Source organism: Mesoplodon mirus (genome assembly GCF_964341445.2).
Source record: "Mesoplodon mirus genome assembly, chromosome: 14".
Classification (NCBI taxonomy): Eukaryota; Metazoa; Chordata; class Mammalia; order Artiodactyla; family Ziphiidae; genus Mesoplodon; species Mesoplodon mirus.
The window spans coordinates 2,051,633-2,163,851 of record NC_138990.1 but is presented as its reverse complement, the minus strand read 5'-3'; the positions used below and the strand labels follow the sequence as shown (position 1 = coordinate 2,163,851).

General features: G+C 41.5%; 4 protein-coding genes and 2 pseudogenes across 8 annotated transcripts; 3 read left to right on the top strand and 3 right to left on the bottom strand.

The window, feature by feature from the left end:
• Positions 1–7,832: 7,832 nt before the first annotated feature.
• LOC309815921 (uncharacterized protein C2orf78-like) lies at positions 7,833–17,952 on the top strand (the record flags this gene model as incomplete). The annotated part of the gene is given in 10 exon segments (XM_082643000.1): positions 7,833–7,836; positions 10,895–11,020; positions 13,903–14,280; positions 14,283–14,461; positions 14,465–14,560; positions 14,564–14,648; positions 15,875–16,398; positions 16,400–17,409; positions 17,411–17,764; positions 17,766–17,952. Coding segments are annotated over 10 exon segments (2,805 nt in total). The 3' UTR covers positions 17,815–17,952.
• Positions 17,953–24,309: 6,357 nt separating this feature from the next.
• LOC309815920 (putative N-acetyltransferase 8B) lies at positions 24,310–24,830 on the bottom strand (annotated as a pseudogene). The gene has a single exon. The product of its transcript is annotated as a putative N-acetyltransferase 8B (transcript).
• An 8,965-nt stretch (positions 24,831–33,795) lies between these two features.
• On the bottom strand, positions 33,796–40,097 carry LOC309815385 (EKC/KEOPS complex subunit TPRKB). Of its 2 annotated transcripts, none has more exons than XM_082642153.1 (5): positions 39,993–40,097; positions 37,674–37,833; positions 36,643–36,765; positions 35,121–35,297; positions 33,796–34,051 (listed from the first exon to the last, which is right to left on the bottom strand). In XM_082642153.1, the coding sequence occupies exons 2-5, from the start codon at positions 37,812–37,814 to the stop codon at positions 33,965–33,967; spliced, it is 528 nt and encodes a 175-aa protein (XP_082498279.1). In that variant the 5' UTR covers positions 37,815–37,833; positions 39,993–40,097; the 3' UTR covers positions 33,796–33,964. The 2 variants fall into 2 exon arrangements, with proteins under 2 accessions (XP_082498279.1, XP_082498278.1); XM_082642152.1 differs by lacking the exon at positions 39,993–40,097 and adding an exon at positions 39,722–39,986.
• An 8,856-nt stretch (positions 40,098–48,953) lies between these two features.
• DUSP11 (dual specificity phosphatase 11) lies at positions 48,954–68,191 on the bottom strand. Its single transcript, XM_082643165.1, has 9 exons — positions 67,968–68,191; positions 66,505–66,580; positions 65,409–65,540; positions 62,299–62,422; positions 58,917–58,977; positions 52,369–52,415; positions 51,689–51,764; positions 51,278–51,460; positions 48,954–49,443 (listed from the first exon to the last, which is right to left on the bottom strand). Exons 1-9 carry the CDS (start codon positions 68,066–68,068, stop codon positions 49,248–49,250), a joined length of 996 nt encoding a protein of 331 aa, XP_082499291.1. The 5' UTR covers positions 68,069–68,191; the 3' UTR covers positions 48,954–49,247.
• LOC309815884 (RING finger protein 11-like) lies at positions 53,731–55,919 on the top strand (annotated as a pseudogene). The gene is made up of 3 exons: positions 53,731–53,751; positions 55,204–55,537; positions 55,744–55,919. The product of its transcript is annotated as an RING finger protein 11-like (transcript).
• Positions 68,192–77,724: 9,533 nt separating the features above from the next.
• On the top strand, positions 77,725–109,266 carry STAMBP (STAM binding protein). 2 transcript variants are annotated; one of them, XM_082641804.1, is made up of 10 exons: positions 77,725–77,780; positions 79,652–79,869; positions 96,508–96,583; positions 96,901–96,996; positions 98,134–98,497; positions 99,542–99,666; positions 100,541–100,678; positions 106,254–106,366; positions 106,937–107,036; positions 108,610–109,266. In XM_082641804.1, exons 2-10 carry the CDS (start codon positions 79,667–79,669, stop codon positions 108,664–108,666), a joined length of 1,272 nt encoding a protein of 423 aa, XP_082497930.1. In that variant the 5' UTR covers positions 77,725–77,780; positions 79,652–79,666; the 3' UTR covers positions 108,667–109,266. The 2 variants fall into 2 exon arrangements, with proteins under 2 accessions (XP_082497930.1, XP_082497929.1); XM_082641803.1 differs by having other exon boundaries at positions 77,774–77,854.
• Positions 109,267–112,219: the final 2,953 nt, after the last annotated feature.

Sequence of the window (112,219 nt, the reverse complement as noted above, 5' to 3'; positions counted from 1 at the left end):
AACTGGCTAGTAACAACTGCCAAAAATCTTGTTAAGTCTGCCTCTCTAAATCTGGGTTCTTGCCCTTGTGGTTTCAGTCCCTTGGCAACAAGTGCAGGAATCATCCCATTCCCCTGGGCTTTAGATTAACACCATCTATATTGGCTTGTGCCACTTTTTAAAGTTTTTATTTTTTAAAATTAATTTTTATTGGGGTATAGTTTCTTTACACTGTTGTGTTAGTTTCTTGCTGTACAGCAAAGAGAATCAGTTATACGTATAAATATATCCACTCTTTTTTCGATTTCCTTCCCATTTAGGTCACCACAGAGCACTGAGTAGAGTTCCCTGTGCTATATACTAGGTTCTCATTTGTTATCTAATTTATACATAGTAGTGTATATATGTCAGCCCTAATCTCCCAATTCATCCACCCCACTCCCCTGCTTGGTAACCATAAGTTTGTTCTCTACATCTGTGACTCTATTTCTGCTTTGCAAATAAGTTCATCTCTACCATTTTTCTAGATTCCACATATAAGTGATATTATACAATATTTGTTTTTCTCTTTCTGACTTACTTCACTCTGTATGCCAGTCTATCATCTGGTCCATCCAGTTCTCTGCAAATGGCACTATTTTGTTCTTTTCTATGGCTGAGTAATATTCCATTGTATATATGTGCCACATCTTCTTTATCCATTCATCTGCTGATGAACATTTAGGTTGCTTCCATGTCCTGGCTATAGTAAATAGTGCTGCAGTGAACAACAGGATGCATGTATCCTTTAGAATTATGGTTTTCTGCAGATATATGCCTGGGAGAGGGATTGCTGGATCATATAGTAGCTCTATTTTGAGTTTTTTAAGGAAACTCCATACTGTTCTTCATAGTGGCTGTATCAGTTTACATTCCCACCAACAGTGAGGAGGGTTCCCTTTTCTCCACACCCTCTCCAGCATTTATTGTTTCTAGATTTTTTGATGATGGCCGTTCTGACCAGTGTGAGGTGATACCTCATTGCAGTTTTGATTTGCATTTCTCTAATAATTAGTGATGTTGAGCAGCTTTTCATGTGTCTGTTGGCCACTGTATGTCTTCTTTGGAGAAATATCTATTTAGGTCTTCCTCCTATTTTGTGATCAGGTTGTTTGTTTTCTTGATATTGAGATGCATGTGCTGTTTATATATTTTGGAGATTAATCCCTTGTCCGTTGCTTCATATGCAAATATATTCTGCCATTCTGAGGGTTGTCTTTTTGTTTTGTTTATGGTTTCCTTTGCTGTGCAAAAGCTTTTAAGTTTAATTAAGTCCCATTTATTTATTTTTGTTTTTATTTCCATTACTCTAGGTGGTGTATTGAAAAAGAAGTTGCTGTGATTTATGCCAGATAGTGTTCTGCCTACATTTCCTCTACGAGTTTTATAGTATCTGGTCATACATTTAGGTCTTTAATCCATTTTGAGTTTATTTTTGTGTGTGGTGCTAGGGAGTGTTCTAATTTCATTTTTTTACATGTAGTTGTCCTGTTTTCCCAGCACAACTTACTGAAGAGCCTGTCTTTTCTCCTTTGTATATTCTTGCCTCCTTTGTCATAGATTAGGTGACCATAGGTGTATGGGTTTATCTCTGGAGTTTCTATCCTGTTCCATTGATCTATAATTCTGTGTTTATTCCAGTATCATACTGTTTTGATTACTGTAGTTTTGTAGTATAATCTGAAGTCAGGGAGCCTGATTTCTCCAGCTGCATTCTTCTTTCTCAAGATAGCTTTTGTTATTTAGAGTCTTTGTCTTTCCATACAAAGTGTAAAAATTTTTTGTTCTAATTCTGTGGGAAATGCCATTGGTAATTTGATAGGGATTGCACTGAATCTGTAGAATGCTTTGAGTAGTATAATCATTTTCACAATATTGATTCTTCCAATCCAAGAACATGGTACATCTCTCCATCTCTTTGTGACATCTTTGATTACTTCCATCAGTGTTTTCTGAGTACAGCTCTTTTGCCTCTTTAGGTAGGTTTATTCCTAGGTATTTTATTCTTTTTGATGCAATGGTAAATGGGAGTGTTTCCTTAATCTCTCTTTCTGATCTTTCACTGTTAGTGTATAGGAATTCAAGAGACTTCTGTGTACTAATTTTGTATCCTGCAACTTTACCAAATTCATTGCTGAACTCCAGTAGACTTCTAGTAGCATCTTTAGGATATTCTATGTATAGTATCATGTTATCTGCAAACAGTGACAGTTTTACTTCTTCTTTTCCAACTTAGATGCCTTTTATTTCCTTTTCTTTTCTGATTGCCGGGGCTAGGACTTCCAAAATTATGTTGAATAAAAGCGGTGAGAGTGGGCATCCTCGTCTTGTTCCTGATCTTAGAGGAAAGGCTTTCAGTTTTTCACCATTGAGAATGATGTTTGCTGTGGGTTTGTCATATGTGGCCTTTTTATGTTGAGATAGGTTCTCCTATGCCCACTTTCTGGAGAATTTTTTATCAATAATGGTGTTGAATTTTGTCAGAAGCTTTTTCTGCATCTATTGAGATGATCATATGGGTTTTCTCCTTCAATTTGTTCATATGGTGTATCACGTTGATTTATTTGCATATATTGAAGAATCCTTGCATTCCTGGAATAAACCCCACTTGATCATGGTGTATGATCCTTTTAATGTGCTCTTGGATTCTGTTTGCTAGTATTTTTTTTTGAGGATTTTTGCATCTATGTTCATCAGTAATATTGGCCTGGAGTTTTCTTTGTGACATCCTTGTCTGGTTTTGGTATCAAGGTGATGGTGGCCTCATAGAATGAGTTTGGGAGTGTTCCTCCCTCTGCTATATTTTGGAAGAGTTTGAGAAGGATAGGTGTTAGCTCTTCTCTAAATGTTTGATAGAATTCACCAGTGAAGCCATCTGGTCCTGGGCTTTTCTTTGTTGGAAGATTTTTCATCACAGTTTCAATTTCAGTGCTTGTGATTGGTCTGTTCATATTTTCTATTTCTTCCTGATTCAGTCTTGGCAGGTTGTGCATTTCTAAGAATTTGTCCATTTCTTCCAGGTTGTCCATTTTATTGGCATAGAGTTGCTTGTAGTAATCTCTCTTGATCTTTTGTATTTCTGCACTGTCAGTTGTTACTTCTCCTTTTTCATTTCTAATTCTATTGATTTGAGTATTCTCCCTTTATTCCTTGATGAGTCTGGCTAATGGTTTATCGATTTTGTTTATCTTCTCAAAGAACCAGCTTTTAGTTTTATTGATCTTTGCTATCGTTTCCTTCATTTCTTTTTCATTTATTTCTGATCTGATCTTTATGATTTCTTTCCTTCTGCTAACTTTGGGGGATTTTTGCTCTTCTTTCTCTAATTGCTTTAGGGGCAAAGTTAGGTTGTTTATTTGAGATGTATCCTGTTTCTTAAGGTAGGATTGTATTGCTATGAACTTCCCTCTTAAAACTGCTTTTGCTGCATCCCATACGTTTTGTGTCATCGTGTCTCCATTGTCATTTGTTTCTAGGTGTTTTTTGATTTCCTCTTCGATTACTTCAGTGATCACTTTGTTATTAAGTAGTGTATTGTTTAGCCTCCATGTGTTTGTATTTTTTACAGATCTTTTCCTGTAATTGATATCTAGTCTCATAGCGTTGCGGTCAAAAAAGTTACTTGATACGATTTCAATTTCTTAAATTTTCCAAGGCTAGATTTGTGACCCAAGATATGATCTATCCTGCAGAATGTTCCATAAGCACTTGAGAAAAATGTGTATTCTATTGTTTTTGGATGGGATATCCTATAAATATCCATTTTTCCCATCTTATTTAATGTATCATTTAAAGCTTGTGTTGCCTTATTTATTTTTATTTTGGATGATCTGTCCATTGGTGAAAGTGGGGTGTTAAAGTCCCCTACTATGAATGTGTTACTGTCGATTTCCCCTTTTATGGCTGTTAGTATTTGCCTTATGTATTGAGGTGCTCCTATGTTGGGTGCATAAATATTTACAATTGTTATATTTTCTTCTTGGATTTATCACTTAATCATTATGTAGTGTCCTTTTTTGTCTCCTGTAATAGTCTTTATTTTAAAATCTATGTTGTCTGATATGAGAATTGCTACTCCAACTTTCTTCTGATTTCCATTTGCATGGAATATCTTTTTCCATCCTCTCACTTGCAGTCTGTATGTGTCCCTACGTCTGAAGCAGGTCTCTTGTAGACAGTATATATACGGGTCTTGTTTTTGTATCCACTCAGCCAGTCTGTGTCTTTTGGTGGGAGCATTCAAACCATTTACATTTAAGGTAATTATCGATATGCGTGTTCCTATTCCCATTTTCTTAATTGTTTTGGGTTTGTTATTGTAGGTCTTTTCCTTCTCTTGTGTTTCTTGCCTAGAGAAGTTCCTTTAGCATTTGTTGTAAAGCTGGTTTGGTGGTGCTGAACTCTCTCAGCTTTTGCTTGTCTGTAAAGGTTTTAATTTCTCCATGGAATCTGAATGAGATCCTTGCTGGGTAGAGTAATCTTGCTTGTAGGTTTTTCTCCTTCATCTCTTTAAATATGTCCTGCCACTCCCTTCTGGCTTGCAGAGTTTCTGCTGAAAGGTCAGCTGTTAACCTTATGGGGATTCCCTTGTGTGTTATTTGTTGCTTTCCCTTGCTGCTTTTAATATGTTTTCTTTGTATTTAATTTTTTACAGCTTGATTAATATGTGTCTTGGCGTGTTTCTCATTGGATTTATCCTGTATGGGACTCTCTGTGCTTCCTGGACTTGATTAACTATTTCCTTTCCCATATTAGGGAAGTTTTCAGCTATAATCTCTTCAAATATTTTCTCAGTCCCTTTCTTTTTCTTCTTCCTATAATTCGAATGTTGGTGCTTTTAATGTTGTCCCAGAAGTCTCTGAGACTGTCCTCAGTTCTTTTCTTTCTTTTTTCTTTATTCTGCTCTGCAGTAGTTATTTTCACTATTTTATCTTCCAGGTCACTTACCAGTTTTACTGCCTCAGTTATTCTGCTATTGATCCCTTCTAGAGTATTTTTAATTTCATTTATTGTGTTGTTCATCATTGCTTGTTTCCTCTTTAGTTCTTCTAGGTCCTTGGTAAATGTTTCTTGCATTTTCTCTATTCTATTTCCAAGAATTTGGATCATCCTTACTATCATTATTCTGAATTCTTTTTCAGATATACTGCCTATTTCCTCTTCATTTGTTAGGACTCGTGGTTTTTTACCTTGTGCCTTAATATGCTGTGTGTTTTTCTGTCTTTTAATTTTGCTTATCTTACTGTGTTTCAGCTCTCCTTTTCGCAGGGTGCAGGTTGGTAGATTCCATTGTTTTTGGTGTCTGTCTCCAGTGGCTAAGGTTGGTTCAGTGGGTTATATAGGTTTCCTGCTGGAGGGGACTAGTGCCTGTGTTATGGCGGTTGAGGCTAGATCTTGTCTTTCTGGTGGGCAGGTCCACGTCTGGTGGTGTGTTTTGGGGTGTCTGTGGCCTTACTATGATATTAGGCAGCCTCTCTGCTAATGGATGCGGCTGTGTTCCTGTCTTGCTAGTTGATTGGCATAGGGTATCCAGCACTGTAGCTTGCTGGTCATTGAGTGAAGCTGGGTGTTGGTGTTGAGATGGAGATCTCTGGGAGATTTTCGCTGTTTGATATTACGTGGAGCTAGGAGTTCACTTGTGGACCAGTGTCCTGAAGTTGGCTCTCCCACCTCAGAGGCACAGCACTGACACCTGGCTGGAGCACCAAGAGACTGTCCTCCACATGGCTCAGAATACAAGGGAGAAAAAAATAGAAAGAAAGAGGATAAAATAAAATAAAGTTATTAAAATAAAAAATAATTATTAAGAAAAAATTTGTTAAGTAATAATAAAAAAAACGGACAGACAGAACGCTAGGACAAATGGTGAAAGGAAAGCTATACAAACAAAATCTCACACAGAAGCATACACATACACACTCACAAAAAGAGGAAAAGGGGAAAAAATAATCTATCTTGCTCCCAAAGTCCACCTCCTCAATTTGGGATGATTTGTTGTCTACTCAGGTATTCCACAGATGCAGGGTACATCAAGTTGATTGTGGAGCTTTAATCCGCTGCTTCTGAGGCTGCTGGGAGAGATTTCCATTTCTCTTCTTTGTTCGCACAGCTCCCGGGGCTCAGCTTTGGATTTGGCCCCGCCTCTGCGTGTAGGTCGCCCAAGGACGTCTGTTCTTCGCTCAGACAGGACGGGGTTAAAGGAGCCGCTGATTCGGGGGCTCTGGCTCACTCAGGCCGCGGGGGAGGGAGGGGCGTGGAGGCGGGGCGAGCGTGCGGCGGAAGAGGCCGGCGTGACGTCGCGCCGGCGTGACGTTACGCCGGCGTGACGTCGCGCTGGCGTGACGTTGCACGAGGCGCGACGTGCGCTCTCCCAGAGAAGCAGTCCCTGCTTCCCGGGACCCCGGCAGTGGCGGGCTGCACAGGCTCCCCGGAAGGGGGCCGTGGACAGTGACCTGCGCTCGCACACAGGCCTCTTGGCAGCAGCAGCAGCAGCCCCAGCGTCTCACGCCCGTCTCTGGGGTCCGCGCTGTTAGCCGAGGCTCGCGCCCGTCTCTGGAGCTCCTTTAAGCAGCTCTCTGAATCCCCTCTCCTCGCGCACCAGGAAACAAAGAGGTAAGAAAAACTCTCTTGTGTCTTCGGCAGCTCCAGACTTTTCCCGAACTCCCTCCCAGCTAGTCCTGGCGCACTAACCCCTTCAGGCTGTGTTCACGCCGCCAGCGCTCCGACCGAAGCCCGAGCCTCAGCTCCCAGCCCCGCCCTCGCCGGCGGCTGAGCAGACAAGCCTGTCGGGCTGGTGAGTGCTGGTCGGCACCGATCCTCTGTGCGGGAATCTCTCCGCTTTGCCCTCCGCACCCCTGTAGCTGTTCTCTCCTCCGCGGCTCCGAAGATTCCCCCCTCCGCCACCCGCAGTCTCCATCCGGGAAGGGGCTCCTAGTGTGTGGAAACTTTTCATCCTTCACAGCTACCTCCCACTGGTGCAGGTACCGTCCCTATTCTTTTGTCTCTGTTGTTTCTTTTTTTCTGTTGCCCTACCCAGGTACATGGGCAGTTTCTTGCCTTTTGGGAGGTGTGAGGTCTTCAGCGTTCACTGTGTGTTCTATAGGAGCAGTTCCACGTGTAGATGTATTTCTCATGTGTTTCTGGGGAGGAAGATGATCTCCGCGTCCTACTCTTCCACCATCTTGTCCTGTCTCAGTTTCTAATTTCTGAAAGTACCTTACGTACACTGTTAGTAATCTTCACAGCCATTTGAGCTGGGTAAACTGAGTCAGGAAGGTCAGAATTATTGAATGAATGAATGAATGAATGAGAAAAAGATCACTAGCTTTAACGTATCTGGGACAGTCATAGTCTAACCAAGTATCAATCCACAAGCATTTATTTACAATTCTGAAAACTTCCACATAATTACAAATGGGACAATATTAATAAATTACTATTTGGACAAAGAAAAGATACAAGTTAGCACAACACAGTTTACAAACTTACGATGAGGCACATTCAATTTGGTGCTAAGTCATAAAATATTCTTTTGCAATTTATGAAAAATATCCAATAGGCATGTAATGGCCAAAAAGAAAAATGATACAAACATCTGTAGACATGACAATGTACAAATTGTGACATAAATCTATCAGAAACTAGAAAATCTATGTTGGTCTTATAGTTCCAGCTTGCTAAAAGATACAGGCTTTGGGTGGAAACACAAAAAAATCCAGACCTGGCCATAACAGGGTTTCCAGAAAGTATGGGAACTAGCAAAGTGTAGGCCTCTGGATGGGAGTGGGTAAAACATGAGATAAAACAGTGCCTTAATGGGTATGTAGTATGCTGGGATGGAAAATATAGGAGCAAGGGATATTTGGAGAATCAGACAGCTAAGTATTTGACACTAACATGATCTACCAGTATCCCATAGGGCCTCGGGTACCATGCAAGGGTTTGAGGGATTCCAGTATTTAATTAAATCACAATGTGACAATGGGAAGAATTAAGGAGAGCTTCAGGGGTAGATGAACTGGGGATGTTACACCAAAACATGTCTCAGTTAACCTGATGGGTTCAAAATGCAGGAAGTGGATATACGGGACAAGACAATACCCTAACTATAAGAATAAAGGTTTACGTCAGGGTAGGGCCTGATATTCCTAAGTGTTGAAATAGAGCTCTTTAGTTTCTTCCTCCTACATGTAAGATTCTTTTAGAGGTTAAGATGATGCTGATCCTGCAAGCTAAAGTTAAATGGCTGGAACTAGAGAGAGAAAATAAGTTACAGGCTTGGAACAAGGAAAAGCCTAACTACGGGTTTGCATAAATAGAATTGAATGTTGGAACTGAATATTTTAATATGTAAACATATTACTGATACCAAAATGTGTCTTACCACACTTCCCCCAATCTCACAACACCCACCCTAACCTGCAGTAGCTATGGGTCCCTTGATTTCCATGGAAATATAGAGAAAAGAGACACTGATCTGGCTTGCAGGTATTTAGTAAGTTGTTAGCCTCACATCACATACTAGTATCATGTAAGTAGGCCATCTAAAGTAGGAAGCTTAGGGGAAAAACCTTGAAAAATCTTAAAAGCTTAAGCCACATCTCTATACTACAACACCTTTCACAATTTCTTCTCAGATAAGCATCATTTCCATCAGTGAAAAAACTCATATCTCATAATAGGAAAAATAGGCCTAAAAATTAAACGTGTGTCTTTGGAGGTCCCATCTATGGGATATCTTCCTGGTACTAGAAAAGTCCGCAGAAAGATCGATCTTTATTTTTTTATTTTATTTTTTTTTTGCGGTACACAGGCCTCTCACTGCTGTGGCCTCTCCCGTTGCGGAGCACAGGCTCCAGACACGCAGGCCCAGTGGCCATGGCTCACGGGCCCAGCCGCTCCGCGGCATGTGGGATCTTCCCAGACCAGGGCACGAACCCGTGTCCCCTGCATCAGCAGGCGGACTCTCAACCACTGCGCCACCAGGGAAGCCCAAAGATCGATCTTTGCACCCGTGAAAGCTTACCACCAAGGAAAATGACTAGATCCATAGATTTCCTCCCTCATACCAGCTTACCTCACATATAATTCATTAGCTCAGCACTTACCCACATTATCACAGTCACAAGAGTGGTTAGGGAGAAAAGCACTAACCATGGGAACTAAAACAGAGGCAATCCAGGCCAAGTTGGGCTGATGGCAGATACCTGCTCCTTACACTTGGGTGCATAATGTGACTCACCACAATGCCTTTTTCATAGACCCTTTTTAAAGTTTCTCCACAAAATCCAACAGGTCAAGTTCGTTCATGATAATTCAAGATAAACAGTCCTCAAGAGAAAAACATGCAATATGTCTTACAGTGTTGGAGTCCTTAAAAATATGACAAGGAAATAACCATGTAGACAAAACCAGAGCATTTTAAAAAATCTGTATTCTACAGACATACCAGTGAATGCTATTAATAAGGTAATATGACATAAAACAAAATGAGAAATATATGTAAGACTGTTCTCTTTAGTGTACAGAATTCATGGCAGTTGCTGCACTATCGAGCTACTTATATCTATGACTCTGTTCTGGTAATACAAAATGAGGCCAAAGTGTGTCAACTTGTTTCCCACAGAAACCAAAAAATCTACATGAATCTCTTCTCTCCTGGGCCCTTTAACCTTATCTGCTCCCAGTTCTCCACGAATGTCCTCTTCCTTCTCTAATTATTCTCCTCTTCATTTTGCTTGGCCTTGCACCCAAGCATGCAAGACAGAGAATCCTAGAGGTCCAAGATTCTAGAGTGGCTCTTTGCAAGAGGGAGGAGATTACAGTAACTGCCACACTGTATATACTTCTGTGCAAAGAAAAACGGACAGTATTCAGAATGTCTCTCACATATAAAAGAGCTGGATGGCAGGATACCTATGTGGCCCAAGGAACCAGAGGTAGCAAATTATGGGCAAAAGAATTGCTACCAAAGGCTGGCAGAGGAAAGTTTGCAACCAGCTTTGTCTCCTAGCTCTCTGGTATTTGCTTCCAACAGGCACAGTCTATTTTGTGAAGCATCAAGCACAGAAAAGAAGACTCCTGCTGCTGGAAGTTGATAGCAAGTAACATCCATGACAGTAAGAATGCAAGATCAAGTCTTGTCCTAGAAACAATGCCCATAATGGAAAAAAAAAAAAAAAAAGAAAGAAAGAAAGCAGAAGAGAAATTAAGTCCAACCAGGCCCAGCCTAGCCCAGCCCAAGGAAGGTGGGAGTCAAGGAGAAGAAACTAAAAGAGAAGAGCCTTGGACCACAACATTCTCCACAAGGTACACTCAACAAATTTCACCCTAGTGTTTAACCAAATTACAAAAAGAGCTTCTTAATCCCTGCTTTTGCTCCTTAAAAGCTGCTATAACCACTAATTAGACAGATATGATTACAGAACAACTGTAATAGTTCAAACTAGATGGCTCTTTCCTTCCTAAGGATATTAAATAAGATATATATAGCTTAAAGTATATGATAAATAAAATATAATACTCTGTAGAATATAAGTAACTGTTAGTTAATTATATTAATGAAAGTCTGTAAGAAATGTTGCAATGGTTTCCCTAATGTAATAGCCTGGGGGAAATAAATCTGTCTTCTAGGATTTCCTCCCAAGAGCTCAGAAATTTACGTGTTGTTTTAGCTCTCCTACACTCTCTCCACCCAACCCCGCCTTCCTGTTGGGCATCGGACCTCCCTATTGGCTATCTCATACCTTTCAACTGCCTGCCTTGTGACATCATTCTCCTACCAAACCTACTACCACTTGATAGAGTCTTCGGGTTTCCGTGGAGTTGACTGTAAATAAATTTGGATCATCACAAGTGACCAGTGACAAGTGACCAGTAAGCAGTGACCTTTGTACTGGACACACGTGCCGTTCAGCTGCAGCCACTCAGACAGCCTCTGGTGTTTTCACCTCATCCCTTGTATCTGCAGTTGATGTTTCCTCTTCTTCTCTGACCATATCAGGTAAGAAAAGAAACTTTTTAAAGTTTTTCGTTAGATTTATTTTGCCCCTAAATTTAGTAGTAGATTCAAAATAGCATGGAATAATGAGGGAAAGTATTGAACTAGAAGTCTGGAGACCTAATTTCAGTTTTCACTTTGGCATTTACTATCTGTGTGACTTTGGACAAATCATTGACGGTCTCACAAAGCCTGATTTTTTCCTTATCTGTTACGTTAGGATACTACATTGGTTAATCACTCTGATCCCTTTCTTTTCTAATACTGAGCCTTAAAGGGTACCCATGTAGAAAATGAAATCAGAGACTTCTCCAGAGTGTTGCAACAGAATCATAGAAAAGCCAGGTGACACAGAAAACTAGCAATATATACCAAGATGTTTCATGTGTAATGGTCTCCCTCCACTAATATTTCGACTAGTTGAAAAGAGAAAATAGGGAGAGAGGATGGAGAGTACTGGGCTATAGGGAGGCCCAGAGTCAAACGTAAGGAAGTTTAGGATTGTTTTCATCAGCACAGGCCAACAGGAACCAAGAGATAGGAAAAAATATAAGAATGAAGAGGGAAAGCATAGAGGAGCTCTCAAGAAAAACGTAGTTTGCAATGGAATGTTGATGGGAACCAAAGATTTTAAATTAAAGCAGAAACAGCATAGAGTGAATTCTGCCCAGAGCAGGGCAAAACAAAGTTGATTGTAGCAAATCCTTATTTTAACAGACTAAGAAGGAAAGTAAGGACAGAACAGGGTATCACCAGGAAAGGCTGCTTATCGGAAAAGTCATACGCAGTTTTTTTTTTCTTTTATTGCCTCCTGAATACAGTTGGCACTTGACAGTTTTGAATATAAACATTTTAGAAATATGTTCTAGAAATGATGCTTCCTATATACAAGAAACCAAAGTGGTTATCTAGGGGTCTGCTTTTCAATGTTTTATTCTTTCTAATTTTTAAACTATGTAGACGTTTTACCAATTAAAATTTTTAAATGATATCTTCTAAATTGAATCAGAAGGACTATGTCCTTTGTGTGATATGTAGGTTCTAAGGCAAGGTTGCTTTTCATCTTTACAGTTCTTTCCCTCCTAACGCAGAGAGCACATTGATCAACAGCCACCGTTCGTTTTTAGATCTTAGCTACCTAAGAAGAAAGAGAAAAGTCAAGCCCCACATCTCTAATAACACATTGAGGGAATTCCCTGGTGGTCCAGTGGTTAGGACTCGGTGCTTTCACTGCCAGGGCCACGCAGCATGGCAAAAAAAAAAAAAAAAAAAAAAAAAAAAAACACCATTTATCTAAAACAATATTGTGGAGTCCTTTGGATTTTCTTACATTTGAAAATCTTTTTTAATTGGATTCTAGTGATGATGGTTTTTTTAGGTTTTGGGATGTCATCTTCTTGGATGTTGAAGATGATTATAATCTAAATTCTAGGATAAATACAAAAACCTTCTTGATACTTTTTAAGCTTCTTTTCTGCTTATGATATATTTCTATTCTTTGAAATATATATTTCTGCCAGGGTTAATACCTGTTACTTGCTGGGTAAAAATATGAATGAGCACAATAATGAAATTCTTTTACACTTATTATTTGGCTGTCTGCTTTATACCAGTTTCAGTTGAAATACTTGTCTCTATATATTGTGGCTACCTATACATTCACATTGATTGAACCTTGTTGCTTGTTATATGCATTTTTACTGATATATCTTCTCTGTCTGTATGTATTGGCTAGGAATTCATTCAAAATCACCTTCTATCATGTTTTTTGGTTAATAGTATTCACTAAAATAGAGTGGGCAAAATACACTTTCATAATATCGCATGTATGGTACAGAATGTCATTTGCTACTAAATTCATTATGCTTTGATACTTGCCACATACCCCAGTTTTCATTAATATCTGTGCATTTCTTTTTTGTTATATAATATGTTTTTCTTGATTTTTCTTTGTCTTTCTAGAACTTATTGTATCTTCCTCCATGTAAATCATATGCTATATATCAGTTTATTCATGTATTAATTATTACTGCTATTATTATTGGTGGTGGTGTTATAACCACTTTACAGATGAGTAATCTGAAGTAATCAGGTAACTTTTTTCTTTCCAAAAGCACTTAAGAAATTCACTTTCAGGTAATCATTTTGAGGTAGGATGAGAAACCAGGCTTGAAGAGGGTAAAAATGACTCTTTAAATTTACCAGTTGGACTGAGCTGTATGTGAACTCTAGGTAAGAGCGTGGGAACTGCACAAGCAAAGTGAGACACTGAAGATTACAATGGTAAGAGCCGTACAGTTTTCTAACGGACAAAAAGCCCATATTATAAGTTCTATTTCTCCTGCTTTCTGGCAGTATCATGCTCAGAGTAGCGTCCTGGCAAGGAAGTCAGGATACTTAGGTTCTGAAACCTGGTGAGGATACTAACATAATGAGAGAACTTGAACAAGTCAACCCGACCTCTCTGAGCCTCAGTTTCCTTCCTCATGAAATGAGACTGTGAAAATAGAAGTTCTCTAAGGTCCTCCTAGTTCTAAAATGCTTCCAGTCTAGGAAACAGCATAGAAGTCAATACTAGTGCAGGCTGAAGGGAAAGATAGGGCAGGGAGAAGGTTGCTTCCAGCCTAGAGAAGAACAATGTCTGAACCATACCACTTGGGTCTCTGCCCATCTGTGCCCAAGATGGGAGCACAGGCAGTTAATACAGAAGAGTGTAAAACTGCTCAGTCCTTACAACCATCATAACTGTCTGATTTTTGGTTTCTCAGTAAGTATTGACATTAGAGGTGTCCTGACAGCAAGAACCTTAAGATAATGCTGTTCCTCAAACATAGTGAGAATTTATCAATCTCCCTGATTTTTCCATCACCCTCTTGTTCTTACAGAAAATTTCCAAAATCCATCTGTACTTGGAACTCTAAATTCTCTGCAGCACTCTCTTCCTGTGGTGAACAATGTAGCTTCCCTAACAGGAAGTGTCTGCAACTTCTCCAGAGTCTCTGCTCCTGCCGTCAGTTCGGCATCAGCTATGGCTACCTCTTTCCAGACACTCATGGGTAGTGCCGACCTTCACCAACATTCTAGCACGACTATGTTATCTGGAGTTACTGACCGGAGCCAGATCCCGAATTCAGCTGCTTCCTATCCAGGTGTGTTTGAGTGGGGCATCACAGAAAGCACTGAAAAGAATTCTTCTTCACTCGGAGACTTTACTCTGGCACTCACTGACCAGCACACAGCTGCTTCCTCCATGTTTATGGCAGCCCATATGATAAAACTACAGACACCAATAACATGGTCCCTCTATATCCATCACCTTCTGCCAGCCTTGCTCAGGGAACATCATCTCAGATTCCAAATCAGGGACACAGCCTGTCACTTCCCTACCAGGAAGGAAGCCAGGTATATTACTATAACCAAGGCACACTGGGGTCTTTACTGTATTGAGAACTTGGCTCCTGCCTGCAATCCTATGGCTCTGTGTCATACACAGGAAGTAGGGCCTCTGTGCAACCAGAAATGGTCATGGTACTAAAGGAGATTTAGCCCACAAATATCTTACCACCAGCTTCCACCTCTGGAACCTACTACCCTGTGTCTGCTCAACCCATCACAGAAACAAGTTTTCAGGGTGAGTACAAACAGCAAGAAAGTTGAACAATGGGGTCAGCATTCAAAAATGGGATCAAATCTACAGCTGGGAAGTGGTGTATAAACAGGTAAAATTTAGATCCTGAGCCTTTAATAACCACTGTCTTCGCTCAGGGCTCTCTGTTTTTAGACTCTATATAAGAACACCAAGGGCTTCGTGGTGGCACAGTGGTTAAGAATCTGCCTGCCAATGCAGGGGACACGGGTTCGAGCCCTGGTCTGGGAAGATCCCACATGCCGCGGAGCATCTAAGCCCATGTGCCACAACTACTGAGACTGCATTCTAGAGCCCATGAGCCACAACTACTGAGGCCCACGCACCTAGATCCCATGCTCCACAACAAGAGAAGCCACCGCAATGAGAAGCCCGCACACCGCAACCAAGAGTAGCCCCCGCTAGCCGCCACTAGAGAAAGCCCGTGCACAGCAATGAAGACCCAGTGCAGCCAAAAAAGTACATACATAAATAAGTTCAAAAAATAAATAGATAAAAGTAAATATAAAAAAGAACACCTAATGCAGGGGGAAGGTGGGAGGGACACTGCAAAGGTCATCTGTGCTACATGTACAAGAACCCTGAGAGCATACCAATAGGTACCACATTTTTCACTGCTGTAGCCGATCATTCCCCCGTACTACCACACTGTATCACTGCCTTCCCTGATCTACTGCTAGAGTCTCTTTGGAAGGTGTTTCAGAACTCTTGTTATGATGGTGCCAGTTTAACTGTCCTCACTTCCTTAATATATACCAGGATTTAAGACGTTAGGGTCCGAGATCCTGTCCAGAGCGAGCAAGCCAAGACTCTGTCTTTGTTTATCTATTTCATCAGGAAGGGCTCTACTCCCTCTCCTAGTTCATGGTGTGAAGAGTTCTTCGCCTCTCAGGAAAGTGGGGAGAATTGAACGGACTCTACATGAGAATGCTAGGCTTTGTAAAACATTTCATTTTTTAAAAATAACACTCATTTTTTAATTGACTTACAACAACCCTATGAAATACAAAGAAAGCCGAGAATCAGTGACAGGAAATGATCACCAGTAAGAATTACAACAGTCACCGCTTATCTCATAGCATAGGACGCTGTCCATGATCCTTAAGAAGAGTTAGTAGAAATGCCTTGCCCATCTTGCCCCCAAACACCATGTACCTTGAAAGGTACATGACTGCTGTGTTGGTGTTTAGGGGGAGCATCTCACTTACCAGGGACTGACTTCTACCTTGATTCCTTGGAACGGATGGAGACTTCCCTGGTGATGAAAAACTCCCTGGGATTGCAACCTTCAAGCCAGATATCTTGTGTGACACAAACTCAAGAACTCCCCAAGTCCTGCAGGGGCAGAAATATTCAGACACTTGAGAGTAACCCACCACCTGAACTTGGGGACATTTCAGGGACAGCTCCAGTCCAGAGTGCCAGTAGTCTCCTGGCCCTGCCTCCAGCTTCAAACCAGGGACAAATAGAGAGTAAGAACTTGGAAGATATTAAAACCAAGCTTTCGAAGCCTCTGGATGCCTACCAGATCCCAAGAGAAAACCAAGAGCCTCCACTACTCCCTTCAGAAATCCCTGATATTCACCAGCTCCCGGGCTGCACTGACCCTGTCAGCCAAGAGGAGCAGCCTGGTTCTGAAAATGCTGATCTGGGAAAGAACAGCCTGAGTCTTGAGGACCGAGGGACACTTGAAAATGGGATGGAATCTAGCAGTGGTTTTGCAGACATTACTGCACTTGGCGGAGGATATTCACCTTCCCCAGCTCTTTCATTCTTTGAAAGATCTTGATCAATCCAAAGGTCCCAACGTGATCAAAGCCAAAGACACCAGAGCCATTAAGGTGAATCAGGTGCAGGAAAAGCCAAGTGTCATAAAGGTTCCCTCTGATCAACCCAGGAAGAACAAACATAAAGTGTCTGAGCCTATCAGTGGTGCTCCCAAGGCCAAAATCCAGCCAAAGAATCCGGAGTGCCTGTTAGGGGGAGAAGTGGTTCTATGCAATGCTGCAGTCAGTGACAGGGCTCCTGTGAACACGGCCAAGCATTCTAAAGGCCAACCTCAGAAAGCTGCATCCAGAAAGATCAGCAAAGCTAAGAGCCACGGGCAGGAAAGGACCACAAGGACCAGAGAAAGAAAGAAGGCTGAAGAGAATAAGCAGTCAGGGAACAAAGTCAAGGCAGAAGAGAAGCCAACAATTCCCCAGACGAAGCGAAAGGAACACCAAACTGACCTTATCCAAGAGAGCTTTAAAAAGCCTCGAACCTCCCTAGGCATGCGCATGCTGGAGTCTGGGAAGGTTTTTCATGCACTGCGAGAGAAGAATGATAAGAAAACTGGGCTCTCTTCCTGTCAGGTCTTGGGAAATTCAAGCAACCCTAAAGATCCCCAGCCACCCCCAGCTATCCAGCCATGGTGGTGTACCCCACGTGAGGGTAAGAGTCCTGAGAAAACTCAAGTCGAAGCCCAGAAACCAGACAGCAGTGCTGAAAAAGAGTGTCCATTTCCATTCCAGTATGAGCTGCCTCCTCTGGGGAAGGTCAAGTTGATACCTCTGCCTTTTTCTGCCTGGGACAAGCCTCAAGCTCGACCTGCTCCTCGGAGGCCACAGTCTCTGGCCTCACATCGGCCTGTTGTGGCGGACCATGCCCAGCCTGCTTCTACTAACTCAGCTCAACCTGCTGCAGCCAGTTCATCCCAGCCAGCTTCTGCCTCTTTGCCACGTCCTGCCAAAGCAGCTCAGCCAACTGACCAACCCAACCCAACCGGGTTGGACTGACCATACCCAGCCTAGTGTCCATCATTCTGCTGCTCCTAGGCCTGCACCCTACAAAACTTCATCTTGCACTTCTCTCCAGCAGGAGCCTGTTCCCCCTGCTGTGACTAAGCGCCAGTCCCCACCCAAGCTCCAAACCCCATTTCTACTCCAAGACTTCAGCAAGCAGCGAATTCTATGGAGGGAACCCAATGTTCCTGAGCCAGTCATGTCAAAGCCCATCGAACAAAAGCAGAAGTCAGAATGGAAGGCCACGAAGAGGCGGGCTCTACAGGAACGTGAGAAGCCTGCCAAATACACCTCTTTGGGGAAACTGCAATTTTTCATTGAGAGAAAAAGAAATGGAAATTGCTGACTACTACGGATATTTAAAGTAAGAGCTGCTAGGATTGTTTGTGCCACCTTGGGTACCAGCTGCTCTTTCATATATAGATAAGATAGGTATAAATTTCTCTATTTACTTTGATATATTTTAAAACAATAAAACTGAATAAATAAATGTAATAGAATTAATAGATGAGTAATAAACCTTTTGAATTTTGAGATGCTGCTAACGGTGGCGTGTTTTAGTTCTTTCTGTTCTGTTTTGTTTTTGATGGGGTTGGAATCAAAGTCTGCATGAGAAAGGAAGGACTGAAAGTTGGATTGGAGAATGAAGGAAAGGGGTAAAAACTGAGGAAAGAGGAAGGAACTTGGCCCAGGTCTAGGAAGGTCGAAAGAGATTTATGGATTTATGAAAGGAAGCAGGAGTGAGGATGAAATGGCAGAAGTAAAAAGCAGGGTCAGAGGTCAGGGTTGAAAGAACAAAACGTGAGTAGAGTTGAAGATGACAGAATGTGAGTCTAGGTTTACTAGGAGAAATAGAAAAAGTCTCTTGGGGAGGTTGGCCTTAAGTCTCACAACCACCACATAGGTATTTAAGAAAACAAGGGGTTCAGGACACATCGCTGAAATGTTTGAGTTGCCTTATGCAGGTGTGATTATAGTGGGGGAATAGGGAAACCTACCAGAGAGGTGGCTAGGGCTCAGAGTTATCCTAGGGGCAGCTGACGACAGGGGCAGAGCCAAGGGAAGTGCTGCCTCAGGAGACCCACGAATAGGGCCTGATATGCAAATCACCATGTACTCAACACCTAAGCACCAGGGCAGCTAATGCACTATTCACTTAATCCTGGCAACGACAGGCAAGGCCAGTATTCCTGTGCCACTTAGAGAGGTGCAGCAAAGGGCTGAGGTCACATCGCATGTGGAGGTGCAAGGCCTCAATTTGAGGCCCAAATGCCTCTGAAGTCCTCAGTATTTGCAAGTGCCTGCAGGCGTCCAACCTGGCTTTCAGAGCACAGCATCCTGAGGTTACTGGTGGACGAGCCCAAACTTCTGGACAGGCCTAAATATTAACTTGAGGGGCTTCCTCCACTGACCAGGGCGCGTGCCACCCTCTCTAAACATCACCATCAACTGAAATGCACGAGAAAAATCCGATGGAAGCGTCCACTCTCACGGGTGAGAGCGGTGGGGGCACGTGCACGGGGCAGCCGCTCCAACAGCCACAGGACGCAGGCGCCCAGCGGTTCAGGGGCTCCCTGGGAGGCCTCGTGGGGCTGCTCGAGGGAGTGAGGAGGGGAGAGAGCAGCAGGGGGTGGGCGTGAAAAGGAATGACGTGGGGAGAACGGAGAGCTGGAGACAGTGGATCGTGGATAGTGACCATGGGAAAACTGGCAATTTTCATTTTCAAGATGAATTTTTTGAGATGTCATTCACATGCCATAAAATTTACCTCCTGAAACTGCAAATTCATTTCGTACATTCTCAAGCCTATGCAACCATCACCGTCATCTAACCCATCACGTTTTCATCACCCCAAAAAGAAGCCCCGTAACCATCAGCAGGCCCTCTTCATCCCCTCCTCCTTCAGTCCCTGCAACCATTCATTTCCTTTCAGTCGCTATGGTTTTGCCTTTTCTGGACATTTCATGAAATAATACAATTGTGACCACTGTGTGGGGCTTCTTTCACTTAGCATAATGTTTTCAAGTTCGTCCATGTCATAGCATGTGTCAGTACTTCATTGCTTTTTATGACTGTGTAATATTTCACATATACACCACATTTAAAATATCCATTCATCCATTGATGGGCATTTCGGTTTTTTACACTAATAATCTCCATTTATTGACAGTTGATTCTGTGCCAGGCAGCACCAGGCTACGTTACTGACCTTATTTCACAGATAAAGAGGCTTGGAGAGTGTGAAGAGTTTGCCCAAGATTAAGAGCTAGTAATTTGCGGAACTGGGGTTTGAACTCAGGCGACCTTCAGAGTTAATAAATTCACATGACAGAACATTAGAAAAGGTACACAAGGGTATTCAATGAAAAGCCACCCTTTTCCCCACGTTCCCCAGCCACACATTTCCCTCCTCAGAGGCATCTGCTTTTGCCATGCTGTGGATCCTTCCAGAGAACTATTTATACCTCAACATGGATGTATCACAATTTATTGACTCATCTGTCCCACGGATTTGAAATGTCACTTTTATGGTATAATAGATTCTTATACGTACTTACATTACTCTTTTCAGAGCTGTCCTGACTCTTTTTTGCCTATCTTTTATGTTTTCCATTTCTTTTTTTTTTTTTTTTCTTTTTGCGGTATGCGGGCCTCTCACTGTTGTGGCCTCTCCCGTTGCGGAGCACAGGCTCCGGATGCGCAGGCCCAGCGGCCATGGCTCACGGGCCCAGCCGCTCCGCGGCATATGGGATCCTCCCAGACCAGGGCACGAACCCGTATCCCCTGCATCGGCAGGCGGACTCTCAACCACTGCGCCACCAGGGAGGCCCATATGTTTTCCATTTCTTTAAAATTCTTTTTATCTTTTTTGATTTAAAAAACATTTTCCTTTCCTTGTTTGTTTCTCTTAAGGCATTATCCATAATGTTCATTCACCTGTATTATTCTGTTTAATTTATTTATTTTTGGAGGTGTTAGGTATTAGTTGCAGCACGTGGGCTCTTCGTTGCAGTGCGTGGGCTCTTCCTTGCGGCTCGTGGGCCCTCTAGTTGTGGCGCGTGGGCTCCACAGCACGTGGGCTCAGTAGTTGCGGCGTGCGGGCTTAGTTGCCCTGCGGCATGTGGGATCTCAGCTCCTCAACCAGGGATCGAACCTGCATCCCCTGCATTGGAAGGCAGATTCTTAACCACTGGACAACCAGGGAAGTCCCCACTCTTGTATTATTTTAAATTTAGTCGGCTTTTCTGAATTTTTTTTCTTTTATTTTGAATTCTGTCCTGAGTTCTATCATCTTACCTAATTCTGGTTTATGCTGTTCGTTCATCTTTTTTTTTATTATGGTAAAATATACATAAAACAAAATTTAGTATTTCAACCATTTTCAAGTATACGTCAGTGACATTAAATACATTCACAATGCTGTGCAACCATCACCACTATCCAAATTCAAAATAATTATGTCAAGGGCTTCCCTGGTGGCGCAGTGGTTGAGAGTCCGCCTGCCGATGCAGGGGACACGGGTTCGTGCCCTGGTCCGGGAGGATCCCACATGCTGTGGAGCAGCTAGGCCCGTGAGCCATGGCTGCTGAGCCTACGCGTCCAGAGCCTGTGCCTCGCAACAGGAGAGGCCACAACAGTGAGAGGGCCACGTACCGAAAAAAAAAAAAATTGTAGTAATACAAAGTCATTATCTTATATTGAAACATTACATTTTTCCATATAGAGTGAAAAGAAGTTCATCTCCACCCCTTATTCCACTTCTTTCCCATAAGTAACCACTATTAGCAGGATTTTATTATGTCTTTATCTGTATCCCTTTTCAGATCATGAGCACTCTAGGCCAGGGTTCTTTGCGTCCAAGTGTCTAACAGGAAGCTGGGCACACAACAGACCCACAGCCTGTCTGAGGGACTGAGTGCCTGGAGAGCAGTAGAGCTTAGGGAGATGTGGAGAGGAACGATCGTGTTCCCCTGTGGTCAGGTGACCTCACTGCTTTCTGTCTTTCCATTGGTGCCATTTCTAAGGATTTATGAACAGCTTCCAGAAGTACAGAAAAAGAGAGAAGAGGAAAAGAGGAGATTGGAATGTAAGTCATACCGGCTTCGAGCCCAGCTATATAAAAGGGTCAGTCAGTCCTAGAGCAAGATTGATGAGATTTATCAGGGGAAACAGAAATTGAGAAAAACACATCTGACCTGTTTGACTTAACCACATTTGGAAAGTGAACTTAAGCTCATAACGCATTGTACCACTACTAAAATTTAGAAGATAAAAGCACCTGTAACTAGACTTCAAATCTGAAAATCTAGAAAGGCAAATCTAAAAAAGGCATCTTCCAGGGACTTCCGTGGTAGTCCAGTGGTTAAGACTCAATGCTTCCACTGCAGGGGGCACAGGTTTGATCCCTGGCCAGAGAACTAAGATCCCACATGCCGCACGGCACGGCCAAAAAAAAAAAATTGTTTTAAAGTTTTTTAATTGTTTAATAAATAAATAAGGCACCTTCCAGGCATACATTTGGAATGAAACCAAATTTCAAATTGGGTGTCAGTTTAGATGCCATGCTGGAAATGCCCACATCTTTCAGAACTGATGAGTTTTCATCGAGAGTCCCAAATGATAGTTTTATGCCCCTTATGGGTGAGTCGTGTACCACTAGAACTTTTTAAATAAATTGGAAAATGTCCAAGTGTAGCATACAAGTTGGGAGTTTGGGTACTCAGAACCTTGAAGCCACTACCATTTCCTGCCCACAGCCCCAGTAGAATCAGTGGTACTGCAAGTCCAAGGACCTCACAGGCCAGGGGACTTGCTACCAATTAATTCCTTGAGAAAGCAGATGGGCTACTATGCCTGAAGGTCCAGATCCTTCAGTGTTCTCATTTCTTTCCCAACCCCCTCACTTCACCCCCAGAGGACTCTGAAAGTCAGAAACCAAGAGACGAGCTCATACCAGACCGATGTGGGATTGGAGAGCTGCTTCTGGAGCGCATACCACAGCTCAGGCTGGGCTCCCTCAAGTGGGGACGCCCCAGGCACTACATGGCCTGTCTGGTGTGTCAGCATCACAAGGCCAGGCCTCTTATTGTGCTTGTGTGTTTGTGAACTGATGGATGGATTAGTCTATTAGGATTATATTAGTATTATATTTCTGTATAAACTATAATAGACTACAGATCATCTTCCCTAAACAGTTCAGGAAGTATTTTTTGTATAATTACCATAGTTTCTGTAGCTGGGAAAGACAAACAAGATTTGGGGAGAACAACGCTGGTCTCTTCAGCAACATGTCTGGGGTGAGGAGTGGCTGTCTGCCTCTAGTGGCAAAAGAGTATCTAACTTCTTTCCTGCCTTTCTTTTCTTCCACAAAAGTAACCAATCAACTCTTGGGGAGAAAAGTTCCTTGGAACTGACAAAAGAGTATTTTCCTCAGAGCCTTGGAATTATATTTTATCAGCCTGGAGGAGCACAATCCTTACTTTTATGAGTCTGGTTTAATAAAACTTATCTTGTGGTCCATGTGTAATTTAGAAGTAGTAACCTTCTAAAGAGTCTTGGGTAGAATGATGACTAAGATTAGGTTTAGGAGCAATACTTTCTCCACAGTGGCCTTGCCCACAGGGATGTTTGTTACAATGGTATTATCTTAATTCTAGGCAAGAGTAAGTCCCTTTTTGTTTGTGTTTTTATAGAAAATAACTTCTGATTGACTCATAGTAAAGCAAGCAGCAGAGAGTTATTTATTTCCCATCTGTAGAGGTGCAGGGAGCTATGCAGTGTCTCCCTGAGGTATGTGGGGAACTTCCATCTAAAAGCACCAGTCATGCTTTGTGACCGCCTGGAGGGGTGGGATGGGGAGGGTGGGAGGAAGGGAGATGCATGAGGGAAGGGATGTGGGAACAGATGTATGTGTATGACTGATTCACTTTGTTATAAAGCAGAAACTAATAAAAAATTTAAAAAAAAATAAATAAATAAATAAAAATAAAAGCACCAGTCAAGGAAAAGAAATGCAGCATAACACGGTGAGAGCCCTTTTGTTGACTTGGTGTCAGACTGTGTCTGGTTAGGGTAGCCATCAGGTGGGCCCAGAGACTCTCAGCAGACACAGGTGCCTTGGGTCCAGAGCTACCTCCTTGCCTCATTCCAGCTTTCTTCGGGGCCATTAGCCTTTAGTAGACACAACTCAAGAGGCAACAGAAGCTTGATTTAAATCATGACCTGGTCCTGACCAGTGGGGTGTGGGTTGTGCCACTTCTAGGTCTAGTCCATGTCAAACCCCACACTCTGTCCCTGGCTGCCTTCTTACCTTTCAGCAGAGACCTTGGGGGCCATAGCAGATTGATGGCCTTGATCCTTCTCACGTGAATTCTTCTCACACTCCTGCTCCACGCCCTTTCCACGTGACTTCGCATTTCCTCTCACTGAAGAGGCAGGGCATGACACCTGGAGATCTAAGGGGCGGCCCAGCTGAGCTCAGCCTAAGCTGCCGGCCCACAGACTCATGAGCTAAAAAAATGTTTATCAGTATTTTGTGGTGGTTTTTTATGCAACATTCTCGTGGCACTAGATAAGTGAAACAGTAGCAACCCCAAAAAACTGAATGAAGCAGAGCCACCCCACCACCAAGGCCACTGGGTTCCAATGTGAACAAGCAGTAAGCTTTTCCTGTGCCATCGCAGTGAGACTTCAGGGCTTGCTTATTACTGCAGCAGAGCCGACCCCTCCTAACTAATCCACAACGACACAGATCGTAGGCCCCCTCCCTGCTCCAGTGCCTGAGAGACCTGAGCAAAGGGGAGACGGTAGATAAGTTGAATTGCAGGGACAGCACCTAGCCTATAGCTTGTGGAGAAGAAAAACTAGCCCATCTTCCAGAAGCCGAGGCGCTGGTAAAGGGCCAGGCAGAGTACTGCAGTGTGCTGGTGCTGAGGACCACTTCGCTGTAGCCCTGGTGCCACGCAGACTCGGACAGTCTTGACCGGGGCTTTCACTTATCCCCTGACCACGGTGCTCCAGGGCCACACGTAGGTGAAGCAGCTGCAACTGCTCATTCCACAGAGTGGGCTTCTTAATGGGCAGCGCTCCCACCACGCCCACCACCTACCCCTCAGACTCAACCACTCAGAAGCAGGAGCCACTCTCACTGAAGTAGGATTTGGTGATGACAGACATGTCTGTGTGCAAAGACATGACCTCAAACTGGATCCAGGGGTGTTCAGCAAGAAACCTCAGGCCAGCAAGGAGGGCGAGGCTGGCCACGAAGTCCAGGACCCAGGAGCCAGAGACCAGGAATAGGGCAAGGGGCCCCAGCGAGCAAGAGCACAAGGGTTCAGGGCAGCTTTAGGATGTGGTGGAAAGTGGTGGGAAGGTGCTCGGTCATCACCTTGGAGAACAAGCCCACAACCCACCTGCGATAATTTTCCTGTTATTTGTGGATTTGATAAGGAGCCATGGAAGACTTCTGTGTTTGGATCTCAAAGTTCAAGAGAGAGGTAGGAGTCCCTGTATGACTTCCTGGCAGACCTGGGGGAGAGAGAAGAAGCCATGTGAGTGGCTTATCCTCCCACCCCCCAGAACCGGGGATGGCCCTGCTCAAGGATGTGTCTTTCTGCTTCTACCCAAGAGGAAATAGGCCACAACCACTGGGAGAAGGTGTAAAGTCAGCAGAAAGGTCTGCATTTGATCCTGTCTCCATGCATGACCTTGGGCATGTTACATAATCTTCTCTAAGAACCTGCCTTCTGAAGTTGTTTAGAGGATTTAAAAAAATAACATATACAAATCTCTGGTTATGAAGTACCCTCCCCTCTCCCTCTTTCCCCTTTCCCTGGCTCTCTCAGCTTCTCCATACATTGGGGTGGCACCATGCAGCAGCCAAGCATGTGTCCCTCTCCCAGGGACCATACACTGCGGTAGTCCTGTGTTTCCAAGTACAAGTTTCAACAAAAGCTTCTTCCCACTTGTTTGCAAATTTTCAGGCTGTTGAGGTGGCATAAGAGCCAAACACCAAAAATAGACCAGCCTTGAGAGCCAGAGGAGGTTCCAGAGCTCCAGGCCACACCTAAGAACACTGTCCTTCCACCCATAGCCTCTCACCTGCTACCACAAGAGCCTTGAGTGTCCAGGGAAGCCGCTGCCCTCAGCCTCCACCTGGCATCCAGGAGAGACGGCAAGGGCACGCTCCACTGCCAGGGACCAGGTCCTGCATGGCACCTCATTGGCCAGCTCCTGGATAATTGTTCATCATAAATCCCAGGCTCAAGTAGCTGGGCTATGATGGAGCAGGGAGTCCATTCTGCACTCTCTGGTCACTGGGGAATTAGCCTGGAAGGGGTACGCAGGGTCTGGAACAGCTCAGGAGTCCTTGCCCTTGTGGACGGCCTACACCGCACACCGTGGGAGTTCACCCAGCAACTTGGTGCTCTCTGATGCCCACCCTCAGCCCCTCCACACAGCTGCTATGACCCTGGGGAATTTGCCCCTCACCCTGTGCTCTGTCAACACAGACCAGAGTCCAAGTCCCCTGGCTCAGCACACAAGGTGCTTCACAGCTGGATGAGGGCAGCAGGGACCTGGCCATGCAGGGCCTATCATCCAGGTTAGGAAGTTTGGACTCTATTCCAAGAACACCAGGAGGCCATTGCTATGCTTTTAGCTGGGGAGTAACATAACCAGGGGTAGGGGTGGGGTGTGTGGTGTGTGTCTATTACTCTGGCTACATGTGGAAAATGGATTGGAAGAACCAGGAATGGAAGCATATATCCCCCTGCCCCCAGAGGCTAGCACAGCAGTCCAGGCAAAAGACGGGCCTCCAGATACAGATATGCAGGCTGCTCGCTGTAAAAGGGCACCTCGCCCAAGAAGGCTAGTGGGAACTAAAATCCATGAGACCTGGCACAGAGCTGAGTCTGACCAAAGGAAAAGGCACCTTTTTCTTATTTGCTCAAAGGTGTCGCTGCTCACTGAACTGTGTTTCCAATAGGTTGTGTCTTTGTGAAGGGGGTGCCTGTTCTATGTTCACAAAGGAGCCATCTAGGCTAGCAGGGGTCCTATGAGAGAAAGCAGTGACTTGGACCAGAGTTGGGCCATGGGTGTGACCTGGCCCACTTGGAGGTGCACTTTGGGGGCAGAAATGTCAGGAGTTGATGATCTGAGGATGAAGAAGTGGTCAGAGATGACAGCCAGATTTCTGGCAAGAGCATCTAGGAAGACGCTGGAGAGAGACCAGACTTGGAGAGAAAGATCATGACCACCCCAAAGGTGCCGTCCTGGCAGCTGGAATCCAGGGCTGGTGATGGAGACTGCTGAGGCTCCAGATCTTCGGCACGCAGAAAGGCCACAAGGGTTTAACTAACATGAAGGCAGGGTGGTGAGCCATGGGTATGTTACATTGTCTTCAGTACATTTTAATATTTTTTTAAATGTTAAGCAAAACTTGAACTAAGAATCGAAAGAGAACAGAAGGCTCCAAAGTTCAGCTGAGAATCCCTAATGAGTCTGTCTGATACTAACCAGTCAGAAACCTAACAGTCAAGCTGGGGGGCCAGAGGTCCTTGACCTGTCCCTGCCCTCTCTTTCCTGTATTCTCAACACCGGCTTCTGTGGCTTCCTCAACACCCAGTGGCCTTGGTTTACATTCAAGCTTTTCAACCTTCCTCATAGCCATGAATAATGAGGAGGACTTATGGACATGAAAAATAATTGTCAAAATATAGCACCAAGCTATAAAGGTTATAACACAATATGTTTTCATTCATTTTTGGAAAAATATAACAAAAGTAATTAATACACACAAGCATGCAGAGAGAAAAGTCTGAATGGTTACACCAAACATTGGCAGCATTTGTCTCTGGATAGAGGAATTATGGGTAATTTTCTGTGTAAGAAATGAAGTCTGGAAGTCTCAGCACATTCCAGACTCTTGGCCCTGCATGCAGATGATGAAACTGAGGCTTGGGAATCTACCTGTCTCTGCCTCAGCCAACTTCTTCTTTATTTTTTTTTAATTTATGTTATTGAACTATAGTTGATTTACAATGTGTTAATTTCTGCTGTGCAGCAAAGCGATTGTTATACATATATGCACATTCTTTTCCAGATTTTTTTTCCATTATGGTTTATCATAGAATATCGTATATAGTTCCCTGTGCTATACATTAGGACCTTGTTGTTTATCCATCCTATATATAATAGTTTGCATCTGCCCATCCCCAACTCCCAGTCCATCCCTGCCCCACACCCCCTCTCCCTTAGCAACCACAAGTCTTTTCTCTATGTCTGTGAGTCTGTTTCTGTTTCGTAGATGAGTTCATTTGTGTCATATTTTAGATTCCACATATAAGTGATATCATATGGTGTTTGTCTTTCTCTTTCTGACTTCACTTAGCATGATAATCTCTAGGTCCATCCATGTTGCTGCAAATGTGCCTCAGCCAACTCTTTTTTTTTAATATGTATTTATTTTTGGCTGCATCAGGTCTTAGTTGCGGCACGTGGGATCTTTTGTTGCAGCACACTGGTTTCTCTCCAGCTGTGGTGCACAGGCTCAGTAGTTGTGGTGCAGACTTAGTTGCCCCACGGCATGTGTGATCTTAGTTCCCTGACCAGCGGTCGAACCCGTGTCCCCTGCATTGGAAGGTGGATTCTTAACCACTGGACCACCAGGGAAGTTCCCTCAGCCAACTCTTAAGAGTCTAAAGAGACCCAGCTAAGATTGTGAACTCCTAAAGGTAAGGCAGGTGTGTTATTTTATTCTATTATTTTATTTTTAATTAACCATTTAAATGTGTACAATTCAGTGGCATTTAGTACATTCACAATGTTGTGTAACTACCACCTCTATCTAGTTCCAAAGCATTTTCTTTACCCCAAAAGGAGACCTGTTGGTCAGTAGGTAGTCACTCCCTATTTCCACCGCTCCTGAGCCCCTGGCAACCACTAACCTGCTTTCTGTCTCTATGGATTTACCTATTCTTGATGTTTCATTTAAATGGAAACACGTAATATGTGAACTTTTATGTTCAGCCTCTTTCACTTTTGTTCTCAAAGTGAACCCATGTCCTAGCATGTATCAATACTTCATTGCTTTTCATGAATGAATAATGTTGCATGGTATGGATAGACCACATTTATTCATCCAGTTATCCGTTGATGGACGCTTTAATTGTTTCCACCTCTTGGCTATTGTGAATAGTGCTGCTATGAACATTCTGTACAAGTGGTTGTTTCAACACCTGTTTTCAATTCCTTTGGTATATACCTAGGAGTGGAATTGCCGGGTCATATGGTAACTCTATTTTAACATTTTGAGGAACTGCCAAACTGTTGTCCAGAGTTTTACTTTCCCACCAGCAGTGAGTCTTATTTGGTTTTACTATCTGCCTCAGCACTATGCAGGTACATACAGAGAAGGACAGACAGCTGTTATTCACTGAGATATTAGATGCCTGGCACTGTGAGAAAGCACTTTTCCTATGATGTACTATTTGATATTGGCAGCAACCTAAGAGCTAAGATATTGTTTCCATTTTACAAATGGGAAACCGAAGCCCACAAGCCTGAGATATCCAACCCACAACACCATAGAACATGGCAGGGTGGGACCCAAACCTTGGCAGCTCTGACTTGAAAGCCTGAACATTTTGCTTTTTCAGTACCACATGCTGACCCCAACAGGCAGCTGTCTGACAAGTGAATTATTAAGTAGTGTAAAGCACTGTATTCCAGGAGAACCAGCTCTGTCTGCTGGGATGGAAGATTCACCTCCAAGCCTCATTACGCCCCTATCACCAGCGGTCAGACCATACTTGACCAAATTCCAATATGTGACTAAGGCTCTGTTCACTCTTCAAGATCCAGTTTAGTGCTACCTTCTCCATCAAGACTTCTGACCCCTCCCAAGCAGATGGATCTTGTATCTGCTCCCTCTTTGAAGCCTTTGCACTTCTCATTAAGCACTTATATCACTTTTAATTTGTTACTTGCTTAACAAGTAACTGTTAACTTATTACAGTTAATTAAACAGTTACAAGTAACTGGATAAATTATTTTATTTTTCTATTGCCTATAGGAGCCTGATTATAATAGGTAATTATATTTTTGGAATCACTGTTATTCCCAGAGTTGTGGGACTTGAGAGCAGCATGTCAATGAAATCCCATGCTTGCATTTATGAAGAACACTTGCCTAATAGACCAGCTCAGTCCAGAAATGGGCCAATGAAATGGAAGGTAGACAATCAAGACTCATAGTGTTTTACAAGCCTCCGAAAGAGAAGGGAAATGTCCTGGAAAGAACATCATCTCCCCTGATCTCTCATCGGGGCTCCCAATAACCTAGCCTCAGGTCAATGCCCTGCTTTCCCACTGAGAACTCGTAACTTAAAAGAGATGAATGAGAGGAAATAACAGCAAATTATTTCAAGGGGAAAGAAAGTGGACTAATAGGTCCTCGGCAGGATGTTCAGAAATCCTAGAACAATGATTCAGCTCTACAGAAATGTTTCTAATCTAACCTAACTTAACCTTTTAACAAATTTAGCAAAAGAGAGATGGTATCAGCACTCAAATTAGGATAACTCGAGCTGATTGTACAGATATAGATCACCAAAGGGCCTAATTATGAAGGTGTGGATGGGTAGAGGGGAACCAGGCGTGTTATTGCTCAGAGGCCTGAAGCGAGGCGGAGGGAGAGGTGACAGGAGCCTGACCCAGGAGTTGAGTAGCGCCGACCGCCCTGAGAGGTTCAGGGCCAAAGCCAGCCTAGGGGTCCTTGCAGGGAGGGGCCCGGAGAATAAATCCCCTGGCCTCGTTCTCCTGCTAGCCTCCCCCCATCACACACACTGGCCAAACCCAAGTAGAAGCCAAGGGGAAGGGAGGACCTCTTGCTGGGTACATGGTAAGTCAGCCTCCAGGGCAGAGAGAAGAGTGGAGAAAGGTGTAAGGTGACCTGGAGGGAACAGTGGGAGACTACTGGCACAGAGGATTATGAAAACAAGAACAGGCAGATCTGATGAATACAAACTTTGCTCATTGCACCCAATCAACCTAGAGAGCTGTGCTTTACTCAGTATTGTAACATGGAGTACAGATGGCACGTCAGTCAGCAAAACAAAGCCGGGAGCAGGGAAGCAGCTGCAACCCCAGCACAGGTTCCAGAGCAGAGGAATTGACTACTGTAGTGTGCAGACAAGTGGAAAGGTCAGCAAGGGGAAAAGCAGAATGAGAATGGCAGCAGGAGGCCTGAAATAGCCTGGGAGCCATGAGGCTCCTTCTAAAGAGAAGGTGCAGGGCTTGGGAGCAGTTCTTGTGTGTGGTGGGGAGGGGAATAGGGGATTAAAGACCACTTCACTGCAGTTACAGCCTTAGTTGTTCCCAAGGCTGGGGGGATGGGGAGCAGCAATGATCGCCTGGGTAACAGAGCCCCCTTCCCTCACCTTATCCCGGAGACAGCTGGCTTTTTACTTTAATATGTAACCCTTGACTAAGGAGCCAGATAAGGGTGTCCTACCAAACTGCATCCCTTCTCTGCCAGCACCAAAGTCTCTATAATTACAGCTTGCTTTTGCTGGGGAGCCTTTAGGCTCTGAAGCAACCTGGTTAATTTAGGAACAAAGAACATTGTTCCTAAACTGCATCAATTTTTTTAGAGAAAAAGCTCGTGGCGCTTACGTTACTGTCTTCCCCAGGAAATGGCGTTACTTTTTCTTTTTTCTTCTTCACGCAAAGGCTCACAAAGAGTTGAAAGCATTATAGATAGTTACAGAAATAACTATTTATAACACTTTCAAAACACTCTTCATAACAAACTCGTAAACAGTTCAACTTCACCAGTACTCTGACAACCCAAAATGGTGAAAATGTTGAAAAGTTAAAAGGCATTGTTGGCGAGTCTGCTGAGACGGGCACACTTGTGCCAATTACAAGTGCAAAATGGCACCTTTCTGGTATTAAAAAATTCATATCCTCTTCCCTAGTAACTCCACTTCAGGGAAGCTATCCTAAAGAAAGAGATGTGTACAGAGATTTATTTGCAAAAGCGAAGTGAGAAATTGAAAGCAATGTCATTGTATAAAAATAGAATTACACGCGTGATGTTTCACGTTGATAAAAACATGTTTGAGTGACGGCACGGGAAGAAGCGGTGTGATGGGGTCGTTAGGAGCATAGAATCGGGGTCACTCGGATAGAGCTGAGTTTTCATTTTGACCACAAGCACTTTGAGCTTTAGGGCAGCTTTGACTCCCTAAGCTTCAGGGAAAAGATCCCTTCATAATGGAGAGGTCTGGCAGGGGGTGGGGACCACCTTCATGAAGTGACCAAACTGTATCACCAATCATGAGGCCAGCTGACGTGATGTGCCTCCCAACAATATACAACTGGAAGGACACAAAATCTATCTACTATCATTCCCCCAAATTTTTAAACTGACTCGAATCGTGAACAAACTCATTCTGAAATTCTGAAACATCTAGGGTGTTCGTCAAAGAATGTCAACATCACTTAAAAAAAAAAAACAGAAAGAAAGATTGTTCTATGGGACTTCCCTGGCGGTCCAGTGGTTAAGACTTTGCCTTCCAATGCAAGGGGTGCATAGCTGATCACTGGTCGGGGAGCTAAGATCCCACATGCCTTGTGGCCAAAAAGCCAAAACATAAAACACAAGCAATACTGTAACAAATTCAATAAAGACCTTAAAAATGGTCCACATCGGCACTTCCCTGGTGACACAGTGGTTAAGACTTTGTGCTCCCAATGCAGGGGCCCAGGTTTGATCCCTGGTCAGGGAACTAGATCCCACAGGCATGCTGCAACTAAGGAGCCTGCGTGCCACAACTAAGGAGCCCACCAGCTGCAACTAAGACCCGGCACAACGAAATTAAATAAATATTTAAAAAAATAAAAATACTTATGAATAAATATTTATAAAAAATGGTCCACATCAAAAAAAATCTTAAGAAAACAGATTGTTCTAGATTAAAGGAGACTAAGAGACATGACAACTAAACACAATGTAGGGTGAAGTGCCATGAGGTCTGCAATTTACTTTCAAGTATTTCAGAAAAGCAAGCAAATGTAGCAAAATGTTAACAAATAGTGAAATCACATGAAAGTCACATGGATGTTCATTGTATTATTTCCAGTTGCTCTGTAGGTTTGAAACTTTTTGAAATAGAGTTTAGAGACTAAATTTGCTTCCTTGAAGGTGGTAAAATCTCTTGGGGTTGTAGAGAGGACTATATGAGGCAGTGCATAGAAAGAGCTTAGCGCAGCACATGCAAGAAACGCTAACGATGTGCTTTGGTACCTTATTATTTATGACCACAATGGAAATATGTTTGTCCCCTAAGGATTTCTACCTCTCCGTTCTCTATCATGGTGCAGGATCGCACTCCCCCACCCCTTTTGATGTTGGCATGGCCATGTGACTGGACAGTGAAACACGAGATAAGCGGTATCTGTCACTTCCACATGGGAGCTTTAAGAGCCACCATGTAACTCACAGCATGACTTCCAGCTGTGCAGTGACCCACAGAGCACATGCTGACATAAAGCCTTTGGCTGACTGGATTCCTGAGTCACTGCAATGAGTCTTCCTACTGATTCGCAGTGGCTATGTGGAGTGAGCAAGACACAAACTTTTGTCGTATGAAACCAGTGAGCTTTAGGGGCCCTAAATTACAGCCTAATCTAACCTAGGAGTCCAGAAACTACTGCCCTCTGGTCAAATCTTGCCCATCACTTATTTTTGTAAATAAAGTTTTACTGGGATACAGTAAAATGTGTGTATCATTTATATACTGTCTGTGGATGCTTCAGCACTACAACAGCAAGAGCTGAGTAGGTGCAACAGACACCATATGGCCTGAAGAACCGAAAATACATACTACCTTGTCCTTAACAGAAAAGTTTGCTGACCCCTAACCTACTCTGTCTTGACTGACACAATCATATTTTAAGACAAAATAGAAAAAAAAAACCCAAAGCATTTATAAAACATGACTTTTAGCTGTAAAACCTTGGGCAAGTTATTTATTACTTCTACAACCTTTTAGTTGCCTTTGTGTAAAATGGGAGTATTAACAGTATCTCCTCATATAATGCTCTGATAATTAAATGAATTCTTGCATGTAAAAACTTGGAACCAGGCATTTGGAACAGCAATGCTGGAGTAGCCAGAAGTAAGTGCAGGAATATGAGCTGAGGGATATAAAGTCATGAAGACAAGAACTCAGTACATTGTAGACACCCAATAAATGTTAGCAATTATTCCACTTACATAAAAATAAAATATATTTGAACAGAAACAGAAGACTAGAAGACAGTAACAAATAACAGTAACCATGGTTATCTTTTAAAATATTAAGAGATAGGATCAGGAATGGTTTTATTTTTTTTCCTTTGTTACCATTCTGTGCTTTAAAATTTTCTACAACAAACATAATAGATTTTATAATCCAGAAAAAATAATGAACGTTTTTTATAATTGCTGAAAATTTTTAATATTTCTGTCATTTCACAAAACATCTTTTGTTGACATCCTACAAATGATCCCATCCAATAATGTCCCAATTCTTTCTTCTTGTGAAGATAGTTTATATATCTGTAAAAATAAAAGATTATGACATGCTGACGTATTCATGTACTACTAATTTTCATTACACGAGCATGTATATGTGAATTTATTTATTACTTAATTATTGGGATAATGGTGTAAAATCACAACGTGATTAAAGTATGGAAAGTAGATGACAATTCATCACTTACGTCAAAAGTTTCAATTGCAGTTATGGTGATGACTCTCTAAACATAGAAATACATTTGTACCAGTTTTAAAAGCATACATCTAGACATTAACTTCATACTACATTTTACATTTCAAATGTACTGCGTAAGATATAGATATTTTAAATTATCTATTCTTTTAAAAAGAGTGCATCAGGCTTCCCTGGTGGCACAGTGGTTAAGAATCTGCCTGCCAGTGCAGGAGACACGGGTTCGAGCCCTGGCACAGGAAGATCCCACATGCTGCTGAGCAAATAAGCCCACGAGCCACAACTACTGAGCTTTTGTGCCACAACTACTGAAGCCCGCATGCCTAGAGCCCATGCTCAGCAACAAGAGAAGCCACTACAATGAGAAGCCTGTGCACTGCAACGAAGAGTAGCCCCCACTTGCCGCAACTAGAGAAAGTCCGTGCGCAGCAACGTAGCCAACGTAGCCACAAAGAAATAAATAAATTTATATATATATAAAAAGAATGCATCAACTAAGTTTTTAATTATGTTACACAAACCTGCATTTCCAATTCTTTGCATCTATAATTATTTTTCAAGTAACTTTTAATTACATTAACCTTTCTTAAAAGTTAAAAAGGGCCTCCCTGGTGGCGCAGTGGTTGAGAGTCCGCCTGCCGATGCAGGGGATACGGGTTCGTGCCCCGGTCTGGGAGGATCCCATATGCCGCGGAGCGGCTGGGCCCGTGAGCCATGGCCGCTGGGCCTGCGCATCCGGAGCCTGTGCTCCGCAACGGGGGAGGCCACAACAGTGAGAGGCCCGCATACCGCAAAAAAAAAAAAGTTAAAAAAATATATAGAAGCATTGGTGTTCCATAAGCAAACAGTATTATTCCACATCTATCATGCTCTTTCTAAAAATACAGGCTTACAAACCTTTTTGACTTCCGTAATATTTGTTATTTCAGGGAGATTTTTGAGAGAAACTTGATGACCTTCTACCTGAGATATTAGGTATTCTTGATTTATTTGTTTTTCTCCGTCTTCAATATAAGCAATCAGAACTGAAGTGTCATTTGCTGAGATACCAAATTTTTTCAAGGCCTCTGAAATCTAAGGGGGAAAAAAAAGACAATAAAACCAGTAGTTTCAACATCTGAAATCTCTCCCCATTTGTGCTCTTTCCTGGCCAGATTCTTATTTTTCATATCCTAATGGTTTTCTCTGTCTACAGTTTTTCAACAATCCCTTCCTAATATCTACCAGCTCTGCCTCTTGAGTACTCCCTGCTCAAAGCTGCACCTCATTCCCATAGATTCAAGCCTGGACTTGGCATGGCGCACAAACACCCACTCCCCCTGGACCTAAGTGACCCTCTAGCCATGCACTCCTGCCCTCTAGCCAGTCGGAACTGTTTGGGGCTCCCATCATTTCATACTTCTTTGCCTGGGCTCACACTTTGCCCTCTGCTTGGAGTGCCCTCATCTTTCAAGGTCCAGTTCAAATGTCACTCCCCTTGCACTTTCCTCCGTACAGAATGAATTGCTTCTTTGTTCCCACAGATTTGCATTATTGTTCCCATTACATCAATTATCTTAGGGCATTTGGACTTTGTCTTGTTCATCTGCCTTCCTCAGAAACATATTTGTTTCTTCTGCCCCTAGAGCTGGAACACGGACAAGTTCAACAGATGTTTATGAATTGTACAGTCTCCTGAGTTATTTCAGTGATCTCAAAGAAACAATAGTTACCCAGTAGTTTTCCCCCAGATACTGGGGAATTCTATCACCACACATTTTATAAACTTTTCAAACATCTGTATTTTAAACTATGCCATGGGTTTCCTAACTTTTCTCTTGATGTCAGCACTTGATTGTGTTGTTAATAGTAGTAGTAATACTAAAACTTCGTCAGCAAAATTACATTTTTTTTTCAAATGTGCCCCATGGAGAATGTTTTTAACTCAATAACATTTATTACTATCAGTATCTCAAACCACAAACTCTTCCTATGCACTGGGTGTGTGAGCATGTGTTAAAGGGCTGTTCTAGGTCCCAGGCAGGCTTCTGGTGTATGGAAAAGACATGGGTTCTATCCTCAAAGAGTTTATGGGGAGAATGAAAGATACACATGATAACACACAAATATCCATGCCTAATTTTTATCATTAGATTTAAATATCACTTAGAGTGATCTTCCTGACTCTATATGGACAGGAAGGACAAATAAAACTATCCTCACTTAATTTAGCTAAACTTTAGTTTACTCATATGTGAAGTGACTCCAAAGCTTATCTGTCTAGTAAGAGGCAATACTAAACCTCAACTCTCTGTCCAGCATTCTTTCTTCACTATTATTTTCATTTGTTACTAACAACAGGCTCCAACCCAACAATGAGTACAAAGGCTACCATGACAAGGTCAAAAGATATAAAGTAAGTAAATTCCATATTAATTACATTGTTATTTGGGGAAAGATTGAAAATAATTTCAGTAAATAGAGTTCTTGTCTTCATTTTTCCCAGTTTGTAGAGGTGAACTGCTTTGTTTGCTGCCACAAGTATCTGAAATGGATCGACAATCTACCAAAGAGAACAAAAAGAATTACACACAGAGAATCTGGAGTACTCTGAAGACGTATGCCCTATATCACGGTAACTCCAGTGTCAGGGTGTTTTACTTCATCACAATTCCTATGGACTACATTTTCAAAATTTTCAAAATCTCAAGGGCCTACGGTGTTTAGAAAAATCACAGAATTTTACAGCTGCAAGCAACTTAGGTAAATAGTAGAAAGTTTTAAAACAACACTTATTGAGGGCTATTATTATGGGAAAGGCCATATTCTCAACATTTTACCTTCATTTTCTGTACTTCTCAAAACTACCCTATGATATCTGTATCATTATTCACATGCAACAGATGAGGAAACCAAGACAAAGAATGAGTTGGAATACCAGTTCTGTCACTTACCACGGAGGGAACCTGGGCAAATTCCTTAGTGTTTTATCTGTAGAAGCAGATGATCACCATATTTACTTCACAGGGTTGTTGTGAAGATTAAGTGAGTTAGCGGTATATGTAAAGAACTTAGAACAATGCCAGGAACCAAATAAGCACTATATAAAGGTTGGCTACCACCTGCTCAAAGTCATAAAAAATGGCATATCTGGGATTTAAGTCCTACAGATTCTACCACTATGCAATGTCTCCTTTACAGAGATTTTCTAGTTCAGAAGAGAAGATGGAGATCCAGGCATCTGCCATCACATTAGAGCTAGACCACCTTTCACATCTCCAAGGGCAGGCCCTGGCACTTCAGCTTCTATTCACTGTTAAATTCAAGGCTAGCCAAATCTGATTCCACTCTACAGCTTGGACAAGAACTTTTTACCTGAAGATAACAATTTTAGGCTAACCTATAATGTCATGGAAAATCATCATATTCTTAAACTCCCCATATAGTTCACTCACTCCCACGAGTACTTACCACTGTAGGATTTATTAATGAGCCATCAATGGCACCTTCCATGGCCTTTTTTCTCAAGTCTCCAGCATTTTTTACATCTTTAAATAACAGAAGGGTCACCCTGTATTCAGGAAATAGGTCCAGCTGATGTGTTAACTGCATTTCATCGATAAGCAAGATTCTATTGCACAAGACCAAAAGACCAAAAGTTAACAACTGTAAGTCACTAACGAACAAATATCCTTACTAACAATTAAATATATTAAAGTAACTTGAATAATGAGATGTAGAACTGTTAAACTAGAAAAATCCACCCTAAAACATTTGGCATTCTCATGAGACACTGTCTTCCTAACCCTGCTGAGCTGTTTCTAGCTTCCTTTACCATTCCTGGGAAAGGATCAAGGTTGATACCTGGCCCCTGGCTGTGCGGATAAGGCAGGCTCTGCTGCATGGAAGAAGGGCAGCTTCCCAACAGACAACTAGGAGCAGAAACTTGAAATTGTTCAGACCACAGGTTACTTATAGCATTAAGGAAACCTCACTCTAACTTGGTCTCTTTAGCTTTCTGATCTCACCATTTATTTATATTTTAGCAGAACCTAGACACAAATATAAAGAAAATAATCTTATAGAAGAAAGTATGACACAACTCAAAGATATTCATTTCACATATGGGAATTTAGCCACGAGGGTACAATTCTTAAATAATAATGCTGACCCTTTATAGACGTAAATTTAACAAGAAAAGGACATAAAAGACAAATAACTGGAAAGACATAATCTATCTTTGAAATGGAAAAACTAAGCACTGAAAAAATCTGATCTTTAAAACAATTTCAATTAAAGTCCCAATGAGATATTTGGGTGAGGCAATTTTATAGGTTCATTTTATCCTTTTACCTAGGAGGTTCCATTGCTAGCATTTTTCTTAAGGAATAAATTGGCAACCTGAAGATTTATGTAATAAGATGTCCTTCTCATCATCCTAAGAGTAAAAAGTTGAAAACCTACCTAACTAGTAACAGGGGATTGGTTTTTACTAAACAACCACTAAAAACTAGTCTTGAAGAGTAGTTAAGGATGTGTAAATATAGCAATAAATAACATTAAGTACTTCACATCTGATTGGAAAACAAAACACAAAATGTGACATAAATTGTGGGTTTTTTAAAAGGTACACAAAAAGAAAAAATATTGAAAGAAAAATACAACAAAAAGTTACCCTTGACTTGCTGGAATTACATCTGATCTTTTCTGTTACAATCAGAAAAGAATAAAATTTGTGAATAATGTCCTAGCACACAGCAGTTCAACCTTTATTATCATGATAACGTCCAATGGAAAAAAAATAGATACAGAATGTATACCCAATTATACAATAAGATGCACTCAGAAAGCAAAAACATAAAGGAGCGCACCAAAATAAGGCCATCTTGGATAACAGAATTGCAGGTAATTTTTATTGTTTTCTATAAAAAATATTTTTGTGTGTATGTTGTGAATTTTCTTCAGTGTGCACTCAAAATATAATGAGTACATATAACCAGGGAGGAAAAAATTTTTTGTGGTTTTTGTTTTTACACTAGGGGAAAAAGGCCCCCTAGCAAACGTCAAAATGGTTTGTTTTGTTTTATATAATTCACTCAGGTCAGAAGCTTCGAATCATCGTTGGATACTAATCTCTCGTTCAAATCCCATATCTAATCCAAAAGTCTTGTCAATTTTTAATCATCTTGACAGCTCCAATTCTCTCCTATACCCACTGCCACCACCGTAGGCCACCATCTCTCATCTACATCTGTGACCTCCTAGAAGGTCGCCTCACAATTCCTGCCCTCCTATCATCCAACCTCCACCCACGGGCGTTCCAAACTCTATGATCTGAGCCCTTCCTCCCTCTTCGGCTTCCTAGCGCACCCCTCCCCGGATCGCGCTCATTCCGCCACCGCCGCACTTGACTTCTCAGCTTCAAGTCACCAAGCTCCCGCCCCCACGCGCCCTCTAGGACAGGCAGTTCCCCGATGCAATCCTCCCTCCCTTCAACTCGCCAGTAAGAGTCCATTTACCAGCGCGCCCAGAACCCAGGGCTAGCTCCCTATTCTACGAGCTCCTCTGTCACAACTTTGGTGAGCCGCGGCCTTAACAGGATGATGTATCGTCAGCTGATACATCAGGGACAGACTAAGCAGATCATTGCCGGGCTGCATCCTAGGGCCGGGCCTCGGGAGGCGCTCGATAAACGAGGACGCCAAGAATCACATCCGTTGTCTAGAAAATGGGTGCTGTCACTGCGTCTTCCGTTCCCGCCCGGCCACCTCTTGCTCGGCGAGGACTCACCGTCGCGTCCCTGTTCGTCTCGTAATATCTTCCCCACGGAAACAAAGCCCTGAACTTCCGGAAGATCGGCGTCGGCTGCGCCCCTTCTCCGCCCTTCCGGCACACCCTTCTTCCCCGGCTTGAATCGCATCAGCGGACGCGAAGGAGAGCCGGTGCTCCGTCCGCCACTTCCGGCGAGGGAGGAAGCGAGACTCCGGCGGGGCCGGAAACTGAGGGATCGGTGTGGGTTTCCGCCCGGTTCTTAAGCACCTTGATCTTGGACGAGACGTCCTCAGTTTCTTCCCGTGCAAAGAAAAGTATTGGCTCCAATGAGCTCTACGTACGTCTCCGCTGCTCGAGATTCAACAGTTCTTTTTCGAGGCAGGCGGGATTCAGTTTGCTTCTTGTTCTGGGTACGCTCACTGGGGAAGGATCTCCTGGAGCCGAATGCAGTCGGCGACCTACCTGAGGTACTTCAGAGAGAGGTGACAGTACGTTAATGGAATCAACCTCTTCATCCAGCAGGTTCACAAATTTGACTTGTCATCCTTAAGTGTATCAGCCTCTAAAAGAGGAGGTGATCCGCTGAACAGGCTGTAGAGAATTATTTTCCATGTTTTTTATGCTTGGGGCTGTTGGTCAATACTTTTCTTTAAACAAAAAGACAGGTAAGGGCTTCCCTGGTGGCGCAGTGGTTGAGGGTCCGCCTGCCGATGCGGGGGACAGGGGTTCGTGCCCCGGTCCGGGAGGATCCCACGTGCCGCGGAGCGGCTGGGCCCGTGAGCCATGGCCGCTGAGCCTGCGCGTCCGGAGCCTGTGCTCCGCAACGGGAGAGGCCACAGCAGTGAGAGGCCCGCGTCCCACAAAAAAAAAAAAAAAAAAAAAAAAAAAAAAAAGGTAAATAACAAATAGGGTGAATATATGCTATGGAGAAAAAACCAGAGGAAATTAGGTAATGTCAGGCCGTGGGTATTACTATTTTAAATAGGATGGTTAAGAAAGATCTCACCAAAAAGGGCCATTTGAACAGGACTGGAGGAGGTCTGGAAGCAAGTTCTGTGTGTATTTGAAGAGCAGCATTCCAGGCAACAAAGAATGTTCAAAGGCTGAGACAGATATGGCCTTAGCCTATTTAAGAAAGAGCAAAGAACCTTGTGGCTTGAGCACAGTGGGAATATATATGAAAAAAAAAAATTGTTCTGACAGAAGACTGGTATCCAGATTATGTGAAGAACTCCAACTCAAAAATTATGAGACGACCTAATTAAGAATAGGAGACATTTTTGAACACACTTCACAAAAGATATATGAAAGGCCAATAAAAACTTGAAAAAATGCTCAACATCATTAGTCATCAGGGAAATGCAAATTAAAAACATAATGAGATACTACTACATACCCATAAGATGACTAAAATTTAAAAGACCTTAAAATTTTTAAATACCAAGTGTTGTCAGACATGCAGAACTAGAACCCTCACATGTTGCTAGTCTGAGTATAAAATAGTATAACCACTTTGGAAAAGAGTTTGGCAGTTTCTTAAAAAGTTAAATATATTCTTACCATACCCAGCAGTTTCACTCTTTGGTATTTACCCAGAAGTGAAAATGTGTCCACACAAAGGCTTGAACGTGAATGTTCATAGTAACTTGACTCATAATAGCCCCGAACTGGAAACAACCCAGTGCCCAACAACACATCAATGGATAAACAAATTGTGGTAAATTCATGTCATGAAATACTACTCAGTAATAAAAGGAATGAACATACTTGCAACAATACTTGCAACATGGATGAATCTAAAAACATGCTCAGCAAAAAAGAAACTAAAAGTATGTTACTGTATGATTCCTTTTCTATAACTATAGGAATTGCAACTTTATTCTAGAGTGACTGAAAGCAAATTAGTGGTTGCTAGGAATGGGCAAGTGGGAGACACTGACTGAAAAGAACCCCCAAGGGAAACTGCAGCGAAGCCTATGTTCTATATCTTTTTCTTTCTTTTTTTGTGTGTGTGTGTGGTATGCGGGCCTCTCACTGTTGTGGCCTCTCCCGTTGCGGAGCACAGGCTCCGGACGCGCAGGCTCAGCAGCCATGGCTCACGGGCTCAGCCGCTCTGTGGCATGTGGGATCCTTCCAGACCGGGGCACAAACCCGTATCCCCTGCATCGGCAGACGGACTCCCAACCACTGCGCCACCAGGGAAGCCCCAATGTTCTATATCTTGATGTGGTGTTAGTTAAAAGGGAGTATGAATTTGTCAAAATTCATCAAATTATGTACTTTTAAAGAGTACATTTTATAAAATTATGCCTCAGTAAAGTCAGTTAAAAAATAGACATAGAAAAAAAAAGTTGTCTCAGTTCAATGACTTGTCTGTGACCACCAAAAGCTGGAAACAACCCAAATGTTCATCAAGTGAATGGACAAACTGTATATCCATACAGTGGAATACAACTTGGCAGTAAAAAGGAAATCAACTATTGCTACATAAAATAACATGGATACATCTCAAAATAGTCATGCTGAAAGAAAAAAGCCAGACATAAAAATAGTGTATACTGTATGACTCCATTTATATAAAACTAATTTATAGTGACAAAGCAAATCACTGGTGGCTTGGGTAGGGGGCCTGGGGTGGAAAAGGAGAATTACAAAGGGGCACTAGGAATCTTTGGGGTAATATCAATAGATGTGTTCTATCTTAATTGTGGTAATGGTCCCATGGATGTATACATGTCAAATTTATCAACCTGTTCACTTTAACAGTTGTACAGTGCATCATATGTCAATTATATCTCTAAAGCTGTTTTAAAAATCACGAGACAACACTACATCTGTATTAGAACAGCTCAAAGAAATGAAAAAACTGACAATATAAGTGCTGGTAACAATGTGAGCAACTGGAACCATTCCTGTGTCATGTGAAAATAACCCCCCAAATGAAACCTCTACCTCTTGATAAACTGTTTTGACATCTCTGTATTCCTAAAAGGTATAAATATTTGTAGGATCTCAATGTCAAGTCAGTGGAAGAGTTCTGGTACTTCTTGGTCTCATATGTGTGGTTGAAAAATTAACAGCTATGACTGCCAGATTTATTAACAAATAATAAATTTATGAATTTTATTTATTTACTTTTGGCTGCATTGGGTCTTGATTGCTGCGCACAGGCTTTCTCTAGTTGTGGCGAGCAGGTGCTACTTTTTGTTGCAGTGTGCGTGCTTCTCATGGCAGTGGATTCTCTTGTTGTAGAGCACGGGCTTTAGGTGCATGGGCTTCAGTAGTTGTGGCTCGCAGGCTCTAGAGTGCAGGCTCAGTAGTTGTGGCGCACGGGCTTAGTTGCTCCATGACATGTGGGATCTTCCTGAACCATGGCTCGAACCTGTGTCCCCTGCATTGGCAGGCAGATTCTTAACCACTGTGCCACCAGGGAAGTCCCTACATTCATGAATTTTAAATGTGTTACATTTGTCTTGCTGAGGGCCTCTAGAAAGCAGAGCCTGAGGCAAGGATTAAAATGCTGGTATTTTATTTGGGGTATGTAAGAACAGAGTTGTGAGGGTGAGGAACAGGCTTCACAATGAGACAAAAAGACACACAGGTTGTTTGGTATATGTGTTCACTCAGCAGGCTGGACTTTCTATGGGAGGCTTGAAAGGAAAACCATTCCTAAGAGTAATCCACAGAAGGGAGAAAGTTGCGGGAATTTGCCTGCCAGGCTTCCTCCTGTCTTACACATTTCATTAATCAAGGCTCCTTCCATGGGAGCCAACTCCTCTACACTCCTGTTCATCATCTCACCCTTCTCTGGCAGCTCAGAAAGCCAGAGTTTTGGCCTGATATGTAGCATTTCCTCCAACTCTAACATGGAGGGATGGCTGAGAATGGACAGGGCTTGGTATGGAGGCCCAGAGTTTAACTTGGGCTCTAGTCAGCTTAGAGAGTGCTAATTAGGTTTGCTGGCAAAGGCAAAACAGGGGAGTGTGGTCCAGGTGGCAGATGGCACCTTCAGGGAGGAGGAGGAGGTTGAGGGAATCTGAGACCATTCTTAGAAACTGTGTTTCACATAACAGGAGATATAAATGAAATAAATGCTAAATAGTGATACAAGGTACCTTGTAGAAAAAGGAGTATAATTCAGTAGGGGGGTAGGGTTGGGAGAGAAGGCTTTACTGAGGAGAGGGGGCTTCAAGAATGATTTGTTCACAGAGGCTATAGGAGAGCCATTATAGCCAAGGGAACAACCTGAAAGACAAAGATACCGTGGCATAAACATGTATAATGTTGTGGTCAAGAAACGGCTGGCACACTGAAGAATGGAGTGGAACACAGCAGAGGCTCTGAAAAGTCAGCTGGGAGTCAGATCACACAGGGCCCTGACAAAGAGTTGGAAATGGATTCTGAAGGCCGTAAGCCATTAAAGATTTCCAAGAGGGGAATAACATTAATGAGCTTGTTTTAGGACATAATTCTGGGGCAGTTGTTAGAATTACATTAGAAAGGTGGTTCAGACAGGATCTAGGTAGGGCGTACCTCCATAGCAGGAGTGTTTGTAGTTGATTTTGTGGGTCCAAATCATGACTTAGGGCACTGAATGGCCTACAGTCCTGGGACATGATGCATAAAAATCAAGCTTACCAGACAGGTTAAACCCCAAACCAATTTAATTGCCAAAGTCTCATTACACTGGCTAGATTGAACTCATGCCTATATCTCTACTCTTTACTCAAACCCTACAAAGAAGATAAGACTCCTAAAGATTAAGAACTCACAAGAGAATGGGAGGGATGATGAATGGTAGACAGAGAGAGCAATAAAAATTTCAAAGATATTAACTCTCAGAATGGAGAAAAATAAAACCTAATTGTGTGCAGCAAGGGGAAGCTAAACAAAAAAGTCAAGGTGACTGACCACCTTATTACAAGTCTACCATACACTTCCATCAGCTCTGAGTGCCTCAATCTTAAATACTAAATGACAGGCAAAGATCACCAGATATTTCAAGATCACATCTAACAGGAGAGAAAGGCATCAACAAACAGGAAAAAACAAAAAACAAAAACAGCTGACACGGAACAGAAGAAACTTAAAAATTGATAACTTTAGAGAGAGAAAAGATAATGCATTCATTTAAAAAAAAAATGAAAGAATGAAGTGCCTGGGGGAAAAAACCATTCAGAAAAGAAGAGCTAGTTCTTGAAGATTAAAAACATATAGCAGGGGGCTTCCCTGGTGGCGCCGTGGTTCAGAATCTGCCTGCCAATGCAGGAGACACAGGTTCGAGCTCTGGTCTGGGAAGATCCCACATGCCGCGGAGCAACTAAGCCCATGCACCACAACTACTGAGCCTGCACTCTAGAGCCCGTGAGCCACAACTACTACTGAGCCCATGCACCGCAACTACTGAAGCCCACGCGCCCTAGAACCTGTGCTCGGCAACAAAAGAAGCCACCACAATGAGAAGCCCGCGCGCCACAACGAAGAGCCCCCGCTCCCCGCAAGTAGAGAAAGCCCATGTGCAGCAACAAAGACCCAATGCAGCCAAAAATAAATATATAAATAAATGTATTTTTTTTAAAACATATAGTAGAAAAAATATGTATATAATATGTAGCAGAAAACCTAAACAATCAACAGAAGGGTGGAAATAAAGCTGATAAAATTCTTGTGATTTAAAAAAAATAAGAAAGGAAAGATTAAAAATGGAAAATAAAAAATATATATAATTAACTTAGAGGTACATTTCAGAAAATCCAATAGTCAACTAATAGAAGTTTCCCAAAAAGAAAACAGAGAAGATGAAGTGAAAAGAAAATTTCCCAGAACTGATGCACATAGCCTGCCAGACTGGAATACCTCACTTAGTATCTAGCATTATGAATTTAAAAAATACCCACACTAAGTCATATCATGAACTTTCAGGACACCTGAAACAAAGATCCTAAAGCTTGCAGAAAGAAAAATTACAGGTCACAAATAAAAGTTCTGGAATCAGAATAGCACAAGGCTTCAAACAGCAACAATGAACTATGGAAAACAATGAATAAATGCATTTTAAAGTGCTTACCTACAATTGTACAGTCTATCAAACTATCAATGCAGTAGAAGAATAAAATAAACCCATTTCAGACATGCAAAAGCCTCAAAAAATTTACATCCCATTCATCTTTGGGAAACCATGGAAGGATATGCTCCACCAAACAGGGAAGTACACCATGAAAGCAGCAGCTGTGGATCCAGGAAACAGAAGAGGGTGTACGAAAGGACCAGGGTGAAGGCAAAGAGAAATCTCAGGGCAAGAGCTATGCCCCAGGTGTAGAGAACCACCAACGTGCCTGTCGTGTGTTGAGCTGTGCTCCCGCAAAAGTCACATGTGGAAGCTGTCCTTAACCACCTGGACTTCAGAATGTGACTGTACTTGGAGATGGCGTCTTTAAAGAGGTAAGTTTACATGAGGTCATTAGGGTGGGCATGAATCCAATATGACTGGTATCCTTATAAGAAAAGGAAATCTGGACATAGACACAGAGGGAAGACCAAGGGAAAAGATGGCCATTTACAAGTCAAGGAGAGAGGCCTCAAGAAACCAGCCCTGCCAACACCTTGATCTTGGACTTCTGGCCTCCAGTACTGTGAGAAAATAAACATCTGTTGTTTAAGCCACCCAGTCTGTGGTACTTTTTTATGGCAGCCCTGGCAAACTAAAAACAGTGCCCAACCTAGAACAGGTCAAGAACAAGTCCAATCAATCCAGGAAAGATTTCAAACAAAAAAGAATCTGATGTGTTTACCCTATCCACACTGAGAAATGTTACAGTGGTGTTAGAGATTTGGAGGATGCATTAGTGATAGGTTCATAGGAAAAGACACAAACAAAAATGAAGGGGACAAAATGGTGTAAGAATGGAAACATACTCGTACACGATGGTTCAGAGGTGAATGATACCTAGCAAATAACATAAACTTAGAATACTGATATAACCAAAAGTTGGGAAATAACTATCCTGAAAAGATGAGGGGAACAGAAGTGTGTATGTGGACAGATGATGTGAAAGAGCTAAATTCCCATCTTCCACAGCAGGAAGTCAACAGATAGTATCAGAAACTGAAAAATCAAGACGTGGTAATATAAGCCTAGTATTTAAATATGGAGGCAAATATTAGAAAATAATGCTAAAATACTTAAAGTGGTTGCCTTTGGGTAGAAAATAATGCAAAAATACTTAAAGTGATTGTCCTTGGGGAGTAACAATCAGGGGATAGGGCAGGGGTGCTGATGGGAAGACTACTCTTTTGCATAGAAATCGCGGTAGAACTATTTGAATTTTAAACTATTGGGTTGGCCAAAAAGTTCTTTTGGGTTTTCTGTAACATCCTGCAGAAAAACCCAAACGAACTTTTTGGCCAACCCAATACTTACCTGTGTTTTTTTTAATAAAAATAAACAATTTAAAAGCTTAAACAGACCACTAAAGACCTTTAAAAAAGTTTGCTCGTCCCTTTAGCCAGAGGACTTTCAGTGGTGTGATGTGAGCAGAAGCCGGAAACACAGTGTGTTTAAGAATAAATGAGACACGAGATAGCAAAAGGAGACTGGTTTTCAATAAGCTGTGTTGATAAATGAAATGGGATGGGGACAGAGAGGACAACACGATCAAAGAAGGTTTTCAAAGGTGGCAGTGCTTAAGATGACACTTCTGCTGGCAATGTCCTCCTCAGAAACTGCTTGCCAAGGAACTCCTTAAAACTATTAGATTAGCTGGACTCCCATGCCTGTCCCTGGTGGTTCTTTTTTTGCCTCACCAGTTGTCTTGCTGCGCCAGTATCTTTCCAAGGGAGAGCTCACGATGTATGTGAAGGAACAATTCCACAGAGCAGCCTTCTGGCAAGAAGAACTCTTGTATCTCTGTTAAATGTGGCGGGCAGAAAAAAACTTTCTGAGCCACCACCTAGATGACAGGTAGCAACCTGACTGAGCCCATCAGACACAGACCAGGGAGTAGCTGAGTTCGAGCACTGCCTTAGGGTCAGGTTCCACATGCTGTTCATTTATAACACAGAACAGAGAAAACAACCATCATATGCAGTATCAGACTTTCCATGATACAACGCTTCAAAATCAGAGACTTAAACAATGAAGCCAATTTGCCCACGTATTCATCAAATATTTACCAAGGCTTATGATGTCATGACAGTTAGACCCTTTCTTGAGCAAACAAAGGTTTCTGGCTTCCTCTGCAACTAAAAATAATTAACACCTCCCACATGATCCAGCTGTGTGTTCCAGAGGTAAACTAGCAGAAGGGGCAACTTAGAAAAAGTCAAGGTCAAGGCACCATTCCACTGTGAGAGGCAAGTGGAGAAAGACTGCAGCAGGTTACGTTCAACAAAGAAGCAACAACACAAGGAGCCATGCAAGTCTCCCCAGATATTCCAGGCTTTAAATGTCGCACCCTATTCTGTTCATCAAGCAACCTTTATAGTCTATAAAAGTTTTCAAGTTTTCTGGGTAGCTCCACCCAGTTGATAACAATTACCCTGTCAGGTAAATTACCCAGCATTTAGCTTTTATGTTTACCAATTGGTCTCTCCTGCTCAATTGACAATCAATCCCTAAAAGTTTATCCAGTGTTAGATGGCGTATCTGACAATTCAGTGAAAGGAAATTGGTCAAATCCAACAATAGACTGCCAAGAGAAAGAAAGAAATGTCTAATCACAAAAATACTACAACTAATTACAAATAGTGATTAGATTCTAAAGAGATTATCTCCTAGGTAGATTTTAATAGAAATCTTGAACAGTTTGGGGCCGGGGAGGTCGGGGGGGAAGATACCCTGATGATTGGGTAATAACAGAACATGACAAAAACACTATAAATTTTCTGCACACACACACACATGCATACACACACACATACATACACACACACACTAACATTACAAGTCTAGTCAGAAGGAAATACACCAGAAAAGGAAGAGAATTTTTAAAAATAATTTACAAGGGATGTTCTTTATTACTTTTATCAGTTCTAAAATATCATCCTCCTTTAAAAAAATTTAAGACTGGAATGACAGATTACTTCCTTCACTGTTGTAAATACTGCAAATTTATCAGCGGACCTAAGTATCAATATAATTTTTCCTTAAGCTTGAACACATAAGGGAGCACTAAAATAGATTATAAACCTCATTTGATCTGATTTTATAAAAAGTCACTCTGGCTGTCTTCAGTCCTGTTCTGTCTCCAGATAGATTTCCAGGGTAGGCTTGTGTCACTTGGTCCATCTATAACAGGTCGGATAGGGTAGTCTGTAGTAACTGCCAGGATACCACCTTCTGTTCTGTGCTGCTTGACTGGCGTTTGGCTTTACCTTCCAAGAGTACCTCCTGTGGAAACAGTCCTCTCCGTGGGGACCAGGAGGAGGAATATGGCCTCTCTGGTAACTGTTCTGATTCTGTGAAAATTTTCTTAAACAAAACAAAAGTAATACACCATTATTAGTTTTAATAAATATATATAATAAGCTTTATAAAATTATACATAGATACTCTGGTTCTACTGTTTTCTACCTGTGTGATTTTAGCAGATAAAATTGCTTAATCTTTGGATTTCGTAGTTATTTATACAATAGAGGTAATAATACCTTCCATCTTCATGGATTGTTTTGAAGGTAAATTAAGATGATATACTTCAATTACCCACCACAATGCCTTGGCACACTGTAGGTTCCCAGAAGCCTTTCCACCTTTCCCTATAGAGATAAATGCCCATACTATTCTAATCAGATACATTCCCTCCAAGTGTGGCAGGGTTGACATGAAACAGAATAAGCTATTTATTTTTGAAACCAGGAACCTACTTTCACTTTATAAGTAAATACAAATATAAATTAATTATAAAATGTAGAAATTCTAACCATGGCACATGCAGCAAATTTGGAAAATTAATATTTAATTGTTTCAAAAGAAACATCAGTAAATCTAATATAATCATACAAAAGAAAATTTGGAAATCTGAGAAAAGTAAACACCCCCAAAAACCCCTCAATCCCACTTAATCTAAGTAAACTGGTTAATATTTACTTTTGGTCTTTTCCCCCCTAGCATCTTTTTTTGACTGCTGAATCATAACCTATTATTTTCACTTATCATAAGTAAGCTTTCACTTTCAATGGCTTTATAAAATATCATAGTATGAATATAATAATTTACTTAGCTATTCTTCATCGTTAGAAATGCAAGCTGCTACCAATTTTTCCACTACTGTAAATAATGCTGGGATTAACATCCCAGAATATATACAACTGTATCCTAAGCACCTAGTCCAGAGTCTGATACATAGTAGGGAGTTTGAGAAATGTGCTGAATGATTAAATGCATGTAGATTTTTCCATATTTTTACGTATTTCTGTAACCTCATGGTGGAATTACCAGGTATGAACATTTTTATGGCTATTACAGTTATGTTTCAAAAGGGCTATACCATTTTTCAGTGCCCCTGGCAACACAAGCAACACCTTTTTGAAATGTTTACATCTGCTAAAATGCCAAAACATCTTTTTGAAAACTGAAAGTTTACAATGTGCTAAAGTACTTTCTTAACTCATGTAATAATCAACAACAATCCCAAGGTATATGTTATTAAAATTTTATAATATTATTAAAATTTCTATCTAACTGATAAGAAAATAGGAATTTAGAGATCTTACTCAAGATCACATACAGGGTGAACAGCAGAGCCACGATGCAAACCCAAGTCCAGCCTGACAATCAATACAGTGGACTACCTTGTCAAAAACTTGCTAAATTAATAGCAAAACAGCAAAAACTATTGTTGTTTAATTGTACTGAGGTTTTTCCTGTTTCCCAAGTAAAAGTATGTTTGTGATTTATGTGTTCAATCCCTTTGCAAGTTTCTCTACTGGAAATTTTACCATTTTCCCTGTAATTTTAATTTACTCTTTAAATAAAGCAGCCTTCTTTATTCTGAAAACTATACCACTATTACTGCAGCCTAAGAATGTAAGATCCTTTCTGACACCCACATCAAATTATTGGCTTAAACTAAGTTTAAGAATCAATGAAAATTTCTAAGTCCTCTTCCCAACTGCCTCTGAAAAATCACCTGTTCCCCCTCCTTTACTTGATTTTCCAGCCCTAAATGCAAAATACGGAACAAACAATACCTCCTGGTTGACACTGATCAGCAAGAAAACACCAATTCTTCACATTATAATGTGTTTGCACTAATTTATAATATTAATTTCTATTTCAATTCTAGAAAAAGGGAAAGCAGAGATACCTTTCTGATTGCTGCAAATCTCGGGTCTGGGTACGGAAATGCCGAGATGTTGGGTAACCTGGGGTCTGACGTAGGTTATACTTCAGTCCTTGGTTAGTAGACTTATTACCTGTGTGACCTGGTTCCATCATACGCGCTGAGTCTTCAAAACCACTTGTTCTGGATACACTGGAATCCCGATTCCTTAAACAGAATGTTTCCACAAAATATTACTGGTCTGCAAATTCAGTAGCCAATTTAGTGACTATATTTTGGCCCGTGAAAATAACAATTCCATCCTCCCCCCATTCCTATTTGTTTAGGTTTCCTCGAGCAAGTAAACAAGCTATAAGAAGAAGGGGTATGTGCAACTTAAAGGATATAAAAGTAGATCTTCCTAACCACAAATATCACATATAAAATGCAACTTACTTTCTGATGGGACCATTCCGAAGGTCTTCAATGTAGTTTTGTCTTTCTAAGCAATGTCCACGGCTCCTATTGAATACTGAGGAGCAGACGAGCTGTTAGAAATAACTGTGCAAAAAGCAAATCTTCCCCAGAGAAAGCAGATCAAAGCTGAAATCCAGGGACTTCCCTGGGGGCGCAGTGGTTAAGAATCCACCTACCAATGCAGGGGACAGGGGTTCGAGCCCTGGTCCAGGAAGATCCCACACGCCACAGAGCAACTAAGCCCATGCGCCACAACTACTGAAGCCCACGTACCACAACTACTGAAGCCTGTGTGCCTAGAGCCCATACTCCGCAACAAGAAGCCACCGCAATGAGAGGCCCGCCTACCGCAACAAAGAGTAGCCCCTGCTCGCCACAACTAGAGAAAGCCCGCACAGCAACGAAGACCCAACGCAGCCAAAAATAAATAAATTTTAAAAAGAAAAAAAAAATGCTGAAATCCACTGACTAATTATTCAGGCTGTTATATCTCGCTATTTCCAGATACATCCCTTTATAAACTTTTGGTAAAAGGTTATCTTATGTCAGAACAAATGAATTACAAACTTTTCTCTTTTTCCAAAATTTGAGAAATTCCCCTACACTTATACCTTCAAATTTTATAAAAAGGTAAAAGTAGTGACAACCCTTATACTTACATTCAATTGCATCATCTGGCCACATGCCTTCTACATCAATCAAATATCTACAAAACAACAAAATTCGAATCAGTTGTAAATAAAAAGAAAAAATCAAGGTTTTGCAAAAAAGGTCTAATTTCGCTTTACAAATATAGATATAAAAATCCTAAGAAAGTATCAGCACATCTAATCAATAATTACTAAAGAATGATATATACAATGATTACAAAAAGGCGTTATTCCAAGGACGCAAGGATAATGCAACTTTAGAAAATCTATTAATATAATTATTTACATTAATACAATAATTAATAAGTGAAAGAGAATAAAATACAGGACCAAACTGGCAGATGTTAAAAAGTTATCTGGGGCTTCCCTGGTGGCGCAGTGGTTCAGAGTCCGCCTGCCAACGCAGGGGACGCAGGTTCGTGCCCCGGTCTGGGAAGATCCCACATGCCGCGGAGCAGCTGGGCCCCCCCGTGCACCATGGCCGCTGAGCCTGCGCATCCGGAGCCTGCGCTCCGCAACGGGAGAGGCCACGACAGTGAGAGGCCCGCGTACCACAAAAAAAAAAAAAAAAAAAAAAAAAGTTATCTGATAACATACAACAGTCAGTTTCGATCAAAATGCTTTGTACACTCAAAACAGGAAACTTAATATGACAGAGTATTCATCAAGAACCAACAAATAACAAAAGACAAATTAGGATAAATATTAACATCATATCTAAAAAACCCTATCTAACCAACCATAGGAGCCAGAAACTTAGGAATCACCATCACTGACGGCTATTTCTCCCTCGGCCTCATCCTCAACCCACCACCAGTGCTAACAATGAAGCTGCCTACATACCTCTAGAATCTGTGCACAGCTTTCCACCAAAATGACCACCACACCCTGGTCCAAGCCACCATTATGCCCAATTTCTACAAAAGTCTCCTAACTGGTTTCCTTGCTTCCACTCTTTCGCCCTGCAGTGTATTCTCCACTCGGTAGCAAAATGATAGGTTGAAAATGCAATTGGGTATGTTCCACACACTCACCTTCAACAAAAAAAATTCAATGGTTTTCTATTACTCTTAAAGTCTGAAACTTTAAACGTAAGCCTGCACGATCGAGCCCCTACCCACACTTGTAGTTCCATTATAATCACATGCTCCCCCAACAGCCCCACCTTCCTGGCCAGTTCCTCCAACACAGCATATGCTTTCCTCTTGTAGGGTCTTTTGCTATTCCTTATGCTCAGAAATCTCTCCCCAATGTCCCTATCTGGTTAATACCTACTCATCCTTCAGATATCAGCTGAAACATCCCTAAATAAACCTTCTCTAATCTCCAGGATGAGATCAAATCCTCCCTAAAATATGCTCTCATGGTACCATGTCCCTCTCCCTGGCACTTGTCAGAGTTGTAATTCTACATGCAGAGTATGATCCTTGAATATCTATTCCCTCTCTGGACTGTTAGAATTCACAAAGGGCAGGTCAAGTCTCTTCACTCACAAAATTTCAGAAGTCTTTTTGCTAGCGCCCAGCACAGTGCTTAAACATAACACGTGCTCAATAAGTACTTCCTGAATGAACAACCATAAATTGGTACAGTGTAGCAACATCCACCAAAAGCATAAGGGCATAAACTCATGCAGAAGTCCCATTCTGAGTGAAGTTAACTGAGACAAAGCATATATATTCATAGGTGTTCACACAGGAATGTTCATTACTTTGACGTTTTACAATATCAAAAACTTCTGACTTTTATATGTTCATCAGTAAGCAAAGGAACAATGCAGCCTTTAAAAAAAAATGGGACCTAATGAAACTTAAAAGCTTTTGCACAGCAAAGGAAACTATAAACAAGACGAAAAGACAACCCTCAGAATGGGAGAAAATATTTGCAAACGAATCAGCAGACAAAGGATTAATCTCCAAAATCTATAAATAGGTCATGCAGCTATTAAAAAAACAAACAACCCAATCAAAAAATGGGCAGAAGACCTAAATAGACATTTCTCCAAAGAAGACATACAGATGGCCAAGAGGCACATGAAAAGCTGCTCAACATCACTAATTATTAAAGAAATGCAAATCAAAACTACAATGAGGTATCACCTCACACCGGTTAGAATGGGCATCATCAGAAAATCTACAAACAACAAATGCGGGAGAGGGTGTGAGGAAAGGGAACCCTCTTGCACTGCTGGTGGGAATGTAAACTGATACAGTCACTATGGAGAACAGTATGGAGGTTCCTTAAAAACTAAAAATAGAATTACCATATGACCCAGCAATCCCACTACTGGGCATATACCCAGAGAAAACCATAGTTCAAAAAGACATATGCACCACAATGTTCATTGCAGCACTATTCACAATAGCCAGGGCGTGGAAGCAACCTAAATGCCCATCAACAGATGAATGGACAAAAAAGATGTGGTACGTATATACAATGGAATATTACTCAGAGATAAAAAAAGAACAAAACTGGGTCATTTGTAGAGATGTGGACGGACCTAGAGACTGTCATACAGAGTGAAGTAAGTCAGAAAGAGAAAAACAAATATTGTATATTAATGCATATATATGGAATCTAGAAAAATGGTACAGATGAACCGGTTTGCAAGGCAGAAATAGAGACACAGATGTAGAGAACAAACGTATGGACACCAAGGGGGGAAAGCAGGGCAGGGCGGGGGTCGGTGGTGGTGAGATGAATTGGGAGATTGGGCTTGACATATATACACTAATATGTATAAAATAGATAACTAATAATAACCTGCTGTATAAAAACTAAATAAACTTTTAAAATTCAAAAATAAATAAATGAAAATAATAAACTAATTAATTTTAAAAAAAGAATGAGGTTGGAAGACTGTCAAAACAGCACACAGATCACACACTCGAGCCCCGGAAGACGGGGAACTGCCTTAAGTCCCCCACTTCAGATGACATCTCCCTGCCTCACAAGTCTCAGTCCAACTGGGCTAGCTTTGGCAAGGGGATGGAGCTGGATCAGGAGCCGCTGCTGCCATATCTGGATCAAGTTCCAGTTTTGGTCTATCATCCAACACCTAGCCAGACTCGCCTAGCAACTCAGCTGAGAGGAACAAAATAGGATAGCTCAAAGAATAGGCATACAGCATCAGCCTAAAGGAGTTTATGACCCTGAAAGAAATGGATCAGAAAAAAGGATCCGGGGGACTTCCCTGGTGGTGCACTGGCTAAAGATTCCACACTCCCAATGCAGAGGGCCCGGGTTCATTCCCTGGTCATGGAACTAGATCCCACACGCATGCCGCAACTATGAGTTTGCATGCCACAACTAAGGAGCCCAGTGGCTGCAACTAAGACCCGGCGCAACCAAATAAATAAAATTTTTTTAATATTATAAAAAAAGATCCGGGACTGTGTGATCTGTATGATGGACTTCGCTTACGAGAACCCAGTTTGATTTCTGCTGTGTATGCAGATCACCTGGGCTGTACAGATGACTGGCTGATGAGATCCCTTACGTGCCCCTCCTGCATGGAGACAGTTGATGCAGCACTGCTTTTGTCCTACGAGTCTAACTGAGTCAGTGTCTCTCACCTGACTTCAAGAGAACCATCATCTTTGGTGGTTTTGATCTTTTGTCGTTGAGCCGACAGAGCCGGGGATTAGGAATGAAGATCATGCATGAAAGTTTCCTAAAAATTCCTGAACGGCTGCAGATGCTGGGGAAAAGTACGTGATAGTTTAGAAATTAGGGGGAAAAGTAGGATGCTATTTTCATGGAAAGCCTTCACCCAGGGTTTAAAAATATAATTGTATTTAGATCTTGTTATTGCTCCAGTACATAGGATTTGTGTAAAGTGTTACAGCACCTATATATGTTTCAATTGTGTGTCAAAGATTAGGATAAAGATAGCGGTTGTTTTTCCTACGTGAGATAACTTTCTGCTTCCCCCTACCCAAATTCTTTTCCTAAGTTGCTGGCATTTGGGTCAAGGTTTTATTAAAAGCTACATTTTATATAACACTGGCACAAAAAAAGTAGTTTTAAGCTTGTTTGCATGGTTCTTTTTTTTTTTTTTAGAATAAACACAGAGCATTTATTTTTTACGTTATAGGAACTCCACAGTTAAGGTCCCATTGTCCTTTTGCTGTGATTGTTGTTCCTATTGATGTTGCTGTTTTCCGTCTTTGCTGGTTCTTTCTAATCTACCATTTGTCATTATTGGCATATTATCATCTCATGGTCACAAGATGGCTGCTGTAAAACCAAGTATCATATTCTCACAAAACAAGGAGGAAGCAGAAAAAGAGTCCAAATGGTCATTTTCCTAATGCATATTTATCTTTCTTCAGAGAAAAATATCATTCTCATAAGCACAGTAACAGCCTTCCCCTAATTACTTATTTGCCGAAACAGACTGATATGACCATTCATAAGACAATTCATGGCAAAGAGGGATATAATAATGACTGTCTTAGCCTAACAAGGATTTATCCACTAAAGCTGAATGCTTCACTCCTCAAAAAAATCATAAAGTTCTATGAGCCAGGAAGAACTACTGAGTGACTGTTAAGTAAGCCATCAGAATTGTTTGTCCAAGACCATATGATTCTCTTTTTCCACTGGAAATGGAATTTATTGCCTTAGGTCTTTTTAAACAGTGTACTGTTACTATTGGGGCTGGCTCTGCGCTTGAAAACCAGTTTATTTATAACCTGTTACAAGTGCTATATTTGTTTGCAGTTAAGAAATGCAGAATTCAAAGTGACCTCCTACCTTGTAAGCAAACTGAGATTCACTATCCCTCTTCTATAAAAAAAATGAGTTAATGTGTCCAGAAACTAACTCTAGTAAAGTGGGGTTTAACATTACCCTTCCTTATGTGTTTCATCTGATTCTTTTGGTTGTTAACACAGTGATAATTAAAAGTTAAGGTAGATTTTAAATATTAAGAATTCTGATTTATTGAGCTTGAATTATGCCACCATGCTTAGGTAAAAATGAAAGTGGCACCATAGTTAAACTGACAAAAGTTTCTCAGTTGTAACAATTTTGAGTTATTCTTTCCTGTGACCTCCTTCCCTGTTGTCTTCAACCACAGCAAAAGGATACTGCATGTCTTCTTATTGTAGTGCTGAGGTTACTGAAGTTATATAAAACACACCTCAGTCTCTGTTTCTTGGAAGGAAAGTCCTGGTAGTTGACTGACAATTCTAAGCAGGGAGAATTAAGATAAATGTGTTTCACGTTTTGCACACAAATGCAGAATTTGTATAATCACAACTTCACAGTTGTGATATCAAAAAAGAAGCAATTTCTCCTTTATATTTTTCTTGCAATTAATGTAAGCCCACTCTGAATCTCTAAGCTTCTGAAGTGTTAGAAGTAGAGATGGACTACTAAAGATGTAGTTGTAATGTTTTACCCATTTAGTATTGTGTTTATTTTTGCTTATGTACTCGAAGGTGACATATTTGTTCAGCTCAGTGATATTACAGCTAAAAAAATCATTCATTAGTAAAAGAAGAAGCAATCTCAACCTAACAAATCAGAAGTGTTTCTTATTATTTTATATTGAGTTGAATATTTGACTCTTAACACTTTTCTACATACAAAACACAGTCTCTTGAAGGGTTCTTCATAAGTACATTATAGAAGAATTTAGTATGTCATAAGCACTTAAAGATTTGACATTCAACTGTAGTAGTATCCATGTTGGTTAATTTTCTTACGAGCCCCATGATGAGTTTGAGAAAAACTGAAAGAATTAGAGTATCAGGTTCTATTAAATTGTTACATGTATCTTGCGTAAGTTTTTGTTCATTAATTTATATCCAACTACATAAAGCAAATTTGAGGAAAAAAATATTAATAAATAAATAAATAAATAAGAATGAGGTCTCCAAATATTTTCATAGGAAGATGTCCATCATATATTAAATTATAAACCAGAATGTCTAAATACTATACCATTAAATCATATGTACAGTCAGTTCTGTATATCCAACGGTTCCATATCCTGCAGATATGGAAGGACGACTATACTACACCATTTTACATAGCGGACTTGAGCATCCGAGGATTTTGGTATCTATGGTGAGCCCTAAAACCAATTCCCTGCAGATACCAAGGGACCATTGTATATGCTTATATCTCCATTCTTTAACGTCTGAAAAAATATGTGCTAAATTATTACTGGTGGTAACCTCTGAGTAGTGGGCAAAATTGCCTTGCACTTCATACATCTCTCTGACTGCAGTTTTCTTTGTTTGTTTTTTTTTTGTGCGGTACGCGGGCCTCTCACTGTTGTGGCCTCTCCCGTTGCGGAGCACAGGCTCCAGACGTGCAGGCTCAGCGGCCATGGCTCACAGGCCCAGCTGCTCCGCGGCATGTGGGATGTTCCCAGACCGGGGCACGAACCCGTGTCCCCTGCATCGGCAGGCGGACTCTCAACCACTGCGTCACCAGGGAAGCCGTTCTGACTAAATTTTTTGCATTCAGCTTACATTAGCTTACATTACTATCGTAAACACAACAATTTAAACATGGCCTGCCTCTTAGGGTTGGCAACTCACCTGCAGATGAGGTAGCCAGTCCTGTTTAAACCATGGGTACAGTGGACACCAATAAGTTTGTCTATAAAACAGGAAATATGGAATTCAGTAAGCAAAGTAGATACACTAAAAACAAGTTATACAATTTTCTGAAGAGTAGCCTTTATTAGTTATCACAACACTACCAATATCCTGAAAAGGAAAAACTCTGAAGAAAAGAGTGTTTTTGAAGGAATGTACTATGAAGAATTAACTACTATAAAGTCAAAATTCATGGTCTCTGGGAAATTTTGCATAGCCTCCAATCAGATGCAATAGTGTGGACTGGAGAATGCCCATCAGGAACTGATTTGACTACAGAAAAAGGGAGTGGAAAAAAAAAAAACAGGCTATCAGAAGATTGGAATTTGTTTTTGAGTGAAACAAATGGAATGCCTTCACTTTTAATGCTCAATATTAAAAAGGACAAACAGTTTCTGAAGGGCTCTTGAGGTCCCAAAGCACTTCCATTCCTTCTCTCATTCACTGCTCCTCACACGCCAAGGGTCTATGTGCCTGTGCAGTTCTCGGGTAAGTAGCACCGTGCTTATTTCACAATGAAAAAGTAAGGCTTGAGACGTTAAGCCCAAGCTGCACAGCAGGCAACAGAAAAAAAGACTAGAATCAAGTCTCAGATTTTTCCAACTATGCCACAGTATTACATGGTCCAGCACTTAAAAAAAAATTATTTGAGAAAGTAAATAAAAAACAACAACACGTAGCTGTTCTCTGCAAAAGGTATGTCTGTGACTAGGTAGTGTCTGGCATTCGTCATCTCCTGCCTGGATTACTACCGCCCTACAGTTCTAACAATCTCTTCTATTTCAACTGATCCTCCACATGGAAGATGTTATCTTTCTAAAATAGAAACCTGGCTGGATTGCTCTGTTGCTTAAACATCTTCACTTAGCACAGAATAAAGCCCAAGTTTTTAGCACAGCATTGAGAACTCTTTATAAACAAGTATCAGTCTGTCTCTCCAACTGAATGGTAAGTTCAAACTATGACTTACAAGGACCTCCATCCTCCACCTCCCTCCTTTCCCCTGCCAGCCTCCCTGACCCCATTCTCTACTGCCCTGCCCTCACTCACTTTCCCCTGTCCAGCTACACTGGCCTCCTTACTATTCCTCAAACATGCCAAGCACAGTCGTGCCTCAGGGACTTTGCACCTACTATTCCTTCTGCTTCAGAACACACTCTCCCAACCCATCTCCACTCTCCCAGATATCCAATGGCTTGTTTCTCACTTCAAGGCTCTGCTCAATCGACATCGTAATAGAGGGGACTTCCCTGATCACCTACCACATTCCCTCACCTCTTCATCTTGTTTTTTTATTCTCCAAAACATTTACCACCACTTGACATTCCACATATTTACTTATTTATTCATCTCTCTCCCGCACTAGAATGTAAAGTACATAAGGGCAAGAACTGTTAATACTGCCTCGAACAGTGCCTTCAACTTAGAAGGTGTTATATAAATATTTGCTGAAAAGGAATGTATGAATTCCTTGCCCTTTCACACTACCCTCTAGTCACACCAGAGGCTGCCCCTCCAGAGCACAAGTTCAAGCCCTGTGCCTTTGGTACCTGTCCCCAATACCTGTGCTGTCCTTTCCTCATTCTGGCAAAATCCTCTTCCCCCAAGCCCAGCTCAAACGCTGTCTCCTCAGTCAGGCCTTCCTCAATTTCTCCCCTATATTCCTGCTGCACTTGATTATTTTATTATAATTAACCCACTTATAGTCACTACATGTTTATCTTCCTAGATAACTGTAAGTTGCTACTGAACGAAGACTTCTAGTCACCTCTGTATCCCCGTGCCCTAACAACAAACCTATAAGGCTCTCGGGATTTACTAAAACAATTTATTGTCTGAGTCTCTTCGAATTCTAGGGAGTGGATAGTATAGTCTCGTCCTCATTATCAGTAAGCCTGGCATCTGTGGGAGGGGCTTATAGCAGAGGAAGCCACCAATGGATCATAACTAAGGTCCTGAGACTGCATTGGCAGAGAGTATGGTGAAGTTAGCCCACTGCATGCAGAAGACCCACAGAGGAGTCAGCATATGCAATGGACTACACTTGGTATAACATGTGAACAATCAAGGTTTACAAACGTGTTCTCATGCACTTGTAAGGATCTTCTAGCCCACGCGGAGCAGACAGAACACACACAAAGGAGCCTGGAGGAAGTGAGGAGGCCGGCAGCTGCACCCTAACATCTTAAGAGGTCACATTTCTGTGACTACAGTTTACACAAATCAGAGAATTTGCCTCCTTTCTAGACACCCTGGTTATCACAGGCAAGGCCAAGCCTCTCATGTTTTAAAGCTGAAGTACAGGGAAGATCTGAGAATAGGGCTTAAGATATTTAAGAGCTAGGACCTGCATTAAGCAACCAGGTTATAGAATGAAAATTTATCTTGAAATTCCAGTCTCTCCCTCTCTCTCTCACCTCCTATCTCCTATCTTCCCACCTCCATCTCTATTCCTTCTCGCTACTCCCTGTTTTATGTATATATATGCATCATTATATATATATATATGGAATATTTACTGTCTGTTAGGTTTATTTAATAAAGTGCACACTCCTCAGGCTAAATTTAGAAAGAGGACAAAACGAACACTTTCTCATGTGGGTCAGTGGTGTTCCAAAAACAAAAGATTCCTCAGTCTTAAAACATGGCAAATACCATGTTCCTTCTGATAGTTAGATGGTAGAAAAAGGAAAGTGGATGCTTAAAATTCAGACGCTATTAAGGCCTACTATCAAGAGAGTAGATCTTAAAGTGGAAACAAGAAAACACCAGCCTTTTCAGTTTTTCCTGTCTGAAGATAAGAGGTGGTAGTGTTCTTCCTCACTTGCACCCAAAGTGTAAAAGCAGCAAAAATATCTTAAACACATATGATGAGGAAGCCACTCTTCTGGTCCACTCTGTTTTGTTTTGCTTCTAGGGATCTGTCTCACTCCGAACCTTTGCTTTTTGTTTTGTCTTTTATATACGCTAAGAACCCGAGAGTCTTAACCTTTTCTTCCACCTCTCAACCAATAAATAGGACAAAAGAACATTTTTATTTTTTTATGTATTTTACATTCAAAGTTTAAAAAAAGAGATAAGTAAGCTAGTTCAGTTCGTATTTCTCACAAAAATCACTTTCCAAACTAAACTAAATTGTTTGTGACCATAAACAGGAAAAACACTGTACTCTATTAGCACCATCTGACATTTCCATGTTAATGTTATCAAACACAACAGGCCTAATGTCAGAACTATTAAAAATGTTACAAATCCCCAACCCCACTCACAATGCATACCAAAGTACAGGTAAAGGGAAAAACAAACAAAAAAAACAACTCACCATTATCTTTATTTTCTTTCAAAAACCCATTAACAGCACATTGGAATTTAAAAATAGTGTCATCATCTGGCACCTGATGCCCAATTGTACAAATTTTTAAATAAGGAATAGTTTCTGGTAAGTCCTATAAGGCAAAACCATGAAAATATGTATTATTTCCTTTGTAGGGAAAGAATAAAAAATTAAGTAGAGAAGGCAGACGATAAACCAAGAGAGGACATTAAACTTAGTATGTCAGTCATTCTGATAAGAGCCATTTTTTCCAAAGCTGCTTTAACCAGTAAGTATCACTTGATTTTCATTAAAACTGCAGAATGGACAGTTACTAGGCATGCAAAAGGAAAAGCAAATCTATGTGAATGAATGCACATGTAACTCAAAACGATATAAACAGTTCTACCTACATTTATTTTCTATCTTACATTTCAAGGGCCATAAAGCAGCTGTGATTTAAGTAGAATAGTAGAATGGAGTCAGAAGAACTTGGATTCTAACTAGGAAATAGAGCAAATTTCAGGCATTGTTGAGGACTGGTATTCTTGGGGTACGAGAAAGTAGACTATCAACAGAAGACAGAAAAGGATAAGTGAAAATTCTGTAGTTCTGAAAATAAATGGAAAGTAGCAGTATGGACCTATGACATATTTTATATTAAAAACAAACATACATAATTCCTAGCTCTGACTACTGAAAAAGTCTAGAAACAACAAATGTCATTTCAAAAGGACTCAGGAGTCACTGAGAAGCTCCAACTGGCCAAAGATACGGACTCAGTTAGAATAATAACTGTAGCGGAGTCTACGGTGATATGAATAAATAAATTTTAAAAAATTGGTCACCACTGGAGGATATTTGTGAATCAACTCATTATTTTGAAAACTGTTAAATAAAAGAAGAGAATCATGCCTCTACAACTGGGCAACCAAATAGCTGATGAGGGGAATCTTCTCCTGACAGAAATATACCCAGCTAATAAGTGAAAAAAGAACAACAGAATTCACCATTTTTTGAATCCTCAACTGAATTAATGGATGTAGGTATGAATCATCAGTGACTGCTAATATCACACAAAGAGGCAATTATATGTCTCCATGGAAGAACACATCATCACCTATGAAACTGTCTTGTCAAAACAAAACAAGCAAGCTTCATTCTAATCAACTACCAATTTACAGGAAATAAAAGGATTGAAGAATATGTTAACAACACACGGAATGTAATCATCAAAATCTAGATGGGACAAATTACCTGGTTTCTTTAAAAATAAAATTCAAGGCGGAAAAGAAAAGTGAGAGAGACATGGAGGGAGAACCTATAGATTAAATAAGGCTTCAGAGACCTAACAACCAACGGCAAAGTGTGGACCTTATTTGGATCTAATTCAAAATTCTAAACAATTTTTTATGACATTTAGGAGATAACTGCAAATTTGAGCACTCACTGGGTATTTACTATTAAAAAATGATATTAAGGAATAAAAGTCCTATATTTTAAATATACACACCAAAAATGTATAGGTGTAATTACACGTTGTCTCGGAGCTGCTTCAAGATAATACGGAATACGGTGAAACAGGTGGGGGTATAAATAAAATATGACAGCCATCAGTTGGTAAATATTAAAGCTGGATGAGTTCATGGGTATACAAGGAACACTCCCAGTATTTTGCATACTTTTGTATATGTTTAAACATTGTGATAATTGTTTAAAAACAAGACGACACTGTAGATAACAGTTTGGCAGTTTCTCACAGGTTAAACGTAGAGCTACCATATGATCCAACAGCTCTGCTACCACCTACACTGCACAGCTAAAAGGACTGAAAGCAGGGATTTGGACAAATATTTGTACACCAGTGACCATAGCAGCATGATCCACAATAGCTACAAGGTGGAAACAACCCAAGTGTCAATCAACCGATGAATAACAAAATGCAGTATATACACACAATGGGCTTTATTAAGCCAAAAAAGGAATGTCGTTTTGTTACATGCTATAACGTGGATGAACCTTGAAAACACTAGGTTTAGTGAAATAAGCCAGACATAGAAGGACAAATATTGTAGATTCCACTTACACGAGGTACCTAGAAGAGGCAAATTCATAGACACAGGAAATAGAATAGAGGTTACTAAGGGCTGGTGGGAGGGAAAATGGGGTTGTAACTGTTGGATGGTTACAGAGTTTTTGTTGAGGATGATGAAAAGGTTTTGGTTATAGACAGTGGTGATAGTTACACAACACTGTGACTGTATTTAATGCCACTGAACTGCATATTTATAAATGGTTAAAATAAATGTGATTTGTGTATATTTTACCACAATAAAAAAAGAGGAATAATTGAGTTGAAATTTCAGTTCTTCCTTGTCCGAGAGTCAGTTTCATCGTCTGTAAAATTAGTAATTGTAGTTGTCTATCCTCTGAGCTTAGTGCAGAGTAAGCACTCAGAAGGAGATCTCAGTACTACTTCCACTTCAACAGCAAAGGATTGTTGTGAAGATTAACTAAGTCAATGGATATGAAAGAACTTTCTAAATGGCAAACTGCTATACAAACATTAACAAACATTAGGTGTTACTGTCTCCCAAGGCCACGGAACAGGTCAGAAGAAGGATAATTCTTTTGCACTGGTATGTCCTACATGGGCCAAGAGAATATATGGGTTTCTGTACAATATGAGATGGTAGGTATTAGGAAAAGAAAGCATAAAACTTAGAGAACAATTGTCTTTTACCCTGATGCTTAAACATGCTCAGGCAACTGCTTAAAATAAGTGCTAAAGACATAATGGACATACCTTTCTTTCCTTTTAGGCTACCACTATTCTTACTAAAAGTTTACTTCATTTTCAAAATACAGAACATGGAAGCTTATAGAATTTCTTAAGCATATCTAGGGCCTACTGCCAAATACTATAGTCCAATTCATATCTTTCATCTCATTTTGAAACAGCAACTACAAATGTGTATTTAAGGAAACCACTAGCTTCCCTTTCCGAACCCATGAAAGGCGGCCAGGATTCACCTTAGCGTAAGATGATGACTACTGAATTACTATGTATTATGACAGTATCAGAAAGGAGGTCGTTCTCAATTACGGGTTCCGTTTACCTCTGGCTTGTAATAGCGGCGCGTGTACGTTAGGTCAATTATCAGTCCAAGTTCTTCATTCTGTTCTTGGATTTGATTAAAAAGATCCAAGGGGGAAAAACGTTCTTCTGGAGCGAGATTCTTTTCAAAACTCTGTCAGAAAGAGCATGTGTTTAAAATCCTTTATTATATTATCCATTTATTGAAACCCTGTGATGCTAACATATGAGATTAAAAGTAATGTTTCCTCCTCTGGAATTTACAAGCGATATTACAATCCTTTCTTCCAGAGATATTAGACGGAAGAAAATAAGCTCACTTCTATACATTTATTTCTATGTTTGTTTATTTCATGTTGGTCTCCTAACCAGACTGTAAACTCCCAGAAGGCAGGGACCACATCAGTTTTGCCTACCACTGGATTGCCAGCTCCAAGCAGAGTGCCTGTAACTAGACACATAAATAAATACTTCTTGAATATCTACCTATATGAAGGATGGCTTTCACTGCTAAATATTCTTTTATGTATTTGGCTTATTGATGTACTCTGTTCCATTGATCTGTTTGGTTATTCAAGTGCCGGCAACACACTTTTCTTTTTAAATTAGTAGGCTGGTTTTAGAGAAGTTTGACATTCGCAGCAAAACTGAGCAAAAAGTACACAGTTCTCACTTATACCCTCTCTCCTTCATCCCACACAGCCTTCCCCATTATCAACATGCCATACCAGTGTGCTTCATTTGTGAGAATTCATGAACCAACACTGACACATCATTATCAATCGAAGTCCATAGTTTATTATATTCATGGTACAAGTAACTGACTATTTCTTTATTTCTAGTATAGTCATCCCCAAACATTTACATACGGAGGTATATATTACTTTCTTATAAATTACTTTATTCTTTATTTATAGTTAGAGCATTACATTGTTTTTTTTTTAATTAAGTACAAAAGTAGGTTCTATTTATCTATGAATTCCATTTCTGGATAGTAAAGGAGGTATTAAAAAGTATTTGCTATAAAAAGGGAAAATGGAGTACGACGGGGTTGAGAGCCAGGGCTCTATATGGCGAATTCAGATTTCTGGAAGAATACGGTATTAACTTTTGCTTACCTTTTTTAAAGGAACTTTGAAAGCAATGAAACGAGTCCCAGGCATCCGCTGTCCAACTGGGAGATAGTCTTTCCACCTATTAATATATCTTTTGTTAGGCAAATTTTATGTTAGGCTGTCTCCCTGCATAGGATGAATGCGCCTTGAAAATGGAAATCATATCCCTCTACAGTAGGTCCCTCTTCTTTCTGCTTTGCATTTTGCTGCTCCACCTATTCAACCCCAGCTAGTAATAAGCTATACTTCCCTGTTCCTGTTTTCCCATCTTGAAAACAGATAAAAGGAAACAAAACAATGCAAAGGTCTCAACAAATAAGGGATATCTAAAACCAGAGAGATGGCCAGAACTTCTGTATCCCTGATAAAACCTAGCCCGATGTTGAATACTATCATTAATACATGCGAGTTGACTGAAATAGTTTAAACTCAATTCTTCCACATCACAGTTTAGTGTTAGTCCTCATACAAAACCTGATAATAAAATTCCTTAATGCTAGGAATCACAGTGAACAATAATATCTGAACTGACTTCTGTAAGATGAGTGAGAACTAAGGTTAATTCAGTGTATCTGAAGCATAGAAAGTGAGGGCAATAGTGGCACAAGATGGGGCTAGAGAAGCAGAGAGGATTCTAGACCACGCAGTCTTAAAGGCCAACAGTTTGTTTTCTATTCTCAAAACAATGGTTTTGAGCGCTGTCTATGAGCAATGTTCCAACTTGCTTTTAAGGTTTCTTGTGTGAAGAATGGATTGGAAGGAAACAAGATATATGACACGAGTTAGGACCTAATTGCAACAGACAGGCAAGTTCAGTATTAGGATGTTGAGGAAGAGCTGACAGATTCAAAAGAAATTCAGGAGATAAACTGAAGCGGGCTTAATGGGCTATGAGATGGAGGAAAGGAAGGTCTTAGGGAATTAAAGGGTTTACCGCACAAATCATCAAAGTCTCAAAATTACGCATTTGAACGTACAGAGGTAGATCTCTCAAATGACACCGGTTAGGAAGCACCAGTGCGCCCTTTATAATTCCCAGAGACAACGCAAATCAACTGTTTCGATGGAAAATTCGGCAGTACCCGTGCGTTTTTTCACTCAAACTTAGTTCCAGTTCCTCTTACTCACATTTTCTGTGGCAAAACAACACAGCTTGAGGAATAGAAAGGGATTCCGTTTTGGTAATTAAGGAGTGTCCCCAACACTCACAGTCCCATCTTAAAAAGCAGTCCCTCTGCATTTCACCCGAGGAGCAATGGCCAGAGCCTCCCTTTTAAAACGATGGGGGGAAATCAGAACATCTCACACTGTCCCTTTCAGCCACTGTGACGACCAATACCCCCGAGCACAGCGCGGACGGGGCAGCGCGCGGGGGCAACAGGGACAGGAGACAGCACAAGAGACGAAGCCCAGGCCCAGGGCCTCTGAGCTCCACCGGCAACGCCCAGGGGCCGAGGCGTTATTACCTTTCTGGGATGTGGTTTCCGCCCTTCTTCTTGGCCGACGAACGTCCGGAAAAGCCGCGACCCTGACCCCAGCGCCCACGGGCATGATGCCACTGGTTCATGTGACCCCCAAGATGCCGCCCACCCAACACCAAGAGTGCCAAAGTCGCCAACCCAGCGCCGCCGCTGCCAGCACAAGGCCCCGAACCACAAGCGCCTAGTCACAAGCCGACCCAGCTCGCGGGACTCTTTCTACTGCGCATGCGCCACGGCCCGTCGAGATGACGTCCTCACGCCGGCGGACTGAGACGCTTCATTAGGAAAGAGGACTCTGATGACTGCAATTCCCGCCTTAGCCGGAGGATGGTAGCAGAGGTCCATTAGTTCGTGTGTGTAGCCTTCAGAATTCCAATAAGAAGGGACATGGAAAGTTGTCCAACTCTCCCAGTTTGTTGTGTGGTTCTTTCAGATATTTAAGTGCTTATATTCACACTTGTTGTATCCTGTCTGTATTTGTACGTAATGGATATCCTGTATTTTATATAAGAGCTGCATACTATACATAGTCTACAATCTGTCTTGCATAGTGATTTTCCCAATTTTTGCGTACATCCATTCTATTCTCTTTAATAGCTGCATAACATTACATAATTTATATGACCAGTCCAATACTGATGGACTTTTAGTTGTTTTCACTTTGGGGTTTTGTTTTTTATTTTTTGTTTTTGTCCTCTGTTACAGATAGGCTGCAATGTGAACATCTTTATACATGTGTATAGCTATATATAAATTTCTAGACATAGAATTTCTGGAATGAAAGAGACGCAAACTTTAAATACTGAAAGATTTTCAATCAATCTAATCTGCCTAATCAACCTTTCAAAAATATTCTATCAGGGTGGGCCAACTGAGATAACAGTTATAAAAGGGTTTTCCAATGTTTAAAATTCTCTTCCCACTTCAGAAATGATTACAATAAAATGTGACTCTTTTTGCCTATCTTTTATGTGTGCCATTTCTCTAAAATTCTTTTTATCTTCTTTTTGATTAAAAAAAATTTTTTCCTTTTCTTGTTTGTTTCTCTTAAGGCATTATCCATTATGTTCATTCACTCATATTATTTAATTTAATTAATTAATTAATTAATTTTTGGCAGTGTCGGGTACTAGTTGCAGCACGTGGGCTCTTCGTTGCAGTGCGTGGGATCTTCCTTGCGACTCGTGGGCTCTCTTGTTGTGGTGCGTGGGCTCCACAGCACGTGGGCTCAGTAGTTGCGGCGTGCGGGCTTAGTTGCTCTGTAGCATGTGGGATCTCAGTTCCCCAACCAGGGACTGAACCTGCATCCCCTGCATTGGAAGGCGGATTCTTAACCACTGGGCAACAAGGAAGTCCCCACTCGTATTATTTTAAATTTAGTCTTCAGTTCTGAAAATTTTTTCTTTTATTTTGAATTCTGTCCTGAATTCTATCATCTTACCTAATTCTGGTTTATGCTGTTTGTTCATCTTTTTTTTATTATAGTAAAATATACATAAAACAAAATTTAGTATTTCAACCATTTTCAAGTATACAATTCAGTGACGTTAAATACATTCACAATGCTGTGCAACCATCAGCACTATCCAAATTCAAAATAATTATGTCAAAAGACGGAGCAGGACCTCAGAAAGATGGAGGCAGCAGCATAGTTTCTGAATCTCTCCAAACCCTTTCATGGAAGAAGATCAGCTAAAACCAAACACCCATAGGTGGCATTTATCAGCATTTACCATTTCCAGAACTTTTGCACCATCCCAAACAGAGACTCTATAGCCATTAAACAATGACTTCCCATTCCCTCCTCGATCCACGTTCTTTCATCTTTTCCATTGTTTTTCCTAACATCATTTAGCCCACTTTGAAATAATGTTACAGTTTTGATCTGTTTTGTGGACCTGTCTTTTCCAACTTGATTTTATTGTCTGAAGAGATGCTATTCTGCTCCTTATTCTCCTTTTTCTTCTACTACCTCTGTATGGGATTTGATCCCAATCCTTTTCTTTTATTGATTTTTGGATGAAAAACGTTTTAAAGCACTTTGAAAAGGAGGTGCGAGGCCATGTGGAAACATATTCTTCATGGCTGTTTCATCAATGCTTCACTTATACTGTTTGGAAATAACTGTTTTCCAGGAGGCATAAAACAGTGGGTTTTATCACTGGACAGAGTGCAGAGAAAGGACCCCATGAAAGCTGATCCCCTTAGCAAAAATGATTTAGTTACGATTTCACCCAAGACTGGTCACAACCCAGCCTGGGAAACTCAATGAACCAGAGACAAGGTATCGTGCCATCTTTCCTTGTCTCTGCCTCAGCTCTCCAGGATTGGTCACCTACACATTATTAGTAATTATTAGTTGGTTCCTATTCATAATTACTATCAGAAGACACAGCACTTATGGGCCTAACGACACTGCCCAGCTACGCACCATTCTTCTTCGTTTTGGCTTCCCGTCCACCAGCAGGAACCTCATTTATTTTTGTTCTCCCTTCACCACAGCCCAGTGATGTTTGTGAGTGACTCTCAGTCTCACCAGAATCTGTATCTCTCACTCAGCCCCAACATCCCACCCGATCTTTTGCTCCCTGAAGTGTACTCTAGAAATTTAGGTAACCTGGATATTTTACCACTGTTCACCATCTCTTATGAAATCGGAAGAAGAGCAGCTTTCTTATGCAATGACGGAGAACTTGTAAAGATAAAACACCAGTCTGCAGGAGAAAGGAAAAAGAGAATGATGGAAATCGTTTCTGGAAAACTATTTTTACATTAGGTTTTGTTTGTTCCTGGTAAATAAATTGAAATCTTCTAAACATTGAAAAAAATCTAAACCACTAAATTCAATAACACAGGAATATAACTTTGTAAAAAATTTCTTTGGCTGAGCAGCATGTGGGATCTTAGCTCCCCAACTAGGGATTCAACCCACGTCTGCTGCATTGGAAGCGCCAAATCTTAACCTCGGGACCACCAGGGAAGTTCCAGGAATACAACTTTTAAAGGAGAAGTTATAAACCCCTTGGTTATATGAACTGGAGATTTTTAGTAAGAAGTCATGTATTTTAAATGACTTGGAGCCACAGGCTTCCCTGGTGGCGCAGTGGTTGAGAGTCCGCCTGCCAATGCAGGGGGCATGGGTTCATGCCCCGGTCCGGGAGGATCCCACATGCCACAGAGCGGCTGGGCCCATGAGCCATGGCCGCTGAGCCTGCACGTCCGGAGCCTGTGCTCCCCAAAGGGAGAGGCCACAACAGTGAGAGGCCCGCGTACCACAAAAAAAAATAATAATAATAAAATAAATAAATAAATAAATAAATGACTTGGAGTTCTTAAAGAAAGGAAGGAAGGAAGGAAGAAAAAAGAAAAAGGGAGCTCCTTAATGGTGCAGTGGATAAGACTCCATGCTCCCAATGCAGGGGGTCCCGTGTTCGATCCCTGGTCAGGGGCCTAGATCTCACACGTATGCCGCAAGTAAGAGTTCGCGTGCCACAACCAAGGAGCTGCAACTAAGGAGCCTGCCTGCTGCAACTAAGACCCAGCACAACCAAATAAATAAATTAATTTAAAATATATATATTAAGAAAAGAAAAAGGAGGTGTGACTGAGAATTGCTTTTGTAACTTCACAGAATCTCTGTTTGTCTGCTTTGTTAATGTAGTATTCAAAAACATAGTGGCTTACTTCTGGAGGTTTCCTGGCTCTGCTTCCCTCCCTGACTTTTACCAACATGTTTCGCTTTGTGCATGTTTTTCCTCCCAGAAGTTTCTCTTCTGTGTGGGTCACGTCCTGGAAAGGAGCTCTGGCTGCTCCGTTTGAAGCTGTAGATGGGCTAGACTGCTCCAGCCCTTTAGACTATTCTGGGCCCCTTGTCCTTACTCACTTTAGAGTTTGGTACAATCTCTCCCAGTCAGCTGCTGTTCTCATTTTGGCCCACAGTGCTTTCCAATGAATACCTGCTGGCATTTTGAAGGACTCCTGTCTTCATGTCCAACAGATGCTTGCTCCTGTCTGCCACTTCCTTTGGTGCAGATGCTGGGACCAGGCAGGTCTGTGTTGGTGGTGGTCTGACACACCCTCTTGTTTTGGGGTTTCTAGTTTCTCGATAAGTGCTACCCATGGGCACTTGGTTTTCGTTGATCTAGCTCCATGAGAGGGTTTGGTGAGATTCAAAAACTGTGCAACCGCCTCCATCTTTCTGAAATTCTGCTCCATCATTTGCCATAATTACTTGAAATGTGGGGGCCCTGTAATTTTCAGTTTCCCGAAGCAGAGCCCCATTTACACTACTCTCGTTAGGACTCTGGGTCAGATGAGGCTTTCTGAGTCTCCTCTGTCTGATGTCTCATGTGTGTATTTGCTCAGTCCATGTTTTGAGTAGGAAGTCAAAACACAACAACCTAAAGGGCTCATGGGTTGGGGGACGTTTGGCCACCATGAGAGATGGATTAAGCCTGTGGGCAGGGGGAGAGTCTGAAGGCAGGTCCTGGTCAGGAATGTGTATCTTTTCCTTCCCTCTTTTCCTTCTCTTTTATTGACTTTTCTAAGCATGTACAAATTGGAATCTCCAATCTGCCCTCCTCCCCAGCAAAACACCTGGTGCATGCCCAGTTTTCTTCATCTCAGTTCATGGTAATATCGTTTTTTCGGTTGCTCAGGCCAGAGACCTTCGAAATCACTTGACTCCTCTTCTTCCCTGCCAACCATGCATCGGCAAACTCTGTCTGCCTTACCTTTGAATTGTATCTAGAACTTGTGCACTTCTAACCACTTTCCTCCATTTCCACGTTACTCCAATTCCCCATCATTTGCTGCCCAGATTACTAGGAGAGCCTCCTAACTCAGAAGCTTCCCAAACTTTCTAGATTCACAGAGCCTTTGGTGTCTCACCTCTAGGCTAAAAACAATACTTAACAGCCCCATTTATTAACTAGTTGGGTGCCAATAATTAATAAGCATTTATGTTTGTAGTAGGCTGAATAGCGACCACACAAAGAGATCAGATGCTAATTCCTCAAACCTATAAATATTGCTACCCTATTTAGAAGAAGGATCTTTGCATATGTGACCAAATTAAGGATCTTGAGATGGGGAGGTTATCCTGGATTATCAGGGTGAGCCCTAAATGTAATCATACGCGTCTTACAAAATGGAGGCAGAAAGAGATTTGATAGAGACAGAAGAGGGAAAGGCAAAGTGACCATGGAAGCGAAGACTGGAGTGTTGCAGCCACCAGTCAAGCAATGCCAGCAGCCACCAGAGGCTGGCAGAAGCAAGGAACGAAAGCTCCCTCAAGAGACTCTGAAGGGAGTGTAAATCCTACTGACACCTTAATTTTGTCCCAGTGGTATTGATTTCAGCCTTCTGACCTCCAGAACTGTGAAAAAATAAATTTCTGCTTTTTAAAGCCACCAGTTGTGGTGATTTGTTAGAGCAGCCACAGGAAAAATGCTCCATTTGCACAATAATACTATGCTCCAACAACTAGGTAGACATTTGAAAAGTAATACATGTGAATTAAAAGAAAAATATTTTTATTTCACTCTGAAATAACCACAATTACTTGCTAATGGAATGTGGGGGACTGTTGGGCACTGTACAACATCTCAAACCTTAGAATTAAATTGGATGCTGCCAGACTCATTTCCTGCTCCACACTGATCTTCAATTAGTACTTGCCTTTTGTTACAACTACTGCCAAAATCCCAGGTTCACAATCATATGACAGCATTGAAAGGAATATAGCACGACCTAATGTTGAAACTGTGAACTATTTACCAGCTAGAAGCTCACATGGTATCTAACAGATGTCAAATATTGCTGTGAATCCTTCAAAAATTTTAAATATCCTGCTACAGGCTGGTGAATTTATGTGGTGTCCTGGGGGGCGCCCCTGTGTACCTTGTGAGCCACAGTCCTGACTGGCTTTCCTATTCCCACCCTTGCCTGCCTAAAATTTGTCAACACGGCCACTGTAATGATCCTTTCAAAACATTAGTCAGATCCTGTCCTTCTTCTGCTTGAACCCTCCCACGGCTTCTCATTTTTCTCAGTGTCAAAGTCAATGTCCCTGCAACGGCCTATGTGGCCCTACCTACATCGGGGGTCAACAAATAAAACAACCAGACAATAAAAATGTGAGTCTCTGTGAGCCAGATTGTTTTTGTCTCAACTATTCAACTCTGCAGTGGTAGCATGAAAGCAGCCATAGAAAATATGTAAATGAATGGGCATGGCTGTGTTCCAATAAAACTTCATTTGCAAAGACAAGTAGTGTGCTGAACCCTGCTGCACATGATCTACAGCTATGTTCCCTGTCATCATTCCACTCCCATCACGCGCAGCCCTTGCTGGTCCTTAAATACATCAGAAAGCTCCTGGCTCAGGGCCTTTGTGCTGCTGTTCCCTGCCTGCTGTTACCTCCAAAGCTTTACTCAAATCTTTCCAGTGAGGGTTTATCTGACCACACTATCTGAAATTACAGCTGCCCCCCTGCACGTCTCCTTTCCTTCCATCTGATTACCTTTACAGAGCCCACTTCTCCCATGGTATTTAGAATCTTCTAATATACTATGTAATTTACTTATTTATCACATAATTGCTTGTAATCCAACATTCCCTCACCCATCACTAGAATATAAGATCCTTGAGGGCAGGGCTGTGTGTTTTTTTGTCTGCTTTGTTGGCTAATATATGCCCAATGCCTTGAACGGTGTTTGGCACAAAGTAGGTACTCAATAAATAGTTATTGATTGAATAAATGAATGAATGAATGAATGTTTTTCAAGGAGTATAAATACAGCGGTATGCAATTCTTTATCTTGCAATCAAAGTTATAGTGGTTGCTCATATGGCAATATTTTTGCAAATAAATGTGTAAACCAAATATAAAATGATAAAATCCCTCAACCTAAACTGTACAACTCAAATAGTCCTAAAGTTTCTTTTCTCATTTAACTCTTGTTGAAATTTTCAACCTTGAGAATGGCACTCTTACCTAAAACAAAAGGCTCTCAGCTATTAGGAATAAGTCATATAACTCACAGCTAACTAGCAGGTAACAAAGGAAGAAAATACGTCTAAAATAAAATTGACTGCTTATGCACAAATTTAAGCATTAATTGTAATAATACACACACATTTCAAACCTTTACAAGCATACATAAAAAACTCATTTTCCTGGGACTTCCCTGGTGGTCCAGTGGTTAAGAATCTGCCTTCCAATGCAGGGGACACAGGTTCGATGCCTGGTCGGGGAACTAAGATCCTACATGCTGCGGGGCAACTAAACCGTGCCTCAACTACTGAGCCCACATGCTCTGGAGCCGATGCATCACAACTAGAGAAGCCTGCGCACCACAACGAAAAACCAGTGCAGCCAATAAATAAATAAATAAATAAATAAATAAATATGGTGCTTGCATGATATATATATCTTTAAAAAACAAAACAAAACCTCATTTTCCCAACTAGATATTTTTCTTGGTGACAGGAGACACTATTCTTCAAAACAAACTACAGGTGGAGCCCCAACCCTCAGATTCATCTCAATGTTACTAGTTTTACTGGAGCCTTCTCAAGGAACAACTTCTTCATAAGGTAATTCCAACTCCAACTGAAAAGGAACATAGTTTCCATGCATTCATAATATACACATGTGTCATACATATATTTTTGTCCCCATTGCTTTGCACAGTGACCCTTAGAGATTAAACACTCATTTTCAATACAATTTTATTGGCATTTTGACATTAAAAAGTTAGTCTTATGTCCTTTGTTAGGCAAAAAACAGTTGTCTAATACCTCAGGCCAACAATTGTGTGTAGAAAGTAACATAAACCAACTGAAATTTTCAGAGGGAGCTTTCTTTTCCCTGATTTAGAAACCCTGGTAAGTTTAGCCAGGTTTTCAGATCAGCAGTCCCTCTCTGAATGTTGGATTTATGTGGGTGTGATAGAGGGGCTATCTGGCAGGAAAATCCTACTCAAAATCAAAATAGTTCTTTCATAAGATTCAAAATTTTAAGTTAATAAGACAATGAGGCAGAAGATTTTTTTATTATAGCAACTATTTTTAGAGTTTAAAGAAATTGTGGGTATTCTTCTGGACAGCAGTAGGACAAAGCAATTCAATTACTGGGTAATACAATCAGACTCCAAAGCAAATGGGTTTCTATTTCAGTTTTAAAGCGTTTAGTACTTGTTAAGCACACCCATTTATGAAATAGTATGTGCAGATAAATAGAAAAGTACTTGACAATTTTGCAGTGGTCAAAAGCAAGCAAATTCATTGATATTATATAGTGGTCAAGAACAAATGCATGTTGATATAATATTTCTAGACAATCTTAAATATTAAACTTTGTTCTTTAGTCTACTAATATTTTTTTAAAATTTATAAAGCTGAATACTATACATTGAAGCAGGGACAAATTCAAATGTAATATTTAACAAAATTCAGACTAGAAATTGAAACAGATTTAAATATTAAAACATTTAATGAATATTATGATGACCAAGAACTAATATTGCTAAACTAGAACAAATGTGCACCTGCTTCTTATGTGATGGTAACCCCATCAACAGAATCAGTTAATCCATGAAAACATAGAAATTTCTAGTAACAAGCTGATGAAGTCTTTTCTTAATGAAGCTTTGAAAGGCTTTCAGTTTGAAAAGGAAACAGTTGTAGAAGATATGCTTTTCAAATTTACGGGTAAAATTTTGTTGTAACACATGCTAAAAAATAATTAATGATTTAACCAGTATTCAAAAAAGAATGTGAGGGGCTAAAGTGGTGTGCTAAAGTTTACAAAATGAAATTTACTTTTAGATCCTACTAGTGGAAACCACTAGAATGCTTGCTCCCCAAATACTCTTCCTCTGGAAACCTTGCCACTAACAAGGATGGACCCTAACAGCCAATGAGTCTAATGTGACCTACCTCTCTGGCCACAAAGATTTAAAACAGAACTGGACATTGAGTTTCTGAATGTGGCAATGAACAAAATTAAGGAGAAATCAAGAGCTGAGACTTGAGTAATTTCTAAAAAATAAGGGAATGGAAATTCAGAGAAAGCAATTTTCCACATAGAGAAGACCCGAGGATATGTATTTAGCAATAAAAATAAAAGTAAAAACACAGCTCATCTCCTGGTTTTCCAATGACTTAGTAGTGTATATAGGGCATTGACAGACTGGGGGGATAGTGTTCAACACCCAGTCAATTCTGATAAAGCTCATACAGTTTTCTCCAGAGAACTGGGACAAGGTAGCTTTTTAGGACTGACATAATCATTTAATACACCTCACAAATGTGAAGGACATGAAGGCACAGGGTAAGCATGAAAGTTGCCAGTCTAATTCCAATAAATGTATGATTTATGTAATAGATTTTATCTGATTCCATACTTTCTAAGCTTTTCTAGGGGATGTTGTATTACAACTTGTGTAGCCTTTCACATGGTGGAATGCATCGGTGGTTAGTGCAGACATTTTAGGTTAGCGCAGACATTTACTGTGTCTGCGCTAACCTAAAAATAAAAGTTAGCTTGGTCATTGGGTCCTTTAACTATTTGTTTCCCCTTTCTTCCCCGTTGGTTTTGTTTTACCAAAGTGGCCGCCGCCCCGCTCTCTCCTCATTGGTGGGTTTTTCCGCAGGTGGCAGCTCTAGCCCCGCCCACCAGTCGCCGCCCCTTGCCCTAAATTCTTGAGAATTAACCGATAGACCAGAGGGAGGGGGCGGGGTGGCGCCGGATGTGACGTTTCCGGAAGCGCCGAGTGTCGTTCGAGGGGACAGGTGGGGAAGGGTCCCGGGAGTAAGGTGGGGCCGGGCTGCTGAGCGTGGTCGGACTCTGGCGGGGAGCGGCCACCGTGAGTGTGGGGCCTGCAGCCTTCTCCTCCCCCCGCCCCTTGCCCGGCCTGCCGCGCGCGAGGCCCCTGACGGCTCTGGTCCCCAGCCGGGCCCAGCGCGTCCCCTCCTACCGCACGCAAAAGACCCGAAAACCTTGGCTGATTTTGCCGGGTGTTGACAACTTGGGCTTGAGTGCCTTCGAGAAGGGGGCCTCACGCAGTTGTCAGGAGGTCCCTCTCCACTGTATACGCCCCCTTCGCTCCTTCCTGCTACTTCCTCTCGCCTCCTCCTCATCTTTCCCCCTCGGTTCTTTACGCCACCTTCCCCCCTGATTTACGGATACTGCATCTCCTCCCTGGAGTGTTACTCAACCTTGTAGCTCTGGGCACCACTTCCTGGCCTCGGGAGGGGGTTCCATTCTCTAGCAAAAGATCCTCTAACTAAGAGGGACTGAAGAGCAACAAGCTTGTTCTGCTTCAGTTAGCTCTGATGGGCTTGGCCCTGAGTTTACTAATTAGACAACTTGGGGAGGTTTTAGATTTGCTGGTAGCTTTCTGAGCCCCTAAAAAAGCTCCCACGGGAGATGGAATGCCTCTACATCCCTGGTAGTCCCCACAACTTTTGTACTATTAGGGTGTTTGAGAAGAAGGTTGGTGGAGGAAGTGTGACCTAGAGATAGAATTGGCCCGGAGAAGACCATCTCTGAGGGAGGGGTTGGAATAGAAAACAAAAGCAGTGGATAGACAAATGAAACTGAAATGTCAGGATTTCTGGGCAGATAAGAATCCTGACTGAAGCAAAAGATCTCTGTTGGGAATGAGTAAGGTTTAAGATTGAAAAGACAAAATGAGGCCAGTTGACACAGGGCCTTGAATTCCAAAATCTGCTGTAGCTTGTATATTCTACAGCATGCTGGTTAGGATGTGCTGTAATTCAGTACGTATCCAATTACCAGAGTCTTTTTGGAAATGATCGTAGAGTGGTATCTGATTGGAAGTTGGAGTCTGATTCTAACAGCAACAATATCAAGAAAGATTATAGAATGACTGCAATCTGAGACCCAAGAAGGGAAAACGTCCAGGGTTTTTTGTTGGTTTGTTTTTTGCATTTCAAGTTATCTTTGTGTCCTTTTGTTATTCAAAGAGTACTTAGTCTTTGGAGATAGGTTTGAATACATTGTTTTCTAGATCTAAATTCCTTGCCCTGAAATGGTGAATGATGTTGTAGATTGACTGGAATAATGGTTTCATGAGCAGAGTTAGGATTATGAGCATTCATTCCCACACCATTTCCTCTAACTAACCGTGTGCTCAAGTCAGTTACCCTCAGGTTAAATGATCAGCTTGAAGTCAGTTATCATCATGAAAGTTCATTGAGTATACTCTTGCCAGGTACTGGGGTGGATGGAACTGGGTAGCCGGGAGGAGAGATAATGGAAAATATATAAGATACTGTCCTTTGTATGATGCCAAGGCCAGGGCTACCTAATGACGTGGAACGATTAGCATGAAGAGAGAATTGAAACCCTCGTGGCTCATTATAGTTTTACTCTTTGTTCCACCTAATTATGGTGCAGGGATTATGGGTTTCTGAGTCTGCCAATCCTTTCGTCCTTCTGATATGGGCTTCCTTGAGGGTCTCAGGCTTCTTATGGGAAAGAGACCTTATTTGGTATGAGCTACAGCATGTGGTATTTTTCTCTTAATTTCTTTGTAAGGTAGAGGTTTATGGGAAAAACAGTGTACTAGGCTGTGCTCGGCTGAGGGGGGCCTTGGTGTCGATGCCATCTTTTTTTTTTTTTTTTTTTTCTGTTTCAGAACTTCTTGGTCCTGATGTCTGACCGTGGAGATGTGAGCCTCCCACCCGAAGACCGGGTGAGGGCTCTCTCCCAGATGGGTAGCGCAGTCGAGATAAATGAAGACATTCCACCCCGTCGGTACTTCCGCTCTGGAGTGGAGATTATCCGAATGGCATCTATTTACTCTGAGGAAGGCAACATTGAACATGCGTTCATCCTCTATAACAAGTATATCACGTAAGACGCCTCCGGTTTCCTTTTTCTTTTCCGGTGACTGATGCCTCACTCATTCTGTCCTTGTGCTCGTTTAGTTCAGCTCAGAATTGCTAAAACTAGAGAACTTTACAGCATCGTTATCATTAATCATTTTTGCTAGCAGCTCCTACATACTGGCTGTCCTTGACATTCAAAGACATGAGTACTGAAAGTGTTGTTTCCATGACTCAGTAATTTCATGAGTAAGAGACCTAACTCTTTGGCTTGTGCCCACATGGCCCAGCTGTTAGGCAAGAGAGTTGGTGTTTAAACTATACATGTTTTGTATTGATGAATGTTTTTCGCTGTCCTCTCTCTATTAAGACAGCCAATCAGAGAATTATTGTTGAGGATTAACAGAGCCAAAATTCCTCACCTCTGCTTATTTTGTAGCAAATTGAATGACTCAGGAAAAAGTTTTTTTCTTAACCTTTATCATAAGCGTAAAAATCATCAAATAAGTATTGATCACCTACAGCTTGTATAGCTCATCATAAGACCTTTCCCTTGAGTTGCTTAGCCTCTTGCAGCATAAATTGAAGATTTCAGTTCAGTTGACAGGAACAATTGCTAAAGCCCCAGTGATATTGGAAAAGATGTCTAATTTAGTAAGGGAATAATGTTTAAGGGTCTCATTTATAATTTCTAGTTTTGTTCTTTCATGATACCAGGATCTTAAAATAATAATAATTACAGCGTATTTGTATGGCTCTTAAATAGTTTGTAGAGTATTTCACCTGCATTATTTCACTTGATCGTCACAGTTGTGCGTACATTGAGTAAGGCGCATCATCCTCCCATTCTGCATATGAGGAAACACCCTCCGGGTTTAGTGGTAGGCTTTGTTGCACAGTTTGGAGTGACAAAACCTGGATTTTCTTAACTCTTAATTCAGGATTCATTCTACAACATAGGTCCTGTTCTTTTTGTTTTCTTTTTGGTAATGTTTCATGAATTGAAGGTAGTCTTTTGAGATCATAGTCTCGAGCCACACTAATTTTTGGTTATGTTTTATTGTTTTTGAATAGGTAACATGTACGTGTAGTACAGAATTCAGAAGGCACAAAAGGGTGTATATTTAAAAACTAAATCTCCCTACCACTCCTCTTTTCCCCCAAGCCTTTAGCTCCCCTCCCCAGAGACAATCACTCTTACTAGTTTCTTATATGTTCTTCCAGAGGTGATGTATGCCTATCAATTATATGATATTAAGTTGTTGATCACATGCTACTCTAAAGCAGAGTCTGTCAACTTTGGTGTTAATGACATTTGGGGTTGAATAATTCTTTGTTGTGGGGAGTGTTCTGTGCATTGTAGCGTGTTTAGCAGCATCTTTGGGGTCTCTGCTCGCTAGATGCCAGTAGAACCCTTTACCCCCAAGTTGTGACAACCCAAAATGTCTCCAGACATCAACTAATGCTTTTTAAGAGGCAAAACTGACCCAGTTGAGAACCAGTACTCTAAAGAAGAGTAGGTGTAAGAGTGGATTGCCTAGAATTCATATTGTAATTTTAGAATGGAGAAAAGGGACTGCTATTGTTTATTTTTAAGTTTAGAAATAGTGTCTGTTTCCTCAGAGATCTTGCATCCATCCATACCATAATGTCCTGTTATGTGGCCTCAATGTTGATAAAGTTTCATAGAATTATAGTTATATTTCTGCCTCTCTTTGCTTTTATGGTTTTTCATTCCTAGGCACAATGGGCGCAAAATTTATTTTCCTGAGAAATTTCTTTGGCTATTGTCCCTCCCTTCATATACTCTGCTGCTGGTAGAATTAGTATTCTTGTATATTTCCAGTAATATTGTAGGTAGTTCCCTCAGAATGAGGGGCACAATTCTTTTGGGAAATCATAGTTGAGAAAGTTCAGTAGAATCATGGAATCACTCTACCAGGTATTTTCTGAAGGGCCCTCTGGGTCTTGTTGTCCCACATAGAAAGTGCTTTGAGGGTGAGGACCATATTCATTCAAGAAATATATATTACATATACCTACTGTCTACTTGACACTGCAGTAGGTCCTGAATACGTAGTAAGTAAAATGGCCCCTGCCCTTATTCTACTTATGGGAGAAGACAGTATATAGGTAAGCAAATAAATATACAGTTCACAAAATAGGGAAAATGCTGTGGAAGCAACAGAGAGTGCTGGGACAGGGAATAACCAAGGTTATCTAATTAAATAGAGTAACATCTATCTGAGAAGATAAGATTTAAACTGAGACTTGAAGGATGCCATAGAGTTGGTCATTCCAAAAGCATAAAGCAGAGCATTTAAAACAGCTGTGTAGGGCCTCCCTGGTGGCGCAGTGGTTGAGAGTCCGCCTGCCGATGCAGGGGATACGGGTTCGTGCCCCGGTCTGGGAGGATCCCATATGCCGCAGAGCGGCTGGGCCCGTGAGCCATGGCCGCTGAGCCTGTGCGTCCGGAGCCTGTGCTCCGCAGCGGGAGAGGCCACGACAGTGAGAGGCCCGCATACAGCAAAAAAATAAAAAATAAAAAAAAATAAAAAAATAAAAAAATAAAACAGCTGTGTATTCAGAAGCTCTCAGGTAGGAAAGACCTTAGTGTGTTCTGAGGATTGAAAGATCATTGTGTTTGGAGTGTAGCAAGTGAAGAGGGAGAATGACCGCAGATGAAGTTGGAGAGGCAGGCGGGGCCAAATCACACAGGAACTTATAGGCCACAGTGAGGAGTTTACATTTTACCTTGAGAGCAATAGAAAGCCATTGAAAACTTTTAAGTGAGGTTGTGACCTAATCTTACTTATATTTAAAAAATATAAATTTTGGCTGGTATGTATGTGGTAACTGGTGGAGGGAGTGTCAAGAGAGAGGCTGGTAGGTTGAAGGAACATGTGGACTGGGAAGGAGCAGATGGATTTGGTATTCTGGAGATAGAGTCCATGGAACTTACTGATCATTTGGGAAAGAAGATGGTATCAAGATCGACCTCAGTTTCTGCCTTGAGTAACTTAGGATTTGCTGGTCCATTTATTGAGATGGGGAGAGTGGTGTTGAAAAGGGTTTGGGTAATGGGAAGATTCAAGAGTTCAGGCCCGGTTTTTTGACGTGTTAAGGTGTAAAGTTTAAGTTATCTGTGAGATATCCTAGTAGAGATGTCCAGTAGGAGGTTGGATGTAGCAGTCTGAACTCAGAGGAGAGGTCTGGGTTGGAGACACAAGGCCAGGAGTACTCAACATATAGTTGGTTCTGAAGCCATGAAAACTGCTGAGACCTTGTAGTGCGGTGGTTCTTAATCTGGGGTCCAAGCACCCACAGGGATTCATTGATAAAATTCAGGGTCCATGAACTTGGTTGGGAAAAACTCGTCTTGTTTTTACTAATCGCTAACTGAAATTTAGCACTTCCTTTAATTTTGAATATAGGCGTCAAACCACAGTATTTTTAATATTTGTAGTTTTGTCACCAGTAGAAATCAATATATGTTCATATTAAATTATGATTGTTGCTGATATCTCAAAATAACATTTATACTTACCACTACTTCAGATTTACAGTACAGAGTTACTAAACCCACAACTACATCCTGTTTTTTAATGTATTAACAATGCATTAATAAGTAACCACATATCACAATTTTTTAATATTTTGAAAACTGCATTACAGTAGAATTGGGCTTTTTGTAATGTTTAATAATTTATATTATATCTTTAAAAGATTATTCTGAGACGGGTCCATAGGCTTCATTAGATGCCAGAAGGATCCATGGCATATTAAAGTACCAAGAAACCTTCCCCTGAAGGAAGGTTTGAGAGGTAGGAGGAAATCTAGGAAATCCATCACTTTGTCATGGGAGCCAAAAGAGGTCAGTATTTGCAGGACAGTGGCCAGCTGTGTCAAATGGGCAAGGATTTGGGTTTGATGTCATGATGTGATCAGTAATCTTGGTAAGCAATTTCACTGGAAGGATTAAAGATTGGAGTGGTTGAAAGGTGAATGGACAGTAAGAGAGTAGAGACTGTGAGTGTAGTGCAGAGATCAGAGAACTTTTTCTGTAAAGGGGCCAGATAGTAAATTTTTTTTATCATCTTTATTGGAGTATAATTGCTTTACAATGTTGTGTTAGTTTCTGCTGTATAACAAGGTGAATCAGCTATACATATACATATATCCACATATCCCCTCCCTCTTGCGTCTCCCTGCCACTCTCCTTATCCCACTCCTCTAGGTGGTCACAGAGCACTGAGCTGATCTCCAACTGCTTCCCACTAGCTATCTGTTTTACCTTTGGTAGTGTATATATATCCATGCCACTCTCTCACTTTGTCCCAGGTTACCCTTCCGCCTCCCCGTGTCCTCAAGTCCATTCTTTACGTCTACGTAGAGACTAACCCTTGGGACCGGAAAGTAGTGATCTATTTAGTGGACACATCGATGCCAGACACAGATGTCTGGATTCATGATTTTATGTCAGAGTATCTGGTAGAGCTTTCAAAAGTCAATTAATTACTGCTTCTGAGACCTTGACAACTGATTCAGATTTTTTTAGCAGTAACAAAATATAGTAGGCTTTAAAAAAAAAATCTTACCTCTGCTACATGGCTCTGACTGCTGTGAGGGATTGAAAAGAATATGCCTGTGTTTGATGAAAGATATTTAACAAGTATTGTTTGAACAGAGTTGACTTTTCAAAGAGAATTGCACTTGAATTATTACTATAATATTAGAATAAAAATGTTTATCAATAAAAAAATAGTTCAAACTTTTTTATTCATGTCCTGCCCCTATTTCTTCAGAACCTTTTTTTTTTTTTTTTAGATTCCATATATATGTGTTAGCATATGGTATTTGTTTTTCTCTTTCTGACTTACTTCACTCTGTATGACAGACTCTAGGTCCATCCACCTCACTACAAATAACTCGATTTCGTTTCTTTTTATGGCTCAGTAATATTCCATTGTATATATGTGCCACATCTTCTTTATCCATTCATCTGTCGATATACACTTAGGTTGCTTCCTTGTCCTGGCTATTGTAAATAGAGCTGCAGTGAACATCGTGGTACATGACTCTTTTTGAATTATGGTTTTCTCAGGGTATATGCCCAGTAGTGGGATTGCTGGATCATATGGTAATTCTATTTTTAGTTTTTTTAAGGAACCTCAATACTGTTCTCCATAGTGGCTGTATCAATTTACATTCCTACCAACAGTGCAAGAGGGTTCCCTTTTCTCCACACCCTCTCCAGAATTTATTGTTTGTAGGTTTTTTCTTTTTTTTTTTTTTTTTGCGGTACGCAGGTCTCTCACTGTTGTGGCCTCTCCCGTTGCGGAGCACAGGCTCCGGACGCGCAGGCTCAGCGGCCACGGCTCACGGGCCCAGCCGCTCCGCGGCATGTGGGATCTTCCCAGACCGGGGCTTGAACGCGTGTCCCCTGCATCAACAGGCAGACTCTCAACCACTGCGCCACCAGGGAAGCCCTGTTTGTAGGTTTTTTGATGATGGCCATTCTGCCTGGTGTGAGGTGATACCTCACTATAGTTTTGATTTGCAGTTCTCTAATGATTAGTGATGTTGAGCATCCTTTCATGTGTTTGTTGGCAATCTGTATATCTTCTTTGGAGAAATGTCTATTTAGGTCTTCTGCCCATTTTTGGATTGGGTTGTTTGTTTTTTTTGATATTGAGCTGCACGAGCTGCTTGTATATTTTGGAGATTAATCCTTTGTCAGTTGTTTTGTTTGCAAATATTTTCTCCCATTCTGAGGGTTGTCTTTTTGTCTTGTTTATGGTTTCCTTTGCTGTGCAAAAGCTTTTAAGCTTCATTAGGTCCCATTTGTTTATTTATTTTTTATTTCCATTTCTCTAGGAGGTGGGACAAAAAGGATCTTGCTGTGATTTGTGTCATAGAGTGTTCTGCCTGTGTTTTCCTCTAAGAGTTTGATAGTATCTGGCCTTACATTTAGGTCTTTAATCCATTTTGAGTTTATTTTTGTGTGTGGTGTTAGGGAGTGTTCTAATTTCATTCTTTTACATGTAACTGTCCAGTTTTCCCAACACTACTTATTGAAGAGGCTGTCTTTTCTCCATTGTATATTCTTGCCTCCTTTATCAAAAATAAGGTGACCATATGTGCGTGGGTTTATCTCTGGGCTTTCTATCCTGTTCCATTGATCTATCTTTCTGATTTTGTGCCAGTACCATACTGTCTTGATTACTGTAGCTTTGTAGTATAGTCTGAAGTCAGGGAGCCTGATTCCTCCAGCTCCGTTTTTCTTTCTCAAGATTGCTTTGGGGCCTCCCTGGTGGCGCAGTGGTTGAGAGTCCGCCTGCCGATGCAGGGGATACGGGTTCGTGCCCCGGTCTGGGAGGATCCCATATGCCGCGGAGCGGCTGGGCCCGTGAGCCATGGCCGCTGGGCCTGCGCATCCGGAGCCTGTGCTCCGCAACGGGAGAGGCCACAACAGTGAGAGGCCCGCATACCACAAAAAAAAAAAAAAAAAAAAAAAAAAAGATTGCTTTGGCTATTTGGGGTCTTTTGTGTTTCCATACAAATTGTGAAATTTTTGTTCTAGTTCTGTGAAAAATGCCTTTGGTAGTTTGATAGGGATTGCATTGAATCTGTAGGTTGCTTTGGGTAGTAGAGTTATTTTCACAATGTTGATTCTTCCAATCCAAGAACATGGTATATCTCTCCATCTGTTTGTATCATCTTTAATTTCTTTCATCAGTGTCTTATAGTTTTTTGCATACAGGTCTTTTGTCTCCTTAGGTAGGTTTATTCCTAAGTATTCTTTTTGTTGCAGTGGTAAATGGGAGTGTTTCCTTAATTTCTCTTTCAGATGTTTCATCACTAGTGTATAGGAATGCAAGAGATTGCTGTGCATTAATTTTGTATCCTGCTACTTTACCAAATTCATTGATTAGGTCTAGTAGTTTTCTGGTAGCATCTTTAGGATTCTCTATGTATAGTATCATGTCATCTGCCAAGAGTGACAGTTTTACTTCTTCTTTTCCTATTTGCATTCCTTTTATTTCTTTTTATTCTCTGATTGCTGTCGCTAAAACTTCCAAATGTATGTTGAATAATAGTGGTGAGAGTGGGCAACTTTGTCTTGTTCCTGATCTTAGTGGAAATGGTTTCAGTTTTTTCACAATTGAGAACGATGTTGGCTGTGGGTTTGTCACATGGCCTTTATTATGTTGAGGTAAGTTCCCTCTATGCCTACTTTCTGGAGAGTTTTTATCATAAATGGGTGTTGAATTTTGTCAGAAGTTTTTTCTGCATCTATTGAGATGATCATATGGTTTTTGTCCTTCAGTTTGTTAATATGGTGTATCACATTGATTGATTCACGTATATTGAAGAATCCTTGCATCCTGAGATAAACCCCACTTGATCATGGTGTATGATCCTTTTAATGTGCTGTTGGATTCTATTTGCTAGTATTCTGTTGAGGATTTTTGCATTTATGTTCATCAGTGATATTGGCCTGTAGTTTTCTTTTTTTGTGACATCTTTGTCTGGTTTTGGTATCTTGGTGATGGTGGCCTTGTAGAATGAATTTGGGAGTGTTCCTCCCTGTGCTATATTTTGGAAGAGTTTGAGAAGGATAGGTGTTAGCTCTTCTCTAAATGTTTGATAGAATTCACCTGTGAAGCCATCTGGTCCTGGGCTTTTGTTTGTTGGAAGATTTTTAATCACAGTTTAAATTTCAGTGCATGTGATTGGTCTGTTTATATTTTCTATTTCTTCCTGGTTCAGTCTTGGAAGGTTGTGCATTTCTTAGAATTTGTCCCTTTCTTCCAGGTTGTCCGGTTTATTGGCATATAGTTGCTTCTGGTAATCTCTCATGATCCTTTGTATTTCTACAGTGTCACTTGTTACTTCTCCTTTTTCATTTCTAATTCTATTGATTTGAGTCTTTTCCCTTTTTTTCTTGATGAGTCTGGCTAATGGTTTATCAATTTTGTTTATCTTCTCAAAGAACCAGCTTTTAGTTTTATTGATCTTTGCTATTGTTTCCTTCATTTCTTTTTCATTTATTTCTGATCTGATCTTTATGATTTCTTTCCTTCTGCTAACTTTGGGGTTTTTTTCTTCTTTCTCTAATTGCTTAAGGTATAAGGTTAGGTTGTTTATTTGAGGTTTTTCTAGTTTCTTGAGGTATGATTGTATTGCTATAAACTTCCCTCTTAGAACTGCTTTTGCCGCATACCACAGGTTTTGGGTCATCGTGTTTTCATTGTCATTTATTTCTAGGTATTTTTTGATTTCCTCTTTGATTTCTTCAATGATCTCTTGGTTTTTAGCAGTGTATTGTTTAGCCTCCATATGTTTGTATTTTTTACAGTTTTTTCCTGTAATTGATATCTAGTCTCATAGCATTGTGGTCAGAAAAGGTACTTGATACATTTCGATTTTCTTAAATTTACCAAGGCTTGATTTGTGACCCAATATATGATGTATCCTGGAGAATGTTCCATGAGCACTTGAGAAGAAAGTGTATTCTGTTGTTTTGGGGTGGAATGTCCTATAAATATCAATTAAGTCCATCTTGTTGGATATATCATTTAAAGCTTGTGTTTCCTTATTTATTTTCATTTTGGATGATCTGTCCATTGGTGAAAGTGGGGTGTTAAAGTCCCCTACTATTATTGTGTTACTGTCGATTTTCCTCTTTTATGGCTGTTAGCCTTTGCCTTACGTACTGAGGTGCTCCTATGTTGGGTTCATAAATACTTACAATTGTTATATCTTCTCTTTGGATTGATCCCTTGATCATTATATAGTGTCCTTCTTTGTCTCTTGTAATAGTCTTTGTTTTAAAGTCTATTTTGTCTGATATGAGAATTGCTATGCCAGCTTTCTTTTGATTGCCATTTGCATGGAATATCTTTTTCCTCACTTTCAGTCTGTATGTGTTCCTGGGTCTGAAGTGGGTCTCTTGTGGACAGCATATATATGGGTCTTGTTTTTGTATCCATTTAGCCAGTCTATGTCTTTTGGTTGGAGATTTTTTTTTTTTTTACTCATTCAATAGATATTTATTGACCATATATGTGACAGGTCACTTGGGATATCACAATGAACAAAACGAAGTCTTAACTCTCATGGAGCTTTTATTCTAGTGTTGAAGACAGATAATAAAAATATATTTTTCAAGTGTGATAAGTGCTGTGAAGCAAAGAAGGGAGCAGAGTGACTGAGCGGTTCTGTTCAATGTAGGGCAGCCAGAGAAGGTGACAAATTGCTCTGTTAATATTAACAGTATTAATCACTGTTATGTTTCTTGTGTGTTTATGTGTTTGCGTCCAGAACTGGAGCTTGCTGGTCTTTGAGTGGAGCTGGGTCTTAGCGTTGAGACGGAGGTCTCTGGGAGAGCTCTCGCCGATTGATATTACATGGGGCGGGAGGTCTCTGGTGGTCCAATGTCCTGAACTTGGCTCTCCCACCTCAGAGGCTCAGGCCTGACACCCGACTGGAGCACCAAGACCCTGTCAGCCATACGGCTCAGAAGAAAAGGGAGGAAAAAATAAAATAATAAAATAAAAAATAAAGTTATTAAAATAAAAAATAATTTTTAAAAATATTATTAAAATAAAAAATATAATAAGTAATAAAGAGAGAGCAACCAAACCAATAAAAAAATCCACCAATGATAACAAGTGCTAAAAACTGTACTAAGATAAACATAAAAATCAGAAACTAGTCTGTCGCATACAGCAAACCCCAAAGTCTACAGTTGCTCCCAAAGTCCACGGCCTCAGTTTTAGGATGATTTGTTGTCTATTCAGGTATTCCACAGATGCAGGGTACATCAAGTTGATTGTGGAGATTTAATCTGCTGCTCCTGAGGCTACATGGAGAGATTCCCCTTTGTCTTCTTTGTTCGCACAGCTCCCGGGGTTCAGCTTTGGATTTGGCCCCGCCTCTGCGTGTAGGTCACCAGAGGGCATCTGTTCTTCACCCAGACAGGAGGGGGTTAAAGGAGCGGCTGATTAGGGGGCTCTGGCTCACTCAGGCTAGGGGGATGGAGGGGTACAGAATGCAGGGCGAGCCTATGGTGGCAGAGGCTGGCCTGACGTTGCACCAGCCTGAGGCGCGCCCGTGTGTTCTCCCGAGGAAGTTGTCCCTAGATCACGGGACCCTGGCAGTGGCGGGCTGCACAGGCTCCCGGGAGGGGAGGTGTGGACAGTGACCTGTGCTCGCACACAGGCTTCTTGGTGGCTGCAGCAGCAGCCTTACGGTCTCATGCCCGTCTCTGGGGTCCGCGCTGATAGCTGTGGCTCGCGCCCATCTCTGGAGCTCCTTTAAGCAGCGCTCTGAATCCCCTCTCCTCGCGCACCAGGAAACAATGGTCTCTTGCCTCTTAGTTCCAGACTCTTTTCCGGACCCCCTCCCGGCTAGCCGTGGTGCACTAACCCCTTCAGGCTGTGTTCACGCCACCAACCCCAGTCCTCTCCCTGGGATCCGACCTCTGAACCCCGAAGCCCGAGCCTCAGCTCCCCGCCCGCCCCGGCGGGTGAGCAGACAGGCCTCTCGGGCTGGTGAGTGCCGGTTGGCACCGATCCTCTTTGCGGGAATCTCTCCGCTTTGCCCTCCGCACCCCTGTGGCTGCGCTCTCCTCCGCTACTCCGAAGCTTTCCCCCTCCGCCACCCGCAGTCTCCGCCCGCGAAGGGGCTCCTAGTGTGTGGAAACCGTTCCTCCTTCACGGCTCCCTCCCACTGGTGCAGGTCCCGGCCCTATCCTTTTGTCTCTGTTTATTCTGTTTTCTGTTGCCCTACCCAGGTACGTGGGGAGTTTCTTGCCTTTTAGGAAGTCTGAGGTCTTCTTCCAGCGTTCAGTAGGTGTTCTGTAGGAGTTGTTCCACGTGTAGATGTATTTTTGATGTACTTGTGGGGAGGAAGGTGATCTCCGCGTCTTACTCCTCTGCCATCTTGAAGGTCCTCCCTGTCAGTAGCTTTTCAGTCAGCGATCCTTTTTTTTCTTTTCCTTCGTGCTTAATCTAGTTTCATTTGCTCACAGGGTGCCCCGTGCAGAGGTCTTGCCCCCAGCACTTCAGACCAGAGTTCCTAGGGCAAAGTGGATGCACCCAACACCAGTAACTATTTTTGGCTTTGCAGGCAATTTGATCTCTGTTGCAACCTCTGCTTTGTACTGTGAAAGCAAGCCATAGATAATACACGAATGAATGGGTGAGGCTGTGTTCCAATGAAACTTTATTTATAAAAACAGATGGCGAGCTAGATTTGCCGCGCTAGCCGTAGTTTGCCAAGCCCTGGCATAGACAGCTCTTTGGAGAAGTTGGACAGGAAGTAAAGTGGAAAACTGAGGAAGTAATTGAAGGGGACACGGAGTACATGAATGTGCGTGTGTGTGTGTGTGAAGATGGGAGATTCTAGAGCATACTTTTTGCTGATGGAAAGGATACTGTGGAGAAGGAGAGGCTAACGGTACAGAAAAGAGAGTTTCAGCGTAGAAATAAACTCTTATATAGGCAAGAGGGAGTAGGATTAATGGTACACGGATGCTGAAGAGGTTGATTTTTTTTCTGTTATGTGGTGTTACTTTGAGTGATATGAATATCAGTGTTAACAACAAGACCAATACGGGGGGTCTGTTCCTGTCTGTGGTGTTCTGCTTATAAGACCATTTAACATGATGAACTAGGCCTGGAGGAGAGTTGAGTGAGAGGAGGGTAGAATGTATTACTTAACTTGTTAGATTTGGGGTTTCATTTGGAACTTTGTTGGATTGGCTAGACCTGGATCAATCAATGTAGCTACCTTCATTTCTCCTGCAGATATCTTCAAGGCCCTAACTCTGATTCTGTGAACTGACAAGCCCTAGGAGTTGCAAAAAAACTTCTAGCTCAGTATTCTTGGTCAGTTTTTCTACCGCAGTTCACTTGGTGTATTCCTGTCAGTTAACAGCGGCTCACTTTGGCAGCTGTGACACTGAGAGAGGAGGGAAGAGGGTCGGCCTCTACCTCACCACTCTTCTGCCTGCCCCCCACTAGTGAGTCATTGTTCTAGACCTTTTGCATACTTTAACTCAGGATTTTAAAGGCATGTTTGTTCTTTTCCCTTGAGCAGTTTAGGCGTCTTAATGATCTCAAGCACACTTCCCCCCTCAGAGGTTTCCCCTACTGTAGGAATGCTTTGCCTTTTGCAGACCCCAGTATAGAAGAAGGATCTTCAACATATTAAATCAGTGCATATTTTCATGGTGAGCACAGACAGTAATCCAGGCGGTGGATTCTTTCGCAGCTTTTTATGGTCATCAACTAGGCTGCATGGAGGAGAGTTACAGAGGACTTAGGCAATTCCTGTCTGCTGTGTGAGCCCCCTACAGCACAGACCTGCTTTCTGAAAATGGCCTGTCACCTGTGTTGAAAATGTTTACCACCAGGATTGGGGCTTATGGACTGAAGAGGGTTTTCATTTGTGCTCATGGTTACTTTGCTGACTAACTTTTAAGATTGGAAGAAATTAGAGCCCTTAATACATCCATGTGATAGAATTTCTGCTTGACTTTTTAAATTATTTTTACACAAAAGTAATATTTGTTCCTGATTAAAACAAATTTGTTTCAAACCATACAGCAAGGGAAATATTAAAGTGAAAAGAAAATTCCCATCCGCCAGAGGTAATCACTGTTGTTTCTTGTGTGTTTATGTGTTTGTTAAGAAAATATGCCCATGCAAACACGTGGGCTCATGTCTTTATCCTTTTTTCTTAAAGCCTGAATGAGATCATACAATATATTATTTTCTACAATTTGCTTTCTTAACAGTCATGTCTTTCCGCATCAGGACACATTGATCCAGCATCTCATTCTGCCTTAGGGCTGTTTCTTCTGCCTGGAACAGTCTTATCCCAGATATCGTCATGGCTTACTCTTCCAGTCCTTACTTAACTGCTACCTTCTTAGTGATGCCTTCCTTATCTGCCCTGTCTAAAAGCTCAATCCCTTCCCTGTTACTTCCATTCCCCTTCCCTATTAGTGACTTTTTCCTAGCACTGATTATCTATAATACTTTTTATTTTGTCTATTGTCTGTTCCCCCACTGTAATGTAGACTCTATGGTGGGGAGGAATTTGTGACTGTGACATTCACTGCCAGATCGCCAGCCTTTGTAATAATTCCTGACCCCATAGTAGATGCTCAGTAAATATTTGCTGAAGGAAAGAGTGAATGGTTATGTTGTTTTCCCACATTTGGGTACACACCGTAATTTACTAAATAATCCCCTACTGATGGTTATTTAGGTTTGCAGGTTGCCCTACTTTTATGAACAAATCTGTATTGAACAGTCTTATACATATATTTTTGTATTATTATAGGATAAATTCATAGAGGTGGAGTTGTGAGTTTAAAGGATATACACTTTTTTTTTTTTTTTTTTTTTTTTTGCGGTACGCGGGCCTCTCACTGCCGCGGCCCCTCCCGCTGCAGAGCGCAGGCTCCACAGCACGTGGGATCCTCCCGGACCAGGGCATGAACCCGCGTCCCCCGCATCGGCAGGCGGACCCTCAACCACTGTGCCACCAGGGAAGCCCTAGGATATACACATTTTAAATTTTGAATACTTGTCTCCCACTCCCCTTCCTCTCCTAAGGAAAAAGGTATTATCAAATTACAGTCCTGCTACGAGTGTGTAAGGATACCCATTTCTCTATGCCCTTGCCTACACTGATTGTAATCAACTTTTAAGCCTTTGCCAATCTGATAGATGAAAATGATATCTCATCTTAATTTGAATTTCTTTCACATATAAGTAAAGTTGAGTACCATTTTATATACTTATTTACCTTTTTATTTACTTTTCTGTGTATCTCTTTTTTTCTATTGTTCCATTAGGTTGTTTTGCTTGTGTTTCGCCAACGCATCTTTGTTTGCTTTGGTACATTTCCTGTCTGTAGGCTGCAACCAGATATAACCCAGAGAACAGTATACATCTGGGCCACAGCTATTCTCTGCCTAGAAAATTTCTAACCCTGGTGTTAACGTCTTCATCTCTTCTTCTTGCTCACGTTTTTATTTATTAGTAAAAACAATCGTATAAACATACAGCAGATGTTGGCTATGTGCTGGGCACTGTGCTCAGCATTTTATTTATTTTTAGAAATCTATTTTAATGTCATAGCAGCCCTATCAGGTAGTACTAGTTTGTCTCTGTATATATAATTTATATATAGAGAGAGAAACTGAGGGATGGTGCTGGAGATCACACAGTGCTTAAAGCCAGGATTTGAACCTAAGCAGGGTGGCTCCAGAGCCTGCCCTGCTAACCACCAAGCTCTGTTGCCTCCAGTGTGGGCAGTGGGTTATGCTGCCCATTCTGTTTTCAGGAGATGCTTCTGCCCATATGTCCCTATTCAGAAAATTGACTACAGTTACTGGAACAAGAGAAAGGTATTCATGTTCAGGTCTGGGAGTTTTATCTTATAAGCTAGTTTTCATTACATGGTTCAAAATCAAAATAATAAAACAAAAGGTATATAGTGAAAATTTTCACTCCCACTCTTGTCTCATCCACTCTATTTCCCCGTGCTCTATTTTTTCTAGTTTCTGTATATACTTCCTGTGTTACTTTATATACTTATAAACAAAATAAATGAATATATATACACGCACACAGGCATACCTTGTTTCATTGCACTTTGCAGATACTGCATTTTTTACAAATTGAAGGTTTGTGGCAACCCTGCATTGTCAGGTGATTCTTAGCATTTTAGCAATAAAGTATTTTAAATTAAAGTGTATATGTTTTTAGACCTAATGCTATTGCACACTTAATAGAGTACACTGTAGTGTAAACATAACTTTTTTATGCACTGAGAAATTAAAAAAAACTTATGTGATTTGCTTAATTGCAACATTTGCTTTATTGAAGTAGTCTGGAACTGAACCCACAATATCTCTGAGGTGTGCCTGTATATAATTTTCCCCTTTCTTACATATAAGGTAGCGTGTTATATATACTTTTTTGCACTTTGTTTTTTCACTCAGCTCATCCAAAGGTTTTAAGACAATTTTATTCATCAGATATTTTTTCAGTGCCTCTTTATACAAGGCACTGTGCTGGCTTTAGAGGAATATACAAAGAAGCATGAAACACAGAAATCTCTGGCCTCAGGGACTTTGCAGTTCTTCAGGCTGAGAGCATAAATGAAAATAAAGTGTGGTGTTTATATGACATGTTACTTTCTTGACTGATTGAGGCTTCAATACAAAGCACACTTAGCCTGCTGAAGGTAGTGAACGTGTACCTTGGTCTTTCGAGTTACTGAATAATAGGTATCTGGAGCACAAGATCTATGCCTTATTTATCCTAATATCCTCTTCAGGACTTTATGGTTGAAAAATGAATCTGTGCTTGTATTAAGTATAGACTTCAAGGAAACTTTTAATTCATTTTTCATGAGCCCAAAGGACAATTTTTAGAATTGTTTTGATTTTGGAATTCATCCCTGCCTGAGGAGTCTTGTGAAATTGGATTGAAATGAAATTTTCATGTGCCTAATTAGAACAGAAGGAGGATGGCTCATCTATAGAGGGTGTGTCTTGGTGGGGATCTTCTTCTTTTCCCTCTACTGAGTCTTCCTCCTTTGTTTCCTCCTACCCATGGGCAGAAAGTGAAAAAGAGTCAGTTAATCCCAACTACATAACAGTGTTTTGTGGCTGTGGGCAAGCTACCCTCGATTTATTTGTTTTGGGTCTCAGCTTGTGTTTATAACAACCTAATTCTATTGAAAGACATCTTTGTTCAGAACCCCTCCAACAGTTCTAGACATTCCAGGAGCCATGAGGAGGCAGTACGATATAGTGGTTGAAAGCGTAGACTCTGGAACCAGCCTGCTGGCATTGAATTCTGAACCCTCCATTTTGGCTATGACAAGTTACTGAACTTCTATCTATTTTCACCGTCCCCAAGTAGACATCATAAATGTTAGAGGTCTATGAATTGATTCAGTTTATTTTTCCCACGGAGCTTTACAGCCAAGGACAAGAACTGAAAGAGGAAATCTAGCACTTAATGTTTCTCTAAGCACTTTTCATCAGAGATCATAATGCACGTTACACATGTAACGTGCACATATTACACACACATAACACATGAACTGTCTAAGCATCTCAGTGCTTAATCTGGTGCAAGGAATATTCTTCTTTGATGGAACATGAATCCCAAAGAAGAAAAGCCAGCATTAAAGGTCACACAGAGTTAGAAGTAGTAATAGAATGTGGGTTTTCTCTTAGCCTCCTGTCCTTGGCTGCCAAACTGTTCTCTGAAGAATGATTTGTGAGAGGCCTTTTCCTTTGGAAGCCTGTTACTGTCACAACAAGAAAAGAATCTCTTTGGAGGTGTATTTTGGGGCACAGGATAGGCTTTTTCCTCCCCATCGTTTTTGTTGTAGGAGTCTGGTGCTGCTGCACATCTGATTTGGGAGAAGAGGGAAACACTCTGTTGCTCTTTACAGGGCTAGAGATGAGTGGGGAACATGGCCTGTCAGGGTGTGCCTGTTACCCCTGCATGCCTGGAAACCCATCAAGTAGTCTCTGCAGGGTAAGGGAGTTGCATTGCTTCAGAGTCTTTTGGACATTTGGACATCTTCTTTGCATCACAGTCAATCTGATCTGTTCCCTTAGGCTCTTTATTGAGAAACTACCAAAGCATCGAGATTACAAATCGGCTGTCATTCCTGAAAAGAAAGACACAGTAAAGGTGGGTCTTCACTTTAACTGTTGCCCATCTAAAAGCTTCAGAGAAGCACAGACTAACTCCAAAATATAAGTAGCAGTATCTGCATCTGAGCATCATATCCTGCAAATAGGAGATAATGCCATTTCACTAGATCAGTTACGAAATATCAGGTATGGTATGGTAGGGGGTATTTTAAATTAAATTATTTAAATTTAAGTAATTATTTAAATGTTTTTAGAAACATTGTTGCCATTGCCAACTTGACTTCAGTCTTTTTACTTCTCTAGTCAATTAGCTGGCAATTGTTCTAACTCCCAGTTTTTGATTTTGTGTCTCAGAAATTAAAGGAGATTGCATTTCCCAAAGCAGAAGAGCTGAAAGCAGAACTGTTAAAACGATATACCAAAGAATATATAGAGTATAATGAGGAAAAAGTGAGTATGTAACAGCAAAAAAAAAAAAAAAAAAGAAATTATTTTGGTTTCTTAGGCTGTGACCTAGGATTCTAATAGATATTTCAGCAGATCTTGTGATCTTAATGTGATATTTTACTTTATTGGCAAAGACCAGAAACTCAAAAAAGGTGTTTAGGCTGAGGATTCTAATACAGATTTAGCCTGCTTATCTAAGAGGATGACTTGAGGGACAGAATATCTATTGCTTGTCTGCTATGTCTAGAGCTAGAACCTAAGAACAATGAAAATCGCACTAAAGTATAGGGTTTTTCGATCAGAGAATTTGGGATATTTGATACACATTTGATTATATCCAACATAGGATATACCTGTTTATAATAATTGGAGTTTTTTTTTCAAGCTATTTTCAAATGATTCTTGTTAGGAAGAGTCAGTTAAAATACATGAGAAGCTCTGAGGCAGTGTCATTGGTCTGTGTCAGGTGAGAACACACGCTGTAAGCACTCCCACATTCTTCTGTACACTCTACTGAATTCTGTTCTGGACTATGATGTTGAAAATCAGCAGAGAGGTGAACAGCTATGCATTTCTAAGGTACCCAGTGAGTGAAAACCTTCATGAAGGAGATTGTTACTTGATGTTTCTTAGTAGTTTAAAATGTCACTCTATATTGCACCAATCACCAGAAAATTGCAGAGGCTTCATTCAGGGTTAAAATTCAATAGAGACCCCCAACATGGCAGTTGTAGGTTTGGATTTGGTTCTGTTTCACAGCCTTACTGGGGATACAGAATGTATACATGGCACACCAGAGGCTAAAATTGTATGATACAGATTATGAGGTGCAGACAGTAAGTTGCCTTGAGATTTTGGTAAAGAAGAGAATGCATTAGTTAAGGTCATTGGGAAAGGGTACCGAGAGGACCAGGACTTTACCTGTTTTTGCAGAACAGGTGTATGGCAGTTAGATAGACAGGAGCAGCAGCTGTTCCACGGGTGTAGAGTTACTAAGGGAAGCATGAATTCTGTGTTGGGGACTCACGCTAGAGCAGAAGTACATTTGGGGCAATCTCCCTGCTGAAAAGCCTTGTCCTCCTAAGATGTGAAGTCACTTGAGTGTAAAGTGTTAGCCTAACTCCTATTCATTCTTTGTAGAAGAAGGAAGAGGAAGAATTTGCCCGAAACGTAGCCCTCCAGCAAGAGCTGGAAAAGGAAAGACAGAGGGTGGCACAACAGAAGCAGCAACAGTTGGAGCAGGAACAGTTCCACGCCTTCGAGGAGATGATCCGGAACCAGGAACTAGAAAAAGAACGACTGAAGATTGTACAGGAGTTTGGGAAAGTGGACCCTGGCCTGGACGGCCCACTGGTACCTGACTTAGAGAAGCCCTCCCTAGATGTGTTCCCCACGACACCTGTTATATACACACAGCCTTCGGACTGTAATACAACTGTAAGGCCTGCCAAGCCACCTGTAGTGGATAGATCCTTGAAACCTGGAGCATTGAGCAACTCGGAAGGTAGTGAATTCATTTGCTTCCGTACTCTTCTACCTCAGCTGCAGCCAAACAGGGTGTCATTCCAGGAGATTCAGCTACAACTGCCTCCATGATCCTACTCATTAGGCCCTGGTCACAGAAATCCATTTGATTAGTATTACCATACTGTGTTCTATCACAGCTATATTATAAAGTGGACTTTGCTTAAGACATATAGTTGACCTGGGCCAGGTCGATTTTCTGAAGAGCTAATAACATCCTTGAAAGTCAGACCCTCAGCTTTTAAGGGTTATACAGCGATTTGAAATGTTCAGTGAACTAGAGACCACTGTTGACCTTTTGTAAAGGAAATTTGAGATCTATAGTACCACTTTACAAATTCAGCCACTGACCTTTAAATAATAAAAAAGAGCTAGTGAATTGTGCTTGGCCTGCAAATGTCCCTGATTGGTCAGGAGTTTAGTCAAGGTCAGTATTGTATGTAGTCAGTGATAATTCAGCCTAGCCATGAAAAACTGTTGAGTCTTTCCTCCTCTCACCAGTGTACGGCTATCTGAGAAAATAACAATAGCGGCAAAATGAGCATGCCTTGATTAGTAGAATAGATCATCTTTTTGTTAGGAATTGTCTTTCAAGTAGTCATTAAGGAATTCAGCTTCGCAGAAGATCCACTTAAAAGGACAAGGTAAGGGTGGGCAAGGGGTGCTGGACGCTTGAAGTCTGGCCTTCAGGGTTTCTCCCCATGTACTCGGCAGGACTGTCTCTCACTATTATTCCTGAATAGCTCAGAAACTTCTTTTAAGCAGTAGTTTACCCCTGTGTTATGAAGGATTAAAACCTCTTTGCTTTCCTTGAAATAACGTACTCCCAATGGCTGTGACAAGAGGTTGGAGAAGAGACTTCACAGCCCTTTTTCTTCTGCCGTAAGGATGAGATCCCCACGCGCTGCCTACAGTTGCGGGACCCCAGCGATTTAGCATTGCTCTCCCAGGGCTGCCAACTCTGGGGTCTGCTTGGGGAGGCTGTGCCCCATGATCTCAGACATTTCTTCTTTCTCCATTACAGCTCCTACAATCGATGGGCTGCGCCACGTGGTGGTGCCTGGGAAGCTCTGCCCGCAGTTTCTCCAGTTGGCCAGTGCCAGCACTGCCCGGGGAGTAGAGACATGTGGAATTCTCTGTGGAAAACTGGTAAAAGACAGATGCTTTTCTGAGCTGAGACTGTTTCTTCCCCCTTGGCCCCCTGTGGCTCTCAGAGCAGATATCCAGAGTCAGTTACTCTTTGTGCCAATCCTTCTGCCAAAGAGCCGTGGGCAGCGTAATGCAACGTTACCTTGATTTTAGTGACCCTGTATTTGACTGATTTTCAAAGTCCCTTGAACTGAACTGATTATTTTTAATGCCAGTGGTAAGAAATACCTAATTCTAAACTTGGTAGGAGGATCCTGTATATCAGCTTTTGAACACCGACTTTACGGCAGGACCTGGGAATATGAAATATGTAAGGCACAGAGCATGTGTCCGCAAAAAGTACCCAAGCACTTTGGAGAGATGGGAGATATACACCAAAAGATAGATAGTATGCCGACTAGTATGTACAATAAAAGCACTAGGAATTATGAGGAAAGAAGGATCATTAAATGGAGGTGCTTAGAGAACCCATTGCTAACTGCTGAATCAATAAACACATAAGGTGGAGTAGACTTACACTGAGCTTTAAAGGATGGGGAGGGCTTAGAGAACTAGGAAAAGGAAACTACTCTAGACGTGAACAAAGGAAGAGAAATGGTACTATACCCAGAGCTTCTTCAGGATCATGAGTAGACCTCTTTGGCTGCAGCAGGGAATTCCCACAGGGCTGTGGGCATCTGTGGCTTTGCAGAGGGCCCCAGGCAATGTACTTGGGCAGTCAGGGTTGTGAACATAAGGGACTCACCTCACGAAGAAGACTCATGCTGGGGGGAAGGGCCTTCGCTTGTACAGATGTTTAACTTTCCACTGCTGTGACAGAGTGGGGTTGCCTAAGTTCCAGGGAATTGTGATGAGCTGTTTTCTCATTTGACAGATGAGGAATGAATTTACCGTTACCCATGTCCTCATCCCCAAGCAAAGTGCTGGGTCTGATTATTGCAACACCGAGAACGAAGAAGAGCTTTTCCTCATACAGGATCAGCAGGGTCTCATCACACTGGGCTGGATTCACGTAAGCAATTCCGAGCTCTCCAGGGCTTCGTCTCCTCTTCTCACGTGGTGTTATAAACACACTGCTTATTTGTTTCTTGGAGCAGAGTGAATTGTATCCATACTATTTAGATGGTTGTATTTCCCTCTGTTGATGCAGACTTGACTTCCCTAGAGTACTTAACTGCTTGCACCACAGTATTGATTTCTAGGCATTACTTAGGGCTTTTTAACTTAAAATTTTTTAATGGAAATGAACTTGTTTCCCTAAAGTCCCAATTCCCCCGTGAGCATGAACAGTAATAGGATGCTAGCGTAGAGTATATGTGTACCTTGACAGTAGAGGCTATGCCTTACTTTGTACAAAGGTATATAAGGTATATAAATGAAAGATACATAAATCAATATATTTTAAATGAGCCAAGGAAGTTAATTCAGATGCCTCCATTTGGTCTTTCTTAAAGCAACCTATACTTTTACGTAAATCAGAAGGGCCACCAATATAGGAGATTTTCAAGTGTCTGTATGTCTTAACAGTCTTCTGGTAATATTCAGGTAAAATATAATTCCATCCCTAAAGATTACTTCTTAATTTTTCTTTCTATTCCTTTTCAACCCCTCATTCTCATAGACCAAGCTGTTTTCCATGTTGTGTGACAGGGTTACATACAAACAAGGCAGCTCATTTCTGGATTTGGGAAGATTGCACACATTTGTACGTTAGAATTTGGGAAATACTGACCTGTGAGGCAGTCAGTGTGCCTCTGTCCTTTCATAAATATTTGCCTTTTATTGTGTATCCCCCATTATAGTACATGGGGAGTAGAAAACTTGTACCTTATCCACCAGGGGATACAAATTTGAGTAAGACATGATTTTAGGACTTCCCTGGTGGCGCAGTGGTTGAGAGTCCGCCTGCCGATGCAGGGGAAATGGGTTCGTGCCCCAGTCCGGGAAGATCCCACATGCCGCGGAGCGGCTGGGCCCGTGAGCCATGGCCGCTGAGCCTGCGCATCCGGAGCCTGTGCTCCGCAACGGGAGAGGCCACAACAGTGAGAGGCCCACGTACCGCGCAAAAAAAAAAAAAAAAAAAAAGATATGATTTTAGTCCCATAAAGGAGACTGACATATAGACAAGTCATAAGTCTTCATGTGAGGCAGAATGTGCCAAGTGCCTCAAGAGGTGCCAACAGCCCTGTGGAATTCAGAGGAGGGAAGGATCACACCTGGGGTGATTTTCTAGAATTTTGACAAGGTGAGCCAAGGGAGAGTTCCATACGGAGGGGACAACATTGGAATAGGCAGACTGTGATCCTGGAGCATTGAGTGGTCCAGTTTTCTAGGGCTTATGATTCTTATCAGGAAACAGTGGTAGGTAAGCTTTCACATGATACATTAGGAACAGTGTTCTGGAGGGTTTTGGGTGGACAGGCAGGATAGTTCTGCTTTTTAGTGAGGAGGTTTAGGCAGGGAGATCATTTAAGAGGTTAATGTGATGATAAAATCTAATAATGATGAGAGCTACGGTGATGGCAGTGCATTTGGGAAGGAAGAGATAAATGTGGGATTTCAGAGGATATGGGGAATGAGGAAGAGAGGATGATGAGTAGAAGTGATGACTTAGAGATTTCAGGCCTGACTCATGGGGGTGGCAACGATTAATCATCTCATAAGCAGAAGCGGAGGCTCCAGCAGGAGAACTTACTTGGAAGTGGGGCAAATGGTGTCTTCAGTTGTGAGTATTTGACATTATATTGGTGGAGGTAATTATCAGGCAGTTGGAACTTGGGAACAAGGTCTAGGTGGGAAGAGAACCGGGAGGCCTCTGCATAGCACTGACCTTGGAAGCCCTGGAACTGGAGGAGTGTGGAGAGCAAGAAGAGATTCACTGGCAGCTTGAAGAACAGGCCACTTAGGGGAGCGTAGGGAGTAGTCAGTCACGAAGCGAGGAGATGTCAGAGAAAGGTGAGGGGAGTGTTAAGGCACAGATGCCAAAGGAGCAGGAACGTCTTAAGAAGAAGCTTCAGGATGTTAACTACGTCACATGCTGCAGAGAGATGAAGACTTGTATGAGCCCTTTGGATTTGATGAGGTCATTGATGACCTCAACTTAGTGGGTTTTAGGCAGATTAAAAAGGTTTAAGAAGTAATGGGTATTGAGGTTGTGGTGATAGTGAGATATATACTGATTTTTTGAAGAGCTTAGCACTGACTAAAGGAAAGGAAAGAGATGGAATGGTGGCTTAAGGAATAGCCAGGTTGAGAGCGTTTGCTTGATTTATGGTTTAGTGTGAAAATGTGTTCTGTTTTTATTTTGTTTTTTTTAAACCTTTATATTTGAAATGTGTATAAGAAAGTACATAAAATAAATGTGCACTTTAATGAATCATTAAATAAATATCTGTGTGCACACATTACCGAGGTCAAGAAATAGAGCGTCGCCAGAAGCACACTCCCAACCTCCATGTCCTGCCCAGTCACCCTTCCTCTCTGGTATAGATAGTCCCTCACTTGACATTTCTGGAAATTCTTTACTTTTCTTTATAGCTTTACCACCTAAGTGTGTATCCCTAAACTCAGTCGTTTAGTTTTGCCTGGTTTTGAACTTTATGTAAATAGAATTATATAATATGTATCCTTTTGTACTTGGCTTCTTTTGCTCAATTAATTTTTTTTTTTTTTTTTTTTTTTTTTGCGGTATGTGGGCCTCTCACTGTTGTGGTCTCTCCCATTGCGGAGCACAGGCTCCGGACGCACAGGCTCAGTGGCCATGGCTCACGGGCCCAGCCGCTCTGCGGCATGTGGATCTTCCCGGACCGGGGCACGAACCCGTGTCCCCTGCATCGGCAGGCGGACTCCCAACCACTGCGCCACCAGGGAAGCCCTTTTGCTCAATTTTTAAGGTTCATCTGCATTCTTGTGTATAGTTGTCTGAATATTTTTTTTTAATATATTTATTTATTTTTGGCTGCGTTGGGTCTTTGTTGCTGAGCGCAGGCTTTCTTTAGTTGCGGTGCACGGGGGCTACTCTTCGTTGCAGTGCATGGTCTTATTGCAGTGGCTTCTCTTGTTGCGGAGCACGGGCTCTAGGTGCGCAGGCTCAGTAGTTGTGGCGCACGGGCTTAGTTGCTCCGCAGCATGTGGATCTTCCTGGACCAGGGCTGAAACCCGTGTCGCCTGCATTGGCAGGCAGATTCTTAACCACTACGCCACCAGGGAAGTCCCTGAACATGTTTTTAAGCCCAGTGAGCTGGTGGAGTATAGTGGAGCCTGTGCAGGAGATGTCAGAGGTCCAGAGAGACAAGGTAATGTGAAGATAGGAAAGTATTAAATCAAAAGTACAAAAGGGGGTTATCTTCATATGGGGGAGAAAACACTCACTCCTCTGAGACAGAACTGAAGGAAGAAAGAAAGATACAGTGAGATTTTTGAGGTTATAATTGGAGGGGTTGAGGGAACTCATTTTAGGTGATCTTGCGATCAGCAAGGTTGAAGTCTAGATCCACTGCCCAGCAGGAGGAGACAGGGAAGTTTAAAAACTGGAGAAGATGGGGAAAGTTTGGAATAATTTCTGTTTATGCTTCAGGTAGATCTTAGTCACAAATGAGTAAAAGGATTTTTAATATCAGTGAGGGCCTAGCTAGGAAGAAATTTAGAGCCTAAATTGATAGTATTCCAGCTTTTTTTCCCCATGATATTTCTGTAGCATTCCTTCCTAACTTGGGATTGAAAGCAAACAAAAGCAGACCATAACGTTTGCTCAGATCTTAAAATTGGCAAGAGGAGAAGGCAAAAGGTCAGTTCTTCCTTCTGTACCTTGCCAGCTATAAATCAGGTTCCCTGGTCCAAAACTTTGTATGGTCATGTTTATCACCAGCTATTGTGTGACCCCCAACTCAGTGTTCAAGGCACTGCTTCACCTTGTCTCACCTGGCATTGCTTTCCTGTGGCTGCCCAGAGCATTCACTCTCCTCACTTATTTCTGCTCCTTTGGTGTATTGTTTTCTCTTCATAAAAATGCCTGCCTCTGTCTCCAGCATGGTGCGCACAGTGAGCATAACTGTTTTTTCAAGAAACTTGACTGTAAAGGGAAGGAGAGAAGGTGCAGTAGTTAGCAGGCAGCAGAGGCTCAAACAAGATTTTTTGGTTTAGTTTAACAATTATTTATTGATCCCCTGCTATGTGTCTGTACATCATCTTTCTAGCTAACCCAACTTTACATTAGAGGCCTTCATCAGCTTGTGTAGGTCTTATTTGTTCTCAGTTAAAATTTCAGGCTGTAACCATGGGGTGCAGGGTGTTGGCACAGGCCGTTTGTCCCTAACAGTCTATAGGATCATATTCTTATTAGGTAGAGACTGTTTCTCCCTCGTGGTCATGAAAGTCCTTTCCTTCCCCAGGCAGACCCGTGTGTAGATTTACTGTCAGCACTCAGCTAACAGGTTCCTGTATCGCAGACCTCTTCCACAATGAGCTGGTCACAGCATTCTATGCAGTTGTGCTTCTCAGATGAGGCTGCACATAAGAATCATTTAATGAGCTTTAAAGAAAAAAATGTCCTTCTCAGGATGGATATTTCCAGGGTGGGGTGCAGGAGCCTGTGCTTTTGACAAGTTCCTCAGAAGCTTCATTTTTTGCACAGCAGGGTTGAAAACACTGGTCAAGGGCACATACTAATTTTCTGTGCTTTTCTGTCAGTAAAGATTGGTGGTCGTTTTGAGTCATATTGGGTCTTCCTTTTTCCATCCTTGTTGTCTCACACCCCCTCTGAGATGAACATAAGTCATTATATGGTCCGTTTGTGTACAAAGAGTGTGCTCAATGAAACATTAAATAACTGGGGGATTCCAGTGGTTAGGACTCAGTGCTTTCACTGCTGTGGCCCAGGTTCAATACCTGGTTGGGGAACTAAGATCCCACAAGCCATGAGGCATGGCCAAAAAAAAAAAAAAAACCATTAAGTAACTGAAAACAAATGAGATAAACTGAATGTAATTTAGATGGTGCTTTAACTGATTACCCTCAAAATTCAATATCTTGGTCTTTTTCTCAAATAAAACAGGGTCCTTTGTGTGATTTAACTACCCTTCTGAAATCCCAGTAACCCTCTGCCTCCATATCCTTGAGAGATATGCTTTAACCACAGGACAGCTTTTGCCACTTTTGCCTATAGAGCCCCAGACTCATGCTTCACCTTTTAACCCGTCCATCAGGAAGAAGAATCATTCATCTAACTGTGCTTTGTTAAGTCCTTGACTTCTACTGGGTTGTTGTATTGGGCAGCATGTACTGTCTGATCCAGTGTGGGAGATGCCATTTGTCAAGAGAGCTTGTGAGGAGCCAGATAAGTCTTGACGGTCAAGTAGAAATTGAGTCTCTTCACATACTCATGTTACACTCTACCCATTTACAGGGCTGGGAAGGAGGCTCACTACTTATTATGAACTTCAGGGATATTCCTCATGGCTGCTAATGGCTTTGTACGTAAGGAGGTCGTGGCAAGTTACTGAGAATGACTCAGCTCTACCTTCCTTCATGGGCCAGGCTTGACTGTGTCTTCTCGCTGAAGGGGTCCCTGCCTTCTTCTCTCTTCCCAGACTCATCCCACGCAGACCGCCTTCCTCTCCAGCGTTGACCTGCACACCCACTGCTCCTACCAGATGATGTTGCCGGAGTCGATAGCCATTGTTTGTTCCCCCAGGTTCCAGGAGTAAGTACACGGGGTGCGGTTCAGGGTTTTGCAAGGAGATAGCGAGGGGAAAGCCTCAGAGGAAATGTTCTCCATTCTTAAGACCTTGTTCTCTGTAAAGTATATAGACTGTGGTATTGATTGACTTTTTAAAAAGGCTTCCTTTTAAGCCCTGTATCCTGATAAACCTACTCTACTTGTTCACAAAAGTATCCAAGCAACAACCTAGATGCTTTTATAAGAAAAGGACATAAAAAATTTGAAGTGTTTGACTTAAAGCAATAGGAATTTCAAGAGATTGATATCAGATTAGAAAATTTCAAAATCCAACAGATTATCTCCAAAAGTTAACTTCTTTTTCATTCTAAATCCTGTTATTTACTATGAATTCTGCCAGTAAAACTAGCGTGGTGGCGAGGATGAGTCATTCTCTAACTGATTCATTCACCAAAGAGACCTATGAGCCATCATACTTTTGAAGCTGTCTCAAAGTGAGCTGTTCACTGCTCTGTGTGCGTGTTTCTGTGTGTGTGTGTGTGTGATTGAGGGGACGCCTTTGCTTGATTCTAGACCTGCTTTTTCTTATTTCAGAACTGGATTCTTTAGACTAACTGACCACGGACTAGAGGAGATTTCTTCCTGTCGCCAGAAAGGATTTCATCCACACAGCAAGGATCCACCTCTCTTCTGTGTATGTATCTATGTAGAAGAAATCGGAGCTGTGCTTTAACTAGGGAGGACAGTCAGAGTTGATGAGGCACACTGTCCTTTGTGACACACATAGAAGATCAGCCTTGTCACTTATTTTTCCAAATCTTCCTAATAAAAACATATGGGAAGCAGCGTGGGATAGGAAGGAGTTTGAGTCTTAGCTCTGCTACTTAAGGACTATGTGTCTTTGATCAAGTTACTTAACCTTCCTGGGCCTCAGCTTTCTCATCTGTAAATGGAGATGATAATAATAATAATACATACTTGAATAGGGTTATTGACAGGATTAAATGAAGTGATGCACAGAAAGTACCAAGTGCAGTAGCTTGCTTATCAAATGTTAGGTTTTCTCCTTCATCATCATCTGTTGCTAAGCCTGCACTTCAATAAGAGATTTGAATTCAAAAGAAAAAGCCACTTAAGCAAAGTAGATTTAATTTTGGAATTTTGCTTTTAATTTGATTTTAGATAACAGGGATTTTTATGACCTTCTTAGAAAGTTTTTTTTCCCCAAGTGGTATTCTGTGAGTAAAAACCTTCAGTTGCTGATAAGTATGTTTCAATTTTTCCCCTCAAATCTAATGTGATAGTATTGCTTCACTCCATGCTGGCCATGGAGTATTATTATTTCTTTTGGGTTCCCTGAAAAGTGACCAATATGGAAAAGGGACTCAGACCCTTGTCACATAAAAGAAGCTGGGGGTGTTTAGGAGAGAACCCCAGGAAGCATCTGAGAACTGACTGTAAGTGTTAGAAGAATTGTTGCATAAAAAGGTATTGGGTGTGACTCCCAGAACTAAAACTTAAGACCCTGTGGGATCACAGTTTTCAGCTGAGTATGAGAAAGAACTTTCTGGCAGACTTGTTCACAAATAGGTTAGCCTGCCTTGGAATGTAATAAATGTCTAGGTACCAGGATGTTGAAACAGAGGCTACACAATCCCCCAGAAATGCCTAGGCTTTCAGTTAGGATGAAGCCTTATGCATGCCAAGAGGGAGTATTCCCCATATGAGAGTAGGTGTACTTTATTATCTGGTTGACATAATAACCCAAAAAACTGCAATGAATTCAGCAGTTATTTAAAATAAATGTATATTTTATGAATGACTCTAGAATATACATACATTTGAAAAATAAAGGAAGGTATATGGGCCCACCTTGATTCAGGCTACAGCCTATGGATTCTGGGTTGGTGGAAGTAGTAATCCCCAGACCCCTTTTACCATAACAGCCATTTAAGTCGCAGTCTGGCTGCCAGCCTGGGAACCACTAGCCAGAATAAGCATTGTAAATAGGAGTTTTGTTTGTTTGTTTGTTTGGGGTTTTTTTAAACATATATATTTATATATCATGACAATATACAAAAGATACAAGAAGTTAGGCAGTGGACTGCTTATTGTAAATAGCTTCTAAACTTGCTTTTCAAAGGTAAGAAAACATACAGGAGGTTAAGTAAACGATATCTTCCATGACTTCAACAAGTAAGGAGTTTTAAAGATGACCTTTCAGAATTTTCCAGGACTTGCCCTTTCTTTCTTTCTCCCTGTTGCAGAGCTGCAGCCACGTGACTGTTGTGGACAGAGCAGTGACCATCACAGACCTGCGATGAGAGTTGGGCTCAGACACTTCCCAAGAACTAGAAAACCATATCAGTGTACTGTAGCCCCTTAATTTAAACTTTCCAGAAAGCTCTGGAAGCGTTTTCAAACAGAATAGAACGTGTCACCTGGGGGAGAACTGATTTTGTATTTCTGGTTTGAAAAGAAATAATTGAATATGTTTTTTAGGCACATCTGGAAAATAGCATGATCATGCTAAAGCAACTTTTCAGTCTGCCTGTAACTAAAAAATTAAGTTGAAAAAATGTTGTAATGAACACCTATATACCCTTTGTTCTAGATTCACCAATTGTTAACATTTTTTCCCTCTCAGAGCTCCTTCTAATTTTTCTGCCAACTTGTTTACTGTTTACCTTTGGACTAATTAAGGGCATCTATGCAGAAATTTGGAAGCCATTTAGAAAATCTTTGGGTTTTTCTGTGGTTTATGGCAGTATTAATGAAGCTTATCATCAGGCTGAGGGAGAGCTCGCTGCGTTTGACCAGATGGTGAGGCCCACGAACCCTGCAGAATGATTTTGTCAGGAATTATTGTTATTTAACAAATATTTCGGGTATTTTTTCTTGTACAATAAAATAACTATATATATTTTTTGTGCTCTAGAATGGTCTGTTGGATCAAGAATTGTCCAGAGAGGTTAACTAAATGGTCTGGTTATTTGGGGAAAGGTGAAGGGAAAATGGAATTTGAGATGTACCACCATTGAAGGTACGTCCCAGTTCACTTTAAATTGTTCGGTCTTTTTTCTCTGCCTTTTGCCATCTTCCAGGACTGTGAAGTCATCTCTGTTCTTCTGGGGCTGTCTCAAGTCGGTCATCCCATTCACTTCCTCCTTATGCCCTAAAAGCTTTCAGCTGAGGATAATAGAGCCTTTGTTTGGAGTACCAGGTTACACTCCAAATAAATGATTATATTCCCATGCCACCCCAGCCTACTAGTTTTATTGTGTTGGCTCTTCCTTTCTGACTTAGGCAACATCTAGGAAGATGTTTGAAGCTGCAGTTGATTCTGTATTTCTTCTATGAGCTGAGCCTAGTGTTATAAGGTGGCCCAGAAATTAATGGTATTGTTTGTGTCCTCTCTGGCCAGGGCAGGAGAGTAAATGCCTTGGATAGGAGAATGATTTCTTTTTGTTTCAAAATTCTGTGGTAAAGAAAATTTGCGAATGTATGAAGTTTTGCTTCATTTTTAAATTTTGTGTCCTGAATATATTCAGTCTTTATTGCTTAGGTTGGCAGCCCTTGAACTTTTCCCCTGAAAGCCAAGTGTCTATATTCTTGGTCTTCTCATAAGTTCTTAACTCCAAAGATACTAGAAGTTCTTTCTTCTGCAGTTTCAGAGTAGGTGGGAATGTGGGGGTAGGTGGGTCTGGGCAGGGGAAAGAGAACCTCTCTGGTCACTGCCTCCTTTCCTGCCGTAGCCCCAGAGGCAGCCTGGACTTCTCCCCTTTGCCCTGAACAGCCCTACAGTTGCCTGGCCCGGCACCTTCCAGGAGATTCACCCTTTCCGTTCTCAAGGCTGGAGCTATTGCAATAGACTTTTTACCAGGTGTCTTTGTTTTTAGTGTTTCTTGACTCCAGTCCTTTCTGCCCAGTACAGTCAGGAGAAGTTTCCCACATTACAGCCATCCTCATGTTTCCTCACTTGCTCAAAAACCTACAATAGCTTTCCACTGCTTAAAATCTAAATTTAGCCCTTATTCCAAACTTTCTACATATGGCCACATAAAGCTCTTACCCCTGACTACACATTCAGACACCTGGGGAGCTTTTTAAAAAATACTGATACACTCCACCATCCCCCAACCAGTGAAACCCAAATCTCTGGAGAGGGACCCCAGACATTGTTTGTTTCTGTTTTTGTCTTTTAAGCTGCTAGGATTCTCAAGTGCAGCCAGGTTGAAAACCACTGTACTAGTCATTTATACTGGGGAGTTTTGAACTGATTCATCAATCTCAGCACATCATAGACATTCAGCAAATGTTTGTTGAACCGAAGTGAACTGTATCATAGATTGCAACCACATTGGTCATTTACTGTTAACCAGATCACCACATTTCCTTGCCTCCGCACCTGTGCACAAGAACTCTCAGTAAGTGGATGAGTGCGGGAAACCAGTCTGCAGGTGTCGTCTTCGGACCTGCTCCAGTCTAGCCACGAAAGCGGTACTTTGCACAGGCCAGCTTTAGTGTCTCACTTCACCCTACATCTGTGGAAGAGACATGCTATCAAGCCAGCTCACAAGGAAGCAGGGAGACTGGGTAAGGCAGTGAGAGAAAAGGAGCCAGAACTGTAGGGAAAGGAGGAAAGGAATATTGTGAATAAAAGGTAGTCAGGGTCTCTGGGTTTCAGTTTCCCCAGTGGAAGGAGTTTTTCATGTGGGGGTTGACAGGCCTGGAGACGGCTAGGAGCAAAGCCTCAGTGACATGAAGGCCCAGTGAACCCTGTGACTTTGGGCTGCCTCAAGTGGACTTTGAGAACAGTTTTTGGATCAGACCAGATGTTCCCTAGAAAACAGTCCAGTTTGTATTGTGCCTCCCAACCCCTCCCCACTATATCTCAGTATATTAACCCCACCTGGGTTTGGAGAACAGTTTGTCCAAGGATCTTTCAAGCCTGTGATCCCAGCGTGGAACTTCAGAGGCCAGGCTCATTTCTTTCTGTGAGGAGCTTTGCTTGAGGCACTGAGAAGGCCTGTTTGGAACACTGGAACATTATCCTCTTGAGAGGAAGTGCCAGACTGAACATTAAAGACTTTGCTTCTAGGCCCAACTGTTGTTCATTCACCAGGAAGTCACTTAACTTCCCAAACTTCTTTAAAATTCTGTAAAGTGGGATCAGTCTAATATACCTACCTCGAATGAGGAGAGAATGAACTCCATATGCACCTACGAGAGTTGTAAAGATGCCATTCAATATAAAGATTTAAGCTGCTTGTTACTTGTGTCTCTGCAAGTGTTAGAGTTGAGGTGCCGTTACTTCCACCTGCGAGACCTCTACCACCTCCAACTTCCAGCTAGAGGACTCCTCAGATAGATTCACATTCTTTATCACTAACTGAGCCTCAGCTCCAAATATCTTTTCTGGTCTGCCCTGATGTTCTGAACTGGAAAACTGAGAACCTCAAGAATCAGAAGAAACATTCCAAACTTCTACTCATTTCCCCTAAGACCCAGAGCAGAGCCAGGACCTAAAGAGATTGCACCGTATCTTTTAACCCCTGGTTCCATCCCACTCTTGTGTGAATCTCCCACTTTTGTTGTTCCAACTATTTCTTGAGGTAAAAGAAGAGGAAGAGAAGTTTCATCCTCTTCACAGAAGTCTTTATTCCTTAGTCCAGGGTTGAATTTTTCGTTAACCTTTGCCTCCTTGGGGTTAGAAGTGGGCCTTACAGGGTAAGCCCAGCATCATTCATCCTGTTGGATCCAGAATCCAGCCCTGTCGCACTGAATAACCATGGGCTCTTGTGTCCTGTGGCGATGAAACCTACTTCCCTGAGGGCTTGGTTCAAGTTCTACCGTCAGTGTCTTCTTGAACTGATA

Bases quoted from the DNA above. Each gene is read 5' to 3' on its own strand.
- STAMBP (XM_082641804.1), top strand. From the start codon at position 79,667: ATGTCTGACCGTGGAGATGTGAGCCTCCCACCCGAAGACCGGGTGAGG. The intron at 79,870-96,507 runs GTAAGACGCCTC...CTGTTCCCTTAG, and splicing joins CTCTATAACAAGTATATCAC to GCTCTTTATTGAGAAACTAC. The intron at 96,997-98,133 runs GTGAGTATGTAA...CATTCTTTGTAG, and splicing joins TAGAGTATAATGAGGAAAAA to AAGAAGGAAGAGGAAGAATT.
- LOC309815385 (XM_082642153.1), bottom strand. From the start codon at position 37,814: ATGCAGTTAACACATCAGCTGGACCTATTTCCTGAATACAGGGTGACC. The intron at 36,766-37,673 runs GTAAGTACTCGT...TCTCTTTGGTAG, and splicing joins CATTAATAAATCCTACAGTG to ATTGTCGATCCATTTCAGAT. The intron at 34,052-35,120 runs GTTTGTAAGCCT...TTATTTTTACAG, and splicing joins ATATTACGGAAGTCAAAAAG to ATATATAAACTATCTTCACA.
- DUSP11 (XM_082643165.1), bottom strand. From the start codon at position 68,068: ATGAACCAGTGGCATCATGCCCGTGGGCGCTGGGGTCAGGGTCGCGGC. The intron at 52,416-58,916 runs GTGAGTTGCCAA...GTTGTTTTGTAG, and splicing joins ACTGGCTACCTCATCTGCAG to ATATTTGATTGATGTAGAAG. The intron at 51,765-52,368 runs GTAAGTATAAGG...TCTGCTCCTCAG, and splicing joins GCCAGATGATGCAATTGAAT to TATTCAATAGGAGCCGTGGA.